At 45.6% G+C, this 144,179-nt stretch overlaps 3 protein-coding genes and 2 pseudogenes across 5 annotated transcripts; 3 read left to right on the top strand and 2 right to left on the bottom strand.

The window, feature by feature from the left end:
- The first annotated feature begins 16,864 nt into the window (after positions 1-16,864).
- On the top strand, positions 16,865-24,524 carry LOC311326675 (peroxiredoxin-like 2C; annotated as a pseudogene). The gene is made up of 6 exons: positions 16,865-16,885; positions 17,107-17,175; positions 17,303-17,356; positions 23,758-23,863; positions 23,994-24,145; positions 24,402-24,524. The product of its transcript is annotated as a peroxiredoxin-like 2C (transcript).
- Positions 24,525-67,394: 42,870 nt separating this feature from the next.
- On the bottom strand, positions 67,395-68,885 carry LOC311326535 (fibroblast growth factor 20-like; the record flags this gene model as incomplete). Its single annotated transcript, XM_084459442.1, has 3 exons — positions 67,395-67,640; positions 67,961-68,064; positions 68,609-68,885. 3 exons carry the CDS (start codon positions 68,883-68,885, stop codon positions 67,395-67,397), a joined length of 627 nt encoding a protein of 208 aa, XP_084315568.1.
- A 19,798-nt stretch (positions 68,886-88,683) lies between these two features.
- LOC311326674 (centrosome and spindle pole associated protein 1-like) lies at positions 88,684-111,494 on the bottom strand (the record flags this gene model as incomplete). The annotated part of the gene is made up of 28 exons (XM_084459610.1): positions 111,422-111,494; positions 111,255-111,327; positions 111,050-111,153; positions 109,919-110,277; positions 108,857-108,948; positions 108,170-108,266; positions 107,424-107,481; positions 106,610-106,926; positions 106,073-106,191; positions 104,961-105,051; positions 104,606-104,708; positions 103,221-103,368; positions 102,771-102,917; positions 101,521-101,627; positions 100,906-101,055; positions 97,910-98,053; positions 97,687-97,800; positions 97,493-97,559; positions 96,039-96,165; positions 93,234-93,376; positions 92,687-92,824; positions 92,042-92,089; positions 90,866-91,003; positions 90,618-90,664; positions 90,419-90,488; positions 89,554-89,654; positions 89,207-89,387; positions 88,684-88,919 (listed from the first exon to the last, which is right to left on the bottom strand). The coding sequence occupies exons 1-28, from the start codon at positions 111,455-111,457 to the stop codon at positions 88,684-88,686; spliced, it is 3,555 nt and encodes a 1,184-aa protein (XP_084315736.1). The 5' UTR covers positions 111,458-111,494.
- A 3,408-nt stretch (positions 111,495-114,902) lies between these two features.
- Positions 114,903-121,027, top strand: LOC311326509 (COP9 signalosome complex subunit 5-like; annotated as a pseudogene). Its single transcript has 8 exons — positions 114,903-115,182; positions 115,396-115,524; positions 115,991-116,055; positions 116,276-116,361; positions 116,766-116,870; positions 117,410-117,419; positions 120,431-120,578; positions 120,865-121,027. The product of its transcript is annotated as a COP9 signalosome complex subunit 5-like (transcript).
- Positions 121,028-124,438: 3,411 nt separating this feature from the next.
- LOC311326673 (protein phosphatase 1 regulatory subunit 42-like) lies at positions 124,439-128,232 on the top strand (the record flags this gene model as incomplete). The annotated part of the gene is made up of 6 exons (XM_084459609.1): positions 124,439-124,570; positions 124,661-124,827; positions 124,930-125,068; positions 125,615-125,731; positions 127,795-127,912; positions 128,087-128,232. 6 exons carry the CDS (start codon positions 124,439-124,441, stop codon positions 128,230-128,232), a joined length of 819 nt encoding a protein of 272 aa, XP_084315735.1.
- Between the last annotated feature and the right edge of the window lie 15,947 nt (positions 128,233-144,179).

Below are 144,179 nucleotides of genomic sequence, written 5' to 3'. Positions count from 1 at the left end.
GTTTTATATGGACCTGCGTGTCTGCAATAAAGTTCCTCTATCTTTCTAACCAACATTCAGCGGAAGCCAATTTTCACTCGCTGCGCGCCTCGCTCCAAGTATGGTCTGGTTATTTAAAACAGGGAGTACTTTGTGACAGTTGCTTGGATGTATACTAGTATGCATAAACCTATGTTTTGCGAATGTAAACTTCAGAGTTCAACTCGGTAATTAGATGAAAGCGAGCGCGCCTCTTGGAATCTAGTCATAGCCTATTGTTGCACAGATTTCCGTCACGCCTTGACTTTCACAAACCAAATGATTAGGCTACATTAATTAATATGAGCACACTTTAGTGACAATGTGCCGTGCAACCCTGATCATTGAATAGGATAAGTTAAATTACTATAATATTAAAGACCGCGGATGTCAGACGATAGGCTACGTATTAGGCGTATAGGCGCCAAATCCGGAGCTCCCATACTAAAGGAACGCAGCATAAACAATAGGAATTGCGCAGATGAATGAATGAGGTGACTAATTATTTATAAATAACATAAAACATTATAAAACGAAATAAAAACAATAGGCCTACAGGCGCAGAATAAAATAGCTTGCAGCAACAGTACAAGACAATATTTTAAAAAGGATGATGACTTATGATAGACCTGCACATAGTTTACGATGTGGATTAAGGGCATACGGGAATAGGACTAATGTTGCGTATTTCTTGTAAAATAATCAACAAGGCTACACTACAGCACACATCACCAAGGCTAATATTGTTGGCAATAAAGCCACCACAACCCTAGACTGGTTGATTAGGTTATAGCCTACCTTACAAGAAATACTGTAGGCCTATAGAGTCTTAATAGGCTAACACCCTCCGAACGGTGAACGGAACGTTATTTTTCGTTCTTAACTGGTTCAGGAACGCTACGCTGGTGGCGGAACACGAGAACTGAAACGTTAAATATGCTGGTTCTGCTCGGAGCGAACCGATTGAAAAATAATTTCGTTTTTAAGCCCTGACTAGAAGTAGCTCCCATTTTAAAATAAAGTATGAGGACTATACAAACAATGTCAAAAGTACAGTAAAAACCAATAACTGCTGTGCTGAGAGATTCTCTTTTATTTTTCCTCTTTCCTGTTATTGTTATTTTTTTCCCAAAATGGCAGACTTCAGAAGACAAAATGGTGGACCACAAGGGAAAACAGGAATTCTCTCACTTTTTTTTTTCACACAAGCAGCAAAACAGAAGTCAGACCATGTGGTGGACTAGTTAACATGCGGTGAACTACCTAGCACGTGGACGCTAGAGTCCTGAAACAATAGAACAACAAAAAAACACGCTAACAGAGAAAATAGGTAGCTTGGAGCAGAACCAAAAGAATAAAGGCTGAGCACAGAGTGCCGTAAAAACCAAAAATAACCCCAAAACTTAACACAAAACAAAGCCAGCACAACAACAGACACTTAACACTAGCAGCGCCAAGCATTTGAAACTTACCAGCATAGCTGGGGGGTGGGTCAAATGCCCCCGCAGTCTTTAGAATGGGAGGCTGTTATTGACACACAATGGCCGCTAGATGGCGCTCGTGTGTGTGTTTGTGACAACAAATGCGGCTGTATCGGCTTGGGCTAAAAATAGATACACCTGTCTAGAAATAAGATGGTCGTGTCTGGGACTACGTTTTCCCAAGCCCTATTATCAAATAGAAAGCATATCACTGATAACACTTGAAAAATAAGAACACATTGGCGCAGTATGATGTAGGACTATTCACCTATTGAGCAATTTATAGATGGATTTATGGATGAATTCCATGTTTACTCAGGCCCGGTCGGATTTAGCCAAGCCGCTGGGGTAGGCTTGTGTTGCAGTTTTACCACATTAGTTATTATTTTGGGAATTTGAGCAGAAAGGCATTTTTCTTAACATGTATTATGATATATAGATATATATTATACTAAATAAATATATAATATTTGGGAGGGTTTTTATCGCATTGGGGGGATTTGGAGCACTCGTTGGGGCTGCAGCACCAATCTGGTAATCCGGCTTGTTTACATCCGGACGTGACGTATGTAGCAACATTCTGTGGAGGGCAGTAATAGTTGCATCGACACTGCTGGAAAGAAGAAGTGATTGAATACATTTTCCGCATGTTTGTTGTATTCTATTTGACATGTTCCTTTGCCTCATTTAGCACCAGCTGCAACAATCTCCTCCAAATCCGTTCTCTCCGTTAGCAGGGCTAACGTTGCACTCAGTAGCTTGTGCTTATTAGCTAGGTTTGGTAAAAAGCTTGTGCAGTGGAGGGGTTCTTTTGGGGGAATTATTGGATTATGCCAGCTAACGTTAGTTCCCAAGCTTGTTTGATAACTATTCGATGCAGTCTGCCAGGCTAGTGCCTGTCGCCGTCATGAATGAGACGGCCTAGTTTATATACGGCCCCAGCTTTTGTTTGCTTTTAACTTCAAATTAACGTTTTTGTGTTTTGGGGCCAACTCTTAAAATAATATAATACGGCATGCATAGCTAGCGAGAGATATTGCCCCCCGCATCATTTTTGCAACTTTGCAACTGCTTACTTGCTAGCTAGCTTAGCTAGCCTAACGTTGGGTGTATGAAACTGGATTGTGAACAATTGCACAACCCTCATCCCACGATGGAGGCTATCAACTGGGCTTGGGACTTTGCCTCTCATCGCTAACTGGAAACTGTCCCGGTTGAGCTAATGGTAGGTAACGTTAGCTAGCTCAAACAGTTTTTTATTAGGCTATTATTAGCCTATCCAACCAATGTTATTTAGTTGTAGTATACTGTTGTATGGGTGGGGGTTGCAGAGGGCTACAAACAAGAGTGTGAGGCAGCTCTGTAGGTCATTGAAGGCTATATATTATTATGATATGGTTGATAATAGTGAAGAACATGTGCAAGTTGTGTGTCATAAAATGTAAAAAAAGTACACATCAGCTTATCACAGAGTTGGCTGTAATATAAGGTTGCTCCCTGTCTTTTGACATTCGCTACCCGCAGACAGACGGCATATTTGCATGTCAATGTATGCTCAAACTAATTTGAATTTCGTGGGGGTTGGGGAGGTTAGTTAGGGTGAGGAAAACGACGCGCGGTCTCTTTAGCCCTGAGACCATCAGGCAGGCAGCTCAGGAAGGCTATATATTAGTTTGATATTATGTCTAATAATACATTTGTTGAAAGTAACGAGAATTACATGCCCAAAAAACAGAGATAGGACACGAACATTACAGTTGATAATAGTGAAGGACAAGTTGTGTCATAACATTTGGAATCTCTATCTTATTTTCGTTGTAGATGGAATCAAACCAAAAAATGCGAATTTTGAACCGGCTCTCCCCTACCTACACCGAGACCAATTAAATTGGGTGATAAGTGATACGATGATAGGCCTATAAAAACATACATGTTCAAATAAAATGCCAGATCAGATGCCACATAAACTAAAGTAAACATCATCTTATTGCCACCCCTGAAAAATGCCTTGCCAACCCAGTTGCCACCCTAACTGTAGGCAATTAATCTTTATTTTTATTTTTATGTTGATTGTAAATGTTGGTGATATTTCTCCGTAGTTCATGTAAACGTTTTACTCACCAGTTTACAATTAACTTTGCCCTAAATAGAGAAAAAAATGGTTGCACCGTGACCCGCCCACCTGACTGACCTGCAGAAACCACAATACTAAGCTAACGTTACGTGGTGACTGGAGCGATCCTCACTACCACAGCATATTTCCAGAGTGAGTCAGGTAAGCAAGCTATAATTTGTTTGTTGTTGCTTTATGTTTAAAATGTTCAAATGTTCTGTCAAGTTTGACAATGTGAAATATGTGATAGAGCTCAACCACATGACTATTGTTATTGTATGACATGAGTTATTCTAAACTCTTTGGCGTACATACTGAAGCGGGGGGGGGAATCTAGCTTCACATCAACTAGCTAGCTAGCACTAGTGAAATGAGACAACTGTTTCCCTCAGCGTAGCCTGTAATGAAATGAGACCATCATGGTTTTCCTCAGCTAGGCCTATTTGCATGTCAATGTAAACCCGTGGGGGTTGGGGAGGGCTACAAGGTATGGCTTTTGGTTAGCCTACAGCCCTACCAAGAAATGTTAGTTCTGCTTCATTCCCACAGCAATTTTCTATAGGGAGGCTTTAGCGGCTCTCAACCTCAAGTACAAACCCTTCTCTACATGGCCGCTCAGAAGATCTACAAGTCCAACTGGGCAGCCAGGGTCCGTGCTACAGTGGTGTGGATGAAGACGTCCCACAAGGCCAAAGTGGTCTTGAAGGAGAAGCAGCAATTGCTCAGTGAGATCACATCTCAGTACATTCTTTTGATTATAGATGCATGATTGAAAAATGAATGATATTAAAGTGTAATGCTAATTTATCGTTTTTTGAATCATGCTTTTTATTATTTTGTCATTAAAGATAACAGCAACATACAATATGTTATTCACTCAGTTAGGCTATACGAAAATTAATGCTAGTAAATTGATAGATTTTGGGTGACTAATTTTGTTTGTGTGTGATTTGTTTGTGTTTTCCTGTCAGTTGGACCCACAGCTCAGGAAGTAGGTGGAGAAGGACAGAGTCAACAGCATGAACACAGGGGACTTCAGGAAGGCAGAGGAGTTTGTGGAGCCGATGCGTGTGCTGCACACATCCACACTCTGTGTCTCCAGTGAAAGAAACCCAACCTGTGGCCAGATCATTCCAATCCTCCAAAAGTTGCAGGCCCATTACACTGTGCACCAGGGGGACTCTGCCCAGCTAGCAGATCATGAGTGGGCAGCCAGCGGCCCGCTGACGACCAACTCGGCGGCCCTACGTCCTCCGTCAGTGCGTTGGTGGCTTGCTGCTCACACTGCACCACCCTCCCCACACACTGCATGCTAATGCACTCTATACGTTGCTATGCTAATGCATGTAATATTGCTAATAATGCATTCAATAAATGAGAACAGATGTGTGAACTTTTTTTAAATTTTATTTAAAGTAGCACATCAATATAACACAGATTAATGCAATACTCGTAAGAGGAGACAGGTACAGTAAAGAAAATGTTCAAAAGCAGCATAACGAACATACAGTAGGCTACATAACATATATCAGCATACATATAGTACAGTATGAACAGCATATGACATTATGGAGATGGACACTAGACATATGGTAGGCTTTATAAATACTCTAGACAGATGGCATGTACAGTAACAATCAATAGTTTGGACACCTTCTCATCCAGTTGAATGCAAAGGTGTCCAATCTTTTGACTGGTACTGTAACTGTACACAACTGTGCACACAACTCAAGTGTACAGTAGTCTGATGGCTGTACAACAAAAGCAGAATAACCTGGGGGGTTGTGTGTAGTCAAGACGTCATGGCCGATCTAAAACACAGAATTCAATATAAATTTGACTTTGTAAATGGCTGAAAGAATTGGTCTTTGATAAGTATATATAATAAAAAAAATGTGAACAGGTCAGAAAAAACAAACACCAACCATAAGAACTGGCGTCGCATGCTGTGGTTTGTGGACGATGTGGCGTGGAGTCCCATGTTCGGGCCCCAAGGTAGGTGGTCTAAAATAAGATAAAAAATAATATTAAGATAAAGTAGGTGGTCTAAAATAATATTTAAAATAATATTAAGATAAAGTCTAGACCAAGTGCCCGGCTATAGAGTACCTGGTCTGCACGTATTCATGGGTTTCAAATGTAGTCCTAGACCTGCCGGACCAACACAGGTGTTTCAAATTAATGAATTAGTTCTACTGCATAAGATAAATTGAAACACCTGTGTTGGTCCCCAATATGGCAGGTCTAGGACTACATTTGAAACCCATGAATATGCTGGTCTGTGCTAATCTTCACTGTTCTGTGCTAGTATAACAGTAACATCCTGGTTCTACTCTGGTCTCCATACCTGTTCTCTGTACTGGTCCTCATGTCTCCTCTCGCCCTTCGCCTGCATCATCACCTCAAGTTTTTCCCAGTTTCTGGCACCTTCCAGTTTGGATGTGCCAGAGCCCATAGGCCACCTGGGCTGGAGGGAGAGACAGGACAATTAACCAAGTGAAAGAGACAGAAATACTGCACACAGAAGAGACATTGATATGACTGTCCAGCCTGTGATAGACATCGGAAGTTTTGCAGAATCTAATAAGATGGCTAATTTTAGCAATAATAGCTTAGCTACTCATGGCGACAGAGTAATTTTAGCACTAGCCTAAGCACTAGCCTAGGTATGCTGCTAACGTTGGAGATGAAGTAAACATGGAGATGTTACAACGCCTGTTGCTCATAGCACTAGTGCTTATTCATGTATATTGTCCTCTTATTTCGGTTATTTCAGTTATAATATTTCAGTTATTCAGTCCCTCATCACCTTTGCGCTAGCTCGCTAGCTAGCTCGCACTCCACTGGAGAGTAAACAAACAGTGCGCCCCACAATGCACAGCGCATCTGACTACGGTGTCTTTTTTAGGTCAAACATGTTGCGTCCGTCCGAGAACGGGCGGTTTCACACAACTGGAGCTTCCTAGAAATCGGTTGTGACCGCTCCGAAAACCCCTCTTCAGGAGGGTCTCGGAGCGGCTGTTTTAGTGCGCACTTGTCTGCGATTGTTGTGTTCACACAGGCCCATACAGAGCGCTCTCGGGCCCAAAGCTCGTTTGGTGCGCACAAACTGTGTTCGGAATCGCTCCCTAGTCACTATATTGAACTATATAGTGCGTCAGCCATTTTGGGCTGAACGAGGGAGCGATTCCGAACACAGCTTATGTGTGAAACCACCCTAAGTTACTCCCTTTACGCACAAATATAATGAGCGGATATTTATTCTTGATAAGTTCATGAGGTAACTTACAGTAGGATTGATCATTTTGTGTGCATAAACAGTGGCTTAGCATAAAACAAACACACAGAGCTAGCTAACATACAGTGCTAACATAAACAGTGCTAGCTAACATAAGCAGTCGGCAACATTACAGTAACGTCAACATTACGGGTAAGAATGGGCTAACGTAAGCGAAGCTAGCCAAACTTACATCATCGACGAGATCCAAATTGTTGTCACGTCTCTAAATCCCCCAAGCTCCTCTTCTGATGAGCTGGACTCAAAGACAGCCTCTCAAACCTCAACACATCTCCTGTTTTTGTGTTTGTTTGCTCATTTTATCTTCTCCGGTAGCCTAAGTTCATTCAGGTAACGTTAGCCCAGCCGGATTCAAAACATAATCCCTAGTTGTTTGCAAACCACATGGCCCAGTTTTATCCAATGGGGGGCTCTCTTGATAGAAAGTGGTGAATAATGTGGATGGTCATTGGTTTATTATGTCTGAGACTGATAGACAGCTGAATCCATGGGGAAAGCTCCAACCAATGGAGATTCAGAGAAGGCGGCGTATGATGCCTTCAGGAACCAATCATAAACGCTGTAAATCTCAAGACACGAAACAGACGTCTTCTACACAAAACAACGGTGTAAAATTATGTATATGATTTCTGTGCGTGTTGATATGGCGGAAAAATCTATAAAAACGGACGACGCCACCGCGGGCGCAGACTCCAGAGGGATAAAGCACAGTTCTTTTTACTCACACCAATGCTCCTATATAATTATAATTATATTATACTCCCAGTTATATTATATATTTGTTTTGTCCAGATTGCCAGTTGAACAAAAACGATCCAAGTGCCAAGTGCAACATTGTAACATATTATTCCCTGAACCAATGCAAACGGTCTAGAGGGTTGAATAGCCTGCACCCCTAGTAATTTTGCATTCATTCAATAGCCTACATAAGCATTCACATCCATAAACATAAGGCTGTGTTTTCAAGACATTCACAGCATTTCAAAATTCAACATTTGCATCATAGACTATTGAGTGCTATTCGTTTGAAGACATTTGACCTGTGTTGAGCTGATAGTATACGTTTTGAGATTAAACATAGTTTTATCTAAATGAGCCATTGTGTGAGTGTAACCTTTTGCATTCATTGTTGAAATCACATATAGTCTACCACAAAAATATTATTGCTGTGCACATTCTTATATCCATATGTAAGGATGGATTATTCATTCAACCTTGATTCCTATTAAAAAAAAAACATATTGATGAACCTAGGCGACATCTGCTGGGAGAAAGTAGCATTGCAGCCTTCAGGTCAGGTAAAAAAAGATGGCTGACCGGCTTTTAGCCAGAATACACTAAAAAAATGACCAAACTACCTTTTCCTGGTGGGATTTCGAAGTTTCAAAAACACTGACACGTAAAACGCACATATCTAGGAAAAGTCATGAAAGCAGGGCGCTGTAACTTGAACGGTTGCAGAGAATTATTTTTTAATGTAGTTGCATGGGTCACCTTGACCCACCCTCAGCTATTCTAGTGTTAAATGCAAAACCAAACCGTAGCTAGCATATACAGAAGTACAACACTAAACAAAAACCCAGAAAACAGGATCTGAAATCTCAAGACAAGACTCAAACGAAACAAAACAAGGCCTTCACGTCTAACTTAGCCAATTACCCGGGGTTTCAAATAACCTCTCGAACTATCACAGCCATCTCCGTTGTTGTGCCCTCACAACTGGAGTAAAAAACCCACGTTGAGTCGCGCAACCCCACGACACAGAACCAGGCTTTTCTGAGGTAACAGAAACGCCTGAAAACCCAACCTAGGACAGGTTTTCGTAAACAGTCATGCGGCCAACGGCCTACGTAACCTCCCTGTATAATGCAGAACAAAACAACCCGATGTAGTGCAGAACACTGAATCATATAACCGGTGCGAATAAAACTATGGTCAATGTCTCCAGCTGAAAAACACAACGTACCACTATGATTAAGATTCACAACATACCAGTCCTTTAGCGAGCTGCAGAGGTGAAGGGCCCCGAGAAAAAAAAACTAGCCAACAGCCTACGCTGGCCGCTCGGAGTTGTCTCCACAAGATCGAACTTGCCGCGGATCCACGCTTCGCCTCCGGAGCACGCCAAAAAAAAACGTAGTTGACCCAAAAAACGTCCTTCGTTTTTCTTCTCGTCGCCAAATTATGAAAGTATTTTTATACTTGGTTTAAAAATAAGAGCACGCGAGTGGTCGATTCAAGCTGGTTTAAAACAAAGACAATAGATTGATTCTGAAATACGTTTGCAAGCGGTCTCTCAAACAGGAAGTGATTCCATAGTCAGAGCAAAGATACTGAGAAGGGAGAACCCTTTTAAAGGGGGGTACAGGGGATGAGAGACGTGACCAACTGGTCTGGACAAACAAGATTACTTCTGTGGGAATGGAGTTAACTTCTGGTTTCCACAAACGTTGTAAAACAATAAACTCAGAGAACTTCAGGAACATCAATCAAGTAGGAAAACAGAAAAACTATTTTTGGAGTGAACACATGGAAACACACTTGAAATACTTTAACAAGAGTCAGAGGAGAGAGTCAGAGGGGGGGAGTCAGATGGGGGGAGTCAGAAGGGAGAGAGTCAGAGGGGGAAGTCAGAAGGGAGAGAGTCAGAGGGGGAAGTCAGAAGGGAGAGAGTCAGAGGGGGGAGTCAGAAGGGAGAGAGTCAGAGGAGAGAGTCAGAGGGGAGAGTAAGAGGGGGGGAGTCAGATGGGGGGAGTCAGAAGGGAGAGAGTCAGAGGGGGGAGTCAGAAGGGAGAGAGTCAGAGGGGGGAGTCAGAAGGGAGAGAGTCAGAGGGGGGAGTCAGAAGGGAGAGAGTCAGAGGGGGGAGTCAGAAGGGAGAGAGTCAGAGGGGAGAGTAAGAGGGGGGGGAGTCAGATGGGGGGAGTCAGAAGGGAGAGAGTCAGAGGGGGGAGTCAGAAGGGAGAGAGTCAGAGGGGGAAGTCAGAAGGGAGAGAGTCAGAGGGAGAGAGTCAGAGGGGGAAGTCAGAGGGGGGAGTAAGAGGGGGGGAGTCAGAAGGGAGAGAGTCAGAAGGGAGAGAGTCAGAGGGGGAAGTCAGAGGGGGGAGTAAGAGGGGGGGAGTCAGAAGGGAGAGAGTCAGAAGGGAGAGAGTCAGAGGGGGAGGTCAGAGGGGGACACGGGCCGAATAGAACAGAACGTTTATTTCACCATATGTAACAAGTAGCCCTACAGGTACACGTACATTGGAATTGTAGTTATTGCTTATCCTTACAATATCTTATCCTTACAATATCTTATCCTTACAATATCTTATCTCCATAGTCAGAGCAAAGATACTGAGAAGGGAGAACCCTTTTAAAGGGGGGTACAGGGGATGAGAGACGTGACCAACTGGTCTGGACTAACAAGATTACTTCTGTGGGAATGGAGTTAACTTCTGGTTTCCACAAACGTTGTAAAACAATAAACTCAGAGAACTTCAGGAACATCAATCAAGTAGGAAAACAGAAAAACTATTTTTGGAGTGAACACATGGAAACACACTTGAAATACTTTAACAAGAGTCAGAGGAGAGAGTCAGAGGGGGGGAGTCAGATGGGGGGAGTCAGAAGGGAGAGAGTCAGAGGGGGAAGTCAGAAGGGAGAGAGTCAGAGGGGGAAGTCAGAAGGGAGAGAGTCAGAGGGGGGAGTCAGAAGGGAGAGAGTCAGAGGAGAGAGTCAGAGGGGAGAGTAAGAGGGGGGGAGTCAGATGGGGGGAGTCAGAAGGGAGAGAGTCAGAGGGGGGAGTCAGAAGGGAGAGAGTCAGAGGGGGGAGTCAGAAGGGAGAGAGTCAGAGGGGGGAGTCAGAAGGGAGAGAGTCAGAGGGGGGAGTCAGAAGGGAGAGAGTCAGAGGGGAGAGTAAGAGGGGGGGGAGTCAGATGGGGGGAGTCAGAAGGGAGAGAGTCAGAGGGGGGAGTCAGAAGGGAGAGAGTCAGAGGGGGGAGTCAGAAGGGAGAGAGTCAGAGGGGGGAGTCAGAAGGGAGAGAGTCAGAGGGGGAAGTCAGAAGGGAGAGAGTCAGAGGGAGAGAGTCAGAGGGGGGAGTAAGAGGGGGGGAGTCAGAAGGGAGAGAGTCAGAAGGGAGAGAGTCAGAGGGGGAAGTCAGAGGGGGACACGGGCCGATTAGAACAGAACGTTTATTTTACCATATGTAACAAGTAGCCCTACAGGTACACGTACATTGGAATTGTAGTTATTGCTTATCCTTACAATATCTTATCCTTACAATATCTTATCCTTACAATATCTTATCCTTACAATATCTTATCTCCATAGTCAGAGCAAAGATACTGAGAAGGGAGAACCCTTTTAAAGGGGGGTACAGGGGATGAGAGACGTGACCAACTGGTCTGGACTAACAAGATTACTTCTGTGGGAATGGAGTTAACTTCTGGTTTCCACAAACGTTGTAAAACAATAAACTCAGAGAACTTCAGGAACATCAATCAAGTAGGAAAACAGAAAAACTATTTTTGGAGTGAACACATGGAAACACACTTGAAATACTTTAACAAGAGTCAGAGGAGAGAGTCAGAGGGGGGGAGTCAGATGGGGGGAGTCAGAAGGGAGAGAGTCAGAGGGGGGAGTCAGAAGGGAGAGAGTCAGAGGGGGAAGTCAGAAGGGAGAGAGTCAGAGGAGAGAGTCAGAGGGGAGAGTAAGAGGGGGGGAGTCAGATGGGGGGAGTCAGAAGGGAGAGAGTCAGAGGGGGGAGTCAGAAGGGAGAGAGTCAGAGGGGGGAGTCAGAAGGGAGAGAGTCAGAGGGGAGAGTAAGAGGGGGGGGAGTCAGATGGGGGGAGTCAGAAGGGAGAGAGTCAGAGGGGGGAGTCAGAAGGGAGAGAGTCAGAGGGGGAAGTCAGAAGGGAGAGAGTCAGAGGGAGAGAGTCAGAGGGGGAAGTCAGAGGGGGGAGTAAGAGGGGGGGAGTCAGAAGGGAGAGAGTCAGAAGGGAGAGAGTCAGAGGGGGAAGTCAGAGGGGGACACGGGCCGAATAGAACAGAACGTTTATTTCACCATATGTAACAAGTAGCCCTACAGGTACACGTACATTGGAATTGTAGTTATTGCTTATCCTTACAATATCTTATCCTTACAATATCTTATCCTTACAATATCTTATCCTTACAATATATTATCCTCACAATATCTTATCCTTAAAATATCTTATCCTTAAAATATCTTATCCTTACAATATCTTATCAGCACTCATTATTTCCCCATTACAGTCCAAGGTATGCAGCTAGATATTATAAGGTTCCCAATTTGGCAATTGACTATCCGTAGTCTAGCATGGCCTTGTTTATGAGGCTGGTTGCAGCCAATCACCCTCTGAGCAGAGCGGATGATACTCAGTTGAGCCTGGTCTGTGGTGGTGAAGTACCAGGTGGTGATGGAGGAGGTGAGGAGGGACTCCATGATGGAGGTGTAGAAGTGTATCATCATCACCATGTACAAACATGTATGCTTTAGAACAGATTTAGCTCACTTGTCATCATTCAATAACAGCATATCAGTTCTTTATCTTGTGTAGCGTATTAGGCTACCCATATCAGGGCTTTATGGGTTTAGTTCATGGCGGGAAAACGCCAGAGAAGCGGGTATAAGGATTAGGATTATCCCATTAATTTGGTTTAATGCTCTTTTCATCCCCTTAGTGATGCACACAGCACATGGTGATTGTGGCACTGCTATAGAATCCCGGTGCAGATATTAGAGGTATAGATTAGATTATAGAGGTAACTGTGAAGGAAAGAAGGAGTAGTCTGAATTAATCTTTTTGGCTTGTGCATTTCATTTTAAATTCCTCATCTTTTGATATAGGCAATATCACTTGTTTATGTGTTGGCTGATGGGGCCTCAAATGATTCCTGATTGAAGTACAGACCGCAAATCTTTTTTGCCAATAAAATATGCTGTTTATTTATAATTTGCAGTCTCCCTTAGTGAGAGAGACAGTCATGCTGGTCTTCCCTGCAGCTGAAGGGCTGGTGGTCACATGATCATCAGCAGGCCCCTTGGCCCCTCCTCTTTCACTGTCTGGCTCTCTTGTTCGGGCAGCGCTGAAGGCGTGGCACCAGTGGGCTTTCAGCAACACAAGTATTGCTCTTCTGGTCTGGCATTCTGTCCTGTCCCAGTCCCTGGTCCACTCTGCTTTTAACCTGAGGAGAGGACACAACTATTATTAAGGAATTAAATTACTGCAATGTTTAATCATCCATCTCCTCCCATTGCCTTGTCTGCCCCCCCTGGGTCCTCAAAGCCCTTCCATGGTGCCCAGTCTACCTGGAGGACTGCCCTGATGGTAATCCCAAAGAGCAGGCCGATTCCTCCAAGAAGACAGCAGATTGCTGCTAGGGCCGATCCTCCCACAAGGGAGGCCTTAGCTGAGAGGTCCCAGAACATGCTGGTGTCCATCTGTGTCCCAGCGCCCAGAGCCCTGGTCCTGCTGGAGGAGACGGGCAGGGTCTCCATCACTGCTTGTTCCTCAGAGCTTCTGAGCTCAGTCTCCTGGGCCAGGGATGTTTCAGTGACCAGGGCTTCTCCTGTCCTCTGGTGGGTGTTGCGTGTCTTCGTGTCTGTCTCTGTCAGGCCGATGAAGGTGGAGAAGTCCAGGAAGTCAAAGTGGAGGGTGATGAAGACCCGGTCCACTCTAACCGGTGGAGTAGCAGCCCATTGTTTAGGGACCATAGGAGGCATCAAGGCGTCTCTGAAGGCCTCAATATCTGGAGGCTCAGTCTTGATCAGCGCCACTAAGAGAACAGCTGCAATGAGAATCTTTAAACGGCCAAAAGCCATCGGGGAAGTGAGAAAAGTTCAGAGGAAATTCAATAGTGTCTGCACTTTGGTGAGGTTTGTGTTATGAATCTTCAGAATGTTCCAAAGACCTATGGTTTGTTGTCATTGTTATGGCAACAATTATTATGTCATAGGAGAAAGCTGTGACATCATCTCTAGAATCTTCATGACATTCTAGTTCCTTTTCTCATAATATTAGAATATTATGGTGTGTGCTCTATCTGTGGGGTGCACAGAGTTGGATAATGTGAGATGAATTTGTTTTTGTCACCAAAAACATTCCCTTTCGGAACTAACACCACACTGTGGCTTTATTTGTCAGATTTTTTTTTTCTATTTTTGGTCACAACAAACATACAGTACCTAACCTTAACCTACAATATTTTTTCTAATACAATTTATTTTCATACAGGGACAAAGTGACCTCATGTTCCACCTTTCATCCTTATGAAAGCATAAGCAATAATTCTGAATTTATAAATATAGTAACATACAGTAGTCATGATAATCTCTAGCAGGTTATAAACTGGATGATTCACTTTTGAGTAGAGCCAATGAATATTTGCTTATTTACTTACTTACTTTTTGCGGCTTTGCCTGCAGCCTCCAATCACAGATCTAGGACCAGGTCAGAATCAGAATTCATTTGTTGCCATTTGTACTATACATAGCCTAAATAGGATTTTTTTTTGCAACACTGTGGTGCTTTACAACAATACAATAATGGACAAATGCAAGGACAGGACAGGACAGTGCAAGATACAAACACAGTGCAATTGGACTACAAAAGAGTGAGTGCAGTAGTCAGTATACTGCAAAGATGCAGGGGGCGGGGGAGAGAGTCAGAGGGGAGAGAGTCAGAGGGGAGAGAGTCAGAGGGGAGAGAGTCAGAGGGGAGAGAGTCAGAGGAGAGAGAGTCAGAGGGGAGAGTCAGAGGGGAGAGAGTCAGAGGAGAGAGAGTCAGAGGGGAGAGAGTCAGAGGAGAGAGTCAGAGGAGAGAGAGTCAGAGAGAGAGAGAGTCAGAGGGGAGAGAGTCAGAGGAGAGAGAGTCAGAGGGGAGAGAGTCAGAGGAGAGAGTCAGAGGAGAGAGAGTCAGAGAGAGAGAGAGTCAGAGGGGAGAGAGTCAGAGGAGAGGGTCAGAGGGGAGCCATGTTGATGAGGCTGATGGCCGAGGGGAAAAGGCTGTTCCTGTGTCGGACAGTTTTAGGCCCAATCCCAAACCACCCCCTACCCACTCCCACTCCGCCACCGAGTGTCCCTCCAAATGAAGTGTCACTCACAGCTGTGGAGGGCACTCTCAATCGATGAGGAGGGGATATAAATGGAGAGCCAAATGTGGGACGGACTCCCCACTCCACCAGAACCGACCGGGACAGGGCCGTCACCATGGCATGTTTAGGTGATTCATGGGAAACAAATATAAATCACTATAATTAAATCAATGTATGATGAAAAATGGTCAAAAACCCAAACGCAAATAGGTTTTTGCAAATGAACTCTAAGTAAATGAATACTATAACACTACATATTATATATACAGATCACATATACATATACATACTATAACACTACAATACATCAATCAATTAATAACTTGTTTGAGGCAGTGAAATCAGTGTGAGAAAAACAAATGTTTGAGTGCTGTAAAATAATCTAAAATAATTGACAGTGTAGGAAGACGGAACGTTATTTATATGTGGTTGCCTGCAGCATCTCTTTGGCACGTGCACTTCCTGCTTTGGCTATCGGGAGCTTGCACCGATGCAGGCTTGCTATTTAAGGAGTTGACAGCCCACTCGCACTCCCAGCGCACTCCGCGCTAATTGGTTTGGGACGGCCCTTAACATGGCGAAGCTCGGCGTGAACGCGCAAACGGAGGGGGAGTGGATAGGGCGAGGGCTTAGGGGGTGGTTTGAGATTGGGCCTATGTCTGTGAGGACCGCAGCCTCCTGCCAGAGGGGGGCGGTGTAAAGAGGCCATAGCCCGGTGAGAGGGGTCGGCCATGATCTTTCTGGCCCGCTATAGCACCCTGAAATCATGCAGAGCCTGGAGGGAGGGCGGGGCCTTGAGGGAGGGCGGGGCCTGGGGGAGGGCGGGGCCTGGAGGGGGCGGGGCCTGGAGGGAGGGCGGGGCCTGGATGGGGGGTGGGACCTGGAGGGAGGGCGGGGCCTGGAGGGGGGCGGGACCTGGAGGGAGGGCGGGGCCTGGAGGGGGGGCGGGGCCTGGAGGGAGGGCAGGGCGCAGCCTTCTCCCACCCCCCCGATCACCCGCCGTTAATAACTCTGGTCCTTGACTGTAGCGGTGGGGAACCAGGTGGTGATGGAGACGTGAGGATGGACTCGATGATGGAGGTGTAGAATTGAACCATCATAGTCAGAGTCCGAGTGGAGCTGAGTTCTTCCTGAAGTCGTCCACCATTCCCACTGTCTTTAGAGCGTTAAAGGACAATGCTCGTTTTTGACAACCTGGACCTTATTTACTACATATTATAAGACGTTTGACTCACCGAGATCACTTTGGTGTAGTTCGGAGGCATGAAGAAGAAATTTAAAATCCAGCGCGAGCCAGTATATCCATGTAATGGCGGTGGTGGGGGCACCGAGAATGCAGTTTCTAAAAATCTATTTTCTGCCGCGAAACGGTTGTTTTCATCAATCTGTCTTTATGAATCGCTAGTTGTGCTTACATAGAGCGTAGGCCTGTTGTGGTTGTTCACATGCTTCTGTAATATGATCTTTAGAAACGTCTTTCGAAACGAAATAGCTTCCCCACTTGCTCCAGCACGCATGCACACAGCGCGCAATCGTTGCTCTAGCACGCTGTGCGCATGCGTGCTGGAGCAAGTGAGGAAGCTATTTCGTGTAAATAGATTTTTAGAAGCTGCATTCCCGGTGCCCCCACCACCGCCATTACATGGATATACTGGCTCGCGCTGGATTTTACATTTCTTCTACATGCCTCCGAACTACACCAAAGTGATCTCGGTGAGTCAAACGTCTTATAATATGTCGTAAATAAGGTCCAGGTTGTCAAAAACGAGCATTGTCCTTTAAGCTCCAGGTTGTTCCAGCTGCACCAGGACAGCAGCTGCTCATTCTCCCACCTGCAGGCAGACTCGTCCCCATAGAGATGAGTCCTATGAGGGGTGTGGTCTGCTAACTTCAAGAGCTTCATGGACTGATGGCTGGAGGTGCAGCTGTTCATGTGCAGTGAGAATAGTAGGGGGAAAGAACTGAGGCCCCTAATTAGCCTTAGACCATCCTGATCTTGCAAGCTTATATTATTTTTCTCTACACAGATCTGGTGCATCAGGTTAATAGCAAGGCTTTTAGAGAATTTAAGGAGTAAAATCAATTACTCTCTTTCAACAGAATTTCTTGTGCTATACTTGTAAGGAATATGTGGATGACTTGAGCAGAATACCTCGGGAGGTTTTGGAGGTGAGCACATGCATTTTGGGGACCATATGGCACCTGGACATAGAGGTTGGGGAAAGATAATTATTAATAAAAGGCTGTTAATCTTGCTCCATTATGAAGTGATCCTACCTATGATGTCTTTATCCAGGAAGCTGGCATCAGACTGATTGTGATTGGACAATCTGCCCATCGCCATATAGAGGTATCTCATATTTGCAACAGCTCAGTTATTTATTTTCCTGTTTGTTATTTTGGGTGTCATATCCCTTTAATGGTGCCTTGCCAGGGGCCTCATTTATCAAAGAGCGTGTAAATCCTGGTGTAAAAGAGGGCGTACGACGAAAACGCGGAAAATGCGAAATGTAGCGTACGACGAGAATATTTACACGCTTTTCGGATCTATCAAAAATGTCGTATGCCCTTTCCTGCACGGGAAATCCGAGACCGGCGGGGAAGAGAGCGTACGCGCACGCGCCCCGTGTTCCGCCCTCGCCACGCCCTAATCCAACCATATATGGTCAAAACCATGAGTGGCCAAACGTGGTTTCCCGGAAGGAACCGGCTTAAAAAGGTAGCGTGGAGCACCCAGGCGGGACAATGAAACATGGAACGAAGAGCAAAGAAGAGGAACTTCTCGGAGACGGAGGTGCATGTGCTAGTTGGTGAGGTCCACGTGAGGAAGGCAATCCTCTTCGGAAGGTATAAATCGCCTACGTTTGTCTGTTTGCTCCTACAGCTTAGTAGCCTACTTTAGCTACGTGTTGTGCATCTAGGATTGGGCATACACGGACATACTGTAACATGTGGCTGCGAGTGAAGCAAACATTCCCAACATCCTGTGGCCGGCTATGATTGATTTAGGACCACAAACATGTAACAATAACCCCAGATGATCACTTCATAATGTTGGACCACATTAGACATTGTCCCCCATGGGAGATTAATACTCTCCCATCTAATCAGCTATGGCCCGGGCCTCACCAACAAGCGCAAAGGCACTGAGTGGTTGGAGGTGGCGAGGGCGGTCAACGAGGCCGGCGCCACAGGGAGGAGTGCCACGGAGGTCAGGAAGAAGTGGACGGACCTGAAGGTGGGTGTCATTCCTGTAATAGCCTACATCTAATCTCATACCCATGTGTACCCTCCTACCACAACGTGTGTAGTGCAATGTTAACACTAGCATTGTTACAGAGGGAGGCCAAGAAGCGCATTACTGCCCACAGACAGGCAGTAGTGCGCACCGGTGGGGGCCCGGCACCACCCCCTCCCACGCCGTTGGACGACACCATCGGGGAGATCATAGGCCGTGAATGCACGGATGGTGTTGTCCCGGCGGACGAGGAGGAGTCGGACAGGACAGTCACTGCAGACGACCCCGGTAAATCACACTTATCCATTTATTAAGCTGGCAACAGACAAACATAACTAATACATATGGCTTCACCATAGAAGGTGTCTTGGCAAATAAGGTTAACTGAAAAACCCCAACTAAATTAACTCTTGTTTTCCCAGACTCTGACGTGGGGTGGGACTCAGAGGAGGGGGAGTCTGCAATGCTCCTGGACCTGACGGTCGTGCCCCCGCCGGTTGCAGCCTCCACCTCCAGCGCGCCGGCCTCCACCTCCACCACCAGTGCCTCCAGCGCCTCCGTCTCCAGCATGGCGTCCTTCACCGCCCAGGCCTCCACCTCTGGCTCCACCGCCTGGTCCATGCCTCCACCGCCCGGTCCACGCCTCCCCCGCCCGGTCCACGTCTCCACCGCCCGGTCCACGCCTCCACCGCCCGGTCCACGCCTCCACCGCCCACGTCCACGCCTCCACTTTCCGGTCCACACCTCCACCACTGGCTCCAGCGCCCCGGTCCCTGCTGCCAGCGTCCCTGTCCCTGGGGAAGACCGTCTGGGCTTCCTCTCTGACGCGGTGCTGGAGGCCCAGACGGACACCCTAGGGGCCCAGAGGGACATGGCAGAAGGGATTGGGGCGGTTGTGCAGCAGTTGGTGGAGGTCACAACAGTACTCCACCAGGGCCAACAGGACATTCTCACTGCACTTCATACACTCACACATGCTGTCACGGCCCACACACAGTCAGTCACTTCCACACTCACGGACCTCACACAGTCACTCACTTCCACACTCACAGACCTCACACAGTCACTCACAAAGGCACTCACACACCTCACACAGTCACTCACCAACCCCCAATAAAATGGTTAATGTGAATCTTACTTGTCAGGTGTTCATAGTTGTTGCATTGCCTCAGCGCGGGCCCTTTGGCCCCGCTGGTACCCCTCATGTTGTGGAGGAGGCAGAGGGGCTGGGTCCACATTCTGGCGTGGGAGGAGGGCCGGAGGGAGGTGCACTCCGCGCCGTACTGCCACGTTGTGGAGGATGGTACATGCCCGGATGATGGTACAGACCTTGGTCGGGTGGTAGAGGAGTCTACCACCCGACGAATCCAGGCAGCGCCATCGGCCCTTGAGGAGGCCGATGGTGCGCTCCACTACATTGCGTGTCCGGGCATCTACCTCATTGAACTGGGTCTCCTGCTCAGTCTGAGGGGCCGGGAAGGGAACCAGCAGCCACTCCCTCAGGTAGTAGCCACTGTCGCCTGTGGGTGACAGAATCATCAGTCAGAACTGGTTCTCATTCTTATCAGGTTTGAATATGTATATTGGCATATGCACTCACCGACAAGCCAGCCGTCACGCGCAGCGCCTGCCTCCAGTCTAGCCCCTACCCTGCTGTGTGCCAGGATGAACGAATCATGTGTGGAGCCAGGCCACCGTGCCACTACACCTGTGATGAGCATGTCGGCGTCACATATGATTTGGGCATTTATGGTGTGCACATTTTTCCGATTCACATAGACGTATTCATTATTGGACGGTGCCCTTATCAATATGTGGGTGCAGTCAATGGCCCCAATCACATTGGGGAGACCGGCCATTGCTGCAAATCGCCTTTTGGTGTCGGCCTGCTCCTCCACAGAGTAAGGGAACCGGATGTACCTAGCGTGCATCCTGAGGATGCCATCCCAGACTGCAGGCATGATGGCGCTCAGTGACGGCTGAGATATTCCAGACCTATGGGGGAAATATTTAGCAGGATTAGATCATACCCAGCAGGGGCTTCGGTCCCAAGGATGAGCAAACTAATGTTGAGTTATCAGACACATTACACACCTGTCGGCTAGTTCCCGCTGGTATGTCCCGGTTGCCAGGAAACCCAGCGTGGTCAGTACCTGTGCCAGGACAAGTGGATTTACATCACTTCATTATGTCCAATGTTCACAGCACATTCTTCATTATTATTGGGAGTGCTGCCTTGGCATCATTATTCTATATGGTATGTGGTCCGTAGGCCTACCTGTGTTGGCACGGATGTTGCGTGGGTGCGCCGGGTGCTCCGTTCCAATGCTGGACCCAGTTCAGCACATAGCTCCAAGAGCACGGCTCTTGGTAGTCTATATCGGCTTATTAGCCAGTCATCATCATGGGCCAGCAGATCGTGTTGGTCGCGGAACACCCGCTCCCTCCTAATCCTCCTCCTCCCACCATCGCCACGTGCAATCTCAACTAGCAGTGCTAGTAATGCAGGATTCATGTTGTCTAGCTTTACGCACAGGGGGACTTTCATTTATATGCCTAGCGGGCAGCAAAACAGCTGCACATGATCACATATTGATGACAATCTAATTGGTCAATGATTTGCGTTTGATGGAGTGCCTGCATTAAGTGTGTGACATATAGCGCGGAAGGGTTTGGGACAGCGCATAGGTACAGTTTGGGGAACAAATCCATATGTGACAGCGGCTGGTGATTTGGTCCGCAACTCGGCAAACCCCGAAATGCGCTAGAGGGCAAAATAGCTAAAAAAAACGTTTTTTTTTCGTTTTTTGTTTTTTTGCATATTACCAAAGTTGAAGTTGTGAAGAACCTACTTACTATAACAGACAACAGTTTTAGGTTCACGAAATACGTTTAATTAGTCTGCAAACTAAGCTCGTTTTTAGCTGATTTCGAGCCGGGTTTGGGGGCGGGCAGATCGATTAGCATGATTTGTTTTCATTGGCTATTGCTTCCGGGTTCTCCGCCCCCACCCTGCCCATAACAACAGCACGCCATCTTTGTTTACATTCAGTTCCAAGTTTAACCATGGATGCTACAGCTTTTGCGAAAGCTCTGAACAAAGATCTGCTCAACGCCGCTCGACGATTCGACAATGGAGAACTTATGGATTCGTACCTAAAGGACTACATGGATGTTGACGATGGTACAAACTCGGAATGTGGTAGTGAAGAAAGTTGCGTCGAACGACGTACCAGATTCACACGACGGTTGTCTGCCGCCAAGCTTTCTGCTTTTCTATAGGGTAAGCTATCTTTATACTATCTGTGCTGTTTACATTTACGTTAGTCGTTTAGCAGTAGCTCCTTTCTAAACAAGTGACTGAGTCTAGCTAGCATAACAAATCTAGCACTAACTAACAAAGGCTAGCTAGCTAACGTTAGCTAACATGCTAGTTAGCTGAGCTAGCCCTTTGTTCCTAAACTACCCAGCGAGGCAGCTAATATCTAGCTAGCTAGGTAGCTATTACAGAGAGAAACAGAATGAGAGAGCATGAGAGGTATGTTAGTCTGACACCTTTGTTTTTTGTTTTGGTTACAGTTTGGCCCTGACTGGTGCTTCGGCCTGGTCAAGCAGAGCTTCAGGAAGACCAGAGTGGACACTCTGTCTGCCATTGCTGGAGTCGTCAGGGACAGCTCTCCTGTGAAGCACGTCAACATCCCCCAGCTTGTTGGACTGGAAGACTGCACCGTGCTTGTTGAATGCTACAACTGGCAAGAGCATCTGAAACCCTACTTCCGGGCACTCCCACAGATTTCGAGTTACCAGCACTTCAGGTAATTATCATGCATTAGCTAGTCTATTTAATCAACACTTTCTGGTACTATTTTATGTATATGGAGTGCCAGTACTGTGGGCAATAGTTTAATGTACTTTCTTCCTTCTATTCTATTGCAGTTTTGATGCAGAGAGACCTGGCATGGTTGTGGCCAGAGAACACCGTGATGCACCAGCAGTCGAGTTTCAGCTGCTGCGCAAGCCTGATGTCCTGCCCCCCAGAGAAGGTCTTCCTGTGCAAGCCCCACCCGGACTGGACATGGCCAGACAGACATATCTCTTTAACAAGATCAGAGAGTTCTGTTCTGATGAGGGACGAGACATCACATGTCCCCCGCCAAACTCCACAGCAGCTCAGAACAAGACTGTCCGCTTGTAGATTCACTGCAGATCATCAGGATGGACAGCACTGCAGGAGAAAGGCCACAGCCTTTTCCTGTTTGTATACTGAAGCATTGCTTGTTCTCTTGCACAGACTTGCGCACACTTGCACGGACTGCATTGTTCGAATATTGAATACCGAGCCGAGTACTGTTATTACCTTGAGTATTGAGCTGGGGACTGTTATTACTTTGTTGTACACTTGATCACAATGAACACTATGCACCTTGTTATTACTTTGTTGTGCACTTGATCACATTGAACACTATGCACCTTGTTATTACTTTGCTGTGCACTTGATCACAATGAACACTATGCACCTTGTTATTACTTTGTTGTGCACTTGATCACAATGAACACTATGCACCTTGTCTATACAACAGACAACTGACTGTACACTTTAACACTTAGACTGTTGCCTTTTTTTGTACACTTTACTACTTATGCTTGTAATGTATATCATGTATGTGACAATAAAGAACGTTAAATTTGAACTTCATCTTATATTGTTCTTAACTGCATTCACAACACAAGATTAATACTGACTCAAAGAGTGTGGGGTCATCAGTGAGAGAGCACCTCACTTGGCAGCCACTCTCAGGTAATACCCCAAGTTGACAGCCACTCTGACAGATAATGACAGATCGTCCAGTGGGGGAGTGGCTGGGGGTGCGGTTACCAGGCTATTGTTCACGCCCATTACCTGGCAGTCAGAGGTGTGAAAATGTTGGAGAACTTTGGAGGGAGATTTCTCAGCTAAGTTGATTTGGCAGTACTAGCATTCAAATAAGCATATCTTCTTCAAATATGTTCAGATTTCAATGTATGAGACCTCATTTGAAAGCTTACAATCTGCACTTTCATAATTTGTAAAAAACTGAAGAATGAAAATGCCTAGTTGAGGACCAAATTACCAGCGGCGGTCACATATCGAACCATGAATGAGCCGGTTAGAGGACACGTCTAATCTTGCATTGCGATATATGTTTGTGCTGAATTGGCCTAGTAGCCTACATGATTGTGCGTTCATGAACTGTCGCTCTTATTCTCTCCGTCAAACATAGTAATTCACCGACGCACCACCTGCGTCGCCAGTTCCCCCTGTGTTCAAGAAGGGCGTAGAACACCGTGTAAATCGGTAGGGCAAGTTGAGAGGTGTCCTACAAAAGCGCGGAGAAAGGCGACTAAATTTTCGCCCTTTCGGCTTGATAAATCGCAATGTGGGGGGGGCAAATGGCGTACGCCTGAAGTCGCGAAAAAGACCGTGTAAAAGAAGGCGTACCTCAATGATAAATGAGGCCCCTGATGTCTTGCAGCAGTTCTGCTCACTGACGGGATACCCTCATGAAATCTATGTGGACCCAGAGAGATGCATTCACAAAAAGCTTGGCATGCGATGAGGGGATGTATTTGTGGAATCAGGTGAAAAAGTCAGCACTTGATTGTGACTACTACACACACAATTGTGTGCGGTGTACCACTATACTGTAACAATGTAATTATGGTTACACATTTATACATTGTGTGTGTGTGTGTGTGTGTGTGTGTTTAGCCAACCCGAGCCCTCATGTGAAGTCAGGCATGTTGGTGGGCCATATGAAGAGCATGTGGAGGGCCATGACCAGTCAAGCGTTCGACTTCCAAGGAGACCCCCTTCAACAAGGGGGGGCCCTCATAGCAGACCCAGGAAATGCCTTACTACAAGTGATTATGCCATTGCAAAGTTGTGTACGATAAGTGTGCAACGAGCAATTCTCCAAAAATGGCCCAGCTTGTGCTGTGCAAGGTCATTGATCAGCCTGCTGACCTCTCCTCTGCTCCTTGTGCTGGTGCTGTTCCTCTCTGACCCGTACGACCCTCCTGGTTCCACAAGCTCACGTTCTGTGTGAGCGAAGCAGAGTGTGAGTCGGCGTGGTTGGCTGTGCTGTGACTGGCTGTCTCTCGCTCCGCAGGCTCTGAGGTGCATTTTGCCCATTTTGACATGAACCGTCTGGACCACATGCCCATCCCCTGGCTCCTACAGATGGCCGGAGTGCAGCGGACTGTGGACCTCAGCGCCAGGCCAAGGATAATCCATGTGTAGCCCGCTTGTAGCCCATGCCAAGCTGCCCCCCGCCCCTGGCCGGCATCAATAGCAGTGTGCCTCGGCTCTCGCCATCTTTGTTGTTATGGTCTGTCTTGCTTGGCAGAGTAGGGTAGCGTAGACTTGGCATCACAGAACACATTACAGGTCTACGGCTGGGATGGGAGTGACACGGTAGTGGACGTGAATCGGGATCCAGTTTAGGACTATTTGGGGTAATACTGCAGGGGCCTCATTTATCATTGAGGTACGCCTTCTTTTACACGGTCTTTTTCGCGATTTCAGGCGTACGCCATTTCCCCCCCCCCACATTGCGATTTATCAAGCCGAAAGGGCGGAAATTTAGTCGCCTTTCTCCGCGCTTTTGTACGACACCTCTCAAGTTGTCGTACCGATTTACACGGTGTTCTACGCCCTTTTTGAACACAGGGGGAACTGGCGACACAGGTGGTGCGTCGGTGAATTACTATGTTTGACGGAGAGAATAAGAGCGACAGTTCATGAACGCACAAACATGTAGGCTAATAGCCCAATTCAGCACCAACATATATCGCAATGCAAGATTAGACGTGTCCTCTAACCGGCTCATTCATGGTCCGATATGGATTTGTTCCCCAAACTGAACCTATGCGCTGTCCCAAATCTTTCCGCGCTATATGTCACACACTTAATGCCATCAAACGGCAATAATTGACCAATTAGATTGTCAGTAATATGTGATCATGTGGACCTGTTTGCTGTTTGGTAAGCATATAAATGACAGTCCTCCTGTGCGTAATGCGAGCCTAAATGAATCCGGCGCTACTCGGCCTACTGGCCGAGATAGAACTCCAAAGAGGTGACGGCGATGGCGACTGCACCCACATAAGGGCACCATCAGTGAATGAATACGTCTATGTGAATCGCTAAAATGTGCACACTATAAATACCCAAATCATATGTGACGCCGACATGCTCATCACAAGTGTAGTGGCACGGTGGCCTGGCTCCACGCATGACTCATTCATCCTGGCGCACAGCAGGGTAGGGACTAGACTGGAGGCAGGCGCTGCGCGTGACGGCTGGCCTGTTGGTGTGTGCATAGCCAAGATACATATTCTTTGTCTTATTTACTTTAATCTTTATTAGAATTTTCCATCCATACAACGACAATACAATAAAACATAAAAACTTACAATAACAGCTTATGGGTACTTCCATCCATGCAGCTTTTTTTCTTACTCAAATATGACAATTTTAATATTAGTGGTATCATCACACTTCCTTCTATAATCCATCCATTTTCCCATCTCCCTTCAAACTTTCCTTCCTGCATCCTCAATGCATAAATAAATCTCATAAATCTCCTCCACAACACCCACCACTGCTCCTTGGTTGGGGGTTCCACCTTATACCAAGCCCTCATTGTCTTTTTACTAGCAACCAATAGTACTTTCACTAGGTATCTGTCCCCTCCTTGTACATCATTCTGTTATGTTTGCCAAGATGTATATTCAAAGCTGATAAGAATGAGAACCAGTCAAGACCCCACCACAAAATGAGGACCCAAGCCCTCAGCCCCCTCCCCGTCATGAGGTTTACCAGCGGGGCCAAAGGGCCCACACTGAGGTCATGCGCCAGCTATGAAGACACAAACAAGTAAGGTTCACATTTCTACCATTTTATTGTCTGTTGTTGGGTGACTGTGTGAGGTGTGTGAGCGCGTTTGTGAGTGAATGTGTGAGGTCCGTGAGTGTGGTAGTGAGTGACTGTGTGAGGTCCTTGAGTGTGGTAGTGAGTGACAGTGTGAGGTCCGTGACAGCATGTGTGAGGGAATGAAGTGCAGTGAGGATGTCCTGTTGGCTCTGGTGGTGTAGTGTGGTGACCTCCACCAACTGCTGCACAACTGCCCCACAACTGCCCCAATCCCTTCTGCCATTTCCCTCTGGGCCTCTAGGGTCATGAGCCTCCAGCACAGCGTCTGATAGGAAGCCCAGCCCTCAGGGACCCTTGAGGCAGGGACGCTGGCAGCCGGAGGTGGAGGCGTGGGCGGTGGAGACGGAGGCGCTGGAGATGGCACTGGAGGTGGAGGCCGGTGCGCTGGAGGTGGAGGCACTGGAGGTCGTGGCGCTGGATGTAGAGGCTGCAACCGGCGGGGGCACGACCGTCAGGTCAAGGACCACTGCAGACTCCCCCTCCTCTGAGTCCCACCCCACGTCAGAGTCTGGAGAAACAATTTCAGTCATTTTCTTTGAGTTTGTCTGTTAACTTGATTATGCATTAAACATTTTATTGTGTAGCCATATTCAATTGATATGTTTTTCTGTTGGCAGCCAAATAAATGCTTAAGTGTGATTTACCGGGTGATTTAGATGAGAGTCTTAATAATGTGGTCTAACATTATGAAGTGGTCATCTGTGTTATCGTTCCCTGTTTTTGGTCCTGAATCAATCATAGCCTACCACAGAATGTGTGGAATGTTTGCTTTCCAACACTTTCAAATGTAGGCTCGTACAAATAGCTTACCTTCCGAAGATGATTTTCTTTCCTCGCGTGGACCTCACCAACAAGCACATGCACCTCCGTCTCCGAAAAGTTTCTCTTCTTTCCGCGTTTTTCCATAAACGTATTTGTCTTTCCTATGCTCCACGCTATATTATGTCGGTTCCTTCCGGGGTATCCCCGTTGTGCGCTGTCATAGTTTTGACCATATATGGTTGAATTTGGGCGTGGAGAGGGCGGAACACGGGGCGCGTGCGCGTACGCTCTGTTCTCCGCCAGTCTCGGATTTCGGAGCGTACAACATTTTTGATAGATCCGAAAAGCGTGTAAATATTCTCGTCGTACGCTACATTTCGCATTTTCCGCGTTTTCGTCGTACGCCCTCTTTTACACCAGAATTTACACGCTCTTTGATAAATGAGGCCCCAGGACTAGACTGCTTTTGTTGACTTTGTGACCATTGGCGGCTTTTGGAATATAATGATGTAATCTGCTGATTTGCCATACTGATGTGTATGCCATTGTCCATAACTGATATTGTAAATAAAGTTTCATATCTCGGATTGTTCGGGAGCCTGCATAGGCAAGATGCAAATTCAGTCATCGTCACTATATTTGTCATGCAGACGCGACTTGCTTTAATCGGAGGCAAATAGAATGTTTTTGCAGTGAAGTAGAAGCAGAGGGGTGGCCGAACCATTAGGCTACGTCACAGAGGATCAGAACTTGCCCTGCTCAACGTCACCATTGGAAAAACTGCTGCCCTGGAATACAGCTGTCCCTCGGATGACACGCCAGCACAACAACCCAAGGATGTCGAATTAATGCTCTGAAAAGCTCGGACATTCCGCACTGCAGACCGGAGATCTCGCCACTCGATTTGGGAATGTTCGCGATGCATGCATAAAGTGAGAATGAAGCGCAAAGGCGAGAGGAGGCAACCGGAGAGAGTCAGAGGAGAGAGTCAGAGGGGAGAGTAAGAGGGGGGGAGTCAGATGGGGGGAGTCAGAAGGGAGAGAGTCAGAGGGGGAAGTCAGAGGGGGACACGGGCCGAATAGAACAGAACGTTTATTTCACCATATGTAACAAGTAGCCCTACAGGTACACGTACATTGAAATTGTAGTTATTGCTTATCCTTACAATATCTTATCCTTACAATATCTTATCCTTACAATATCTTATCCTTAAAATATCTTATCCTTATAATATCTTATCCTTACAATATCTTATCAACAGTCATAATTTCCCCATTGCAGTCCTAGGTATGCAGCTAGATATTATAAGGTTCCCAATTTGGCAATTGACTATCCGTAGTCTAGCATGGCCTTGTTTATGAGGCTGGTTGCAGCCAATCACCCTCTGAGCAGAGCGGATGATACTCAGTTGAGCCTGGTCTGTGATGGTGAAGTACCAGGTGGTGATGGAGGAGGTGAGGAGGGACTCCATGATGGAGGTGTAGAAGTGTATCATCATCACCATATACAAACATGTATGCTTTAGAACAGATTTAGCTCACTTGTCATCATTCAATAACAGCATATCAGTTCTTTATCTTGTGTAGCGTATTAGGCTACCCATATCAGGGCTTTATGGGTTTAGTTCATGGCGGGAAAACGCCAGAGAAGCGAGTATAAGGATTAGGTTTATCCCATTAATTTGTGACTGCGGCTGGTGATTTGGTCCGCAACTCGGCAAACCCCGAAATGCGCTAGAGGGCAAAATATATAAAAAAACGTTTTTTTTTGTTTTTTGTTTTTTGGTGTATTACCAAAGTTGAAGTTGTGTAGAACCTACTTACTATAACAGACAACAGTTTTAGGGTCACGAAATACGTTTAATTAGTCTGCAAACTAAGCTCGTTTTTAGCTGATTTCGAGCCGGGCTTGGGGGCGGGCAGATCGATTAGCATGATTTGGTTTCATTGGCTATTGCTTCCGGGTTCTCCGCCCCCACCCTTCACCAACACGCCGGCTGTTTACATTCAATTATTTTACTGTCCCAAGTTTAACCATGGATGCTCCAGCGTTTGCTAAAGAGAAGACGGGGATGGCATCCAGGACATGGAAAGAGTTTTAAGAGCAGCTAAAACTCCAGCAGAGCAGGACTCGTTCGTACACGGAGTTTATTCTTGATGACCTGTGATACAGAGATGACTGTAACAAAGCAAGCTGCTACCAAGCGAACGCGAACGATGTAGCAGATTCACACCACCGCCAAGCATTCTGCTTTGCTTTGGGGTAAGCTGATCTTTATACTATCTGTGCTGTTTACATTACATTAACGTTAGTCGTTTAGCAGAAGCTCCTTTCTAAACAAGTGACTCAGTCTAGCTAGCATAACAGGCACTAGCACTAACTAACAAAGGCTAGCTAGCTAACGTTAGCTAACATGCTAGTTAGCTGAGCTAGCCCTTTGTTCCTAAACTAGCCAGCTACCTAGCACAGGGACATGGCTATAGCTAGTTAGCTAGCCCTTTGTTCCTAAACTAGCCAGCTACCTAGCACAGGGACATGGCTAGCTAGTGAGCTAGCCCTTTGTTCCTAAACTAGCCAGCGTGGTAGCTAATATCTAGCTAGGTAGCTATATTATAGAGAGAAACAGAATGAGAGAGCATGAGAGGTATGGTAGTCTGACACCTTTTTCTTTGTTTTGTTTACAGGATGAGCAAAAACCAGCTCCAGCTTGTAAGGAATTGCAGCTCTCCCTTCATACCAGCCAGCAAGAAGATCACTGCACTACAGCTTTGATTTTGCACAACAGGTGAGAATACGTTCATCCTATCATGCATTAGCTAGTCTATTTAATCAACACATTCTTGTACTATTTTATCTATATGGAGTGCCAGTACTGTGGGCAATAGTTTAATGTATTTTCCTCCTTCTATTCTATTGCAGTTTTGATGCTGAGAGACCTGGCATGGTTGTGGCCAGAGAACACTGTGATGCACCGGCACCGGCGCAAGCCTGATGTCCTGCCCCCCAGAGAAGGTCTTCTTGTGCAAGCCCCACCCGGACTGGACATGGCCAGACAGACGTATCTCTTTGACAAGATCAGAGAGTTCTGTTCTGATGAGGGACGAGACGTCACATGTCCCCCGCCAAACTCCACAGCAGCTCAGAACAAGACTGTCCGCTTGTAGATTCACTGCAGATCATCAGGACGGACAGCACTGCAGGAGAAAGGCCACAGCCTTTCCTGTTTTCCTGTTTGTATACTGAAGCGTTGCTTGTTCTCTTGCACAGACTTGCCCACACTTGCACAGACTGCATTGTTAGAATATTGAATACTGAGCTGAGTACTGTTGTTATTACCTTGAGTATTGAGCTGGGGACTGTTATTACTTTGTTGTACACTTGATCACAATGAACACTATGCACCTTGTCTCTAAAACAGACAACTGACTGTACACTTTAACACTTAGACTGTTGCCTTTTTTTGTACACTCAACTACATATGCTTGTACTTTATATCATGTATGTGACAATAAAGAACGTTAAATTTGAACTTCATCTCATATTGTTCTTAACTGCATTCACAACACAAGATTAATACTGACTCAAAGAGTGTGGGGTCATCAGTGAGAGAGCACCTCACTTGGCAGCCTCAGGTTATACCCCAAGTTGACAGCCACTCTGACAGATAATGACAGATCGTCCAGTGGGGGAGTGGCTGGGGGAGGGGTTACCAGGCCATTGTTCACGCCCATTACCTGGCAGTCAGAGGTGTGAAATGTTGGAGAACTTTGGAGGGAGATTTCTCAGCTAAGTTGATTTGGCAGTACTAGCATTCAAATAAGCATATCTTCTTCAAATATGTTCAGATTTCAATGTATGAGACCTCATTTGAAAGCTTACAATCTGCACTTTCATAATCTGTAAAAAACTGAAAAATGAAAATGCCTAGTTGAGGACCAAATTACCAACGGCGGTCACATTTGGTTTAATGCTCTTTTCATCCCCTTAGTGATGCACACAGCACATGGTGATTGTGGCACTGCTATAGAATCCCGGTGCAGATATTAGAGGTATAGATTAGATTATAGAGGTAACTGTGAAGGAAAGAAGGAGTAGTCTGAATTAATTTTTTTTTGGCTTGTGCATTTCATTTTAAATTCCTCATCTTTTGATATAGGCAATATCACTTGTTTATGTGTTGGCTGATGGGGCCTCAAATGATTCCTGATTGAAGTACAAACCGCAAATCTTTTTTGCCAATAAAATATGCTGTTTATTTATAATTTGCAGTCTCCCTTAGTGAGAGAGACAGTCATGCTGGTCTTCCCTGCAGCTGAAGGGCTGGTGGTCACATGGTCATCAGCAGGCCCCTTGGCCCCTCCTCTTTCACTGTCTGGCTCTCTTGTTCGGGCAGCGCTGAAGGCGTGGCACCAGTGGGCTTTCAGCAACACAAGTATTGCTCTTCTGGTCTGGCATTCTGTCCTGTCCCAGTCCCTGGTCCACTCTGCTTTTAACCTGAGGAGAGGACACAACTATTATTAAGGAATTAAATTACTGCAATGTTTAATCATCCATCTCCTCCCATTGCCTTGTCTGCCCCCACTGGGTCCTCAAAGCCCTTCCATGGTGCCCAGTCTACCTGGAGGACTGCCCTGATGGTAATCCCAAAGAGCAGGCCGATTCCTCCCAGAAGACAGCAGATTGCTGCTAGGGCCGATCCTCCCACAACAGAGTATATTCCATCCAAGGCCTTAGCTGAGAGGTCCCAGAACATGCTGGTGTCCATCTGTGTCCCAGCGCCCAGAGCCCTGGTCCTGCTGGAGGAGACGGGCAGGGTCTCCATCACTGCTTGTTCCTCAGAGCTTCTGAGCTCAGTCTCCTGGGCCAGGGATGTTTCAGTGACCAGGGCTTCTCCTGTCCTCTGGTGGGTGTTGCGTGTCTTCGTGTCTGTCTCTGTCAGGCCGATGAAGGTGGAGAAGTCCAGGAAGTCAAAGTGGAGGGTGATGAAGACCCGGTCCACTCTAACCGGTGGAGTAGCAGCCCATTGTTTAGGGACCATAGGAGGCATCAAGGCGTCTCTGAAGGCCTCAATATCTGGAGGCTCAGTCTTGATCAGCGCCACTAAGAGAACAGCTGCAATGAGAATCTTTAAACGGCCAAAAGCCATCGGGGAAGTGAGAAAAGTTCAGAGGAAATTCAATAGTGTCTGCACTTTGGTGAGGTTTGTGTTATGAATCTTCAGAATGTTCCAAAGACCTATGGTTTGTTGTCATTGTTATGGCAACAATTATTATGTCATAGGAGAAAGCTGTGACATCATCTCTAGAATCTTCATGACATTCTAGTTCCTTTTCACATAATATTAGAATATTATGGTGTGTGTTCTATCTGTGGGGTGCACAGAGTTGGATAATGTGAGATGAATTTGTTTTTGTCACCAAAAACATTCCCTTTCGGAACTAACACCACACTGTGGCTTTATTTGTCTGATTTTTTTTTTCTATTTTTGGTCACAACAAACATACAGTACCTAACCTTTACCTACAATATTTTTTCTAATACAATTTATTTTCATACAGGGACAAAGTGACCTCATGTTCCACCTTTCATCCTTATGAAAGCATAAGCAATAATTCTGAATTTATAAAATTTATAAATATAGTAACATACAGTAGTCATGATAATCTCTAGCAGGTTATAAACTGGATGATTCACTTTTGAGTAGAGCCAATGAATATTTGCTTATTTACTTACTTACTTTTTGCGGCTTTGCCTGCAGCCTCCAATCACAGATCTAGGACCAGGTCAGAATCAGAATTCATTTGTTGCCATTTGTACTATACATAGCCTAAATAGGATTTTTTTTTGCAACACTGTGGTGCTTTACAACAATACAATAATGGACAAATGCAAGGACAGGACAGGACAGTGCAAGATACAAACACAGTGCAATTGGACTACAAAAGAGTGAGTGCAGTAGTCAGTATACTGCAAAGATGCAGGGGGCGGGGGAGAGAGTCAGAGGGGAGAGAGTCAGAGGGGAGAGAGTCAGAGGGGAGAGAGTCAGAGGGGAGAGAGTCAGAGGAGAGAGAGTCAGAGGGGAGAGTCAGAGGGGAGAGAGTCAGAGGAGAGAGAGTCAGAGGGGAGAGAGTCAGAGGAGAGAGTCAGAGGAGAGAGAGTCAGAGAGAGAGAGAGTCAGAGGGGAGAGAGTCAGAGGAGAGGGTCAGAGGGGAGCCATGTTGATGAGGCTGATGGCCGAGGGGAAAAGGCTGTTCCTGTGTCGGACAGTTTTAGGCCCAATCCCAAACCACCCCCTACCCACTCCCACTCCGCCACCGAGTGTCCCTCCAAATGAAGTGTCACTCACAGCTGTGGAGGGCACTCTCAATCGATGAGGAGGGGATATAAATGGAGAGCCAAATGTGGGACGGACTCCCCACTCCAACAGAACCGACCGGGACAGGGCCGTCACCATGGCATGTTTAGGTGATTCATGGGAAACAAATATAAATCACTATAATTAATGCTGCGAAACGGTTGTTTTCATCAATCTGTCTTTATGAATCGCTAGTTGTGCTTACATAGAGCGTAGGCCTGTTGTGGTTGTTCACATGCCTCTGTTATATGATCTTTAGAAACATCTTTAGACACGAAATAGCTTCCTCACTTGCTCCAGCACGCATGCGCACAGCGTGCTAGAGCAACGATTGCGCGCTGTGCGCATGCGTGCTGGAGCAAGTGGGGAAGCTATTTCGTTTCGAAGTAAAGTGAGTGAAAGTGAAAGGTCATAGCCTCTCCCTTGAATCGGACGGTCAGTGGTGGTCAGCGGTGGTCAGGGGTGGATCAAACGGCTATAACTTTTGAACCGAAAGTCGTAGAGCCTCGCGGATGGGCTCATTAGATTCCTCTTCAAATTGTACAGTTAGCATACGCCTAACAGCTAAATTTTCTGTACGAGCTTCCGTTTCCGAGATATTTGACAAAAACCGTACAGATTTGTAAAATTATGTGTCAAATGTCCTTGAAATCGGATCGCTGTCCCTGAAATCGGATCGGGCGGGTGGTCAGCACTGGTCAGGGGGGCTTTCTCGACAACGCTGACCGGTCAGAAGACTTTTGCGATGCAACGTCCTCTGAGTCAGATGACTGACCCTTGAATCGGACCGGGTGGTCAGTGGCGGTCAGGGGTGGTCAGGAGCGGTCAGGGGGGCTTTCTGGACCGCCCTGACCGGTCAGAAGACTTTTGTCCTAAAAGTCGGATCGCCGTCCCTCGAATCGGATGGTCAGGGGCGGTCAGCGGCGGTCAGGGGGGCTCACTGGACCGGTCAGATTATCCCCACTAATTCCTAGGATAGCTTTCAAATGAAACCATCTGTGAAGCTTTACGACGTTCCGTTAATTTTGCAATACATTGTCAATGCAAAGTTGGATCACTGTCCCTTGAATCGGACGGTCAGTGGTGGTCAGCGGTGGTCAGGGGTGGTTCAAACGGCTATAACTTTTGAACCGAAAGTCGTAGAGCCTCGCAGATGGGCTCATTAGATTTCTCTTCAAATTGTTCAGTAAGCATACGCCCCACAGCTTAATTTTCTGTACGAGCTTCCGTTTCCGAGATATTTGACAAAAACCGTACAGATTTGTAAAACTATGTGTTATCCAAAGTGAAAGGTCATAGCCTCTCCCAACCACCACCTACACAACACAACAGCTACAAAGTTGCAACCTTATAAAAAAAACAATCAAATGGGCAAAACAAAATTTCAATAGGAAATTCATCATCATCAAAATTAGGTGATCCTCCAGCACTTGTCTTACAATATTAGGGAATTACAGTCCATAAATAATTGAAGAAAACATTAATTATGGTTTCAAAAAGTACACCTGAACAGCAATGCATCATGGTAATTATGCTAATGCAGGGCTGTATATAACTAGCTCATTAGCATAGCCCAGGACTTTTCTGCTTCTGCATTTGAAGTCAGCAGTTGGTAAGATGTTGCTCTTCATTTGTCTAGATTATAAAATGATGTTACTGCATAGAAATGTCATTCAGTTAACCATAGATCAGATTATTAAGTGTCCTAGACAAGATAGATCAAGTGTAGGCCAACTTGTATTTGTATTCTTGAGTTTTTGAGCAAAAAAGATAAGCTAACTAGCTAAAAACGATTTTAGCTTGGAGCAAGCATGGCAGCTGAATGGCCACATGGACAAATTTAGCAAGTTAGCAATAATCTATGCTAAGGTTGTTGTTATTACCTTTCATTAGGAAAGTCATATAGGTTTGAAGGCCAATCTTTATTTGTATTTGTGTGTGTAAACAATTCATAGTTAACAAAAAACGATTTTTAGCTAACTAGCAGGCATAGCAGTTTACATGGAGTTTAAATGGACAACTTGCTAGCAGTCTAAGCTAAGGGTTTTGTGAATATCTCTACTTAGGAAAGTAATAGAGGTTTGCAACTTTACAGGCTTGTAGGACACCCCACCGTGATCCCATGGCTGGTTCCATGGGTCGCCAGGTGGTACTACATGCCTAGGTGGTGCTACAGTGAATACTTGCACTTAAATGTATAATGGACAGTGCAATTCTGATACTTTTAAAAATCTAATCAACACAAGTCATCTTGCTAAATCCTCTACACACCAAGGTGCAACCCTCTACTTCGAGACAAAGTGTCCAATGTATGAAGTCACTTTGGGATGCTTTCCTGTTTCCTAAATTGACAGTGTGCTTCTGGTACATCCCAAGCTACAATCAACTCAGGACAACTCGAGCTAGTCTTGGGGCTTGAATTTAACTATATATATTTTGTTCTCCCTTTAGGTTATTTTCAGTTATTTATAGCTGTCCAAAATGGTGAGTCTCTGTTCAACTCCCAACTAGCCTGTTAATGCTTACCACATGACTTTCAAATTGATAAATTGGTTACAAGTTCCTATTGAAGCACTGGCATCAGTCCTGTGTGAAATGCAATCTGAAAGCTTTCTCTTACTAACTCCAGGCAAATGGTCAGGAAATCTTTTTCCTCCGAGTGAGAGGCAGGGCACGGTTAAACCTCCTGCGGAGGATAAATGAGGCCCCTGGAGATCCAGGATCTACGCCGAAGGGGTAGGTGTGCTGTCATACCATCATACATCATATTAAAGACTACAGATCCCCTTCCCCTCACCCTAACCCGGGTCCGTATCCTTTTCCTACCCCGATCCTACCCCTGACCCCTGCCTCTATCTGGGCCCAGGCACATTCTATGGAGGTAGATTTATATCATAAATACACACGTACGAAAGTATAATACGCAACCGTGTTTTGCTATCCATCCGCACACATCTCTCGAGTCGTGTGTCGTAAAAAGAATTCATGCGTGCGTGAACAGATCCACGCGCAAAACCCCCTTTATACGTGCATAAACAGATCCACACGCAAGCGTGTTTTGCTATCGACCCGCAAATATCTCTCCATTCGTGAACCGTGTTTTGCTATACACCCGCAAACATCTTTCGATTCGTGCTCAACACCCCTCTTCGTACATATGCAAAGAGAATCCGCACGCAAACACCCCAAACGCTTTGCTTGCAAACTGGCAAGACACGCTTGCTCTGCTTGGATTTACGTATGTATTTTTGAGATAAACATTTTCCTGTTTGGCCGTCTCGATTCGTAACTCGTAATATTCATTAGCTGATTATAAGGCACTATCTGATTGGCCGGTGACTGCCAATCATTCTAGGCTGGAAGTGGAGGTCGTTTGAAAAGTTATCAAGGGTACGCCGGTCTGCTGAATAACTTTTGCTAGCCGCTATCTGGTGTGAATGACATTACGTTTGCCATCTTAACATCAACCAGATGATCGGTAGCCTACTGTAACTGGGAAAGACATGTATTGATTTGTGAGTAACGTTGTGTTGTGAGCTGGTTCTCTCTATCTTTACGTTAGGCTAACTAACGTCAGCTAAACCTCAGAGCTGTCGGCATTGAATAGGATCATGACGTTGAACTAGCTTTGGGAGTATTTTGAATGGGCAATAGCATGTTCACGTTAGCATATTTACTAGAAAGTCAGCATTACATTTCAGATAATAGTTGATCTTTAAGCTTGATTAGCAATCAGCACCCCCCTGTGTTAGGGTACATTGTGCTAACGCGGTGCCCTCTCCAGTTCCGACTGCTGTCTGTTGAGAACGCTGCCGACAGATTTCCACCCGGTCTGTCCATTGATAAGGGGTTGTTTTTCTCTGTCTCTTTCGCCTGGAAATATAATTAAAGAAATCTTCACTCAATGATTGTTTGCTTTTTAATTGTTAGTTGTTTGGGTAGGCCTACATTTGCGGATTACTAGCCTACCATATGCATTGACAACAGGCTACTTGTATAGTGTAGCGTTCCTACCTCATAAGGCCCGTTGGCAGCAGCGCCAGTGGGTCAGCCAGCGGGTAACGCGGCTCCTTGAGGAGCGGGAGACCCGAGTCCGAATCCCGCTCAGGGCGTTCCTACCCCCGTTGGTTACACTATCATTCCGCTGCACAGGTGTTCTAATCATCGTCGTAGCCTAATCTGAACATTCAATTAAAGAATTAAAGCGTGTCCTAAAACTGAATTGCTTTTGACACAGTTTAATAGAGTACAGTAGCGTAATGCTCACGCCATATCTCGCATATAGCCTACAACCCTATTTCAATTAGGCTAAGACAATTACAATTATCAAGAGTACATTCCTGTAGATTTCACCATACCCTTACATTAATTTAGAGTGACTAGACCATGAAGTGTAATTTCATTTTGCAGGCTATTCCATGCAGATGGTGCCGCAAACATGATGGCCTACTTGACCAGCTCAACCATCACTGTCAGAACTCATAAGCATAGTATGTGGAAACAAAGTGAAACCATAACCCATAAGGTTTTCACATGTTCTAGTTCCCGCTGGCCACCTGTTCCCCCTGGCCACCTTATTCTATGCTTTTTCTAAAGCATAGAATAATAATGCTTGTTTTCTTTATTACCCTTAGGAAAAACCTTGGTGTCATATAGGCTATAGCATAGAATCATACCATCAGCACATTGAGGGTTGTCAGGTGCTCTGTTGAATATTGAAAGTGGGTTAATGCAACTCACAAACAGACTGAGCAGAGCCAGGAGAGGTGAAGTATCAAGTGTCCCGTTTCAGCATGCCTTTACATTCATTTAGAGTGACTAGATCGTGGAGTTTAATTTAATTTTGCAGACGGCGCAGAAAACGTGAAGGCCTAATCTCCCAAATCAGTCCAAACTAGTATCTTGACACCATAACCCATAATTGCCATGTTTTCTTTCTAGAAAGACATGACGTCTACCCAGAATGACCTTATAGATCACGCATACCAATGGCCAAGCCGAGGTATGGACAGAGCAGGCCATTGATTTTGGAATGCTACAGTAGAATACTAGACAGTATGGATTGAGAGCTCGACAGTTGAAACAACTTGAATGAAATGGGGGGAAAACTCCATCTAGTAGCCTATACAACTCGGGGAGACAAGTGATGCATTGTAGGCTATAGCAGATCACCAGGCAAGGCCATTGATTCAAATGTCTGACATCAGGAGAAAAACGAGACTTAAATTACAACTTTTTCACCAGAATCGGTATGGTTTAAAAGAGGTGGACATTTAGGCCCACCTGACGTTAGCTGGTTGTGCTGGACACATAAGTAGGCTATACCAGCGAATTAAATGAGCTGTCACAGAAAGTAGACACAGCTGTTCAATTTGCTTGACTGACTTACCTCACTAGGTTATACAGGACTCCATGCAACTCTAATTACAGTAAAGGATTTACACTGTAATCATTATCTTGTACAGTCATTCGTTTCGTAGACCTTCCAACAATGGACCTTTAAAATAACAGGTCAGCTGGCTCTCAATTAGTAGCCTACTTACAGTAGTGTAGGCCTATGTTAATATACAAGTAGCCTGTTGTCAGTGCATATGGTAGGCTAGTAATCAGCAAATGTAGGCCTACCCAAACAACTAACAATTAAAAAGCAAACAGTCATTGAGTGAAGATTTCTTTAATTATATTTCCAGGCAAAAGAGACAGAGAAAAACAACCCCTTATCAATGGACAGACCGGGTGGAAATCTGTCGGCAGCGTTATCTCAACAGACAGCAGTCGGAACTGGAGAGGGCACCGCGTTAGCACAATGTACCCTAACACAGGGGGGTGCTGATTGCTAATCAAGCTTAAAGATCAACTATTATCTGGAATGTAATGCTGACTTTCTAGTTAATATGCTAACGTGAACATGCTATTGCCCATTCAAAATACTCCCAAAGCTAGTTCAACGTCATGATCCTATTCAATGCCGACAGCTCTGAGGTTAAGCTGACGTTAGTTAGCCTAACGTAAAGATAGAGAGAACCAGCTCACAACACAACGTTACTCACAAATCAATACATGTCTTTCACAGTTACAGTAGGCTACCGATCATCTGGTTGATGTTAAGATGGCAAACGTAATGTCATTCACACCAGATAGCGGCTAGCAAAAGTTATTCAGCAGACCGGCGTACCCTTGATAACTTTTCAAACGACCTCCACTTCCAGCCTAGAATGATTGGCAGTCACCGGCCAATCAGATAGTGCCTTATAATCAGCTAATGAATATTACGAGTTACGAATCGAGACGGCCAAACAGGGAAATGTTTATCTAAAAAATACATACGTAAATCCAAGCAGAGCAAGCGTGTCTTGCCAGTTTGCAAGCAAAGCGTTTGGGGTGTTTGCGTGCAGATTCTCTTTGCATATGTACGAAGAGGGGTGTTGAGCACGAATCGAACGATGTTTGCGGGTGTATAGCAAAACACGGTTCACGAATGGAGAGATATTTGCGGGTCGATAGCAAAACACGCTTGCGTGTGGATCTGTTTATGCACATATAAAGGGGGTTTTGCGCGTGGATCTGTTCACGCACGCATGAATTCTTTTTACGACACACGACTCGAGAGATGTGTGCGGATGGATAGCAAAACACGGTTGCGTATTATACTTTCGTACGTGTGTATTTATGATATAAATCTACCTCCATAACATTCACACATACACAGACATACACCAGTGTTTGCCATGTCTCTCCTATGATGTTATTAGCCTCTCTTACTCTGAAAATGTAATTTAATGTTATTTATTGCTTTATAAATGTTCTTAGCCGGTAGACAAACATACTCCAGGAGCTTGCTCGATCGCCTTGTTGAGAGGGGTCAGGGAAGAATTTTTACAGCTCACTTATCTGGCCCCCGGGTGATTACTGTTTTTTTGCTTCCCTCTGGAATATGTAGGGGTGGGTCGTATGCCCACCTCCCTTGTTCTCTGTAAAGCGCATTGTGTTGCCTCTGGGTATGAAATGCGCTATACAAATAAAGCTTTGATTGATTGATTGATTGATAAAGGGATAGCTAACACATACTCAATACCCACATTGCTCTCTGTGCTAAAAACAATAAACTGATTTAATGCCATGTGGCCAGAAGCGAGAGCAGAGAGAGAGGGGCCAGGTGGGGGGAGCAGACAGAGGAGAGGGGCCAAGGCAGGAAGTGGAGGAAGAGGAGGAAGATGATGAGGAGGTGGACGTTGTTGGTTTGGATGGTATGTCTTATTGTGTTAAACATATTGTGTTAAATGATTATATAAACTTATCAATTACATTAAGAACTACAGAGATATTTAACACATAAGCAATGTGCATCCCCACATTTCTCCACAGAGGGAGATATTGAGGTCTTGCTCCCACTTCATCTGTGTCTGGAAACAAGTATTGGGGATGGAGAGTAGAAGACGCAAATATATGTTAGAAACCAGTCCTCTCTCATCTGTAATCGTTTTAAGATTGACATCTAGCTCACTGTGGCTACCCACCAGGGTGCCGCTACATCTCAGCTTTTTAACAATAGATCTCAGTTGCATATATAGAAGAAATGAGGAGGCATCTATTTTGAATTTTGACCTCAGTTCTTCAAATGAGATTATGGCCCCATCATCCACAATCTGTCCTACTTGGTGTACACCCTGATCTTGCAACTGTTTATTATCGAATTACTCATTTCTCTCTGTAAAGTACATTGTGTTGCTTCTGTGCATGAAATGTCCTAGAAACAATAAACTGATTCAATGTCATGTGGCCAGGAGAGGGAGAAGACGGAGGTGAGGATTGAGGGGAAGAAGGTATGTCTGCTAAGTGCTTATTGGGTCTGTCCCAATTCAAGGGTTGCATCCTACCTAGGTTGCAGCCTATGCGATCTACGTAGGTCGCGTCCTTCAGGCCAGGTAGGCCGGATGTAAACGTTTTGTGAAATGGGACGGTCTAGCCTACGGAGGCTTCCCAACTCGTCATTGTGTTGCCTAGGCAGCCCCAAGCGGTGCCGCGTGCCGGTAGCGCGACCTGTCCTAAAGTGCATTGTGTTAAAGCCTCTGTGTATGAAATGTGCAAGAAAAATGAAGTGATTTGATTTGATGTCCCCCAGCAGGAGGAGAAGTTGAGGAGATTGGGCCCCTTCCTCCCGCCCCCAAAAAACCAAAACATTGATTTTTGAGAATATTTTTTTCAATAAACATGTATTATTTCTTACTTTAAACCATAAATGAATTGTGTTGTCATTTCCAGGGATATTTTATGTTATTTACACAGGGAAGTAAATACTGAAATCAGTTTTAAACTCTACTTTCTCCAGTATGATATGGTCATGTTTGAGGTTGCCTTCCAGTCTGCTTAGTAATACAGGCTTAGTAATAAACCCAGGATCACTTATTTTGGTCTCAGGGCATGCCATAACCCCCTGGCACCAAGGCACACAACTGTACTTTGAGAGGACATTTCAAATCTGGTTTCGTCCTTTTGGAAAACAGTTGTGGCAAATCTAGTGACTAGATCAGACTTAATAAGTGCACAGTACATTGTTTTGTTGTTCTGTTTTGTTGTACACTCAGCAGCTCTGCAAATGAGGTGGCCTCACTCATTGAAGGTGGCCTTCAATCAAATGGACAGTGAGGTTTATTAGTGCCGTTGCTTATTATAATATTATTGTTAATATATGAAAAAACAGAATCAAATGGGCAAAACAACATTTCAATAGGAAGATCAAGAATTAGGTGATCATACCCTGCACTTGTCTTACAATATTAGTGAACGGTGACCACCTAATTACATCTAACCATAATTTCTAACATATATATATATGTGGATTGTGACTTGGGGGCTTAACTCATGGTTTTTGGTGTGTGTGTGTGATAGTGTGTGCATGTACATTTGAATAAATTAATGTGAAGTTATTGTAAACTACAGTCCATAAATAATTGAAGAAAACAATTACATCGATCATAAGTTTAAGAAGTACACACCTGACCAGCAATGCATCATGGTCCTTGTGCTAATGCAGCTAAGGCCTTTTCAACAAGACAGCTGATGCGAGAAGTTGGTAAGAGTTTGCTCTGCATTCAACTATTTTATAAAATGATGTTACTGCATATAAATGTCATTCAGTTAACCATAGATCAGATTATTCAGTGTCCTAGACAACATATATCAAGTGTAGGCCAACTTGTATTTTTGAGTTTGTGAGCACAAAAGACTGATAGCTAGCTAAAAACGATTTTAGCTTGGATCAAGCATGGTACATGTATGGCCACATGGAGAACGTTTGCTCATTAGCAATTAAGTCTATGCTAAGGTTGTTGTTATTATCTTTCATTAGGAAAGTCCTATAGGTTTGAAGGCCAACCTTTATTGGTATTTCTGTGTTTTTGAGCAAAACAATTGATAGTTAGCAAAAAAACGATTTTTAGCTAGTTAGCTAGATAGCTAACAACTTGCATTTAAATGTATAATAGGGACAGTGCAATTCTGATACTTTTAAAAGTCCAATCATCTATCTAGGGGATGCTAAATCCCCCACACACCAAGGCTCAATCCTATTCTTTGAGATGACGTCTGGAATGTACAGATGTGGGAACATAAGAATGTAACTTGCTGCAGCATTTCACGTCGCGGTATTTGGCAGGGAAATCCCGTTGGAAATCTCGTGGGATTTCAGATGGGTGTTATTTCGTTTTAGTGATGCACTACCGCCAGGTGGCGTCTTTGAGTAGATTTAGCAGGCTGGGCTCTGTTTTTCTCCTATAGTCTACGAATGAAGCATCATTAAATTTCACATTCTTTAATTTAAATGCTCTGTTGTAAAGCACTTTGAGCTGAAGGTATCTGTATGAAAGGGGCTATACAAATAACGTTTAATTGTTATTATTACCTTGTTCTCAAACACATGTTTTATCCACCTCGATGTAATTTAATTATTACGAACACCTATAATATATCTAGGCCTACAGTAGCCTATCTATCTCGGCAACTGACGTCGGGTCAAGACGTGGTGGCTGTTTGGTCAAATGCGCAAAATAACAGTATTGTAAATATATTTGTTAGTAAAGATGTGGTGAACGTGAGGGTTTTGCGTTTTGTTTCTGGAACGCATTCAACTGTTAGGCTACTCGTAAACCCCGGAAGTAAATTTGAAGACGGGGCATAATGTAGCCAAGTCTGAGCGCAGTAGGCTATATGGCTTCAGCACGATACAAAGAAAAAATAAGCTTGATCGACTTGTGGATCCATACAAAATTGAAATAGTCGCCATGAGTAAAGATCACTCATTGCCAATCATATCCGGACATTAACTATCTTGTGCATAGCGGCAGGTTTGACAGTGAGACATCAACCGATAATTGTAATAATGCGATTATTGAAATGGTCTTGTGAACGCCTTTATCTGATTTCCAAAATCGGGGTAAGGTCCATAGGACGATTGTGGGTTTTCATTTGCACATAACTATATTTTAATAAAACATTGAAGTCCGCCTGTCAATGACTTTCCCTAAAATTGTGTTCTGTTGCACCCCCTATTGTTAAATTATAAATGAAAAAAACATACACAATATGTTGTTATTTGAATGATCTTGAATATATATATTCAAGATCATTCAAATAACAAAATATCGTGTATGTTTTTATTTATTTATAGCCTACCGGCCGCCAGCTGTTCAATGAACGGCTATAGGGAATGCGCAGTTTCGCGCTGGCTACAGCCTATTATATGAACAGTTTTGCGCTATGTAGGCTATTATAAATAGGCCTAAGTATTATTCATTGGGAATAGCTTGGACTCGCTGGGGACTGGTGGAGAGACGCAGAGCCTCCCCAGACGCGACATCTCCAGTTGGCTGTGTATTTGAGCTGCCGCCTCAACCGTGCGTAAGAGCAGAGCGCATCATATAGCTACAACTAGTAGCCCATAGCCATTAAAACGGCTTATTGTTTTATTCATATATCAACTAGATAATTCGATAATAATGAGTAGCCTATAAAATGAATTCAATAGGGCAAGCCTTAAGTTGTAGCCTAGGCTACAGTACAATCACAAGACGTATAGGCCTAGCCTATCGTAAAAAGCGTTGCGTTCTCATAGGCCTATATTAACTTAGATAATTATTAATTATGCTCAGGTCATAATGTCCGTTGAAAATAATTCCCTCTAAGCAGAATTTGAATTGTATTAAAATAGGAAATGATTCCTTCTAGGTCTATATAAAAAAAAACATTTTTCTAATGTGTAGCCTATAGGCGATGAACAAAACCACAATGTAGCCTGCTTAGCGAGCGAGAGGGCAGTCTACCATAAAGTGTATAACCATAATGTAATATATCTAGACTACATGCATTGTGGTATTTCTTTATATAGCCAATTGTTTCTCAATAAACAGTTATGTCATCCTCTGAGTCCGAATGTAGGCTAATAGACCGGCAGCTCTAAATGCCTTCCCAATCAATGAGACATGGTTGTAAAAATGATGTTTTATTGATGAAAAGGGTAAAACTGAAGAGTCATTGCATTGATCGATGCAGTCCGCTACCAGCAAACACTGAAAATACAGGTCCTCCAGCGAACCTGGACTAGACTATTGTAACCCCCCACCCCCCCAAATTCTTTTATATTCAAATAAACTGGAGGAACCGGTTTCCTAGCCCTGGATCGTGGGAGTAGCCTGCGTTAGCGGGTGCTTTGCCATGACCGGCCATTGAATTTATGTGTTGCCATTCATTTAAACCACCATCTCATCTAGACTACTTCTGTTGCTGCATTTTTACATTTATGCTTTCATGATTTTAGAGCGCAATAAACATTTTTGCAGGATTCCAAAAAGTCCATCCATTCATCCAACTTTGTTCTGAGCGCAGCGCAGGCTGGTAGCCTACTGTCAAGGCTCACGACTGATGCACTCCCTTAACACGTCTCTTCCCAGGCCATCAAGATAATTTCAATATGAAAGACCTTGGGATTCCAGGAGTCAAGGCCGTTTCAGACGGGGAGCGACATTCCGCCTGCGTTCTGCTCGGAGCGGGGGGGGACACACGCGTCCTGCGCGCAGCGGGGCAAGCTGACTACAATTCAGCTCTTGTCGCGGGCGGGCGTGTGCAGCATAGTTCCATATGAGAACACTCCTCGGTCCAATTCCGTATAGTAGATCAGCCTGTGTAGCCTACTTTCAACGAATGTATTATTAGACATAATATCATAATAATATATAAAGCCTTCAACGACCTCCTGCTGCCTGCCTGATGGTCTCAGGGCTAAAGAGACCGCGCGATCATTCCTCTAGCTGCTTTGCTGCTAATGCGAGTTCGTCTCCGTTCCTGCCCGAGAAACAGAAGTTGAACTTATAGCATCAAAATAGCTACAGGAATCAACGTTGTAAAGTTATCTATCTGCTTTTTAGCCACCGACAGCTACCGTTAATATTATGGAAGCTGCTGTCGTGAGCTAACGTGCTATCACGGTCTCATCGTGCAGCTTCACAGCCTGCTATTAGCAGACAGCATTAAGTTGACAAAATCACACTTGCACATCATTAGAATTCCAACCATTTATATGGGATTTATCATTCAACTAAACATGGAACCTGAATAGCCTAGGCTACTACCTGATATTTCAACCTGCTGCCATCAGTGATCGGCGCGTCTGCTTGTTTGAGTCATGAATATCTTACGCAGTTACATTCCATGTGTCCCAAAACTGTTAAATCATTCCCCATGTAGTTCACTATGAGTCGCACTCAATACATCCATGGTAATAGGGAGGGAGTGAGTGAACCATTTCAAACACATCTCTGGTCATCTCCGTTAGCCATCTTACTCGTCCTGATGCCATGTTCCATATGAGAACACTCAGCCTAATGTATTAAACTTCTACTTGTCCCGACAGTTAACAGATATAGACCCGGCGACAGTTACAGAGATAGAAACTATAAATAGATAGGCTTTGTTCGTAATAATTAAATTACAACCAGACAGACAACAAGGAGTTTGAGAACGGTAGGCTAATCTAATGTGCGAGCCAGCAATGGGTCAATGAGTGGTATTACTGCGCCCCTATGGGCAGGCGAGCGGTGGTGCGGAATGACGTAAAGCGCCTGTTAGAATACCGCGGGTCAAGTTACATTCTTATGTTCCCACATCTGTATGAAGTCAATTTGGGAAGCCTCCATGTTTCCTGAATTGACATTGTGCTTCTGGGGCTTCCCAAGCTGCAATTAACTCAGGACCACTCTAGCTAGTCTTGGGGATAGGGTTATTGAGGAAAACAAGTGATAGCTAGCAAAATAACAAATAATTAATAACTCGCAAGAGGTTTGAAACTTTGCAGACTTGTAGGACATTGATTGCATGGGTCATGCCACACGGTACTGGCGCTATAGTGAAGACTTGAATTTAACTATATATATATATTGTGTTTTCTCTAGAAAGAGTTTGGTTGGAGTTATCTACAATGGTGAGTCTCTGTTCAATTCGCAACTAGCCTGTTAATGCTTACCACATGACTTTCAAATTGATACATTGGTTAGAAGTTCCTAGTGAAGCATTGCTGGTGATTACTGTTTTTTTGCTTCTCTCTGGAATATGTAGAGGTGGGTCTATGGCCACCTCCCTTGTTCTCTGTAAGGCGCATTGTGTTGCCTCTGGTTATGAAATGCACTATACAAATAAAGCTTTGATTGATTGATTGGTTAGAGGTTGCCTTCCAGTCTGCTTAGTAATACAGGTTTAGTAATAAACCTGGGACCACTTTTTTGGTCTATCCCTAGTAAATGTTGAGCAGTTACCTGGTATATCAAGTGATGGTACTGTATAGATGGAACATCAGGAACACCAAATGAGGTATGGAGACAGCATTATATTAATCTTTTTAACTGTGTTAAGAGTGAACTATATAAGGCTGACAACATCAAGAGTGATGTGGTTATTATGGCACATGAGGTGTATACAGCCATAAACAAGTTATCAAAGCAAGTGGCCTAGATGGCATTGCTGGTGAGCACCTTAAAAAAGCCAGAGTACGCCATTAATTGATTCACAAGTGCAACTCAAACAGGTGGCAGTCGTTGGGTAGCTTCTTTGTTAGTCAATTATATTGTGAGACTTGCCTACCTGAGGAATGTTAATTGCCCTGTGTAATGTGCTGAGGGAGAGCCCTTCTCAAATGAGACAAACAGTATAATTTAAGCAGTAGAATTTATCTAACTAAACTATACAACATTTCAATAGGAAGAGCAAGAATTAGGTCTTCATCATTTAACTTGTATTCCAATATTGGTGAATGATAACCACCTAAATAGATCGAACCCTAGTTTTGAACACACACACACACACACATGCTGGACAAGGTTACTAAGACGGGGAGGAAAATCACTGGCTCAGATGTTCAGAGTGTCTCTCAGCTCTGATCAGTACACCATCAACCTTGCCAGACGAATACTGGACGATCCTTCCCATCCACTCTTCTCAGAGTTCCCCCTACTCCCCTCTGGATGCAGGTTTAGAACGCCCAAAACAAGGACAAAACGAGCCAGCACTTCTTTTGTGCCAAGAAGCATTAAATTGTTGAACAGCTGTTGATGCCTGTTGCAGTGATGATGATGTTGATGCGATGATGTTGGTGAGGATGGTGATGACGATGATGGTGGTTGGTGACATTGTGGTGTTGGTGAGGGGCGTACATTTCAATGTTTTCTGTATGCTTGATGTGTGCTAAACAAATTCCCCTCTGGGGCAATAAAGGTTTCAATTAAATTAAATTCACATATATATATATATATATACATATATATATATATATATATATGTATATATATATATAGGTGCATTGGGAACGTGGGTGCTTGACTTAAAGTAATGAGAGGTAATTGTAAAGTAGTCAATATATAAAAATAATAAAAAATAAATTAATCTTGTTTTCTAGAGTCTAACTACACCTGGAGAGCAATGCACCATGGTCAATATGCTAATTCGGGGAGGTATATAAGTTGCTGTCTAGCGTAGGCCAGGTCTTTTCTCCACGACACCTGAGCAGTTGGTAAGATTTTGCTCTTCGTTTGTCTAGTTTAGAAACTGATGTTACTGCATAGAAATGTCATTCAGTTAACCATAGATCAGATTATTATGTGTCCTAGACAAGATATATCAAGTGTAGGCTAACTTGTATTTGTATTTTTGAGCAAACAAATTGATAGAATTTTAGCTTGGAGCAAGCATGGCTGCTGTATGAGCACATGGACAATCTTAGCAAGTTAGCAATGACGTCTATGCTAAGGTTGTTCTTGTTATCTTTCATTAGGAAAGCCATATAGGTTTTAAACTTTGCAGGCCAACCTTTATTTCTATCTGTGTGTGTTTTTGAGCAAACTAATTGATAGTTAGCAAAAACGTATTTTAGCTTGGAGCAAGCATGGCTGCTGTATGGCCACATGGACACATTTAGCATAAGCTAACTAGCTAAAAACGATTTTAGCTTGGAGCAAGCATGACAGCTGAATGAGCACATGGACACATTTAGCAAGTTAGCAATGACGTCTATGCTAAGGTTGTTCTTGTTATCTTTCATTAGGAAAGCCATATATTTTTTTAACTTTGCAGGCCAACCTTTATTTGTATCTGTGTTTTTGAGCAAACAAATTGATAGTTGGCAAAAACGAATTTTAGCATAGCAGTTTACATGGAGTTTAAATGGAAAACCTTCTAGCAAGGAATACAGTCTAAGCTCAGGGTTTCAGTTCTAAAAGGGACTTATATCTACAGACTGAACTACCTATTACAGTGAGAAAATAATACTTCAGTTCAGTTTAGATTATAGTTCAGTTTGTCTCTTGCTAAAAGCATGTCTTGGGCCTGTGCTGGTAGTCTATTGTTAGTTGAGTAGCCCACTCCCTCTTGCCACTCAAGACAAATAGGGCAGTCAACAGGGAAATGGTGCACTCACCAGGGCAATTAGTCTATCTCAGGCAGAAACTAACTCTCACAGTATAATTGAATAACAATGACACTGATGACTTAACTATTAGAGAGACTTAACCTTATTTTACTTAAATTATACTACCTACATTTTACAACTTTATAATAGGAAGAGCAAGCATTAGGTCATCATCATTTAAATTGTTTTAACGTCCACATGGGAAGCGCTCTTGTTTCCTAAATTGACAGTGTGCTTCCTAAATTGAATGTGTGCTTCTGATACTTCAAAAGCTACAGTCAACTCAGGACAGCCCCCGTAGGGTGACATAGAATTGGTGTACAGTCCTTATTACTGCCCTGTGTGACCTATTTCTTTTCTACCTAATAAAAATGTCTTATTCTCCTTATTCTAGTAAACGATGACTATGCCAAAGCGCGGCGTGAGGTGCCCCATCTGCCGGAAGTTTCTTTCCGGCACCCTTGGACGGCATCTCAAGCTAATGCACGCAGTTTTCAATGGGGAGGAGAGACGGATCCCGATAAACCTGGCCAACAACCGGATCAACATCCGTTCAGGTGTGTATTCTCTGGAGTCTGTTTTTCTTCAAATCGTCAGTGAATAATTCATTGAAAGGATGTGGTCTGACTTGCCCTAATCCTAGTCAGTTTTAACAGACTATTTGAGAGATAAAAAGAAGTAATTATGCATTCAGTCAAAGCCTTTTTTTAAATTAAGGTTAGACCAGATTTAATTGTATGCTGTGTGTGTGTTAACAAGGATCATATCCCTTACACATAACAAGGATCATACCCCCATCATAGCCCTATGATGACCTATAATAATGTTTTTTTTTTTACATATTTATCCAACAGGTACCTGCCCAGTCCCTGGGTGTCCTCACTTGGGGCAAAGGCTCGACAGGCACCTTCAGGGGCACTCTGAAGTCACCCCAGAGAGATTTCAAAGTATGATTAGCAATCTGAGGTGGAAGAGGGCAATGGAGCTCCTGGCCGACCTCCGGGCCTCCAACCTGGAGGTCCCAATGGCCAGCGAGGTGGATCGTGAGGCCGAAAGGCTTGAAGGAATGTCGGTGAGGCCAGGACCGTCCACTGGCCCGTCCACCGGCCCGTCCACTCCAGGGCAGGGCGGCTGCCATGATGCAGCCTGCCAGGCTGAGAGGGAGCAACTCAAGGCCAAGGTCAGGCAGCTGGAGGGGGAGCTGGCCAGCATCGGAAAAATGTTTCGCAAGCACATCAGGAAGCACGCGCCTGTACAGATGTGGGAACTTAGAAATGTCACTTGCTGCAGCATTTCACCTCGCGGTATTTGGCAGGGAAATCCCGTTGGAAATCTCGTGGGATTTCAGACGGGTGTTATTTCGTTTTAGTGATGCTCCACCGCCAGGTGGCGTCTTTGAGTAGATTTAGCAGGCTGGGCTCAGTGTTTTTCTCCTATAGTCTACGAATGAAGCATCATTAAATTTCACATTCTTTAATTTAAATGCTCTGTTGTAAAGCACTTTGAGCTGAATTTATCTGTATGAAAGGGGCTATACAAATAACGTTTAATTGTTATTATTACCTTGTTCTCAAACACATGTTTTATCCATCTCGATGTAATTTAATTATTACGAACACCTATAATATATCTAGGCCTACAGTAGCCTATCTATCTCGGCAACTGACGTCGGGTCAAGACGTGGTGTCTGTTAAGTCAAATGCGCAAAATAACAGTATTGTAAATATATTTGTTAGTAAAGATGTGGTGAACGTGAGGGTTTTGCGTTTTGTTTCTGGAACGCATTCAACTGGTAGGCTACTCGTAAACCCCGGAAGTAAATTTGAAGACAGGGCACCAGCTAATGTAGCCAAGTCTGAGCGCAGTAGGCTATATGGCTTCAGCACGATACAAAGAAAAAATAAGCTTGATCGGAGGTGTGGATCCATACAAAATTGAAATAGTCGCCATGAGTAAAGATCATTCATTGCCAATCATATCCGGACATTAACTATCTTGTGCATAGCGGCAGGTTTGACAGTGAGACATCAACCGATAATTGTAATAATGCGATTATTGAAATGGTCTTGTGAACGCCTTTATCTGATTTCCAAAATCGGGGTAAGGTCCATAGGACGATTGTGGGTTTTCATTTGCACATAACTATATTTTAATAAAACATTGAAGTCCGCCTGTCAATGACTTTCCCTAAAATTGTGTTCTGTTGCACCCCCTATTGTTAAATTATAAATGAAAAAAACATACACAATATTTTGTTATTTGAATGATCTTGAATATATATATATATTCAAGATCATTCAAATAACAAAATATCGTGTATGCTTTTATTTATTTATACCGGCCGCCAGCTGTTCAATGAACGGCTATAGGGAATGCGCAGTTTCGCGCTGGCTACAGCCTATTATTCGCACAGTTTCGTGCTTTGTAGGCTATTATAAATAAGTATTATTCATTGGGGGAGCTTGGACTTGCTGGGGACTGGTGGAGAGACACAGAGCCTCCCCAGACGCGACATCCTCCAGTTGGCTGAAGAGCTGCGCGCTCTGGCGTCCAAACAGCCACCTGCGGTCCCCCTCGCAGTGTCCACAGAAGAATACCCCCCAAAAAATACTTGCATGGTGAAGACAAGCTGCAGCAAGAACAGAACTGTCTATCTACTGTCTACTTAGGCTATAAAAGAAATTCAATAGGGCCTAAGCCTTACGTTGTACAGTAGGCTACAATTACAAGACGCATAGGCCTAGCCTACCGTAAAAAGTGATGCGTTCTCATATGCCTATATTAACTTAGATACTTAGAGATGTATTTCTCTTTCTGTTAGGATCAAAAGTATCATGAAAGCGGTTGTCATTTGATTCTGGAGCAATAACAATGGAATGATGATTAATTTACTAAAATCCATTTTCGGTTTAAATAAATATCCAGTACTGTACCTAGGCTACTATAATCTAACGTTAGCTGAAACCAATCAACAGCGAAATTAGGTGAGGTGGAAAACCGTTTGGAAATGGAAAATGTGAACGCACTCAGTCTTGCACGCACGCAGTAGCCTTGTACTAGAATGGATTCCCTGTCTCACGTTCTGCCTTTATTCAGGCTATGCACCTTGCAATCAATGTTTGCAATTTTTATATCTACAGTAGACTGTAGACTCTGTCTTTTATTTCGCTACTGGTATAGCCTACTTTCAGTGTGCGTCGTTATACTGTAGGCGAATAGGCTTTTCGCGACCAAGGACCGAATGATATCCATTGAACAGTCAAATCATCGCTTACAATGAAACCTGACTAGAACTTCTCCTGGGGACAGGGTGTGTTCAGATGGTATGGTAATACCATATGGCCATTATAGCGTGAACAATACAAATGATAAGTGCAGCAAGATATTTTGAAATAAGATACCATTGGTCAATGTTTTTTTTCTTCCGTTTTTTTTATTTGCAAAAGAATTTCACACATGCATGTCATTGATATAGAAACACAAAATAAAATGCCTTAATCCTAGTACCAAATGCATACTGTATATCCTGTAATACAGTACTGTATTTTACAGTCCTCTCTTGCCCCATACAGCCAGCTCAACTGCGAAAAAGAGCCCTTGAAATAGAACTCCGACGAGAGCGCAACATCTCGTTGATTCGGTTCTTCAGCTGTTTCATGTTGGTGAAGGTGGGGCATCTTAGGAGAACTGCATCTGTGATGCATTTCCGGACGTTCTGTGGCAAGGCCTGCTTGCCTCGTGAACCATCCCAGTTGGTGTTCCGCACCCAGGCCTGATAAGTCCCACGGGTTAGGATGGCACGAAACAGAAGGGCACCATAACGATCTGGACGACCGTTGGTCCGTTGCCAGAGGTTCCGGCAGTGATCTGTGTCCAGGTCAGGAATGTGGATGTCAGGGAGAACTGAAGGGACAGGCAGCAGCGGGTGTCTGGGGGTGAGGTTTGCCGGGGTGAGGTGTGCCGTAGTCCCAGGGGTGTGACTCGCTGAGCTGCCAGGGGTGTGCCTCGCCAGGGTGTTGCTCCCAGGGGTGGAAATGGTTCTCAGGGGGCTGGGGGTGCCAGATGCTAACGCTGCACGCAGCTCATCCATCTCTCTGTCTTTCCGCTGCATGGCCCCCCGTAGCTCCTCCATCTCTCGAATGGCCTTCTGTAGCAGCTCCTTCATGTCTCTGTCTTTCTGCTGCATGTCTCTGTCTTTCTGCTGCATGGCCCTCCGTAGCTCCACCTTCATTGCAGCCTGTCCAGCCTTTAGCTCGGCCCTGACGCTGTCCACCTCACTGGCTGTCCGCTGCAGCTGCTCTGCCACAATGTCACCATACACTGCTGGGCTCGAGAGTGGCATTGGTCTCGGATAGGCCACTGTCACTGCCTGTAACCAGAATAAGGAAAATGGAATAAGAAACATTGTATCCTCAGACAATCAGTATGCTATTTTATGTTTTATTTTATAACGACACATGTAAAAACTACCTGGCAATAACACTGATTACAAATGTAGAGAAAACAGAGAAACGTACCGCTTTCTTTGCCACCATCCGTTTTTTAGGGCGCTGTGGGGTGTCTTTGCATGCTTCTTCTGGAGCTGTAGGCCCACACGGAGTCCGCTTTTTAGGGCGGGGGGTAGGACCATCACCAAGTCCTGGGAGTCCTGCATTTGGAGCCGGCGTCCTTCTCTGTAAAAGAAACAGACACAGAACATTGCAGTTAATAAGCAGAACAGCCATTAAAAGCTCAGTTGAGTACTTGGAATAGAGAACATTACGGTTGTTTTTTGTGTATAATAGCTGAGCCAAACGTACCTTTCTCAAAATCCTCTTGGATTGGCTAGGACCGGCTTGGACAGGAGGGCCAAGTGCTGGGCGCCCTGCATTTGGAGCCGGCCTTTTCGGTAGGTTGTCAGAAGAGGAGGATGCATCGCAGCCTGGCTTCTTCTTGTTGTAGAAACGATTGGTGTTCATTGTCAGTGGGTCTGTAGGGTAGACACTGTTGTAGGCAGAGTATTTATTGATGGCTGGGCAAGGGCGTGGCCGGAAAGGTGTGACTCTGGGTGTGTCCCAGAGTATGCAAATTCATGTAAGGGTGGACAATCGGACTGGGCCATCATCTTGTGAATGAATGCCATAGAGTGCCTAATGGAAGCAGGAAGAGCTGTCCCATGAGACCATATTTCGAAAAAAATATGTAGGCTAGTCAACAGCGTTAAACATAATTTCCCGATCCCGTTTGAATAGAGAGAACACTGCTAGCTAGTTAGCCTACTGTATTAAACCTCTAGGGCCTACTTGCATTGTATTTATGTCTCAATTTATGTGTTGCCATTCATTTAAACCACCATCTCATCTAGACTACTTCTGTTGCTGCATTTTTACATTTATGCTTTCATGATTTTAGAGCGCGATAAACATTTTCCAGGATTCCATTCATTCATCCAACTTTGTGCTGAGCGCAGCGCAGGCTGGTAGCACGTCTCACAACTCCCCTGACCATCAAGAGAATTTCAATATGAAAGACCTTGGATTCCAGGAGTCAAGGCCGTTTCAGACGGGGAGCGATATTCCGCCTGCGTTCTCGCTCGGCTCAGCGGGGGACGTACGCGTCCTGCGCGCAGCGGGGAAAGCTGACTACAATTCAGCTCTTGTCGCGGGCGGGCGTGTGCAGCCTAGTTCCATATGAGAACACTCCTCGGTCCAATTCCGTATAGTAGATCAGCCTGTGTACTTTCAACGAATGTATTATTAGACATAATATAATAATATATATAGCCTTCAACGACCTCCTGAGCTGCCTGCCTGATGGTCTCAGGGCTAAAGAGACCACGCATCGTTCCTCACCCTAACTATTGGCATGCTATCAATGAAAGAAAATACATTGGAAATAAACATGGTTTTAGGCTATTGTTTTTATGTAGGCCTATAGGTTAAGCTATTTGTGTTCATAAGGTAACGTCATTGTAAACGAAAGTAGCCTATAGCCTATAATCCAATTGACTGGAACCAGGGGGTTTGACAAAAGTTACGAGGCAAAATAATTTGTCTTGACTGCATTCAAGATGTATCTTTCACATTAAAACTACATACAAAGCTGGGAATGCTAAGAAAATTGCATATGTTTGCAAACTAAAACAAGTGAACACAATTTTACAATCGAAAAATGCTTATGAGGCCATTATTTTACTTATATGGGGCAAAAGTGGTTTCTCTTCCTGCTTCTGCCTAAGCCCTCCACAATACCACAACACAACGGTGTCATGTTTTACCGAAGGAGAAGTGAAGAAGACGGTAGCTAGCAGTAGCTAAAGCAGTTAGCTAATGTTAAGATCATTCCTCTAGCTGCTTTGCTGCTAATGCGAGTTCGTCTCCGTTCCTGCCCGAGAAACAGAAGTTGAACTAATAGCATCAAAATAAAAATAGCTACTGGAATCATCGTTGTAAAGTTAGCTATCTGCTTTTCAGCCACCGACAGCTACCGTTAATATACTACTATATCACTATGAGTCGCACTCAATACATCCATGGTAATAGGGAATAGGGAGTGAGTGAACCATTTCAAACACATCTCTGGTCATCTCCGTTAGCCATCTTACTCGTCCTGATGCCATGTTCCATATGAGAACACTCAGTCTAATGTATTAAACTTCTACTTGTCCCGACAGTTAACAGATATAGACCCGGCGACAGTTACAGAGATAGAAACTATAAATAGATAGGCTTTGTTCGTAATAATTAAATTACCACAACCAGACAGAGAACAAGGAGTTTGAGAACGGTAGGCTCATCTAATGTGCGAGATGAGCTACAGCAATGGGTCAATGAGTGGTATTACTGCGCCCCTATGGGCAGGCGAGCGGTGGTGCGGAATGCCGTAAAGCGCCTGTTAGAATACCGCGGGTCAAGTTACATTCTTATGTTCCCACATCTGTATGAACTATCAACTATGAACAATGAACAATCAACTATGAACAATGAACAAATGCAACAATGTAAATTAAAACAGTATAAATTGTAAAAAAAACAATTGCAAAAACAAGAATTACAAAAAAAGTCTACCGCTTGCGACGGCGGGGCCACTGCTTCTTAGGGGAACTCGTGAGTCCCAGCCCCCTTTTGACCTTTTGCGCGACAATCACGGCCGACTTGAGGGGGGATATCTTCACTGTGCACATAGAAGGTCTTTTCACTGGTGTCTGTAAAAGAAAAAGAAAACATATTGAGAATTGTGAATGGAATTTGGGTCCATGTAGTCTCATGAGCAAGACCTTTTAACAATGGTATAGAGCTTTGGGCTTCATCTGGTTAGAATCAGTGCAAGGAAGTGTATAGTTGAAAAATGCATACTAGCAGAAGTGCTAGGGTATTTGAATAAAGCCCTATGCTATTTCCACCAGATATACACCCTATTTTATTCCAGATGAAGAAAAGAGACATACTAGGGGTCTACAGAGTCTAGCATTTGATACTAGGGTCCATACATTTAGAAGACTGTACTTACAGTGGTGGTCGAGGCTGCTCCCTCCTCCTCCTCCTCTTCCCTTGATGAGGCGGACCGCCGCTTCTTTGCCCTTGGAGTGTGGGAGGCGTGGGAGGGTCCGGGCATGTCGGCCGAGGCGTGGGAGGGTCCGGGCATGTCGGCGATGCTGGGCGTAGAGGTTGAAGTGGCCGAAGGTGGAGGGGCTACTGGGGGAGGATCCGTGGCCGACATGGCCACAAACACGTCCCTCATGGCCTTTGCTCTGTCCACGGTCTAAAAAAATAGACATGATACTTACAAGATGACCGTGTATTGTGATATTAAACATACTAGACACCCAAATCAATAAAGCAGCAAGGATAACAATGAAATGTTCAGGCATGGGATACAAACCTAAGCTACTATAGTGCTTAAATAAACAAATGAAGAACATTACAGTGCTAAGATACAAAATGTACTAAATGCCCGAATAAATAGTGTAGTGTCTGTTTGAGGTGATGGGGTGGGGAGATGGTGAGCGCGGGGGAGGTACGAACCTGGTGCAGCGCGTTAAATCGCTGTGTCGTGAGGTCGTGACTCATGAAGAGTGCAACTCTCTGTTGCACCTCTTCAACATTGACGAAGTGACTCAAACAGAGGAATACAAGCAAGTTAGAACTGTTATTAAAAAGGAAATGCCTCGCTGCCGATTCTGGCTATGTTATTTTCAAATCATGCTGTAGAGAAAAAAACACTTGTATGAATAAAGTTGACTTTGAATGCAACTTACATGCGTCGCCACCGCAGTCTGAAGGGATGTGAACGTGGGCCTTCCATCCAGCCCCATCTCCCTCCAGGCCTGCCTCATGTACATCACAAGGTTCTTGGCAGCCCCCTTGCCGCTGGTCGTAAAGAACAAGTCGTTCAAGGGGGCTACCCGTCTCCTTAGCCGGAGCCACTCCAGGAACCACCCGTATTCCTGGGCGTTCACATAGACCTGGGCCTGGCCAAACCTCCTGTTGGTCTTGTGCTCCTTGATCTACAACAATGACAAACATTATTTGCAATTTACTTTTAATCCCAATGGGCCTCTACAATAATTCTGATGTATCTGTACCTGTGCTGGTTACACATGGCAAAATAAACATTCTATTCTATTGTATTCTTGTATTGTATACTATTCTAATGATAAAACATATAGAGGTCTAGACTTCAGGTACGTTGAATCAGCACCAGGAAGTAAAACAAAAATAAGCTAAATGCATGAAGAAAGTTTGACACTACTTGAATAAAGTGCAATGTCTATTTTGACCAGATATCCGCAGAGACAGTCAAACTTACGCCTATCACGTATCCGGTCTGAGGGTTGCCGTCTGCCTTCTGCAGCTCTGCAACGGTGAGGTTGCAGAGGACCCCCGCGCGATGGCCGTAGATGGCGCTGAGGTAGGCGGACAGGTAGCCATAAAACCTGAACCTTGTCTTTAGATCCGTAATTGGAGCGTCCTTGATGTCTTCTGAAAGAGAAAATATTCCACAAACAAGGATAAATAGTTATTTGGGCATATTGAACAGTGAGATACATACATATTCGAGATAGGGAGAGAGAGAGACAGAGAGGGAGAGACTCAAAAGTAATGCACACTTACGGAGCAACTCTGCCATCTTGTCCCGAGCAAGGTCTTGGCACCTTCTGAGATCCTCCCGAGGGGTTATGGTTGCCGCCTTGCGGGCTTTCACCTGTATCTGGTGCACCACCAGGTGCCGGTTGAGGGTCTGAAGCGCCTGCTTCATTGCCCGCAAGACGGCCACCATCCGGACCTTTGTGAGGCGACACCCCTCAGGAGGAGTCTCCTTCAAGAAGCCGATGAAGTGAACCAGGTTGCTCAAATACAGGGCTGTCCATCAGGACGTTTTCTGTGAACACATCAGAAATATGCAATTGAATATGTATGATGTATATTTAAGATAGTATTACACCCCTGCAAGCACACACACATACACACTGTGTTCTGTCTTACCGATGGAGGCACAGTAAATCATTGAAGGCCTTTTTGAGGGAGGGGAGCTGACCCCCTTGTCCTCCTCCTCCTAGAAGATGGCACAACGAAATGGCACAATGAAAAAAGAGTTCCTTCTCAGAATGATTTTAATTATGTATTGCTGCCCAGTATTGCTGCCCAGATAGGGAAGTACTTCACGTATGCATGCTTTAAAATAACATCACTCAATTAATCAATTCACCGTTGCAGCAGAACCATGCTTCCTTCTTTTTGAAGCCAGCCGCAGCTTCTTTCCGATAGCTGCGGTCTTCTGTGGATGTAAAAAATAAAAGGACAGAATGACTTATTATTTGACAATTTTAAAGGGGCACAATCAGGGACATGCAAGTTTAATACTTAAAACTAAGTTTAATACTTTAATTGCCCAGATTTTCTCTGAAATCACAATGACTGTCTGACTGAAACAGAAATACTGAATGGAGAAAAGGGCTAGTATCCAGCTACACTGACAAAGAGCTTAGAAAGGTGTCCACAAATAAATTAAGCATTAAATCCAAATAACATCAACACAAGCCCAAAAGTCTCCCTTTAAACCTTCCTTTTTCCCCTCTGCTCACACTTACAGATGTGGGAACATAAGAATGTAACTTGACCCGCGGTATTCTAACAGGCGCTTTACGGCATTCCGCACCACCGCTCGCCTGCCCATAGGGGCGCAGTAATACTACTCATTGACCCATTGCTGTAGCTCATCTCGCACATTAGATGAGCCTACCATTCTCAAACTCCTTGTTCTCTGTCTGGTTGTAATTTAATTATTACGAACAAAGCCTATCTATTTATAGTTTCTATCTCTGTAACTGTCGCCGGGTCTATATCTGGTAACTCATGTGTCGGGACAAGAAGAAGTTTAATACAGTAGGCTAACTGAGTGTTTTCATATGGAACATGGCATCAAGACGAGATGGCTAACGGAGCTGACCAGAGATGTGTTTGAAATGGTTCACTCCCTATTCCCTATGTATTTCTACTCATAGTGAACTACAAAGGGAATGGTTTAACAGTTTTGGGACACTACATGGAATGTCATTACATATATTGGATTACATTGGATATTCATGATGCAAACAAGCAGACGCGCCGATCACTGATGGCAGCAGTTTGAAATATCAGGTAGTATTCAGGTTCCATGTTTAGTTTAATGATAAATCCCATATGAATGGTTGGAATTCTAATGATGTGCAAGTGTGATTTTGTCAACTTTAGTGCTGTCTGCTAATAGCAGCCTGTGAAGCTGCACGATAAGACCATGATGGCAAGTTAGCTCACGACAGCAGCTTCCATAATATTAATGGTAGCTGTCGGTGGCTAAAAACCAGATGGCTAACTTTACAACGATGATTCCTGTAGCTATTTTGATTTTGATGCTATTAGTTCAACTTCTGCTTCTCGGGCAGGAACAGAGACGAACTCGCACGTCTCGCACGCAGCAGCTACAGGAATGATCTTAACATTAGCTAACTGCTTTAGCCACTGATAGCTACCGTCTTCTTCTTATGCTTCGGTAAAACATGACACCGTTGTATTGATATTGTGGTATTGTGGAGTGATTAGGCAGAAGCAGGAAGACAAAACCGTCATGGGACCTTAAATCAGAAAAAATGTGGAATGGTAGTGAACGGCGTGAGAAGCTATTGTAAGCTAGACTGCAACGTAAACAAACAACACATGACACAGGGATCAGCTAGCTAGCTAACTACTGTACCAGTTAGCTAACATCTATGAACTCAAACTCCTTGTTCTCTGTCTGGTTGTAATTTAATTATTACGAACAAAGCCTATCTATAGTATCCATCTCTGTAACTGTCCTCGTGTCTGTATCTGTTAACTCATATGGAACAAGGTATCGGGACAAGTAGAGGTTTAATCATGGATGTATTATATAAACTGGATACAGCCACTCCATTCACTGGCCGCTATCAACAATGAAGCCCTATTGAACCGCGCCATCTTGGCAAAATTTGTAGTCATTTGACTATTTCCGGTTACTTTTGACTTGCGCAGTTGTGCTTTTCTGGCCTTCCGGTTACTTTTGACTTGCGCAGTTGAGCTTCTCTGGCCGACGCGCGTCCACGAAAAAGTTAACATTTCTCTGAAATGTAGACGCGCGTTCCCGGCTCTCCCCGCTTTGATTTAGCAATGAAAACCGGCTTGCATATTAACCTGTTTTTGTCAAATATATCAATTGGAGAAATTATTTTTTGATCCTGGCATCTTAGTTTTAACAGGTTAAATATAATTTAACATGTTTTGTTTGCTAGTAGATGGTATTCATTCCGTTCGCGATAACGTTATTGCAGCCAGGCTAAATTCCTCCAGGGAGTCAGTGACCGGCGAGTTGAAGAGCTTCACTCCCCGCCAGCAGGAGCTCTGGCCGCGGCTACCGCATCTCGGAAAACCCGCTGAGTTCGTGGCTGCTATTTCACATTCGCCCTTGATCAATCCCAATACCGATCCATGGTAATAATGAATCAATCGTTCAGATCAGATCGGCAGTGCTGCATGCATGTTACAACATCATTGTTAGCTTTATTAACATAATAGCCTACATTTATCTCTCTAACGTTAGGCTATCCATCACACCAGTCGGCCATTCGATAGCTGGAAGCGGTGAACGCCAACGTTGACTGAAAACACCCAAACTCAGTGTATCGTTTCATCTTCATGCTACACATCAACTCCTTTACATTGTATGTGAATAAATTCCTGTTATTCTAAAAATATCCCATTTCTGTCCATTCTTGGAAAAGGCTAATAATTGCTGTCAAAAGATCACTCCAGTTTATCACCGTATCCCACTACCATTTCAACTATGCACAGGAGGTTGTCTTGTGGTCATTTTCATTAAAAAATGATTAGCCTGATCAGTTTGTTGTATGTATTAAGCCCTTTTTGAGCGTTTTGTGTGTGTGCATTGTTAAGTGTAAGCTTATGCAGCCTACTCCAAACTTTAATGGTTACAGCAGTCTGAAACTGTGAAAGTCTTCATGTAGGCCTAGTTGTTATTTCCAAGTCTCCAATAGTTTAAGAAAATTTGGTCTTATATTTAGATGTTGTGTATATTCCTCGATTATTTGTATGCTGTGTTGTCCCGTCTGAGTTTGTCCTGTTCGTGATTGGTCTCGTGTTCCCACTCGATAGGCTTGCACCTTGACGTTGGTGAGTGGGCTTTAAACCAAGACGGGCCTTTGTATGTGTATGTGTGTATGTATGTGGTTTGTGTTTTGTGTGTCATATTCTATTATTGAAATGTAATAACAGAAACAGTGTGCCTCCTCTTATCCTCACAGCTCAAGCCATTTTTAGGAGACCAGTTCACACCTCAACCAGACCTGCTGCTGTTTAGGACCTGCTTTAAGCCCTTTTTTGTGGTGTCCGTTTTCTGTGTTCTGTGTCAAGTAAGCCAACCCACCTTCAATGCAGTGTAGCCTCCACATTTGAATGGTTACAGCAGTCTTGTCGTCTACAAGCAACAGTCTCTGGCTTTGCATGGCAATTTATGTAGTATCATCCGAGTTCTACAAATGCTGTACTTTTTTGTACTGTAAGTAACCCCTCAATTATTCAATTTTACTGGGGAGCAGTGACCATATCCTACTTGCCAACCCTCCTGACTTCCGCGGGAGATTCATAAATTTGAACTAGGTTGTGTAGTAGATAGGCTACAATAAATTAGGACAGATGCACATTTACTGAACAGCACAGACAAAAGTCGGACATTAAAAACAATTGCTCCATACACACATATATATATATATATATAATGTTTCACATTTCGTTTTAATGCTTTTAATGTCTAATTTGTAATGCTTCCCCCCCCCCCCCCCCCCCGCAATTTGGTTTGGAAATGCTCCCTATTTCTGAGGTCCCAAGGTTGGTGAATATGGCAAGCTATAAGCTATTAATACAAGCATACCGCTCAAAAAGGGCTTAATACATACAACAAACTGATCAGGCTAATCATTTTTTAATGAAAATGACCACAAGACAACCTCCTGTGCATAGTTGAAATGGTAGTGGGATACGGTGATAAACTGGAGTGATCATTTGACAGCAATTATTAGCCTTTTCCAGGAATGGACAGAAATGGGATATTTTTAGAATAACAGGAATTTATTCACATACAATGTAAAGGAGTTGATGTGTAGCATGAAGATGAAACGATACACTGAGTTTGGGTGTTTTCAGTCAACGTTGGCGTTGACCGCTTCCAGCTATCGAATGGCCGACTGGTGTAAGACTGGTGTTAGCGTTAAGCCTAACGTTAGAGAGATAAATGTAGGCTATGGTTATGTTAATAAAGCTAACAATGATGTTGTAACATGCATGCAGCACTGCCGATCTGATCTGAACGATTGATTCATTATTACCATGGATCGGTATTGGGATTGATCAAGGGCGAGTGTGAAATAGCAGCCACGAACTCAGCGGGTTTTCCGAGATGCGGTAGCCGCGGCCAGAGCTCCTGCTGGCGGGGAGTGAAGCTCTTCAACTCGCCTGTCACTGGCTCCCTGGAGGAATTTAGCCTGGCTGCAATAACGTTATCGCGAACGGAATGAATACCATCTACTAGCAAACAAAACATGTTCAATTATATTTAACTTGTTAAAACTAAGATGCCAGGATCAAAAAATAATTTCTCCAATTGATATATTTGACAAAAACAGGTTAATATGCAAGCCGGTTTTCATTGCTAAATCAAAGCGGGGAGAGCCGGGAACGCGCGTCTACATTTCAGAGAAATGTGAACTTTTTCGTGGACGCGCGTCGGCCAGAGAAGCTCAACTGCGCAAGTCAAAAGTAACCGGAAATAGCCAAGTGACTACAAATCTAGCCAAGATGGCGCGGTTCAATAGGCCTTCACTTTAGATTTCGATTCCTGGGGGCTTGGGTTTAATACAGTAGGCTAACTAGCTAGCTAGCAGTGTTCTCATGACATATTCCTTCATTTCAGACACAGGGGCACCTGTGGGCACCACGATACACACACAAAATTTTGAATGAAATAAGATGCCGTTGGTCAATGTTGTGTTTTTGTTTTTATTTATTTGCAAAAAAGGCTATGTACACACATCGAAATAGATACACAAAACAAAAAAACAGCTGTGTACTAGTAGGCTACCAGTAGCCTGCTACAGAGTCCCGGGGGATGTCACATTCCTGTCGGGCCACCAGCAACCTCGACGATCTTCGGCAACACGTTCTTGAGATGGTTGATGTAGTTGTTGCATGTCTTCACATCCAGTACCTCATACCAGAAATTTTCAATGGCATGAATCAGCTCCTGTCTGTTGCTGGGTTTTGCCGTGCGCCGAATGTACGTCTTCAACTGGTTCCACACCATCTCGATGGGGTTCAGATCTGGAGATCTTGAGAAAAGATAATAAATTAGGCTAAATATATTAAAAAGTAGGCCACTCCACCGTCACTGTCCCGAAGTCATCGCCTCACTATCCGGTAGTTTGTAAACAACATATGCAATATTACATAAACAACTTACTCTGCTGGTGTTTTGATCCAATTGATCCCCTCGGCAGCGATGTAGGCTCTATCTGCAGTGTGCTTGGGGTCGTTGTCTGCATAAATAAAGGGAGAAAAAATATTAGGCACACCAATTTAGGCTTAACAACAGATTTTTCACTCAATGAGTGCTTTGCGTGTAGCCCATCGTTACAATGGCCTACCTTGAAAAAAACGATGCGTTGGTCCATTCCAGTTGTTTTTGATGTACGGTGCAGCAGCCATTGTGATGATTTCGTTCTTAAAGTAGTCGCCATTCATGATTCCTGAATAAAAGAACAACACTAAATAATTAGATTATTGGCTACCTACAGCAACAGATGTAGCATAATGGATAATAGCCCCCAAAACGCGCAACGATTAAATAATAGCTAGGCTACCTTCGAAAATCATCATCGGTCCTCGTCCCTGCCGAGAAATTCCACCCCAGACATGGAGCTTCAGGGGATGCTTCGGTTTGGGCTTGAAGGAAGCTCTCCCTTTCTTCAAGTAGCAGGTCCGGGCGAAACGCTCAAGGGACACTGTCGTTTCGTCAGTGAAGATGACGTCCTCGAAGCGCTCGCTCGTCGCGATCCACTCTTGTGCCTGCAGCAAACGAAGCTCTTTGTTCTTCTCCCGGATCATGGGAACCCAACTACAGAACAGACGTCATGTTATATTGTAGCCTACTGTACATTTTTTTCTATACGTTTTAGACATAAATTATTCACATAGCCTACGAGCCGAGACAATACAATGTCATTAAATAAATTGTGAATGAATTTCAAGTCTCAACAAAGTGTTCTGTTTTCCCCCTTGACTGTTATTCTAAACTTTGTAGTTCGTTCTCATAGATCAGTCTGTTAGAACTACAAATCCCTCCCTGTGTGACATCACTTCCCTGTCTTCCCCCTGAAACTGTCACTTCCTCTTTCACTGTATAAACTAAGACCCCGTCCTCCCGTGAACTCACTCTTGCCTGGATTCACTTCCTGTGCGAGGGTCCGACTCTGCAGAATCGTAACATAGAATAAACTATTGTACTTTGTTTAAAACCAGCTTGAGCGACCACTCAGCGTGTTCTTTGACAATCTAACTAAACCAAGGATAAAAAACCTTCACAATAATGGCGACGAAAATGTTCTAATGGGACGACAACTGGTCTTTCGGTTTGTTTTGGGCTGAATTCACGGACGCGTGACGTGCTTTTCTCAAAGGACGGGGGAGTTCAATCTTGGGGACACATCTAGCTGGTGCTGTTTTTCCCCCGAGGCCCGAGTCAGCCTGGAACTTGCTGTGAGTCTTGTACGTTGTTTGAACCTAGTTTAGAGTGGTCCCTTTGTTTGTTCAGCTGTGTGATAACTTAGACAATAGTGTTTATTCGAGCCGGTGTCGCGCACACGTGTCCTGGTTAGAAAGTCGGTTTTTGAGCCGCATGCCCGCTTAAAGACCTATATACCAGGGTTGGTTTTGTAAGCGTGCATTTTGAGAACGGGTGTGTTTAGTACTACACAACGTTTCACTTTCGGAAAGCCTGCTCTTTTGATTGTTTTGGGATCCGCGTTGTGGGGGGTTGCCGCGGCGCGTGAGAGCCTGTTGTCTTAGGCTCGTTATTTTTATTTATTTCTGTTTACTCTTGTTGTGAAGGAGCACGACACGAAGATGGCTGTTTCAATTCGAAAGATTATTTGGAATCCCCGGGGGGGTTAGCTAGGTAGTCGTACCTACGTTAATATAACGGCAATCAGAACGAAACACAACTTTGATCTTGTGAGTGAGTTTATATGTTTGAACTTGCCAAATTGAAAAGGAAAACATTGCCAACCACAATGTACACTGCTTTGGAAAGATTTGAAATGTTAAAAGGCTGTTAAACAATTATTGGGTCTTTAAAATCTTTCCCAATTGGTCTGTCTAATGTACACAGGAATATAAAGAAAATGGGAATGGCAGAACAGCTCCGAATATGAATCCAAATACAAAATAATATTTTATTCTGTAATGTTGACTGTTGATAGGAATGACTACAGATTAGCCGACCTACTTCAACCTGTACCATCTTCATTCCTAATTGAATATAAAGCAGACGTGGTCACACATTATTGAATTTTAGAAGTATGCACATTTCTGTAACACAAAGCGAGAGTGAATTCACTGACTACAATGAAGACTTAATGGCTTCATATTCTACTCATGTACGCTCCAGAAAATAATTAACATTTTTCATGCTAGGGAAATGTTACTCCAGGCCACTTTGTTGAGTAATATGAGAAAGCTTTTCTCTCAGATTAAAATACATACAGTGTTTTAAACTTGATGTACTATGAATACAATTTCTAGTGGTTTTTCTACACTGCATATATTGAACTGCAAAAATATATTCTCAAATAAATAAATATATAACATAAATATGGATCTAAAAATGAATAAATAAAACATGGATCCCTGTGACATCAGCTCCTTTCTGCATTAGCCTAGTCACAAGTAAAAAAAAAAAACAGTTGAAACAAACCAAATGGTTGAATTCCTTCAAAGTCCTTCTGAAAACGTAAGGCTCACGAACACATACTATATCTAGTAGTCAAATGAAAACATCCCTTTCTTTAATAGAACAGACTATTGAATTGACTCTTCTGTCCAACGGACACTTCCAGAAGTTTCCTCCCCGTTCTCCACACAGAGTCAGACAAGAGGAGACGCCGCCTGTCCATCGAGAAGCTCGCCCGCCCGCCCGCCTGCCGCCCCGTCAGCATCCCCATTCTCTCTGATCCTCTTCCTCCAGCTTCTCCTATTCCACACGGCTCCTCCCAGCCCGGCTGGCCCCTGGAAACAAACGGCCCCCTCATGCCCGGCGTGCGGGTTGACAATGTCAGACATTCTAGACTGTCTTCCTGGCCCCGCTGGGAGCCGGCCGTGCATTCCGAGGGGAGGCCCCCGCGCGGAGCCTTCCTCCCCCCCCCCCCTGCTGGGCCTGCTCCCCCTGTCCAGCTCAGCCCAGTCAGCCAGGCAGGGGGCGGCGGGGGGTGGGCACATCCCTGGTTCCCCCGTGAGGGCCGCCGCCGTGGCTTCAGCAGCTATTCCTGACCTGGGACCGGGGCTGGCCGGCCTCAGCTGTGGCCCAGGATCTCGCGGTACAGCTCCGGCACCCTCTCCGGGTCCACGGGCCGCGACAGGAAGTGGGTGAACTTCTGGTGCCTCCTGGACTTGGTCCCGTCCCGGGGCGTGCCGTCCTTGTTCAGAGCCACGAAGTAGCGAGTCCCTTTGTCCCCATGCTGGTACAGGCTGGAAGAGTAGGTGTTGTACCAGTTCTCCTCAAACTGCTCCCTGAACACGCACTCAGCCGTCAGTTTCTCCTGGGGGGGGGGGGCATACAATGTGATCTCATGCAGACACACACAAACTACTGGTTGAGAATGAGATATGATGAAGATGTGTGGAAGGAAATCTGTCTTTGTTTGTTGTTAAATAATGTTCCAGACAAAACCCAAACTAAACTGTATCAGCGAGACTGGCACTAAAATACCTGACTTCTGCCACCTACTGGCACTTCTAATGGACAACAAATACCAGCCAATAAATGTCCAATACAAATCCTCAGCAGAGACCTGACACAGTGCATGAACACAAACACAATATATAATAATATATAAGTATATATATAAGTCATACTTACAGAACCATACAGCTCTCCCTTGTCATTCATCCCCAGATACAGGCCACTGTCCACCCCTCGTATGCTTATCAATCCAACAGCAAGGCTTATAAATTCCAAAATACCTGGAGAAGAATAAAACAGTTGTTCTGGGTATCCTCGGCATTCTCAACACTATCCCCACTACAGCGCGAGCAGCTGCCGTCTGCCGTTAGGATTTACACAGTTACTGTATATTTTCTTCTTCTTCTTCTCCTTTTTTTTTTTTTTTTTAGATGGTAACGTTTCCATGTAGGCTAGGGATCAGTTTTTTTTTCAAGAAACAAAATGTTATTGTTGTAAAGCACTTTGAGCTGCATTTCTGTACGAACGGTGCATTGCAAATAAAGTGTATTATTGTTATTCTGGTTATGATTATTACGATTCAGATTATTGGGCCTATTATTAGCCTACTATTAATAAATAGCCTAGTATTTGAAGGATTCACATTTTGAGGGCATGGATGTGTTACAATCATGATGACGATCAGCCCATATATACACATAAATAATAACAAGACTAATAACATCTAAGTTTAATTATAGGCTAATAATAGTGGGCTATTATAATTTGCTTAACTATCATTCTGCTATTGGCTGTCTAATAATGTGTTAATAAACGGTTTCTTACCGAACCGGCTGTGGTCCTTTCTTGTCCCTTGCACAGTGCCATCAGGAAGTATCTCCAGATGAAATCCAGTTCTACAATATAACTGTCTTCTCCGCAGGATTCCTTTCAGGTGAGTCAAATCCGCGGTGGTGCTCCGGGACAGCCTCTCCCCGGGGATGAGGTGCTCGCTCAGCAGCGTGGGACTGTCCCCGAGAGGCGTCAGGAGAAAGGGGGACCCGACGTGTCCGACACCGTCGATTCCGTGCAGGAAGCTTCCTACCTCACCCAGGGCTGCCATCGCGGATCCTCCCGGCGGCGCCTCAGTGCTGATGCGGGTAAAGTTCAGTGGAGGTCCGGAGGGAGCGTTCTTGCGTCGTACCTGGTTGCCACTGTCGCCTATTGCATGTTTACATTCACACCCGTTACTGAGCACATGCCCTCCCGTGCTGAGGCTGGCGCATCGGGGTTGCCTCCGTGGACATGGACACCTTGCGCGAATCTCTCGGCATTTGTTTTATAAACCACAGTTCTTGCGCAAATATCACCGCTGGGCGTCTTCATCAGCTGAGGCGCAGACCGGTTCCCTCAGCCGTCACACGGGGCACTGAAGCACTATCAAGTCCAAATAAATCTAAATGTTGTATGACGGGGTGATGGAAATCTAGCTTCCAGAGTCCATTCAGAGGATGAGGGGGTCTGCTACTAACCTCGGCGCAGGTGAGAAACCTCTGGAGGTCAGGGCTGGACTGGCCATGTGGCGTACCGGGCAAATGCCCGGTGGGCCGAACCTACTTGTGGGCCGATCTACAATAAAAATAAAAAATAAAATGTCTTTGGGGGCTAACGAACGGCCCATAGAGCAGGGACAGCGGCCCATTGGTCCATTTTCTATACTGACACTGGGCTGGCCCAATCATATGTAGGCCCCACCCCTCCCTCTGTTAGTTTCAGGTGTCATTTGCGTGGGCCGTTAGAGAGCCAAAAGTCAGTGGATGGAGAAAGATGTATAAGGACCTAATACATCCATGATAAGGACAAGTATAGTAAACCAAAGCGCAAGGGGGGCGCAGAGAAATTACGAGCTAAAAAGATTAAAAGTCTTGAGGCGGATGCTGCAACATGTGCAAAAATTACTGATATGTTTGCGCCAGGGGCTGCTTCAACGTCTACAGCCTCAGCCGACGTTGTGCAGCAACACCATGTTGAACACGAACTTGAAGGAGAGGTGGCTGGTGGTCATGGTGGCCGAGAGCAGGACAGGGAAGCCGAGGAGGGACAGAGACATGACAGGGCCGAGGAAGGACAGAGTGAGCAGGAGGAGTGTGTAGTTGAAACGGTAAGGAAATATATTTGAAAGCTAAAAAAGAAGCTATAGCTAAATATGAATATGGGTGACGGCTATCTGCTGGCTAGCGCCAGCTAGCATTAGCTAGGTACAGCTAGCTAGCATTATCTAGCTACCCACCTCCCTGCCAAGCAAACCGGGTCGTAGCTAGCTACGTTTGAGCTAGCTAGCGTTAACACTGTTTGTCTAGGCCAGCCAGATAACGTCAGTACTAGTAGTGCTAACGTTAGCACGTTAGCTTGGCAATTAGCACTAGCGCTATTACTAACGTTATCTATTCTGGCCTAGCCTAGCAGTGTTGCTGCTGCTGGGCTACTTAACGTTATATCTTCTTAGAAAAAGAGGAGCAGGCTAACGTTAGCTGTGTGTGGCCATGGTCCAAAATTAACCCTAGCCATTTACTAGCCAATGGCTAGCTGCTAAAAATCTATTGGTAATGGATAATTTACCAGCCAGTTGACTGGTAAGCCTAGCTCCTTTCAGGACTGTTACTAAGGGGCTAGGTGAAAAAAGTCATTCTCAACACTGAAATATATCAAAAGCAGACTGAGGAGCAGCTGTCTGCCAGCAAATTGGAAGCCTTCATGTTGATGGCCACTGAAAAAGACGTTCTTGTTGCTTTGCACACAGACACTGTCATTGACAAAGTGTCAGAGAAGAGTGAGCTACTGAGGAAACTTATAGTAAGTTGATATGAAATTGTTGTTATTATTATAAAATTATTCATAATAATGTAGCAGCTTTTTAGACTGAAGATAGTGTGATCATGTGACTCATTATTACCCCCCCTCCCCTGTCTCTCAAAGGATGCCCGGCCCTAACTTGTGTGGTTCATTGTCCATTGTTGATGAGGGTATTCAGAGGGCCATGCAGCCTTTTCCACTAAGTAAGTATACAATACATGCAACTATGTTTTTATATTTTCTAGAATCTGTCATTTAATCATTTATAATTTAAAAATGATCATTGATCATGTCTCATCTCTCTCTCACTCCCCCCCCCCTCTCTCTCTGTCAGGATATTATTGTTGAGAGTATCCAGAGGGTCATGCAGCCTTTTCCAGTAAAGATAAAGGTATTATGATCATGTAATTACCAGTACTGTGATCAACTCAATCAATTATAATGTCTCAGTCTCACCTTTCTCTCTGTCTCCCCTTTTCTCCCTCTCTCTCTATCAAAGGTTGCCCTCATTTGTTTGAAAAGAAGCACTTTGCTTTTAACTGGAGTGGACTTCACAGGCATCCTTTTTTATGTAAGTAGTGAGTTTACAATTTATGCAACTGCTTACATTTTCTAGAAGATATTGTTAATATCTGAATCTATAGTTTATCTCACTTATCGTGTCTCATCTCTCTTCCTCCCTCTTTCTCACTCAGGATGCCATTGTTGATGAGGGTATTCAGAGGTCCATGCAGCCTTTTTCCAGTAAGTACGTATACAATTCATGCAACTCTGATCATCTGAATCTGTCATTTAATCATGTATGACTTATCATTATAGCATATTGAACAGTGAGATACATACATATTCGAGATAGGGAGAGAGAGAGACAGAGAGGGAGAGACTCAAAAGTAATGCACACTTACGGAGCAACTCTGCCATCTTGTCCCGAGCAAGGTCTTGGCACCTTCTGAGATCCTCCCGAGGGGTTATGGTTGCCGCCTTGCGGGCTTTCACCTGTATCTGGTGCACCACCAGGTGCCGGTTGAGGGTCTGAATCGCTGCTTCATTGCCCGCAAGACGGCCACCATCCGGACCTTTGTGAGGCGACACCCCTCAGGAGGAGTCTCCTTCAAGAAGCCGATGAAGTGAACCAGGTTGCTCAAATACAGGGCTGTCCATCAGGACGTTTTCTGTGAACACATCAGAAATATGCAATTGAATATGTATGATGTATATTTAAGATAGTATTACACCCCTGCAAGCACACACACATACACACTGTGTTCTGTCTTACCGATGGAGGCACAGTAAATCATTGAAGGCCTTTTTGAGGGAGGGGAGCTGACCCCCTTGTCCTCCTCCTCCTAGAAGATGGCACAACGAAATGGCACAATGAAAAAAGAGTTCCTTCTCAGAATGATTTTAATTATGTATTGCTGCCCAGTATTGCTGCCCAGATAGGGAAGTACTTCACGTATGCATGCTTTAAAATAACATCACTCAATTAATCAATTCACCGTTGCAGCAGAACCATGCTTCCTTCTTTTTGAAGCCAGCCGCAGCTTCTTTCCGATAGCTGCGGTCTTCTGTGGATGTAAAAAATAAAAGGACAGAATGACTTATTATTTGACAATTTTAAAGGGGCACAATCAGGGACATGCAAGTTTAATACTTAAAACTAAGTTTAATACTTTAATTGCCCAGATTTTCTCTGAAATCACAATGACTGTCTGACTGAAACAGAAATACTGAATGGAGAAAAGGGCTAGTATCCAGCTACACTGACAAAGAGCTTAGAAAGGTGTCCACAAATAAATTAAGCATTAAATCCAAATAACATCAACACAAGCCCAAAAGTCTCCCTTTAAACCTTCCTTTTTCCCCTCTGCTCACACTTACAGATGTGGGAACATAAGAATGTAACTTGACCCGCGGTATTCTAACAGGCGCTTTACGGCATTCCGCACCACCGCTCGCCTGCCCATAGGGGCGCAGTAATACTACTCATTGACCCATTGCTGTAGCTCATCTCGCACATTAGATGAGCCTACCATTCTCAAACTCCTTGTTCTCTGTCTGGTTGTAATTTAATTATTACGAACAAAGCCTATCTATTTATAGTTTCTATCTCTGTAACTGTCGCCGGGTCTATATCTGGTAACTCATGTGTCGGGACAAGAAGAAGTTTAATACAGTAGGCTAACTGAGTGTTTTCATATGGAACATGGCATCAAGACGAGATGGCTAACGGAGCTGACCAGAGATGTGTTTGAAATGGTTCACTCCCTATTCCCTATGTATTTCTACTCATAGTGAACTACAAAGGGAATGGTTTAACAGTTTTGGGACACTACATGGAATGTCATTACATATATTGGATTACATTGGATATTCATGATGCAAACAAGCAGACGCGCCGATCACTGATGGCAGCAGTTTGAAATATCAGGTAGTATTCAGGTTCCATGTTTAGTTTAATGATAAATCCCATATGAATGGTTGGAATTCTAATGATGTGCAAGTGTGATTTTGTCAACTTTAGTGCTGTCTGCTAATAGCAGCCTGTGAAGCTGCACGATAAGACCATGATGGCAAGTTAGCTCACGACAGCAGCTTCCATAATATTAATGGTAGCTGTCGGTGGCTAAAAACCAGATGGCTAACTTTACAACGATGATTCCTGTAGCTATTTTGATTTTGATGCTATTAGTTCAACTTCTGCTTCTCGGGCAGGAACAGAGATGAACTCGCACGTCTCGCACGCAGCAGCTACAGGAATGATCTTAACATTAGCTAACTGCTTTAGCCACTGATAGCTACCGTCTTCTTCTTATGCTTCGGTAAAACATGACACCGTTGTATTGATATTGTGGTATTGTGGAGTGATTAGGCAGAAGCAGGAAGACAAAACCGTCATGGGACCTTAAATCAGAAAAAATGTGGAATGGTAGTGAACGGCGTGAGAAGCTATTGTAAGCTAGACTGCAACGTAAACAAACAACACATGACACAGGGATCAGCTAGCTAGCTAACTACTGTACCAGTTAGCTAACATCTATGAACTCAAACTCCTTGTTCTCTGTCTGGTTGTAATTTAATTATTACGAACAAAGCCTATCTATAGTATCCATCTCTGTAACTGTCCTCGGGTCTGTATCTGTTAACTCATATGGAACAAGGTATCGGGACAAGTAGAGGTTTAATACAGTAGGCTAACTAGCTAGCTAGCAGTGTTCTCATGACATATTCCTTCATTTCAGACACAGGGGCACCTGTGGGCACCACGATACACACACAAAATTTTGAATGAAATAAGATGCCGTTGGTCAATGTTGTGTTTTTGTTTTTATTTATTTGCAAAAAAGGCTATGTACACACATCGAAATAGATACACAAAACAAAAAAACAGCTGTGTACTAGTAGGCTACCAGTAGCCTGCTACAGAGTCCCGGGGGATGTCACATTCCTGTCGGGCCACCAGCAACCTCGACGATCTTCAGCAACACGTTCTTGAGATGGTTGATGTAGTTGTTGCATGTCTTCACATCCAGTACCTCATACCAGAAAGTTTCAATGGCATGAATCAGCTCCTGTCTGTTGCTGGGTTTTGCCGTGCGCCGAATGTACGTCTTCAACTGGTTCCACACCATCTCGATGGGGTTCAGATCTGGAGATCTTGAGAAAAGATAATAAATTAGGCTAAATATATTAAAAAGTAGGCCACTCCACCGTCACTGTCCCGAAGTCATCGCCTCACTATCCGGTAGTTTGTAAACAACATATGCAATATTACATAAACAACTTACTCTGCTGGTGTTTTGATCCAATTGATCCCCTCGGCAGCGATGTAGGCTCTATCTGCAGTGTGCTTGGGGTCGTTGTCTGCATAAATAAAGGGAGAAAAAATATTAGGCACACCAATTTAGGCTTAACAACAGATTTTTCACTCAATGAGTGCTTTGCGTGTAGCCCATCGTTACAATGGCCTACCTTGAAAAAAACGATGCGTTGGTCCATTCCAGTTGTTTTTGATGTACGGTGCAGCAGCCATTGTGATGATTTCGTTCTTAAAGTAGTCGCCATTCATGATTCCTGAATAAAAGAACAACACTAAATAATTAGATTATTGGCTACCTACAGCAACAGATGTAGCATAATGGATAATAGCCCGCAAAACGCGCAACGATTAAATAATAGCTAGGCTACCTTCGAAAATCATCATCGGTCCTCGTCCCTGCCGAGAAATTCCACCCCAGACATGGAGCTTCAGGGGATGCTTCGGTTTGGGCTTGAAGGAAGCTCTCCCTTTCTTCAAGTAGCAGGTCCGGGCGAAACGCTCAAGGGACACTGTCGTTTCGTCAGTGAAGATGACGTCCTCGAAGCGCTCGCTCGTCGCGATCCACTCTTGTGCCTGCAGCAAACGAAGCTCTTTGTTCTTCTCCCGGATCATGGGAACCCAACTACAGAACAGACGTCATGTTATATTGTAGCCTACTGTACATTTTTTTCTATACGTTTTAGACATAAATTATTCACATAGCCTACGAGCCGAGACAATACAATGTCATTAAATAAATTGTGAATGAATTTCAAGTCTCAACAAAGTGTTCTGTTTTCCCCCTTGACTGTTATTCTAAACTTTGTAGTTCGTTCTCATAGATCAGTCTGTTAGAACTACAAATCCCTCCCTGTGTGACATCACTTCCCTGTCTTCCCCCTGAAACTGTCACTTCCTCTTTCACTGTATAAACTAAGACCCCGTCCTCCCGTGAACTCACTCTTGCCTGGATTCACTTCCTGTGCGAGGGTCCGACTCTGCAGAATCGTAACATAGAATAAACTATTGTACTTTGTTTAAAACCAGCTTGAGCGACCACTCAGCGTGTTCTTTGACAATCTAACTAAACCAAGGATAAAAAACCTTCACAATAATGGCGACGAAAATGTTCTAATGGGACGACAACTGGTCTTTCGGTTTGTTTTGGGCTGAATTCACGGACGCGTGACGTGCTTTTCTCAAAGGACGGGGGAGTTCAATCTTGGGGACACATCTAGCTGGTGCTGTTTTTCCCCCGAGGCCCGAGTCAGCCTGGAACTTGCTGTGAGTCTTGTACGTTGTTTGAACCTAGTTTAGAGTGGTCCCTTTGTTTGTTCAGCTGTGTGATAACTTAGACAATAGTGTTTATTCGAGCCGGTGTCGCGCACACGTGTCCTGGTTAGAAAGTCGGTTTTTGAGCCGCATGCCCGCTTAAAGACCTATATACCAGGGTTGGTTTTGTAAGCGTGCATTTTGAGAACGGGTGTGTTTAGTACTACACAACGTTTCACTTTCGGAAAGCCTGCTCTTTTGATTGTTTTGGGATCCGCGTTGTGGGGGGTTGCCGCGGCGCGTGAGAGCCTGTTGTCTTAGGCTCGTTATTTTTATTTATTTCTGTTTACTCTTGTTGTGAAGGAGCACGACACGAAGATGGCTGTTTCAATTCGAAAGATTATTTGGAATCCCCGGGGGGGTTAGCTAGGTAGTCGTACCTACGACGTAATCCTTAATTTGTTTCGTTTTGTTTGTAGACTTGGATGTGTGTTTGTGCTGCGTTTTGTTTCATGTGAAGCTGAGGCTTCTTAAGATATTGGTCCATTGTATGTTTGAGTCCACGCCAAGGTAGATCTGTTTTTGTTTTGGGATTTGAGGTCCTGTTTTACTGTTAAACCCATGGTATATGCTGGATGTTTTGGTTTTATGCTGGGTTTTGGTTTGTGTACATTTGTGATTGATTTTCATGCTAGCTGCATTCTAGCTAGGCTACTGTTCTTGTTCTGCTCAAAACTAGCTACAAACTAGCTATCTTCTCTGTTCTATTGTTTCAATGCTAGCTGGTTCATCCACATGTTGATTAGCCCATGTGTTAGTTAGTTCTTCTACCCTCTGTGCACACGTGGTTAACTTCCTGTTTTGCTGCTTGTGTGAAAAGAAAAAAAAAGAGAGACTTCCTGTTCCCTCTTCTCTTCTTCTTGAGGGTCAACCAATTTGGCTTCTGAATTCTGCCATTTTGGGGGAAAAAATATATAACAGGATAAAAAATAAAAAAGTATCTCTCAGCACAGCAGTAATTTGGTTGACTGAACGTGTTTAGTTTTTTTTCTGTAACTTTTTATTACATTGTTTGTTCTCATATTTTCTTTTAAAATGGGAGCTACTTTTAGTACAGGAAAGCATGTGTGTGAGAATAGTGAAGGGACAGATAGGGATGATCTACTAGGCAGATGTAAAATGTTTCAACCAACCCCCAATCCTGGCCCTATACAGGAGGCCCCCCTTCCTGTTCTGACACCTATCCAAACAAGAGTTTTGTTGTTTCAGGCCACGTTCCTTGTTCCTGTTACGTCCCTTCCTGTTGTTCAACCAACTGTCACCTCTACGCCTGCTACATCTCAGATAACACCCTTACCGTTAACTGGTACTATTTTTGGAACCCCCTTACCCCAAACAAGGATGTCTGAAATAACGGCCCCCCTAGGTTATTACTCTTCTGAGACACCTCCCTCTGGTTCCTCTTCCATTGATCATATGGTTGCTTCTCCTGTTTCATACCCTCCTGCTGTCTCACGCTCCAATTGATGTCTCTGTGACCCCATGTCACCTATTTGACACTTCAGTGTCTCTGCCCCATCCCTTTGTTTCTGCTTCTAACTCACAAGTTGACCGTCCAGGTTCTGCTGATTCTGTTGGACATCTGGTTAATGAGTTTGGTAAACTATGCTTGCCAATAATCCGTCTGCTAAGTGAACAATGTGAAGCTGAGATAAGAAGGGACTCTGTGAGTCGAGCTGCACAGTGTAGGTATTTCAACAACATCGCTCGCACTAAGCAACTACAAATGGGGGTACAGAAAAAACAAGATGGAGGCTATAGAGATAATCAGAGTAATCAGAGATATTCACAACAAAACAGCAGGGTTTACAAATCTGATCAGAGTTGTTATTTTTGCAACCGCAGAGGACATTTACAGAGGACATGTAGACTATATGCTAAATTTCAAAAGTCTTCTGTTAATACTCCACAGGGAGGTGGTTCCTGACTAGATGTAGGACAGGTAGACAGTGCAGTAGGGAAAGCTAGGGAGAGTGAGGGTGTACGTGACACGGGGGGGGGGGGGGGGGGGGGGGGGGGAAGGGTAAAGGTAAGAGAAAAAAGAAAATATTCATATTTGCCAATATCTTAGTCTGATACATATTGTCTGACAACCCAATTTTGAGAATTTTGTTTTGTTTAAGATTTCATGTTTTACTGATTTCAGATGCACATTCATTGGTTTTGAGTTTTACAGAGAATTGACGTTCCTGGACTACCGGATAAATGGCAAACCGGTTGGAACCGCAAGTATTTTAATAATTTAAAATGACTGCCACTTAAAGTTGTGTTAGATGATGCTAACTTCAAACTCAATTCACTGTATTGTCATGTTAACTTAATATGCTCAGATCTGTTTTGCAAACTAGTTTTCGGAGGTGTGAATCCAACGGAATTGATATCATCCAGCCCTTAGAGGGTTTAACTAATTGGACATATTCTTAAAAAAAAAAAAAAAAAAAGACCACTCCAATTTATCAAAACTGCGTTCTATGATTTATTTTGTTATGTTTATGTGCCTCCGGCGCATAATTTCTAAGACCTGGTGTTACCCACAAGAGTGGTGAGAAATTGAAATGTCTTTTATTTTGTCTGTCTTTCATTTTGTCTGTCTTTTATTTTGTCTGTCTTTTATTGTATGTAAACTGCCCATGCAGCTCTGTCTGTGCGTCTGATGGCCCACAGAGACAGCTGCATGGTAAAACAAATGTGTCACGTATTATTTCTGAAGTTTGTTTACAGAGTAGACACAGGCACGGGACGAGAGATGGAGGCTGCTCCAAGAATTGGATACAACCGGGGTAACCGACTTCCCATTTAGATGGGCTGACACCTTGGTTCGTGGGGACGCTGGTCAAACGCCTTACCCCCACGTTGCCCAACTGACTGTGGGTAAGAGATAGATATGATCTAGGCTAAATTTAAGAATAGTAACAAAGCGGTTGTCAGACCCAAGGAACCATCACGTCCTAAGCGTGCTCATAACTCTCTGTCCTCAAACGCAGAAATGTGGTTATTTGAAATTGAGCTCAACTTATAACACCCCTAGTGTTCTTTTGAGAACGGTTTAGATAATTATATTTGTTCAGGCTTTAAGAACCGCATATGAAGCTATTAATTTAATGTTATTTTGGTTTGAGTAATGCATTTTTTCCATTTGTTCACCCTGATTTAAGGGAATTTTTGCTTTTACCTTTAGAGTGTTGTTTTACATAATGTGTTTGCGCTCCCCTTTTTAAATGATTATTTTGAATAACAATTTCTTGTTAGAAACAAGGACTCATGGTTTGATGATACGAATATGTTGTTTTATTTTAGGACATGGCCATAGAATTTCTAAGAACTAAATCTAATTGGTGCGTGAGCAGGTTAATTACCTTGATCACTTAATAATGATAAATAAACAAAAATGCACTGCTTGGGACTAGGCTACTGCAGAGTCATCCCATGATTTTGCAGACATAACCCTCATTAGACAAAAGCTAGCTCCACTTGACAAGATTACATGGACTGACGAGGCCGACTGGCTCTAACAATGACTACACCCTGTTTAAGACTTGACTCTGTTAAAAGGACTTGGGTCCTACTTGAAATCAGTGGCAGCTACCACTGGTGCTGTTTTAGACCTAGTAGCACTGCGCACGCGATTTTGTAATGTCCGGCATGTTGTGTCTATTCATCTTTTACATCGCACCTACACACAGCGTGGTTGCTGCTTTAATAAGAATGAACTGTTGACTGTACATTTCACAGATGCACTGTTCTTAACTCTGCTTCCTCCTCCAGAAGGCAGAGAGACATGACTCAACATATTGAACGAGATCAATTAAGCCACGCTCAAACCTCTCAGATATTCTCCTCTCTCGCTCTGATTTTGAATGAATGCTCATTTCATAGTTAGCATAACCTATACTGCATCTTCCATGCTTTCATTATGTTTTCAAATTAGCACACTGACCAGATCATGTTTCAAAAAAGAGGGGGAGTGAAGGATGTTATCACGTTAACTGGTCGTTGCTAATGAAACAGACTAGTAGTAGTAGTGAAGAAGGTAATGAAGAAGTTGGATTGAAGGTAGTGAGGAAGTTGGATTGAAGGTAGTGAGGAAGTTGGATTGAAGGTAGTGAGGAAGTTGAATTGAAGGTAGTGAGGAGGTTGTAGTTGAAGGAAATTAGAAAGTAGTTGAAAGAACAAGATGCAGAGCTGAAGAAGAAACTTAATGTGTGATATTTTAAGATGGTGGCAAAGGCCAAGCTCCTATTGAAACCTCTGATCCTGTGTCCATAGGTAGTATGGCTGCTAACTCCGCTGCTAAAAGCTGCGGTGATATCCTGTTTTGTCTATGCTGTCTCTCATCTGTGGATTCACAGGTCTCTGTCGACCTGAGAGAGCCGACCTGCATCATTTCCAACCAGGCCAATGGGTTGTGAGCAGAGACCTGAAACCAGAGTGCCCGTTGGCTGGGCCCGTACCAGTTCCTGCTGCTAACCCAGACGTAGCAGAGAGGACTTTGTGGGTACACGCCAGCCACTGCAGGCTGGTTCCGAACCAGGACTAGGCACCCGGCCCGAGGATTCAACAACCAAGATGCAATACCCTGTGTCACCACCAGGGCGAAAGCTCACTCTCTGGTCTCCTCAGATGAGAAATCAGACAAAGAATAACGCACTACTTTTCCTCATTGCTGTCAGGATGACAACTCTGACCACCACTCCAGCAAAACACAATCATGGGCCACCACACTGTGGCTTCCTCTGAGGAGGAGCTATTGAAAGAAGTGACCTTGCCTGTCACCTCCTTCCCAGGATCGTTATGGCAACGTGGACAAGCGGTTGTCCTATTTGAATGTTGCACTCCACTTGACTGTTGGGTCTATACGGTAGCGAAGATGAATGGAAAATACTACATTCTACATATATAAGATTTGAAAGCAACAGAGATTTCCAGGTTATACTGTTGAAACTGTGACTGGAGTTTAGTTTAGAGTGGGTATAGAAGTATTGAAAATTCATAATTATAAAGTTGATCTTTGTAGAGCTGTTCCAGACTATTCTCAGGGGACTGTGTTTAACTGTGTTTAACTGCCCTGCACCTAACTACATCAACCAAGTATTTAAAATGAAGCCTAACAGAATTGCATCCACAGGGCTGAACTTGAAAAGCGAGTTAAACAATTTGAAGTGACCTCTTCAATATATCACAGCATGTATTAATATTTTCAGATACAACACATAGATTAGGACAAATTAATGTTTTAAAGGATTAACATGGTGGTTCAATATAACACTTTCCAGGTATCTTTAGGCAACAACAAAACACATGTGTTTAACTATTTCAGAATTCATCCATACAAATTCTTTTAAAACATGTTTTTAGAGGTCTGAATCTGCCACTCAAAAAGTTCACTCACTCAAAACTGGGCGTGATTATTAACAACTGATTGACAGTTCTCTGAGCAAATGACCAACTGGAATCATTCTGATTGACAGGCGTGTGCCCCGTTACCATAGCTACCACCGCTCCGAGCTAGACAACACGAGCTAGATCGCACAACAGCCAGATCAATAGCCATTTTTCTAGCTGCTTACCAGGGGCATTTACAAAGTAATATTATATTAACCCCCAAACATTATAAAGATACACGCTACAGGCCGTATCCTCGAATTTGCATTAGGCCTATTTGGGAAAAGTACGATAAAGGTATAACGACGACACGTCTCCCCCGCGACAGAGGAAAAGCACCCTGCAGCCGGCCACGCAAGCTTGGAGGCTTGGGCTATTAGACTTATAGCTTTCAGCCAGCTACGAACAGTATAGACCTAGTTAGTCAAATAATTGCAACTGTGGGTCTTACCAGAAGACAGATCATTTGCGCTGTGAAACCGACATAACATCCGCATTGTTCACCAGTCTAACGTTATTTATCTTAGTAGGTGTCCAACAAAGCCAGTTGAACACTGAAACGTTACTGTTCTGGGTTCAACATCTGTCAGTTGTGGTGATGTAAGGAATCGAGCGGAATACCACTGCAATAACTGATTATTGGTCAGATCAATTAAATCATTATAGCTCATTTCACATACAAAGGCAACACAATACATTTTGCAGAAAGGGGCTGGGGATGTAGCCTACATATAGGCTAGCCTACTGATCCTACTAATATGTGGCAGACTGCATGCGTAGCGCAGCGATTCAACATAATCGATGAGTTTGGAGACAGAGGGCCGTGCACCAAGACTCCGTGAGCGCAGCGGTCAAGGGGTATAGCCTACTCCGGAGTCTGGAGACTAACAGGTCATGCAGTCAATAGATCTCGTTTTGAATGTTATTGTAATGCCCTCTGGTTCTAATAGAATATATCTACTGGAGCTGTTTAATCCCAAAATGCGCAATGCTTCCTGAAGTTGGGTCGGATCGAGGTGCTGGGATGATCAACATTATGTGGAGCAGATGCCACAGTGATGATAAGCCTTACACAACTTTCAGAATGTTTTGCAGAATTACAATTATTTGGAGTTGTAAATTATGAAAGGAACATAACTTGACTTAATATCTTCACCTCCACCCACCCTGAAATGTAGTCATAATTTTAGCACAGTAGCCTCTATATGCGCATCACAACGCTGCAATACAAGACCTTAGGACAAACGATTCAGTACACAGCAGGTGTGTTTGATCAAGTTAAGATCTCAATGTGAGAATAAATAAATGACAAAAACCCGCACGGGTAGGACTACGTCTTTATTTTCCGAGGTAATTGTTGCGCATACAACATGACATTAAATTAAGACATAGGCTACTTTCTCATAAAACAGGGCGGTGTTGTAACATTTATAATATCATTAGGTGACATTGGCTGCAACCTGTCCTCCAGGACCTGCACACCTCCAGAGCCCTGAAGAGACCACTGGACCTCAAGTCCCAGTATTGGAAATGTAGTGATCTGGCTACAAGAAAAAGGGGCAAATTATAAAAGCGATTAGTAATAGCATCGTTATTTTGCATATGCAAAACAGCATAAATTACAACAATAGGCTATTTATCAGTAAGTCTACATTATATCGAATTAAGTTTGAGCGAGAGATAATCGGGAGATTCTTGTGGAGACAAACTGACTTATATCCAACTTTGACTTGGATAACTATTGGCCTATACAACAAAGCACGCTCACAACAGTTATGGTAGGCTATCGCTTCGGAAACCTTACAGCACAGTTTGCACCTGGTGCAAGTAGATTTTATGCCAGGGAAGAGTACAGTATGGTGCACTGTGTTTATGCCAGGGAAGAGTACAGTATGGTGCACTGTGTTTATGCCAGGGAAGAGTACAGTATGGTGCACTGTGTTTATGCCAGGGAAGAGTACAGTATGGTGCGCTGTGTTTCTGCCATTGCACTGGAGGGCTAACGTTACCAAAAGCAAATGCATTGAGAGCTTAGCATGCTAGGATAATTAACACAGCTAGCTGACATTCCAAACATTAGGCTAGCTAACGTCAACATGCTGGATAAAGACAAATAGCTAGCTGGATCAGACAGCTTTTTAAAAACTGTTGCCAATTACAGCTAACGTTATGGTTCGTTTATCTAACAGTAGCTAGGTTGGCTACTCAGACACGGAGATCATGGTGAAAACTTCCCAATATGTATGACAACCACAAATACAATTAGGCCTATAAAACGTACAAATTATATAAAATTAAGAGACTGCAACTATTCAATTATTCTCAAGATGAGAAAGGGTTCAGAGCTGCCTTACCATGTTGGATAGATGGTGAAACGGCGCAGACAGCAGGTGCGGGAGGCAGACAGATTTCTGTTGGAGGCGGTGCAGGGGAGTGGAGGCGGGATTTTCAAACTTTAGGGTGACGCCAAGAATGGGAAAAACGTCACGAATTCGGAGTATTTTTACCCCGAGTCAAATTGGACTGAAAATGTTACGCTTCCAGTTTCTCAAAAACGACAAAACGGATATATTTAATGTTTTTATTGTGTTTCTTCAATGTCCTATTGTGCAAATAGCACGTTCAAACTCAAAAAAAGTGAAAATGACCATGTTAATCCTTTAAGCATATTTATGAGATGTGAAATTAAGGTTCAGAGAGCCATTCCAAATGGCGTATTTTTGAGCTATAGGGAAATAGCGTATTCAACTTTAAAGTGCAACAGTGTCATATGAATGTTATCTTGCTCATGTAATTTCCAGGATTAAGAAGATTGATCACACTCAAATGCAAGTAATTCATCAGCAATCAAACTAGACACCATAGAGCTGTCTCGAATTTTCAATTTAGTTTCAGTATATTATTTCTCTCATGAACGCATGACACATGATCGCATAATACCAAGTAATTTCAGCCTTAGCTAAAGAAGTGGATTACATGAAAAAGATGGTGCTACAAAATAGACTTCACTTAGAGATAATACTGGCTATATCTGCTGTTCGATTAGTTCAGATCCAAATGCTACATTGAGTTCCATGAAGCAAACGATAAAGGTATTCAGATCTTAGATAATGTTCCTAAATGGAATGCTTTTGCAAGTCCTGGATATTCTCAAATATGTGTGTTTTCAGTTGTATGTATGTTCTTCATCGTTATTATTTTTTTTAAATATTCTTAAGTGTATGTTTAAATGCTGTTCCAGATATGCCTATGCTGCCTAAATAATGATAGAAAAAGTTAAATTTACTATTAATTCAATTCAAGATCTTAATGATGTCTGTGCCATTGACATTGACTATTTGGAATATTTTGATACATAATCTGTTGGTTCTAATTTGAATTTAAGGGTTTTCCTCTAAAACAAAGAGGTTTTTTCCCACTCAGTCATGAATATATGATGTCTTAGATTAATAATCATGTTATCTTTTTACCTTGCTTATGCCAAATTAAGGTGAGGAGTTTTGGTACGTGATTGCATATGGGAAGAAAATTATCTTGGTGTGTTAAATAACTTTGAGTTTGTTAATCTTTATTATGCTCCACCTAGTGGAGAAATAGATTACTTCCTTTCCATATGTGTAGAGTAGGATTTTTGCCAAAGATGTTGGATTATTTTTATGATAGGCCTATTTTATAATTTGACTCCACATTGTTGATTCTTTCATTTCTATTATAGTTGTGGATATTTAATCCACAAAGTGGGGAATTGTGAATGAATTTCAAGTCTCAACAAAGTGTTCTGTTTTCCCCCTTGACTGTTATTCTAAACTTTGTAGTTCGTTCTCATAGATCAGTCTGTTAGAACTACAAATCCCTCCCTGTGTGACATCACTTCCCTGTCTTCCCCCTGAAACTTTCACTTCCTCTTTCACTGTATAAACAGACCCCGTCCTCCCGTGAACTCACTCTTGCCTGGATTCACTTCCTGTGCGAGGGTCCGACTCTGCAGAATCGTAACATAGAATAAACTATTGTACTTTGTTTAAAACCAGCTTGAGCGACCACTCAGCGTGTTCTTTGACAATCTAACTAAACCAAGGATAAAAATCCTTCACAAAATAAGTCACAATTAAGCACTCCCTTACCTAGTCATTCCGTATTTCCACCCCATTCTTCTAGCAGCCTTCCCGATGGTCTTGGTAGAGACGTGTGTGTTGTGGTCAGACAGCAAGATTTTCTGTATGTCTCTGGCTGACCGCTTGTCCTCGGCTTCAAGAAGTCCGTTGATGGTTTGCATGATCTGACTATATACAAATACAATGAATTATATTAGAACAGTGCCTTATATAATATAGATAGATGTCGGACAGCTAGTGTGCATTTATAGTCTAGGGCTAATACAGGTCTATAGTCTAGGTCTACTGTACCTTGTCAGTTTCCTTGGCCTGCGGGGTTTGGCCACTACAGGTGACTTGCTGTAGTGGCGCCGGACTGAATTAGCGGTCACATCAACCCCCATTGCATTCAAGACCGCTCTTATCTGTGTGGTGGAGTAGCCGTTCAGATGGAGTGTCTTGATCTGCTCACTTTGCTCAGTTGAGATCTTCATCTTGATCAAGCGATGTTGGGTCTGCTGGTGAGGTCAGCTGCATGATCACAACATTTATCTTCACAATAAGGGGGCGGGGCGGAGGGAGCCAATGCGCTGTTTCCCAGAGCCTTCTTAGCCAAGGTACAAGGGATACTTTAAGGGCGGGCTGAACCCATCGTAAGCTGTCCCTTAGCGATGTGCTCCGTTCAAATGACCAAGTTGCATTTGATTAGCACATTATGGTCGATTAGGCTACATTAGGCTACATTAGCAAATACTTCGATGTGGCATTTACAGGACAATACAGGCTAATCGATTGGGCCTATACAATGTTCACAATGAATGGAGGCCAAGCAATTTGTTTTCCATGGAATGGAAGCTAAAGACAATGCAAGAGCCATGAGCCGTTTTATGAAGTATAAATTAGGCTTTATAGCGCCCATATTATGACGAGACTTGAATATAACGAGACAGGCTATTGAACAGGTTTATGTCAGTAATGACGCAGAAGTTTGTACTTAACAATAAAGATTAGGGTGTGCAAATGTTTTTTTACGACTACGCCGACGTCTGCACATGTCTCGCATGTTGTCACTCTGTAACATCACCTTCAACAGATGAATAGGCCTACTATTTTAAACCTCGCCGTAGCACTCATAACACTAGATTTCATTTCTTTATTTTATTTTCTTTGCTGTTTTTTTCTGGATTTGCTGCACTTGATCTCAATGAATGCACTGGAGATTTTTACTTGTGTGATAATTTATTTGACTGTACCATCTCTCCTGCAGGTAGTCCTAAGAGGTGTGTAATTGAGCAACGGAAACTGAAGGGTTAAATTATTCCAATTGAGGCGTAGGCTTTTTAACTACTAGTCGATAACTGGGCTTTAAAACTGGAAGGGAACAGCCCTGATGTGAACTGCTGCTTCTGAGTCACTGGTTCAGTTTTCACGTTTGAAGCTAGATTTCACTGTGTACAAAATGGAATAAATGAGTAATATATTTAATTTGTCTAGGTGTGGGGGAGTGCTGTATGTGAAGAGTACATGACTACCGTCAGCTGTGCTTCTGGACGACGGGGTATGGATCTGATGCATTCCTGCTCACGGATGTAGAAAACAGATGTATATGGTACAGCAATGTAAAGTTTTCTATGTTGAAGAAATATTCTGTACAACTTTCTGTACACTGGTCATCATCTGGCATTCTAATCGGGTTACTCTAGGTCAATAAAGTTTTTGAACTTGGTTTATTTTTGATTCAATTGTTTATTTTTCTTAGATAATGCTGAATCATGGTGATAAGCTACTGTAGTGATTGACTGATTCTGAATGTAGAGGAGAGAAAGGACACACATGTTATCAAACCCTTTAACACCCCCCCAAAAAATCCAGGTACACAGAATTATTAAAAAATTATTTATTTTTACAATTTTTATTTCTATATATTAATCTTACTCTTGAAACTACATCTTACATTCCACAAATCTCAAAGAATATTCACTCAAATGCAACAGCGTACTTTCTCCTGTCTGCTCTGTTAGTGCAGTAGGTCTGTAGCCCTCTGTTGGCCAGACGGATCACACAGGAGAGGTGCAGACTCAGGAAGCTGGCTAGTCTCTCCCTGGCTAGTCTCTCCCTGGCTAGTCTCTCCCTGGCTAGTCTCTCCCCTGGCTAGTCTCTCCCTGGCTAGTCTCTCCCTGGCTAGTCTCTCCCTGGCTAGTCTCTCCCCTGGCTAGTCTCTCCCTGGCTAGTCTCTCCCTGGCTAGTCTCTCCCCTGGCTAGTCTCTCCCTGGCTAGTCTCTCCCTGGCTAGTCTCTCCCTGGCTAGTCTCTCCCCTGGCTAGTCTCTCCCTGGCTAGTCTCTCCCCTGGCTAGTCTCTCCCCTGGCTAGTCTCTCCCTTGCTAGTCTCTCCCCTGGCTAGTCTCTCCCTGGCTAGTCTCTCCCTGGCTAGTCTCTCCCTGGCTAGTCTCTCCCTGGCTAGTCTCTCCCCTGGCTAGTCTCTCCCCTGGCTAGTCTCTCCCTGGCTAGTCTCTCCCTGGCTAGTCTCTCCCCTGGCTAGTCTCTCCCTGGCTAGTCTCTCCCTGGCTAGTCCCTCCCTGGCTAGTCTCTCCCCTGGCTAGTCTCTCCCTGGCTAGTCTCTCCCCTGGCTAGTCTCTCCCTGGCTAGTCTCTCCCTGGCTAGTCTCTCCCCTGGCTAGTCTCTCCCTGGCTAGTCTCTCCCCTGGCTAGTCTCTCCCCTGGCTAGTCTCTCCCTGGCTAGTCTCTCCCTGGCTAGTCTCTCCCTGGCTAGTCTCTCCCTGGCTAGTCTCTCCCCTGGCTAGTCTCTCCCCTGGCTAGTCTCTCCCTGGCTAGTCTCTCCCTGGCTAGTCCCTCCCCTGGCTAGTCTCTCCCCTGGCTAGTCTCTCCCTGGCTAGTCCCTCCCCTGGCTAGTCTCTCCCCTGGCTAGTCTCTCCCTGGCTAGTCTCTCCCCTGGCTAGTCTCTCCCCTGGCTAGTCTCTCCCTGGCTAGTCTCTCCCCTGTCTCCTACCCTGACGTCGAGGCCAAGCAGACCCTGCCTGATGCTGCTCTGCTCCTCTGTTCTCAGGCCTGGCTGCTGTGTGGGCCTCTCGTTTTCCTTAGCAGCTCAAGTAGATATTAAGATTGCACACAGAAATCCACACAAACCTCAGCTGCAACAAAGTGTCAGAGAAAAAAAAAACACAAAAGGTCAAAATGTTCTCTCTCTCGATCCTGAGACAGAAAGCTTTTGAGAAATACAGACTGAATATAAAAATATTTTATTTTAAATCATATTTCATATATTTCATTCTCAACTCATTAGGGAGAATAGGCTATGTTATGTCCTTAACACACATTTCTAATGGCATATCCTACCTCCTCCTTGTCTGCGCTAAACGTGTGACACTGAAACCAGAAGCTATTTCAGTCGAGTGACACGCTGGGCTCTGATGACGAGAGGGAGGAGGAGCCGAGTGTCAGAGGTCAGCCGTGATAGGTCGACGGCCCGTCCCACTCCCGATCCAGGAGGTCGCTGATGGAGACGTGTCCGTCTCTACGGCTCTGACCCGCCGTGACCCGCTTCGCCGTCGTGTCCGACGTACCGGGCCGCAGCCAGGGCTCCGTGGCGACCGTCTCCACGGAGACCCGCCCGTCTAGGGCGCCGTAGGGGGCGGAGCGCAGCGAAAAGTCGTCCCCTTCGTCGCCCGTCGTCATGCCCCCTGGGACCCAATGAGATGCAGAGGGAGATGAGCTGTCTGCAAGTACGTCCAATCACAGGACAGTTTGCATCTTCCCAATGTGTGATTGGACCAGCTCAGTGGCCTTCATGCCCAGGGTATGTACTTGTACCATTGGTTCTCAAGGCTACTTACTTACTTACCAATGTGTGATCGCAAAGATGCTGATTAGACAACCATATTGAGTTAATGTGGCTATATTATTCCAATGTCCATCCTTCCTTCCGTCTACTACACACGTGCAAGGGTGACGTTACTTCCTGTCTCACCGTGGTCGTGCAGGAGGTCCAGTCTCCTGATGTGGCGCTGGTTGCGGTCCATGACGCCCTCCGCGTCGAAGCTGGTCACCGAGACCAGGGACTGGGTGTCCGACTGGCCCTCGTACGCCCTCCCAACGCCAGGACTAGGAGTCACCATCTCCTTCAGCACAGCATACAGTATTACCCACAGCTACAGTACACAACAGTTTCATTCACCATTATGACATAATTTGTCAAGATCTGTTTTGGGGGAAAGCTCTCGGCACACAGAGTGGTCTATGATGTAACAACCGACACACACACACACACACACACACACACACACACACACACACACAGTCAACGGCAGGGCTCACTTCCAGGGAGTCTCTCCTCCTGTCCCTGTGGCCGAGCTGGGCGTTGTTCTGGCGCTGTCTGGACCGGACCGGACCTGGGGAAGCCTCGCCGCGGGGGTCATCTGAGGAATCAGCCCAGCGAGACGCTGATGAGTGGAAGCGGAGGCAGCTAGCTCCTGACCTAGCTCCTGACCTAGCTCCTGACCTAGCTCCTGACCTAGCTCCTGACATAGCTCCTGACCTTAGCAGCTCCTGACCTAGCTCCTGACCTAGCTCCTGACCTAGCTCCTGACCTAGCTCCTGACCTAGCTCCTGACCTAGCTCCTGACCTAGCTCCTGACCTAAGCAGCTCCTGACCTAAGCAGCTCCTGACCTTAGCCAACCCCCTTCAGCTAATTGCGTGTGTTGCCATTTTAATAGAGGCTTTTTCATCCAGGCGTCCTCTCTCCCCCGGTCGGGCCGGGCTATCGCCAGCTCTCTGTCTCTCTCTCTCTCTCTCTCTCTCTCTCTGTCTCTCTCCCCCGGTCGGGCCGGGCTATCACCAGCTCTCTGTCTCTCTCGCCGCTGACGCCTGCTGTGTGGGCGGGTCGGGCTTGGCAGCGCCACGTTTGCTCTGGCAGCAACTCAGAAACCCACTCAAACTGGAATTGTGTTGTATCCTGGTGTGTGTGTGTGTGTATGTGTGTGTGTGTGTGTGTATGTGTGTGCCCATTTCCTTGAGGCTTAAAAACGTTTTTCACCATTGCAGGAGTACAACATTATTCTCAGTTCTCAGTTACTATTAGTTAAGGCTTACTCTAAAAGAGGAACAGCTGTTCTGTCTCAAACACAAAGTACAAAACCAAACGACTGTTCACAAACACCAGTCCTGTTTGACCAGGCTCACCAATAAAAGCGCTCTCCGAGTCCAGCAAGGAGACGTGGTGGCGGTCGTAGCTGTGGACAGGCTCCTCCCCCTGGCAGAGGTCAGAGAAGACAGGAGGACACCAGCACACCGTTCAGGACTGAGCAAACTCAGTCACATGTGTTTCTCCCGGCAGGCGGAGGTGAACAGAACCAGAGGGATGTAATGAGAGACGACTCACTGGGTGGTGATGGTTCTGGCGCTCCAGAGGCGACGGCTCAAAGCATTCTGGGAAGACGGGAGGCAGAATGACTTGGACAACACAGCAGGCAGCCAGACAGCGGAGACTCTTGGATAATGAATGGGGGCGGGGCTTGCGTCGTTGTGCGCGTGAGTGTCGGGCCAGCGTGGGTGTCTGTGCGTGTGTCAGCCAGTGCTGGTGTGTGTGTGTGTCTGTGTGTGTGTGTGTATGTGTGTAAACATACAGACCTTCCTCCGTCGTCCTCCTCATGGTCCTGATGCTGCGCTGCTGTTCTCTGAGTAGAGCCTGCTGCTGGATGTCCAGACTCTGTCCATCACTGGGGGGGTCTGGGTACACGTGACGCACCTCCTCCCTGGACGCGCCGTCTGTAACACACGCAAGCACACATGTTTATATTCATATCTTTGTGAGGACTGCCTATCAGTGGCTCCCCCAAGGGGTGGCAAGGGGTAGCACAGGCCACCCCTATAAATTGCTTGCCACCCCACTTGTCACCCCTTGCGAAATATGTGTATTTTTTAAAGAAAATAACAAATGCATAATATTAGCAGCCGGATGATCATGGTATGATCAATAAATAATGGCAAGTTTGCCTTACCAAGTTATAATGTAACACAGTCAGAGTATATGCAGTCAGTATGAATTATCTGCCTCATTGGCTAAATAAACTCACCACTTTTCCCACTGTCTCTCTCCTATCCCTTTTTGAAGCTGCATGGACTATATGTCCGTGGTCAGCCTGTTCCTCCCTTCCTCTTCAGCGTAGTCCTGGACCATGCACTTAGGAAAGCTATCAGCGGACGGGAGCAGCAGCTAGGCTTCACAATCACCCCTAGGAGGTCTAGAAGATACCCAAACGGACCTGGACTACACAGGTGACATCAGCCTGATATCCAACCGAGTGGAAAAGGCACAGGAGCTCCTGACCAGAGTGGAGACAAGAGTGCCCCAAAGTTGGTCTCAGGTTAAACGCTAAGAAAACTGAGGTGATCACTTACAACATCCTCCCGGAACATCCACCTCTGAAAGCATCTTGAGGGCACTGCCCTGAAGGAAGTCCTTGACTTCAAATGTCTGGGCTCATGTGTCAACTCATCAGAGCATGAGGACTGTAGGGTGAGGAAGGCACTTGCATGGAGGCACTGAATGGCACGGCCTGCGTACGGAACTCCAACCTCCCCCGACACACCAAGCTACGCGACTGTGGAGCCAGTACTCCTACTGTACTGTATATGGCTGCAAAACATGGACCCTGAAGCCCAATCTACAGACGTCCATGGACGCCACGCCAGAATGCTACGTTCAGTACTCAACATCAACAAGGACGAGCGTGTTAGGAACAGGCCCCTGTACAGGGGAGCGCCAAGGCTGAGCGAGAGAGTGGCCAGGAGAATGAGACTTACCGGTCACTGCCAAAGACACCCAGAACTCCCAGCATGCATGCTGGTGCTCTGGGAGCCAACACACGGGCATGGATCACAGGGGCCTCCTGCATCAACATACTGGGACGCGCTGAAGGCCGATGTGGGAGAGGAGAGCGCTGGAGAGCCGGCCAGATGTACGGAGGAGCGAGATGGCTGGAAGCTCCGCTGTGAAGCTCGCCTGAGGACGACCTGATTGGTTCCCTCCAGGAGGAGAGGGAAGTGCCAGTTTGTTTGGACTTCTGTTTTAGGAGTGATGAAGAAACTAATCAAGTTTTTCAAACAGAAGTCTCCAAATCAAGGAGTTGGTGGAAGATGACTGTACCTCCGAAGCCTTCAGCCACACATCCTCAGTTTTTACGATGCCCAAATCTTTTTCTCACCACTGTCTCACATAGTCTGCCGTGTCCTTATTCAACGATGTGATTCCATGGTATAACCTGCCTGTAAGTCCCTTTGTATTTCCTGACTTATTAGCATTAATAAACCCTAACTCTAACCTTAACCCAAAACCTAACCCTACCTAATCCCCCACCCCCCGCAAAATAAAAAACAAAACAAAACAAACAAAAAAACATAACCTAACCTCTAACCCCTAACCATAACCATACATACAAACATACAGACCTTCCTCCCCCATCCTCCTCATGGTCCTGATGCTGCGCTGCTGTTCTCTGAGTAGAGCCTGTTGCTGGATGTCCAGACTCTGTCCATCACTGGGGGGGTCTGGGTACACGTGACGCACCTCCTCCCTGGACGCGCCGTCTGTAACGCACGCGCATGCACGCACACACACACACACACATATGCACACACACACATACATGCATATATTTACAAATAATGTTCGCCCTAACCCTATAACCCCCCCCCCCCCCAAAAAAAACAACCTAACCCTAAACCCTAAACTTACTGCACTCTCCAAGCTTCCTTTCTAGTCACCTAGAGAGTCATACTAGAGGGTCAAGTGTGTTGGTGTGGGTGGTTTTGTTTAGTGTAGTATGTTAGTTCAATCCCAGGAAGGACAGTAAGTTAAACATAAATATGCAGTAATGGCCATGGCCTATTCGGAGAGACTAGGAGAACAATACTATCTCTACAGTACTTTTTCCATATGAGGCGGTAAATCTCTGAACATTTGGAGAGTGTGTGTGGTACGGTATCGGACTCTCACCTCTATATTTGAGCCGGTTGAACTCTCTGATGTTCTGCACGTTGACCGGAGCAGTAGCCGTTCCGGACGCGGGTCTCCTGGTCGACACCTGGGCTCTCATGCGCGCCATGTCGAACACATCCACTGGGGGGCGCCCTCTGCGTCTGAGGGGAAAACCAAGGGACACTTCGTCCATACCAAATGTACCATCACATACTGTTCTGATATTCAATATTTGCCATAGCCAAACCACTGCTAACACACGGCCGTAGTACATACATTTTACCTACCCTATCTACCCTACCTACGTCTAGAGCACTGTTCTACCCTACCTACGTCTAGAGCAGGGTTCTACCCTACCTACGTCTAGAGCACTGTTCTACCCTGCCTACGTCTAGAGCACTGTTCTACCCTGCCTACGTCTAGAGCACTGTTCTACCCTACCTACGTGTAGAGCACTGTTCTACCCTACCTACGTGTAGAGCAGTGTTCTACCCTACCTACGTCTAGAGCACTGTTCTACCCTGCCTACGTCTAGAGCACTGTTCTACCCTACCTACGTGTAGAGCAGGGTTCTACCCTACCTACGTCTAGAGCAGGGTTCTACCCTACCTACGTCTAGAGCACTGTTCTACCCTACCTACGTCTAGAGCAGGGTTCTACCCTACCTACGTCTAGAGCAGTGTTCTACCCTGCCTACGTCTAGAGCAGGGTTCTACCCTACCTACGTCTAGAGCAGGGTTCTACCCTACCTACGTCTAGAGCAGTGTTCTACCCTACCTACGTGTAGAGCAGGGTTCTACCCTACCTACGTCTAGAGCAGGGTTCTACCCTACCTACGTCTAGAGCAGTGTTCTACCCTGCCTACGTCTAGAGCAGTGTTCTACCCTACCTACGTCTAGAGCAGGGTTCTACCCTACCTACGTCTAGAGCACTGTTCTACCCTGCCTACGTCTAGAGCAGTGTTCTACCCTACCTACGTCTAGAGCAGTGTTCTACCCTACCTACGTCTAGAGCACTGTTCTACCCTACCTACGTCTAGAGCAGTGTTCTACCCTACCTACGTCTAGAGCAGTGTTACCAACTCCTCTGTAAGGGAAGGAGCTGCTCTCCCAAAAGTAGCTAGAAGTAGCTAGATGACGTAATCAACTAATTTGCATAATATGCAATTCTGAAAGAGGCTAAATGAATAGAAAAGGCTAACGAGGCTAAACAGGTTCAAGTGAGTCCGTGCACATACCCCAAATGGGGAGTGTGAGAGTGGAGTGCAGGATGAAAAAACTAGAAAAATCCAAGGCAACTCTGTTGTATATTGAAAGTTAAAAAGCCTTTGTTATGGCATGGCTACACAGATAGAGAACTGGACCTACGTGTTTCAGCTTAGAGCCTTCATCAGGGTAAAAAAGGGTTAGGGTTACGGTTAGGCTTTCTTTCATTCAGGGTTAGGGTTAGGGTTACGGTTAGGCTTTCTTTCATTCAGGCTGACCAGGTAGTTTACAATTTAACTATTAACGTATTTACCCAAACTTATTTTTTGTTGCCATGTAAATATAACGTTAGCTTTTTTTCTTTTCTATGCAGTGGCCTAATGAACGTAGACCTAGAAACTATTTACATGTGTGCTGTGGGGCTGCTATCTAGTCAGACTGGCCGCTTTAGAGCCAGAGAGGTGAGGAGGAGAGGGCAGCCCTCGCTGTAGGCGTACTCGGCTCTTGTGAGCTCGGTTGTAAATGGTAAATGGACTGCACTTATATAGCGCTTTTCCACCTTAGCGGCACTCAAAGCGCTTTACAATGGCCTCTCATTCACCCATTCACACACACATTCACACACCAATGGCGGCAGCTGCCATGCAAGGTGCTAACCTGCTCATTGGGAGCAATTTGGGGTTAGGTGTCTTGCTCAAGGACACTTCAACATGTGGACAGTCTGAGCTGGGATTCGAACCGCTGACCCTTCGATCACTGAACGACCCGCTCTACCAACTGAGCTACAGCCGCCCCTTTGTCCTCCGTTAATGTTGTAACATGAACCGAGGAACTGGATATTTTAGATGCGTTTGAGGAGCTCTGTCAACATAATCATTCCCCAAATGACCAGAAAAACTCGCTCGATTTGTCGCTAGTCGCTTTTGACTAATTATGTCGCCGAGGGGGTCTGGAAAGTCACCAGATAAAGTGACAAAGTCACCAAGTTGGCAACACTGGTCTAGAGTGTCCGCCCTGAGATTGGGAGATTGGGGGTTCGAACCCCGGCCCAGTCATACCAAGGACTATAAGAATAGTACCCAATCCCTCCCTGCTTGGCACTCAGCATCAAGGGTTGGATTGGGGGTAAATCCTTGCGTCATACTAGCGTCATGTCCAGGGGGTGGACTTGTACATCAAGCTGCCTCACGCTAAGGAATCAGGAGACAGGCTCCTGCATCTATGGGCCACTAGGCTCCAGAACCAGTGGTTCCCAAGGCTACTTATGACTTTTTCTACAAGGCGGTACAGCTTTCTTTCTCAATCACACACAGATCTCTGGTATGTCCAGGGCTTTGACTATGAAGGGGGATTACGGTTTACAGTGGGTGGGTTGAGATCAGCTGAGTCAGAATAAACCCATAGCACCTGGCCCAGGGATGCTAGTTACACACCCTAATGCTTTTATCAGACCCTAAGCACGGGGTAACCAACGTGATGTAAGCAGCTTACCACCTCGGGAAAGCCCTGGAACTGGAAGAGGCTCAAAGGCCTGAGTGTGAGTGTATGCATGCACGCGCGCACACACACACACACACACACACACACGCACACTCACACACATGCTCTCTCTCTGTACCTGGAGTGGGGGGGGGTGTCTGCCTCCTCCCTGTCTGTCGGTCCCAGCTGCCCCTCCAGTCTTCTCTGCTCGCTCCGCAGCCGTCTGCGTAGAGCTGACAACTCACTGACCACGCCCTGCTGGTCCTCTGATGAAGAGAGAGAGGCAGAGAGAGACGTGATGAGAACGAGAGAGATAGTGTGTGAGAGAGTCCCTCGGCCGCATTCCTGCCTGATATACAACTACAGAGAGAGAGAGAGAGAGAGAGAGAGAGAGAGAGAGAGAGAGAGAGAGGTCATCGAATACAACTCAAACTTGGACCTAAAAAGTAGGAAATATTTGCACAATAACCTTTAAATTATCTTCAGAAATTACTCTAAAGAAGCGGTAACAGCATTAGACAGCAAGAACACAAGAAGACAAAATATCATCTTTGGTTGGATTTAAAAAATAACATCAAAACAACTAGCTAGCTGTCAGCTAACTGCCACAACTGTCAACATTCCAAATGAGTATACAAGTGGTCACCAAGGAAACTGGGCAGCAGGCAGCTAAGAACAGCTCTCAGATCAGACAGCTGGGAGGCTGAGTACCTGCCGGCTAAAATGTGGAAGGAATGAGTGGAAGAGCTAGGAAGAAACACAAGGAGAGGACGCTGCTCGAAAACCAACCCAGAGTTGATTCCATCTACTGGAACTAGAAAACCTCCACCCATGGATGCATGTCGTCAGCATGTACAGCTGTTGAATGTGCAAGTGGACACATTCTTGGCCCTGTTCTGTTCGTCCTCTATATATGCCTCCCCCTCGGTCGTATCATCAGTATGAAATATAATTCCATTGCTATGCCGATGACACCCAGCTGTACGTGAAAACAGCCCCAAGTCTGTTGCCTGCTCACTGCTGCCTTGAGGAGACAAGGGCATGGATGAACCAAAACCTCCTTCAACTAAACAGCAGCAAGACGGAGGATCTACTTGTCGGCAGCCCTAATCAGGTCCAGCAGTCTCCCATAACCCACCTCACCATTGCAGGCCAAACCATCGCTGAAAAAAGTCTTGACTCAGCTGTACTCGCCTTGTGTGCAGTGGAAAACAAAAAAAAGAGGTAAAGTCGAGTCAGTTCTATTTAGTGAGGTGGAAAACTGACTTATGTCGGTTGGTGCTGGGACTTCTACGAACCAAACAAAGCCTGATCGCTGTACCAACACCATGACTGCTTGGATGTCAGAAGCTGATGATTCAGTCTCATGTGAGGTTAGTCAGGAGGATGGTCTCATGTGAGGTTAGTCAGGAGGATGGTCTCATGTGAGGTTAGTCAGGAGGATGGTCTCATGTGAGGTTAGTCAGGAGGATGGTCTCATGTGAGGTTAGTCAGGAGGATGGTCTCATGTGAGGTTAGTCAGGAGGATGGTCTCATGTGAGGTTAGTCAGGAGGATGGTCTCATGTGAGGACACGTCAGGAGGATGGTCACACCTGTGGCTCGAAGCTGGTTCCTCCTCGCTGGCACAGGCGGGGAGTGTGGGGCTGCCATCGAACGATCCTGGAAAAAGAAAAATCGGAGGTCCGTTGTAAAATGTGAGTGCCTGAGACGTGTGTGTGTGTGTGTGTGTGTGTGTGTGTGTGTGTGTGTGTGTGAGAGAGAGAGAGTGTGTGGTACAGTGACTCACAGACAGAGTCCTAGAGGAGAACATGCTAACGGCAGAGGGAGGTCGGGGGGTGAGCTGCTGTTTGGCTGGTTTCTTCATCAGGGCAGGAATAGGAGGAGACGGTTCTCTCTGGAACTCCAGACCACAGAGAGAGACTCATGCTCAAATAATATCGCCAGAGATCCTTTCCCTGTTTTATTTATGAGAGCTTTATTAATCAGCTCGGGCTCGCTCGCTTCCTCACCTGAGACAGCTGTGCATGCCTCTCTTTCTCATACCGCAGTCTGAGAGTCTCTCTCTCCCGCTCTTCCTCTTCCTTCATCTTCCTCTCCGCCTTCCTCCGGCGCTCCTCAGCCTGACGGATCAGCTCCTCGTTCTTGGCGCCTTGCTGCAGAGGTGACATGTCAAAGTGGATGTTATCAAAGTGCATATCAAGGCTAGCGGTACGTAGGGTCGACCTTGCACTCCTCCGGTGGCGAGGCGGTGGCACGGGATTGAAACGGTCATATCTCCGCGTGGGAAGGTCACAAAGACGCAGTTTGGACCGTCAGAAAGGTATCAATGTAACCAAGGCAGGTTACAGCAAATACAAAATATGTCCCACTCTCACAGAGACAAAACAAAACTTTAAGAGAAGCCAACTCCCCGTATGGAGGGCGCTAGAGACCCAGGATAGACTGAGGTGTGCGGGGGTAGAGCACCGAATCACCCCCTGCCAGGTCCGACCTGAGGGGGGCGCCACAGAGGTCGTCTATTCACCTTCATTCATTTGGACTTCATTAATTTGGCTCAGGAGCCAAAATGTCAGTTATAGATAGACAGATCGATCAATTGACCACGATGGCTCCACGGGCTCTATGCACTAGTAATATCAACTGAATCAAGCGTGACTGTGCCCGTTTAAGTGGAATGGAAATGATTCCTCACCTGGATCTCCTAGTTAAATGATTCCTCACCTGGATCTCCTAGTTAAATGATTCCTCACCTGGATCTCCTAGTTAAATGATTCCTCACCTGGATCTCCTAGTTAAATGATTCCTCACCTGGATCTCTTAGTTAAATGATTCCTCACCTGGATCTCCTAGTTAAATGATTCCTCACCTGGATCTCCTAGTTAAATGATTCCTCACCTGGATCTCCTTGTTAAATGATTCATCACCTGGATCTCCTAGTTAAATGATTCCTCACCTGGATCTCCTAGTTCTTCTTCTTCTTCTTCAGGTTTCCGACAGGCTGTATGCAACAGCGTAATGCTGCCCCCCACAAGCCGACGACATCATTTATATTCTCCCATACAGTCCAGTGGACTGGAGGTACCTCAGCACCGCTCTCCCTACCAGCTCACTTCTGTTGTGTTCCGTCCCAAAAATAGACTGAACTGAGAAGACTACAAAAATAGACTGAACTGAGAAGACTACAAAGCCCGAACCTGCCAACTCCTTGAACAGCTGCTGCCTTTCACTTCTATAGGAACCACGTGTTAGGAGTACATGTTGAACGGTCTCCAAACTACCACATCGACACAAGCCGTCAGGGTGTTTCCCAATGACAGGCAAGGAGCTAGCCAGACCACAGTGCCCCAGTCTGAGTCTGGTTAAGACAACATCATCCCTGCGCCCAGACTTCACTTTCCACCTCTTAGATTTGATAAGAGTTCTGACCTGACCAATACCACCAACCCTTCTGCTCTCCTGCCCACTCCATCTGCCACTGATATTCTAACGTTCCCTTACACACACTAAACCATTCCCCCTTTCCCTTACACACACTAAACCATTCCCCCTTTCCCTTACACACACTAAACCATTCCCCCTTTCCCTTACACACACTAAACCATCCCCCTTTCCCTTACACACACTAAACCATTCCCCCTTTCCCTTACACACACTAAACCATTCCCCCTTTCCCTTACACACACTAAACCATTCCCCCTTTCCCTTACACACACTAAACCATTCCCCCTTTCCCTTACACACACTAAACCATCCCCCTTTCCCTTAATCACACTAAACCATCCCCCTTTCCCTTAATCACACTAAACCATCCCCCTTTCCCTTAATCACACTAAACCATCCCCCTTTCCCTTAATCACACTAAACCATCCCCCTTTCCCTTAATCACACTAAACCATCCCCCTTTCCCTTAATCACACTAAACCATTCCCCCTTTCCCTTACACACACTAAACCATTCCCCCTTTCCCTTACACACACTAAACCATTCCCCCTTTCCCTTAATCACACTAAACCATTCCCCCTTTCCCTTACACACACTAAACCATTCCCCCTTTCCCTTACACACACTAAACCATCCCCCTTTCCCTTAATCACACTAAACCATCCCCCTTTCCCTTAATCACACTAAACCATCCCCCTTTCCCTTAATCACACTAAACCATCCCCCTTTCCCTTAATCACACTAAACCATTCCCCCTTTCCCTTAATCACACTAAACCATTCCCCCTTTCCCTTAATCACACTAAACCATTCCCCCTTTCCCTTACACACACTAAACCATTCCCCCTTTCCCTTAATCACACTAAACCATCCCCCTTTCCCTTAATCACACTAAACCATCCCCCTTTCCCTTAATCACACTAAACCATCCCCCTTTCCCTTAATCACACTAAACCATTCCCCCTTTCCCTTAATCACACTAAACCATTCCCCCTTTCCCTTAATCACACTAAACCATTCCCCCTTTCCCTTAATCACACTAAACCATTCCCCCTTTCCCTTAATCACACTAAACCATCCCCCCTTTCCCTTAATCACACTAAACCATTCCCCCTTTCCCTTACACACACTAAACCATTCCCCCTTTCCCTTAATCACACTAAACCATCCCCCTTTCCCTTAATCACACTAAACCATCCCCCTTTCCCTTACACACACTAAACCATCCCCCCTTTCCCTTACACACACTAAACCATTCCCCCTTTCCCTTAATCACACTAAACCATCCCCCTTTCCCTTAATCACACTAAACCATTCCCCCTTTCCCTTAATCACACTAAACCATCCCCCTTTCCAAGTGGTATCATTGGGGAGCTGACAGCCCTATTATCCCCTCAAGGTCAGAAGAGCTAGCGTCTCACAGGGTTATAATAATTCACTAGGCTTCCTTTATCCTGGGGGCTCCATAGATCAACAACCAAACACTCAGCAGCAATATCACATTCACACACTCTGTACTGAATCCCTGACCTTACAAATGTTGCGCTAGTTAAATGATTCCTCACCTCGATCTCCTTGCGTTTCTTCCTCTCCTGCTCCTGCTCGTACTCCTGCTGGATACGAGCCCTCTGCTCCACCAGCTTCTTCTCCTCCTTCTCCTCCTCCATCCTGGTCCGCTCTCTCTCCTCCGCCTCCCTCCGCCTCTTCTCCTCGATCTGTCCCGTCACGGCACACACCCACAGTTTCCCCCGCCATCCCCACGGTCAAACCGGCCCTCACTCGAGCTCAAAACCCCTCGGAGGGTTCAGGCCTTTGGTTCAGACGTTTGCGCTCCCCACACACCCTCGTTTCCACACCCCCTCTGGGCCTAGGGCTGAGGGCCTCCACACCCCCTCTGGGCCTAGGGCTGAGGGCCTCCACACCCCCCCCCTCTGGGCCTAGGGCTGAGGGCCTCCACACCCCCCCCCTCTGGACCTAGGGCTGAGGGCCTCCATACCCCCTCTGGACCTAGGGCTGAGGGCCTCCATACCCCCTCTGGGCCTAGGGCTGAGGGCCTCCACACCCCCCCCCCTCTGGGCCGAGGGCTGAGGGCCTCCACACCCCCTCTGGGCCGAGGGCTGAGGGCCACACCCCCTCTGGGCCGAGGGCTGAGGGCCTCCACACACACGCTGCCAGCCTACCTGTCGTCTGAGGGAGTCCTTGTACGTGTCCTGTTCCCACAGCTGCTGAGGAGTGGGCGGCTCGGCGAACACGTTGCCTCTGGCGAACGGCGACGGCTGGGCGAATCCTGCAGGGACAGAAAGGAGTGACTCAGGAGACGCACACAGTCATGCTCCCGCCCACACAGGACTAGGGCTGTATATCATCTTGGATTTCGCGATACGATACGCATCACGATACACAGGTCACGCGATTCGATACGTATCACGATACAGAGGTCACGATACAATACGATACGATACGATACGTATTGCGATACACACATCATTTACTGAAAGATTTTAAGTGTTCAAGACTGAAAACTGAATGGCTCAAATGCACTATATAGATAACTCAAACTCAATGACTGGACAGAGAGCTAGCTAATAAATATTTTACACTTGATATCCATGCTTTTTAAACTGTCAACATTGTAGTATTTATGGTTTTTCAAAATTATTTATATGTATGCTTTTTTAACTTAATATTGTAGAATATGCTTTTTAAACTGGATTTAAAAATTTAAATAAAAAAAAATAAAAGATTTTTTTAAATTTATTTTACAGCGCCCGGCTGTATCGATACTCCGGGCTGAAAGATCGATACAGTATCGCGAGACTACGTACCGCGATGCATCGTTGTATCGATACAATCCTACAGCCCTACACAGGACAGGGACACGCAAACACACACGCCTAAAGTGGACAAACAATACGCATTCACATGAATTTCACGCGAGAAAAAAATAAAGGGTAGTGTTGTCACACTGCGTAATTTTAGTCCGGGGTTATCATTAGCCATGGGCTAAGAGCTGACTCTGGGATAACTTAGGCCCTTTTCACACCCAGTTTAACCAAGGGTTAACCTAAGCCTTCTAGCCATGGATTAATGTCCGTTGGAACACGCGACTAATGTTTACATTCTAGAATGGTCAGCAAGCCCTAGGCTAATGTTTACATTCTAGAATGGTCAGCAAGCCCTAGACTAATGTTTACATTCTAGAATGGTCAGCAAGCCCTAGGCTAATGTTTACATTCTAGAATGGTCAGCAAGCCCTAGGCTAATGTTTACATTCTAGAATGGTCAGCAAGCCCTAGGCTAATGTTTACATTCTAGAATGGTCAGCAAGCCCTAGGCTAAAGTCGGGTTAGCCCACTCTGGAATGTCCCAGGATGGTGCTAGGGATAACAGCTCCCTTAGTCTGGGGCTAAGAAGGTATGAGGTACCGTACCTGATATTCTGTGGGCTGAGGGAACCCTGTCCTCCACCCGGGGGGTGGGCCCGTTCCTCCCCATGGCGCCCTGCGGCCCCCCCCTGTCCCTGGATGCGGGGTTGATGTACGCCTCCTCGTTGGTCTTGTGCATGCGGTTCAGGTCACCTGTAGGCATTAACCAACCAAGACTCTGAATCTCTAACACAGCCATCACACCTCACAGGTTTCTGCTGCACCTGCACACCAGGGTGTCTACATAAATAGCAGAGGTGTTGGTAGATGTTTTTAGCATAAATAAACCAGAGGTGATACTGGATAGTGTCTATATCTATGGCTTCAGCGAGAACAATTTAGCTAGTATGCATTTTGGTGTAACAGTGAATAAAGTCTAGTACCATATATTCAGTACAATACACTAGAGATAGACAGGACAGACATGACACATGAGAAGTGGTGAGGTTGGCGTACTGATGAGGTTGCCTGTGTTGTCCCTCAGCGGAGCTCCGCCCCCTCCCCTCCCCCAGGGCTCGTAGGCCTTCATCTCCGCCTCCAGCTTGGCGTCGTAGCGCTCCCTCTCCTCGCGCTCCTGGCGGTTCCTCTCCTTCCTCTCCTGGATCTGTCACCGGGGACGACAGGGTCATCGCATCGTATTTTTTGCGTAATCCTGCTGACTCACTAACAGACACTCACCACCCAAAACATAGCCTCCTCCCCGGGCTTCGTCAGGAGGATCAAAAATATCTTAGAATTGAGAATTCCTTCAGTGCAGAAAGTGATCTCTACTGCAGCCTCCAGAAGGACGAGGGCCTCTTCCCAAATATTCAGACTATGGATCTGTACCTTGTAGAAACGCTCTGATCTCGTCCAGTCAAAATATTGCAGTCTGTCACTAATCACTGCTTCCTGCGTCTCTGGCGTCAGCGTGGAGAGAGCGGAGTCTGGCGTAGCCATCATTAGTATCCCAACGTGCCTCAGTCTGGCGTAGCCATCATTAGTATCCCAACGTGCCTCAGTCTGGCGTAGCCATCATTAGTATCCCAACGTGCCTCAGTCTGGCGTAGCCATCATTAGTATCCCAACGTGCCTCAGTCTGGCGTAGCCATCATTAGTATCCCTACCTGCCTCAGTCTGACGTAGCCATCATTAGTATCCCAACGTGCCTCAGTCTGGCGTAGCCATCATTAGTATCCCAACGTGCCTCAGTCTGGCGTAGCCATCATTAGTATCCCAACCTGCCTCAGTCTGGCGTAGCCATCATTAGTATCCCAACGTGCCTCAGTCTGGCGTAGCCATCATTAGTATCCCAACCTGCCTCAGTCTGGCGTAGCCATCATTAGTATCCCAACGTGCCTCAGTCTGGCGTAGCCATCATTAGTATCCCAACGTGCCTCTCAATGAGCCTGACGCAACCCTCACTTCATTCTTTCTCCTGATAGTCATCTCCTATTCGCTAAAAAAGATTATATCCGGGTAATAACAAAAGGGTTCTGAAGGGCTCAACATTTTCCTGAACCACATCACAACGTTCATTGACCCAAAGGAGGGCTTTACTGTGAGAGCAAGAGTAAGAGAGAGAGAGAGAGAGAAAGAGAGAGAGAGGGAACGAGAGAAAGAGAGAGAGAGGGAGAAAGAGAGAGACAGACAGCGTGGGGTGAGGTAAGGGCAGACTTCCCCCAAGTCTTTTATCACACAGATGAGACCCCAGCTAACAAATCCTTCCATCCCCCTCTCCCCACTCAGCAGCTGAGGAGAGAGAATGAAGAGCTCTCCCTGACGGGTGTGAGAGATACGGATGTGTTACGGATGTGGTTAGCCTCTGCAGTATTTCAGCTGATAGAGGTGTCACGGTGTACCTGCTGTCTAAGGGCCTCCTGATAACTTAGCACGCTCTCCTTGGACTGCTTGGGCCTGTCCCCTGGAAGCACCCCAACAGCCACACCGCGCTGGCTAGCTCCTCTGGAGAGAGAGAGATTCACACACATGCATGCATGTCAGTAGCACTAAGAGATGTCATGGACACACAGCTCTAAAGGCATGCTATGGGCGCCCCCTTCTGGCAGAAAACAGAACACAGCACAACACAACACAAGCTGGGCCATATGGTCAAATTCATTATCTATCGATCTAAAGATAAAGGAATTTCAATTCGCGACACTATGGATGTGTTGAGGCCCAGTCTCTGGTCAGAGTGCAGTGAAGGACACCCACCCAGGGCGGCCGGCGAATCCCAGGGGAAGAGATGCTCCCGGGGGCGGGTTGGGGAGGACCGTGGGCCTCCCTCCTCCACCAGGGGCTCCGTCTGATGGGAATCATTAAAAAGGACACTAAATGAATACCTGCACACACAATCAACACTGTTATACACACCTGCACACACAATCAACACTGTTATACACACCTGCACACACAATCAACACTGTTATACACACCTGCACACACAATCAACACTGTTATACACACCTGCACACACAATCAACACTGTTATACACACCTGCACACACAATCAACACTGTTATACACACCTGCACACACAATCAACACTGTTATACACACCTTCACACACAATCAACACTGTTATACACACCTGCACACACAATCAACACTGTTATACACACCTGCACACACAATCAACACTGTTATACACACCTTCACACACATCTATTGGCATGGAAATACCTTTTCAAAGACTTCGCGTGAAAAAGTAACACTTGACATACAGTATAAGTATTCACGTCTCACATACCCACCCTTCTGGCACTGCAAGAGTATAACTTATTGCAAGTATTCATATAACATCATTCAATCTTTTAGCATTTTTGCCAACGAGGACTTGGCTGGCCGTGTTTCACTCCAGCGGTAAAAGCATGAGAAGGGGAAGACATTTCTCAACATGGTTGTGTTGGCATGTCAGATGTGTTCGCCTCCATCTCGGTCTTTGGAACTCGTTCATGAACCGCCTGTCCCCCTCAACGGCATGAATCAACTCCGCTGGTCATATTAGGAACAGACGTGCCAAGTCCTCTTGGCCGTGGATCTGGTGATAAAGTGGTTTATAACCGATGGTAACGGCCCCCCATGGATGAGAGCTCCAGGGGTTGATTTAAGGCGCTGTGGAATGACTCACATCTGATCATGAGTTACCAGATACTACAGAGCCAATCTGAGAACAGTAAGTCACCCCAGCGCGACTGTTTATGATAAATCAGGCTCGTTTAGGGAATACTGAGACTTAGAATAAAACCTCTGTCATATCCTTTCATGCTTCAGGCTTCTCTGGCACAGTGAGTGCGGCTAACAAAACAGTGCGATGCTGTACGAACCGCAGGGTAGGCTGGGGTCCAGGGGATTCCTGGCTCCATAGTAGTAGTAGGCCTCATCATAGGGAGTCCTGTAGGCGACCGTGAGAGTGGGCGGGATCGGAGGAGGTACGCCAGCAATTCTACACAGAGGAAGCGCACAGGAAATTAGGTGACCTTGAGGAGAAAACTATATGAATCAAAGGCTGCGTTTCGAATTACATACTTCCATACTATATAGCATGCCAAAAAAGAATGTAGGATGTCCCAATACATATTATGCCCCATGCAGTATGGCAAAAATACCAGGATGTCCTACTACATCCGGTCGTATTTTGCAGTGTGCAAGCCTGCAGACTTTTCTGGCTATTCTTAAATTAGGTCACGTGTGAGTCGCGGCAGCTGTGGACGAATGTCGCTTTATGCACTGCGACGGCGTTGGAAAAATTTCAAGGCGCAATGTTATGACAAAGTGGAATGTCCCAATTTTATGCATGCACTGGTCGTAAAAAAGTAAGAGTAATGTGATTCAGAGCGCAGCCAAAGTCTACGATACCGTACCTTGGGGCAACCATCTCTCCCAGGGTACTAGAGAGGCTCCTGTGGAAGTCTTCTTTGAGAGGTGCGGCCCCGGGGCCCCCCGTGCCCACCCCGGCCCCTGCTAGCTGCCCCAGGGCTGTGCTGTAGTCCAGGGGAGCGACCGGGGCACGACCAGGACGGCCTCTCTCTTCTGTTCCCACAGAAGGCTTCTCCTCCCTGGGCCTGGGGCTCCGGTGAGTCCCCAGGGCGTCCAGGCCGACCCCGGGCCTGTAGGGGACATCCCGTCTCCTGCCCTCATAGTCACGGTTCACCGCCCCGAACTGCTTAATGCGATCAGGCTGGAAGCAGTGATGGGGGGAGAGAGAGAGAGAGAGAGAGAGAGATAGAGAGAGAGAGAGAGAGAGGTGATGTGGTCATGGCGGTCAAAGATGATAGAAGAGGAACACGTCAATATACAGTAAGGAGGAGAAAGGATGAAAGAGGGATTAAGAAAGGTGAAGAGTGTGTTATGTATCAGATCTCCGTTCATAAAATTCAATAATAGTTACATTCCTCAGTCAGTGCAAAGTGAAATGTGCTGATCATGCCATTTTTGTAAGCAATACAATCACGAAAATTGTTTCCACAAGTCTTATATGAAAACATACAAAACACAACTCCATAATTAAAGACATACAGTACAAGAAACATTTGCTCAACAAAAGTTTCACAACTCACATAATTAACTTTCTGGCACTGCAATAAATGCAAGAGTACAAGTTATTGTATTAGTATCATATAAAATCAGTGCAGTTTTTCATTGTTTTATTCAAACTTTCCTGCCCTGTTGTTTTACCTGCTTCTCTGGGTCAACGGCCCCGGTGGCGGCAACCCTCAGCTCCAGCTCCTTCTCCCTAGAACCAGAAGATCCATTCTTACACATTCTCCTCTCCCATCCCCAACAACAGCGTCCAAAGTATCCCTGGACACTTCAAATGACTGAGAGGAACTCAGCTCGCCATATTGGGCGCAAAATTCCCCAAACAAACACTGCACTCATCATCAAACACATGAAAGAAACACGGTCATCGTCCTGGTCTGCTGAGACAGAGACTGGGACAACTTAACACCGTCATCGTCCTGGTCTGCTGAGACAGAGACTGGGACAACTTAACACCGTCATCGTCCTGGTCTGCTGAGACAGAGACTGGGACAACTTAACACCGTCATCGTCCTGGTCTGCTGAGACAGAGACTGGGACAACTTACAAGAAACACTACTGGACTCATTTATCCCAAAGTCAGTTTACAGTTTACTTTACAGTTCTCTGTAAAGCGCATTGTGTTGCCTCTGGGTATGAAATGCGCTATATAAATAAAGCTTTGATTGATTGATTGATTGACACTTGTCAGCTGTTTCCCAGACTTTTTTAAATGAACTTTGACATTTCTTTTGCAGCCCCCTCCCCTTCCATCATGAGGCTTTTGCATCTTGCCAGGCTGCTATTGTAAATAAGAATTTGTTCTTCCCTTAAATAAAGGTTCAATAAAGAAATAGAAGAACGCTTCTTCACACACGTAGGCCCCTGTGTGAAAGACTCACTTCTTTCTGTTCCTCTGCTGCTCGGCCATTTGCTCCAGCAGGTCCTGTCTGTACCGGTCCTTCCTCCTCTGAGTGGCCACACCCCCCTCTGACGTCCCTGGGGGGCAAACATCACAGGAAACCATCCAGCAGGTACAACCCCCCCTCCGATGTGCTATCAGCTACTTATATCAAACACATGTGCTAAGTTGCCCCGTCGCTCCGAGGCCCCGGCGCTGGATCGACCCGGTCAGGGCTCTTCTCTGTCCTGTTCCCACCGTGGAGGAATGAACTGCCCACTGACGTCAGGACAGCAGAGTCGCTGCCCATCTTTCGTCGCAGGCTGAAAACGCATCACGCTGCACACCAATATGTTCCCCTTCCGGAGTTCTGATACTGCCCGGATATGACATAAATCCTAATTAGCATATATCAGGATATATCTGGAGAGACTCTGTTCGCCCAGTGTCACCTCTTCAAGAAGTACCACCCTTCCTCCTAGCACTTATCATTTTTGTATTTGGCTGTTCTTGCACTTCTACATTAGCCCTGGTTAAGTTTGTACGATGCTTGTTTAGAAAGGAGATGCACTTCTGGCGACCAGTAGTGCTCTGGACTACCTATGCTAACGCTTGTATTGGACTGGATAAAAGCGTCTGCTAGATAACTGTAATGTGAGTCTACGTACGTAGGAAGAGTGGGTCCTACCAATCATGAGTCCTGTGGCAAACTCAGCCTTGTCCTTGTTGGAGGCGGACCTGCACCTCTCGCTGGCGTTCGTGGCTGCTGGCATCTGTAGTCTACAAAACAGTTAAGACACACACAGACTGAGACTTCGGCTTATCCAATCAATACTAGCTCATAAATCACACAGCTGATCCATCAATCCCCTTAGCTAGCCACACTGCAGTCAGACCACCACCTCACAACCTCACATCCCACGCTATCAAAGCTCACTGTGTCTTACTGCAGTCCAGCTCCTACCCAGTGACCCAGAAAGCAAGAGGAACGCCTGATCCTCCTCACTCAGATCAATACTGATGGAGCTGCAGTGAGTGTCTGGGCTGGGCCAGACCACAGAGTGCTCTCCTGTCAAGCCTATTGAAAGAGGCTCCATTTACACGCTTATGAATGGCGTCACGTGGAAACAAATAAACGCAAGGTAACGAGGGGATATTTGCAGCAGTGCAGTAAATGAACATAGCTACCCCGGCACGATAAACGAAGCGTGTGGCTCGTATAGTTTCCCTCTGAAGCCTCTCTCCAATCAATACCGGACTTGATCAATACAGAAAATGTATACGGCTCCTGACTCTAATGGAGCGATTGCCTACCTAACCATTCAATATCTTTGCTGTCTGTTTTAGTTAGTTAATGTATGGAGTCTTGGACTTGGCTAGCGTAGTTATGGAGTCTTGGACTTGGCTAGCGTAGTTATGGAGTCTTGGACTTGGCTAGCGTAGTTTAATTGCAGAGGGACAGTACTTGGGTTTTGGTGTAGCTGACAGTGACTTCCTGGCCTGGTGTCTGTTGTTCTCCTCCCGGGCAGCAGGGGGCACTGTTTCTCTCCTCTCCCGCACAGCTCTGCCATTGAGAGGAACACACAACCTTTACTACAGCGGGGCTATGGAGCACAAAAAACGCTGAGCCACAATTTTCCAATGCCCTTAAAAAAAAACATGATTGAAGTGGACGGCATATAAAGCAATGAGGATCCTGAGCCACCTGTCTGGTCTGTGATAGACTCTCCTCTCTCTTCTCCCAATGTACTCAGGCTCCCTGCTCCTTCTGGACCTCCTCCTATCCAGGAACTCCAGCTCCTCCTCCTCCTCCTCGTCTGAGGAGACCTCTTCCTCAGAGCTGTGCTCCTCCCTGCGCCCCCTCTGTCTCCGGGGCCTCCTTTCCCAGGGCTCCACGGCCTCCTCCTCAGCTCTGTGACTCCCCCTGCGCCTCCTTCCCCTCGGCGGGGCCGGACCCCAAGGGCCTGTCCACCTCCCTGCCCCACCCGTTTCTGTTGGCGTGACCGCGTCCCTCCTGGACGGGCGGCCGGGCTGTACCTCCGGCCGGGTCTCTGGGACAGGGGAGGGAGCGTCAGGAGCAGCTATACGCACCGTCTCTGAGGCCTGCACCTGGGAAGAAACAGACATGGGATAGGGAACCATGTGGTCGTTAACCCCTGTTCATAACCCCACCACCAAATTAATTGTATAGATTGAAGAACAGATGGACACCATTTGCTATTTTACCTGTGAGGTAAAGGGATCATTTCTCTTTATCTGTCCATGTCCAGCTTGTCTTTGGAGGAAGTCATTGTATTCCTTGTTTCTCTCATCTCTCAGTTTGTTCTAAACCAAACCCACAGACAAATCTTTACAGCTTTCAGTCAGCTCTGCCAACCACACGTCAACTGAACCAGTTGCTGTGGGAATCAAAGTCTTGTACAATCAACATTGGTAACAACATAATCTAAAGCACTATATCACTACTGATGTTGTTATGAGCAAGTTGAGTCATGCCAAGCCACTGTGCTCTGTGTGTCGACCTTGGAGACTGAGCATGGAGACAGAGCATTATGTTTACTCCTCCCACTACAGCAGGTTATCACTCACTCACACACACACACACACACACACACACACAGTATATGTCTGGCTACCTTTGCAGATCTCCTCTCTCCTATGAGAAGTGAAAGACCTTGAGGCTGTGATGGACCAGGCTCACCAGCGTTCAGGTCCTTCTTCTACAACCAAGACACCAGAGAAAAGAGGGCTTTGGTTCTTCCTTAAATCGGTATGTCCCCTATGCTATCAGTCCTGTAAGCTTTCACAAGATAGCCACACTCCTTCCATCAAATCCTATAAACTTATCATAGTGCCTCCTCGTTGTGATCGAGGACCAGACCTGAGAAACGTAACGCCTGTAGTCCGCACGAAGCTCCTGTTGGAGTCTCTGTTTCTTCAACTCATATTCTGCTCCCAGCTGCAAACTTAGACCCGTGCTCTCGTCTGAAAAAACACCAACATTGTAACACATTTCAGATACCTATCAACAGCATACCAATTCTGCATTGATGACACCAAAGAAAAACTGCTACTCGCATTATTACCTCTGGTAGGCTTAGATGCATTTCCACGTGTTGAGGCAGTTGGAGGATCATTGTCCTTTGAATCAGCCTTTGTCTGTTGAAAATAACCATGATGCCAAGGAGATGATCAAAGTAAATCAGCATAGTTTACTGGGTAAATATGAACAGGCTGACAAGAAGCAACGCACCTGGATTTCCATGTAAGGTAGATTTTCCAAACACATCTTGTCCACTTTAGCCCTCTGCTCCTCGAAAAGGTCCCTAACTTCATCCATTTCTACCTGCCATGTGCATTAAGTGAATATACAGGTGAATTAATCATGCAAGTGCATTAATCATTCAGAACAGGATTAAAAACAGACCCGGAGTGCTGGTCAGTATTGATGAGATGTTCAACCCGGCTCCCACCCCGTTGTTATGGCAACCACGCCCTAACAAGCGCGCACCACTGGTAACGAGCAACAAGCTGGGAAATATTACACATAAAACGACTCAGAGCGTCTCAAAACTAATATTTCCTTTTGTAAAATGTCTGCCTGCCAGCATGATTTCGCTATTATTCTCACCGTTGAAAACGATCTTCTACCGCAAAAATCAATCAAGTGTGAGGATGACTCGTTCAGCAGGTGTCCCGCTCCGACAGGGGAACAACAGTGTCTTTTGTCAGTTCGAGCTCGTAATCTTCTTTTCGTGGTTTTTGCAAGTTTGACAGTCAGTTTTCGATATGTTTGTTAACTTGTCTCAGTCAGTGGCCAAGCCAGATATTGAATACCTTGAAGATCGAAGGTTTTCGCCTTTTTCTGACCTATTTGCACCAGAAGATTAGTTCCATATGATTAGTTCCACACAGGCAGCCACCTGGGAAAGCTTGATTGGAAACAGTTTAGTATTAGTATTAGTGATGTGCCAACAAGTGAATCTGGCTAATCCATCCACCATTCATTTCGATAACTAAAGCAGATACGACGTCTTAGCCCAGGGTCTATTTGGAAAAGGGCAGGCGCTTTCAAAAATACTTGGCAGATTGGATGAACCATCTGTCTCTCACCGTCTCTCACTGTCGTCACACCTAAACCACGCCAGAAGCTGCCATAATAATATAACCTAATAATAATTAATTTGATTTATAAAGCACTTTTCTTTTCATTCGTTGTGACAGTGTCAAATCTCAGTCCTCTGAGAATGCTGATTGGCACACATGGATTTATTGAGCCTTTTCGTAAAGCGAATGTGAGCAAGCGAGATGCATCTCTAATCACCACCAGAGGGCGCTCTTCCCATGTGTTTATCTCACCACGTCCAACCACACTGTTAGGACTAAACCATATAGCTATTTGGTGAAGTATGCAAACATGTTGATGTAATGTAAATATCTTAGATGATTCATATAATAAAGCATTATAAATATTGAATCATTTTCAAATTGTAGTAATTGTGCAAATATCACGTGAGTGACCATTTTTCAACTTCATCTTTTACTTTTTAAAGTGCGTACAGACTGCCCCAACCAACCAACACCTACGTCGGGGGTTGTGCCATGTCTGTTGTTGACTGTTGGCGTTGGTTGGATAGATTTTTGAAGTTGAATTTTAAACTTCCAGGGATTCTAACAACAATTGCCAACTTCAGTTATCTGGGAGTTGTTTCCCCGGGCTTAGTTAAGTGTGCAGAGCACCACCATAGCCTACACTCCCCCCCCCCCCATTAGATTGGTATCGTCCAACTCCTGTCATGGCTCCCCGCTGAGCGAGTGGATCGCATAGCTCGCTATATTCTTGTATTCATAATATGAACAGATTTCAGTGGGAAAACTGAGTTTTTGATCGCATATTTGTTGGTTCCCACACAAATACTATTTTGTAACATTGCCGTAGTAACGCCTACCCGTGTGTTTTGGTTGTAAACATGGCCGGGACGAGCATGGGAGCAGCCAACAGCATGCAGGAGGTTCAGAGATGAGATCTACAAATATGACAAAAAACAACAACAAGAAATCCTGGCCGCGAAGCCGTGGACTAAAGAGTCAGTAAAGGGCTGTAGGGGGTAGTAAAGGGCTGTAGGGGGTAGTAAAGGGCTGTAGGGGGTAGTAAAGGGCTGTAGGGGGTAGTAAAGGGCTGTAGGGGGTAGTAAAGGGCTGTAGGGGGTAGTAAAGGGCTGTAGGGGGTAGTAAAGGGCTGTAGGGGGTAGTAAAGGGCTGTAGGGGGTAAAGGGCTGTAGGGGGTAGTAAAGGGCTGTAGGGGGTAGTAAAGGGCTGTATGGGGTAGTAAAGGGCTGTAGGGGGTAGTAAAGGGCTGTAGGGGGTAGTAAAGGGCTGTAGGGGGTAAGTAAAGGGCTGTAGGGGGTAGTAAAGGGCTGTAGGGGGTAGTAAAGGGCTGTAGGGGGTAGTAAAGGGCTGTAGGGGGTAGTAAAGGGCTGTAGGGGGTAGTAAAGGGCTGTAGAGGGTAGTAAAGGGCTGTAGGGGGTAGTAAAGGGCTGTAGGGGGTAGAAAAGGGCTGTAGGGGGTAGTAAAGGGCTGTAGGGGGTAGTAAAGGGCTGTAGGGGGTAAGTAAAGGGATGTAGGGGGTAGTAAAGGGCTGTAGGGGGTAAGTAAAGGGCTGTAGGGGGTAGTAAAGGGCTGTAGGGGGTAAGTAAAGGGCTGTAGGGGGTAGTAAAGGGCTGTAGGGGGTAAGTAAAGGGCTGTAGGGGGTAGTAAAGGGCTGTAGGGGGTAGTAGAGGGCTGTAGGGGGTAGTAAAGGGCTGTAGGGGGTAGTAAAGGGCTGTAGGGGGTAGTAAAGGGCTGTAGAGGGTAGTAAAGGGCTGTAGGGGGTAGTAAAGGGCTGTAGGGGGTAAGTAAAGGGCTGTAGGGGGTAGTAAAGGGCTGTAGGGGGTAGTAAAGGGCTGTAGGGGGTAGTAAAGGGCTGTAGAGGGTAGTAAAGGGCTGTAGGGGGTAGTAAAGGGCTGTAGGGGGTAGTAAAGGGCTGTAGGGGGTAGTAAAGGGCTGTAGGGGGTTGTAAAGGGCTGTAGGGGGTAGTAAAGGGCTGTAGGGGGTAAAGGGCTGTAGGGGGTAGTAAAGGGCTGTAGGGGGTAGTAAAGGGCTGTAGGGGGTAGTAAAGGGGTAGTAAAGGGCTGTAGGGGGTAGTAAAGGGCTGTAGGGGGTAAGTAAAGGGCTGTAGGGGGTAGTAAAGGGCTGTAGGGGGTAGTAAAGGGCTGTAGGGGGTAGTAAAGGGCTGTAGGGGGTAAGTAAAGGGCTGTAGGGGGTAGTAAAGGGCTGTAGGGGGTAGTAAAGGGCTGTAGGGGGTAGTAGGTATGAACCTAGCCAGCTTTGTGTATGCGAAAATATTTGTCGTAAAAGGACAAATCAGCTAACGTTAGCTCGCCTAGCACTAGCAGCTAACTGGCTAGCACTAGCAGCTAACTGGCTAGCACTAGCAGCTAACTGGCTAGCACTAGCAGCTAACTGGCTAGCACTAGCAGCTAACTGGCTAGCACTAGCAGCTAACTGGCTAGCACTAGCAGCTAACTGAGAAGCACTAGCAGCTAACTGGCTAGCACTAGCAGCTAACTGGCTAGCACTAGCAGCTAACTGGCTAGGGGGCTCTATCAGTTATTGGCCAAAACAGTTGATGCCAGTGAAGTGGAGGTAGCTGAGCTGTATCATGGAGGGAAGTTAGCAAGCACATAAAATAATAAAACAGACACATACACACTCCTGTGATTTCATGTCCGTGGGTTGTTTTTCTCTGTTGTCTTCGTCTCACAGTCACCATTATTTTAATGGCTCTTCTTAAGATGGTGATGCACGCCAGGTCCGGGGGGAACTTGGAGGTGATGGGTCTGATGCTGGGCAAGGTGGACGGGGAGACCATGAACATCATGGACAGCTTTGCTCTGCCTGTGGAGGGCACAGAGACGCGGGTCAACGCTCAGGCCGCGGCGTATGATGGCTGCCTACATTGAGAATGCCAAACAGGTGAGCGGGTAACCTTAACAAGATACCCTACGTTGATCCTATGGCCTCTATAATGGGTCTACCTGAGATATTTCCTGATCTCTCAGGTCCTAGAAAGGAGTCTAAAGCAACAGTGCAGCAAGCTGACTAAATGTAGATCTGTGCGGTCACATTAGAGTCATCACATGCTGCACCAGCCCCCGGCACAGGTCTGTATCTGTATTTGGGTTTCAGGTTGGTCGTCTGGAGAATGCCATAGGCTGGTACCACAGTCACCCCGGCTATGGATGCTGGCTCTCTGGGATTGATGTCAGTACCCAGATGCTCAACCAGCAGTTCCAGGAGCCTTTTGTGGCCGTTGTGGTAAGTTCAAGGAAATATCACCCTTTGAATTTCATCCTCTCCTGCTCTGCTGTACATTCCATCTCAAACACTACTTTTCAAATTCCCCTTTGCCTCCCATTAAGATGTTGCCTGACTAATGCACTACAGTACATTTCTATCAAAAACCTGAGGGCACAAGTTCATGCCTGAGTAACTGAGAAGGGAGTAATCAGGTTTAGGCATCCTCCCAGTGGTTGTTGATGTATGGTCATAGACTACCATGCAGTACAGACAGACAAATATTTTGTCTTTGTAACTGTATATGTTATTTACACTTCATTGGTTTTGCAGACCTGAAGTGCCATGGGCATAGTATAATTAAGTATGTTCCTTTAGCACACTGGCAGCAGCAGTGAAGAAAAAGCCTTGGTCATGGTGGCCAGCTTGCGGTGGTCTCAGGGGGTCTGAACGTCCTTTCCTGCTCTGCTGTGTCTTTCTTCTCCAGATCGACCCACTCCAACCATATCTGCAGGGAAAGTCAATCTGGGAGCCTGTAGAACCGACCCGAAGGTAAGGAAGAGACTGAACCCCCATTCTATCTGAATATTTAGCCCATTGTTAAATGAAATATACAGTATCTATAGTTACTGTAGGTGTTTTTGTTCATTTCATTTTTGTGGCACTTAACTTGACTTTACTTGATGTTTTTTTATTATTAATATAATTATTGGTCACTTTTAAATTATCACCCTTTTCTGTTATGGAAAATGAGAGTGTTTACTGTGTTCAGGGTTACAAGCCCCCTGATGAGGGACCCTCGGAGTATCAGACCGTTCCCTCGAACAAGACTGAACACTTTGGCGTGCACTGCAAACAGTATGTTATAATCACCAGTGCTCATATTTATTCTTCTTTGGTGTGCACTGCAAACAGTATGTTATAATCACCAGTGCTCATATTTATTCTTCTTCTTTGGTGTGCACTGCAAACAGTATGTTATAATCACCAGTGCTCATATTTATTCTTCTTCTTTGGTGTGCACTGCAAACAGTATGTTATAATCACCAGTGCTCATATTTCTTGTGAATGGTGACATTGAAGATATTTTGTGCATTAGTAAAGTGAGTTTACAGTATATGCACCTACATATCAGCACAGTTATAGTACCTTATCACTGCTATAATGTATTCAATTGAAATGTTTTTATATTTTATACTATTTTATAATGGCAATTACATGATTTCACCAAATTAATATTATATAAAATGTTCTTTGTTTAGGTATTATGCGTTGGAAGTGACTTATTTCAAGCCCTCTCTTGACCGCAAATTACTGGAACTCCTTTGGAATAAATATTGGGTGAATGAGCTCCTCCAGTCTGCTGGGTGAATACCCTGAGCTCCTCCCTGAGCTCCTCCCTGAGCTCCTCCCTGAGCTCCTCCCTGAGCTCCTCCCTGAGCTCCTCCCTGAGCTCCTCCCTGAGCTCCTCCCTGAGCTCCTCCAGTCTCCTGGGTGAATACCCTGAGCTCCTCCCTGAGCTCCTCCCTGAGCTCCTCCCTGAGCTCCTCCCTGAGCTCCTCCAGCCTGCTGGGTGAATACCCTGAGCTCCTCCAGCCTGCTGGGTGAATACCCTGAGCTCCTCCAGCCTGCTGGGTGAATACCCTGAGCTCCTCCAGCCTGCTGGGTGAATACCCTGAGCTCCTCCAGTCTGCTGGGTGAATACCCTGAGCTCCTCCAGCCTGCTGGGTGAATCCCCTGAGCTCCTCCAGTCTCCTGGGTGAATACCCTGAGCTCCTCCAGTCTGCTGGGTGAATACCCTGAGCTCCTCCAGTCTGCTGGGTGAATACCCTGAGCTCCTCCAGTCTGCTGGGTGAATACCCTGAGCTCCTCCAGCCTGCTGGGTGAATACCCTGAGCTCCTCCAGTCTGCTGACGGTAGGTGTTCAAACCAGATATGCATGGAAACTATTGTTTTCTATTCTCAGGTTATTATTCTACACTGCTGATTTGAGACAGAATTGTGAATTTGCTTCTTAAGATGAGGATACACTACAAGATATTATGCCCGATTTTATACACGATTCACAATCCTGCCGAGTCTGTCCTAGTCAGCAGCAGTCTGCACTAGTTGGGGGTAGTCGGAGTGGCAATTTGGCACAGAAATCTGTAAGTGTATGAGGGGTACAGATTTAAATCGGCAAGTGTATGATGAGAACAGTCTTCTCCTGATCCGAGTCAGAGCGAGTCGGAGCATATCAAACATGTTTGATATTTTTGAGCAGATTCTGGACGCAATCGTGTAGTGTATCATCAAATAGTATTATATCATCAGAAGCCAGTCGTCTAGTGTATACTCCCAGTGGTCTAGTGTATACTCCCAGTGGTCTAGTGTATACTCCCAGTGGTCTAGTGTATACTCCCAGTCATTTCATAGTCTGTAAAAAAAAAAAAAATCATACTTCACATCTATTTGACAAAAGTCCCAGTGATGGATATTAGTAATGATGAAAGTCCCAGTGATGAATATTAGTAATGATGAAAGTCCCAGTGATGGATATTAGTAATGATGAAAGTCCCAGTGATGAATATTAGTAATGATGAAAGTCCCAGTGATGGATATTAGTAATGATGAAAGTCCCAGTGATGAATATTAGTAATGATGAAAGTCCCAGTGATGGATATTAGTAATGATGAAAGTCCCAGTGATGAATATTAGTAATGATGAAAGTCCCAGTGATGAATATTAGTAATGATGAAAGTCCCAGTGATGGATATTAGTAATGATGAAAGTCCCAGTGATGAATATTAGTAATGATGAAAGCGTCCGTAATTCCAACCTTTAGAGAGAGGTAGCTGTGTGTTCTAGATCTGGTGAGTTCTGTGTGTTCTAGATCTGGTGAGTTCTGTGTGTTCTAGATCTGGTGAGTTCTGTGTGTTCTGGTGAGTTCTGTGTGTTCTGGTGAGTTCTGTGTGTTCTGGTGAGTTCTGTGTGTTCTAACACCGTGTCCTAACTTCACGCGACGTGAGCGAGAGTCAGCGACAAAATGCGTTCCATTGCGTTGTTTTCTGTTGTTATGTAACTGGACGTGTTTTCTGTTGTTATGTAACTGGACGTGAGCGACGCAGCGCAAAGCGGCGCGACGTTTTAACTGCCCTTTTGACGCTCGCCCTGTTCCTATTTCCCTCCTGTCGCTCGCGTTGACAGGCGTCTGTCTTCAGTTGGGAATATAGACAAATGACGTAACAGAACAGCACATTTAACGGTTTCAGTTAGGACAGCAAGCATGCGATGTCGCGTTCTGTTGCTCGCGTCACAAGCAGTTAGGACACGGTGTAAGCTTTAGGGAGGTAACTGTGTTCTAGATCTGGTGAGTTCTGTGTGTTCTAAGCTTTAGAGAGAGGTAACTGTGTGTTCTAGATCTGGTGAGTTCTGTGTGTTCTAAGCTTTAGGGAGAGGTAGCTGTGTTCTAGATCTGGTGAGTTCTGTGTGTTCTTAGCTTTAGAGAGAGGTAACTGTGTTCTAGATCTGGTGAGTTCTGTGTGTTCTAAGCTTTAGAGAGGTAGCTGTGTGTTCTAGATCTGGTGAGTTCTGTGTGTTCTTAGCTTTAGAGAGAGGTAACTGTGTTCTAGATCTGGTGAGTTCTGTGTGTTCTAAGCTTTAGAGAGGTAACTGTGTTCTAGATCTGGTGAGTTCTGTGTGTTCTAAGCTTTAGAGAGAGGTAGCTGTGTGTTCTAGATCTGGTGAGTTCTGTGTGTTCTAAGCTTTAGAGAGAGGTAGCTGTGTGTTCTAGATCTGGTGAGTTCTGTGTGTTCTAAGCTTTAGGGAGAGGTAGCTGTGTGTTCTAGATCTAGTGAGTTCTGTGTGTTCTAAGCTTTAGAGAGAGGTAGCTGTGTGTTCTAGATCTGGTGAGTTCTGTGTGTTCTTAGCTTTAGAGAGGTAACTGTGTGTTCTAGATCTGGTGAGTTCTGTGTGTTCTAAGCTTTAGGGAGAGGTAACTGTGTTCTAGATCTGGTGAGTTCTGTGTGTTCTAAGCTTTAGAGAGAGGTAACTGTGTGTTCTAGATCTGGTGAGTTCTGTGTGTTCTAAGCTTTAGAGAGAGGTAGCTGTGTTCTAGATCTAGTGAGTTCTGTGTGTTCTAAGCTTTAGAGAGAGGTAGCTGTGTTCTAGATCTGGTGAGTTCTGTGTGTTCTAAGCTTTAGAGAGAGGTAGCTGTGTTCTAGATCTGGTGAGTTCTGTGTGTTCTTAGCTTTAGGGAGAGGTAGCTGTGTTCTAGATCTGGTGAGTTCTGTGTGTTCTAAGCTTTAGAGAGAGGTAACTGTGTGTTCTAGATCTGGTGAGTTCTGTGTGTTCTAAGCTTTAGAGAGAGGTAACTGTGTTCTAGATCTGGTGATACAGATGCTGTTGTGGTTCACCACGGATCATCTGCCTTGTCGCTAGTACATTCTAGTACATTCTAAAGATTGAAAGCCCCGTATGGATTCCCATTGTGGGATGCCGTCGCTCTCTCCTGGGCTTGGCTAGAGTGTAAATAGGCAGACTGTTCAAACAGAGCGCTCGGGACAGTCTGGATGGGGATGAATTGACAAGATGTCAGGAGCGGGCTGCTCCATTGGTGAAGGGCTTGTCAGTCTCTACACTGTCACCACAGACAGGCCCCTGTGTCATTGTGTCTTAATTACCTTGTCCATGGAAAACATGGCCTCACCTTTGGCAAACTGTCTAAACAACTCCTTTTGCAGTGACCATTTTGAGCTCTTGACAAATTTGCCGTGTTTGTTGCTAATTTATGAATGTGTCAACGGTAGAGGGAGAAAAAAAGTTTTTGTTGTGAAATTATGCAGGAACCTTCCATGGTTAATAGGATGTTAATTGTGTGTGTTTGTGTGTGTGTGTGTGCGTGCGCGTGCGTGCGTGTGTGTGTGTGTGTGTGTGTGTGTGTGTCTAGAATTCGGACTACACCACAGGCCAGGTGTTTGACCTGTCGGAGAAGCTGGAGCAGTCGGAGGCGCAGCTGGGCCGGGCAGCTTCATGCTGGGTCTGGACACACACGACAGGAAGTCAGAGGACCAACTGGCCAAAGCCACGCGGGACAGGTCAGCTCTACGCCCTCACAAATGTATTCAATACAAATGAGGAAAAAGGCAATTAATCCATATTTTCATGACCAGTTAATCTGTGACCATCTCCCATATATCAATATTTTGTTTGCATTGTGTAGTTTAATATTGATTGACACGATTGTTTTTTTGAAATGGTCCTTTAATAAATAATTGATTTTTGATTCGCTATAACTAATTTGATACTGTTACTCTAAACCCACAAGTAAGTTGTATCAAGTGTGGAAAGACTAAAAGCTCCCGTTTCTCCTCTGTACTTTAGCTGCAAGACGACCATCGAGGCGATCCACGGCCTGATGTCTCAAGTCATCAAAGATAAACTCTTCAATCAAATCAACACATCTGCCAACTAAGAGCTGGAAGCGTCTGATTGAGGTTCACCCCCAGCATGTGTTCTTTCTGTGTGTGCTGAGTGTTTAGGTTCCGCTCAGGAGGATTCTGTCTTTGTATTTTAGAAATGCTTAATTCTCTTCATCAACTGCTCTGCACAAGAAGGATGTAAGTGCATAAATAAATAATGAAGTTAAAGTGTGTCTGCGTTAGTTTTTCATAATTCGTCGATGAATGACATGGCTGTGCGATGTGACATCCTTAAGTCTAACGGTTCCAGGAGTTGGTGAGCAGCAGTTAGTTTCTCCTGAACTGTCTCCAACTAGTTCATGTATTTTTCCACTTTCTGAATGTTTACACATAAAAAAAACTCTTCTCCTTTGGGTCCAAGGTGACACGTCGCTGTGACATATCCATGTCCCATGGCTTTTAAAATCTGGCTAGACTTCTCCACACACAGACACACGCACGCGCGCGCGACCCGATTTCACACTTTTAACAAAGACCATGGTTAAGACCAGATGCCACCACCACGAGACCCAGTCAGTCATCTAAACGGTGGCCAGACATAGCATTACATAATGGAACAACAAACTCAAGACGCTGCATCGGCTCAAACGTAAACACGGGGGGCGGGTTGTCTCTCTGGTGCCGCGTCCCGCGGGTTGTCTCTCTGGTGCCGCGTCCCGCGGGTTGTCTCTCTGGTGCCGCGTCCCGCGGGTTGTCTCTCTGGTGCCGCGTCCCGCGGGTTGTCTCTCTGGTGCCGCGTCCCGCGGGGTCGCCGCGTTGTGAGGCGCGGCGCGGCGGTGACGCAGCGCAGGAACGGGAGTCGCGCACACTGGACTCCATTCACCCAACACGTCTGCTCCATTCACCCAACACGTCTGCTCTTCATCCACCCAACACGTCTGCTCTTCATTCACCCAACACGTCTGCTCTTCATTCACCCAACACGTCTGCTCTTCATTCACCCAACACGTCTGCTCTTCATTCACCCAACACGTCTGCTCTTCATCCATTCACCCAACACGTCTGCTCTTCATTCACCCAACACGTCTGCTCTTCATTCACCCAACACGTCTGCTCTTCATTCACCCAACACGTCTGCTCTTCATTCACCCAACACGTCTGCTCTTCATCGAAGCAGACACTCGGCGAGTCTGCCTTTTCTTACATACAGCAACTCTGGCTCAGTTTCATGTCATCATTCTTTTTCTCGCGGTATTGTAATAGAGGGGACAATTCAGTTTAAAATGTTGGAGGGCCTGAGTGCCAAACACGGCATCAGCTTTCATCATGTACTGATCCACAGGCAGTTCGCCGGGCCCCAAGGCCTATCATGACATTTCATCTCAGATCTGAATGTGTGTGATAAATAATCACTATGTGAAGATAAGGGTTTTTGATTTGTGATCTTACAGATTTTTTGGTTTTGTTTTGAATACAAACTGACTTGCAAAGTATGCATGCAACCACTGGTGTTGGTTTGATCAATACAAAAACTAAGCTAGAGCAACATTATAAAGCCAAATTGATTCATGATTCACACAGAAATGAACAATAAACGTTTTGTTTTCTTATTTGCATGGTGACTGCAGAAATAATCAATTGCACATACACCATTAATTACTGTTAAAGCCAAAAGCCAAGCAATTCATCTACCACTTCCTCTTTTGTGAATTCTTATGTATTCTAGATCTAGTTACTTGCCCACATGTATGCCTACCTGAAATATTATAGCGATATTGGAAAAGGGTAAATTAACCTGTGAGACAGATTCTAATTATCCTAAGCATCAATTACCAGCTAACGATTTCTATGTTCATTTTTCTTACTTATTTTTGATGGCTCATGGAGACAAATAGTTGTACTGATCCATATCATCGCTGGTTCATGAGGTTCAAAAACACTGATGAAAGCCCTACTGAATATTAGTTTACACCATGTGGTAGAATACAATACATTGCTAAGTGAGTAGCTCTGTGTTGATACTGTGTGTGTGTGTGTGTGTGTGTGTGTGTGTGTGTGTGTGTGTGTGTGTGTGTGTGTGAGAGAGAGAGAGAGAGAGAGAGAGAGAGAGACAGAGAGAGAGAGAGAGAGAGAGAGAGGGGGGGGTGCAAAGACGAAGAGGCGTGTCCTGTCTCCATGGTAACTTATTTGACCTCTTCAAACACAACACAAGTTTGTTCACTTCTTTCTCAACCTGCATTTCGTTCTAGCTTCTCAAAAAACCACTCAACAACTACTCAACAACAAGTGCAAGTGAGGTAGGTATAGCTATATTTCTATATCCTATCACCTTAAATAGCCCTCCTTTTAAACAGGCTAGCTAACGTTAGCTAGCATACCAGCTAACAGGTGATACTGCTGGTCATATTTACTTCATATTTACAGATTCTGCTCTTAGTACCATAAACATCACTTACAAATAACACGTTGCACACTCATGAATAGTGAACTCACACCCAGCTTGTTATTCCCCGTCTTGTCCCGCACCCTGTTCATGTTGTCTCATGTTATGCCCCATTGACCGAAACACAATACTAGTATTGCCTACATGGTAATAAACGTTTCATATCAGGTGATTACATGTCAATTGTGCAGAGCCCTCTCCATCTACAGTCTGGCTTGATTCAGAGACGAGATAGATACACTACGCACACACACACACACACACACACACACACACATTCTTTATTTTCACAGTTTACAACAGAGGCTGGAGAACAGTGAGGAAAATGTCATCCCAGATTCTGTGACCATGAGTAGACAATAAATTGTGCAGGGTGCCGCCTGGTGAGTGGAACGATTAGACATTAGGGTTGTAATTGGGAGTGAAAATCACGGGTACATTTGACATGTTTCAGAGTGGAGCACAACCCCCAGGGGTGACTGAGGCTCTGGAGATGCTGCCTGAGGGAGTAGTCAGGCCTGGGCTGATTACCACATTATTGAGTAGTCATCTCACCTCTACCCCTTGTCCTTGTGGAGGGAGCTTGTTTTGACCACGAGAACCAACATTTAACTATCACAGTGGCATCAACTACTGTATGTGTCTTGACTGCCAGCTTGCTATTAATACGCATGTGAAAAATGTGACTGTCAGGTCGTGGGCTGCCTTTTACTAACAACGTTTTTAACGCTAATAACCTATTTCAGCTATCGATTATGTTTTGTGATATAGGTTATTGGTCATTCTCTGAGATTTGGTTTTCCTGTTAGTTTTGTCACGTAACTCAAGTGGATGTGTTTTTCTCCTCCTGCAGACCTTTCAGCCATTGTTCTGTGAACGTTTGGCTAAGGCTGAAAAGTGCTCACTCAGGAGCGCCGCCCGACTCAGGAGCGCCGCCCAACTCAGGAGCGCCGCCCGACTCAGGAGCGCCGCCCGACTCAGGAGCGCCGCCCGACTCAGGAGCGCCGCCCGACTCAGGAGCGCCGCCCGACTCAGGAGCGCCGCCCGACTCAGGAGCGCCGCCCGACTCAGGAGCGCCGCCCGATGCCTCACCATGGTCCGTCTCACCATGGATCTGATTGCTAAATCCAGTAACCATTTCAAAAACAAGAGGAACGACTCCCTCCCTCAGTACCTCAAGAAACTGACTCACTTGAACTTTTCAAACAAGAATATCAAGGACATTGTGAGTGCCATCTTATAAGACTGCCAGTCCATATTCAGGCCGTTTGTTTAGTTTCTGTTCTAATAGATGAAGGTCAAATGTGTTTTTCAGGACGATCTCTCCATGTGCAGAAACCTCACAGTCCTCTATCTGTATGACAACCAGATCACCCACATCTGCAACTTGGGCTTTGCTTCCAACCTCACCCATCTATACATGCAAAACAACAACATCACTCACATCGAGAACCTCTCTCCCCTAAAGAAGCTCTCTAAACTGTGAGTGACATAGCCCTACAATGTGGAGCGCTGGATGATTCATGACTCCTTCTAGACGAGGACACTTCTATGTGTGTGTGTGTGTGTGTGTGTGTGTTTGAGGTATCTGGGTGGGAACAGCATCACGGTGGTGGAGGGCTTGGAGGAGCTTGGAGAGCTGAAGGAGCTTCATCTGGAGGGTCAGAGGCTTCCGTGTGGAGAGAAGCTGCTCTTTGACTCCCGGACTCTCCTCTCCCTCTCTGTAAGGTCTTCATAATGTACAGTAATAATGATTATTATCAGCCTATTTTACATCACAGCTAAATCATTAGCAATACCCTAAGCCCAGGAATACATCATCGACCTCTTTTAATTCTGTATTGGTAATGTCTCAGTTTCAGCTCTAAGAGCTTAATAATTTACCGATCTGTATCACAGCCTTGGCCAAGGCCACCATGCGTGTAAAAGCAGGGTTGTGCGGGGTTTCATGATGCCAAAGATAACTCTGTGGATCTCTCTGGTTTGACAGATCAGCCTGGCCTGTTTACTGCTCAGACCGTGGGTAAACAAACTGTAAATCTGAGCTGCTTGTTTATCTGGATAATTAAACAAATTGCTGCGCAAATGTGAGAGCTCCAGCTTTTATATAAATGCTCTCTATAAGAGCTCGACCCAAAAAAGAATATTACATTTCAGAAGCAGTGGTTCACTATCTTGAGTTTAATTAAGGACAACAGTACTGTACTGTAGTCAAAGGTATGATGTATAATTGGTCTCCGGGATAAACTAAAATGCATGATCTTTGCAGGAATCTCTATGTGTGTTAAATATCAATAAGAACAACATGGATGATATCAGAGACTTGGCCGTCCTGAAGAAGCTGACGCATCTATCTGCTGTGGACAACCAGCTGCACGACATGCAGGTAAACGCCAGTGTTTTACTGAAATCTACTGATGTGACCGGTTACCAGTCAGACGCTTCCCCACTCCCTCCATTCATCAAATTGCTCCCAATGAGCAGGCAAGCGCCTTGCATGGCAGCTGCCGCCATTGGTGTGTGAATGGCGTGTGAATGGCGCTCCGGGCCAGTGTAACAACTGGGTGGGGAGCGCGTTACAAATGCAGTACCTATACCTATCACTCGGTCGAAGTATGGATTGTGTGCATGCTCTGCAATCAGCGAAGAACGCTCACCACATCACAGCACACTGCACGGCGCGGCGTATTCAGATCAACACGCTACGAGCTGATCAGGGTAACGTTAACACAGCGACGCCGCCCTCTGCAGTGATGTGTGAAATGATATGGAGAGTGGGGTCCTAAAGAAACAAATCCTGCAAATCCCGCCCGCTTTCCCAGTTTCCACGGCTTGCACAGGGTCAGAATTATTCAACAAATCAGCGGCTCGGTCCCCCGGGGACAAGCCTTGCTGACAGCTTTAAACAAGCGCAAGTTTCACCCCTTCCTTTGGAAGCTGATTTTTTCCTCTTCCCCTCCGAGTCCTGCATTCGATACTGCCCACCACGGCTGGACTGTGTGAGAGATTCATTTGAAACAGAGATATGGTTTCTGCACACCATGTTGACCTTGAAAAATGACCGGCCCTCGGTTTCTGAGACTGCCTTCTGATGGCGAGCCGTGTTCCTGTTTTTTATGGACGTATCGGCTGAAAAGAAGGATACTGCTAATTTTCAAAAAGCTGTCTTCGTCCGCGGTATGTCACAGTGGGACTGAGCTTTGAGAACACACCGAGTGCCTCTTTACTCTGGCCACTTTCGGCCCTCAACAGCGGTGATGTTCTACCCAGCCGCCCTCTGCAGGTAATTGCTGTGCACGTGTCAGAAGGACCTCTCATGTTTAGCAGATATCCCCTTTAATTTATACAAACCCACTGCCACTATTGATCCTGCAAAGACAGCACCCCAAAGGATCAATCCCTCCTTCAGCGCCGTATGGTCAGAATCCTGTGGAAGCATTATGGATTTTTAAAATAGATTATGACAGGCAGTCAGCCAGGGTGACAAATGGGGGAGTATCAGCCGAGGCTGTTAGCCGTGTGCAGGGCAGGGAGGACAGGGGAATCGAAGCGCTGGTCAAATACAGGTTCATAACTGTCCCATCATTAGTCCAGGCGAGGGGGCCAGCCAGGCAGCCCCGCGCGTCTCTGGGCCAGGCTGCTCTCCACGCCCCCGCGTGGGGGGCAATTTGGCGCAGGGCCGCTCCTCGGCGAGGCCCGTCTGAGTGACGGCCCTGACACGATCATTTATCAAAGCCTGGGAGTGCACAGCGCAGAGGTCCCCCCTGAACTGATTGCGGCGCAGGCTGGAAAAGTGGAAGCGCTTTGGCCGAGACAGGAAGGCAATGAACAATCAGAGCGTGTCCAGAGAGTATTCATATTTCCAGGCTTGGATTAATGTGCCTCTAGATAAACATACAACTGCAGGCTAGAGGCTACGGGCTGGAGGAGTCAGCCTAACGCTCAGCTCACTGCCCCCGGGGGGAAACTTGTTAGTCACACGACACCAGCGACTATGTTTATTAGAACAATCTGATGTGATGTTTACACTTTTTCCTTTGGCTGTTGTTCTTCCCAGCATTAGCGTTGTTAGTGTTCTTATACGGGTGTGCTGATGTATGATTCTGGGATTGGAATACTTTTCCAGGGCTTTGAAGTGGCCTCTACTAACCCTGGGCTGAGTTTCCCAGAGGCATCGTAGCGCTACCTTCATCGTAGCGCTACCTTCATCGTAGCGCTATGATGAACGCCATAGCTTACGATGAACGTAGCGCTACGATGCCTCTGGGAAACTCAGCCCTGGTCTATTGTTTTAATGGCTCAAGTGCCATTCTTTTCTTCCCACACTTGGCCATGGCCAGAGCCCTGATGCAGCATGTGTCACCCTTTACCTGTGCAGGTGTGCTCAACATGAGTTGAAGGGTCCGGTGTGCTTTCAGGAGCTGGAAGGTGTGTTTGTTGTGCTTTCAGGAGTTAGAGGGCGCGTGCGGCCTGTGGTCTCAGCTGAATCGAATGGATTTGAGTGGAAATCCTGTCTGTCAGAAGCCCAAGTACAGAGACAGGCTGATCACCGTGTGCACAAGACTGGGTGAGACATGTGGAGGTCCAGTGCCATATTTTGAATATTGTAAATCTAATTTACACTTCACTATTCCCTATAGCCAAGCTTTTTAGATTTTCTACTGCCCAAGTAACGTATGTATTGTCTAAAACATATTATTGAACTGGTGATTATGATCATGGAACTTGATTATTTTTTCAGAGGAACTTGATGGGAAGGAAATAAACGAGTTGTCTAGGCAGTTCCTGATCAACTGGAAAGCCTCGAAGGAAGCCAAGAAAAAAGTGAAAGATGAAAGAATCATGACTGGACAGATCACGTATCCGTTTACAGGTGAGATGATCTAACACCAGTACCCGACATTATGTTCTGTTTATTGTCATCACACCGTCTTCGTCCTTACTGGAAGCCTGGTTGTTCCCCACTGACAAAGTGCTGTGTGTGTGTGCATGGTGTGTGTGGCCGAAGCATCAGGCTGTAACACAGTGTATGTGACAGGCTTTATTTATGTTCTAGCTGAATTTCACATGGGCCTAACTTCATACAGTTACACCTACACCAACGTGCTGGGTAAGAGGAGGCCGCCAGCGGGGAGAAAGGTCCGCTCTGACCACATGCACATGGACAGTGTAGCCATGAGGTACTAACTATACTCCTACTACCACCAATCCTAAACTTACTCTCTCTACTACCACCAATCCTCAACTTACTCTCTCTACTACAACCAATCCTCAACTAACTCTCTCTACTCCTACTAGTACTACCACCAATCTTAAACTTACTCTCTCTACTCCTACTATCACCAATCCTCAACTTACTCTCTCTACTCCTACTATCACCAATCCTAAACTTACTCTCTCTACTACCACCAATCCTAAACTAACTCTCTCTATTCCTACTATCACCAATCCTCAACTAACTCTCTCTACTACCACCAATCCTCAACTTACTCTCTCTACTCCTACTATCACCAATCCTCAACTTACTCTCTCTACTCCTACTATCACCAATCCTCAACTAACTCTCTCTACTACCACCAATCCTAAACTAACTCTCTCTACTACCACCAATCCTAAACTAACTCTCTCTATTAGCACCAATCCTCAACTAACTCTCTCTATTACCACCAATCCTCAACTAACTCTCTCTATTACCACCAATCCTCAACTAACTCTCTCTATTACCACCAATCCTCAACTAACTCTCTTTACTACCACCAATCCTAAACTAACTCTCTCTACTACCACCAATCCTCAACTAACTCTCTCTATTACCACCAATCCTCAACTAACTCTCTCTATTACCACCAATCCACAACTAACTCTCTCTACTACCACCAATCCTCAACTAACTCTCTCTACTACCACCAATCCTCAACTAACTCTCTATTACCACCAATCCTCAACTAACTCTCTCTATTACCACCAATCCTAAACTAACTCTCTTTACTACCACCAATCCTAAACTAACTCTCTCTATTACCACCAATCCTCAACTAACTCTCTCTATTACCACCAATCCTAAACTAACTCTCTCTACTACCACCAATCCTCAACTAACTCTCTCTACTACCACCAATCCTCAACTAACTCTCTCTATTACCACCAATCCTCAACTAACTCTCTCTACTACCACCAATCCTCAACTAACTCTCTCTACTACCACCAATCCTCAACTAACTCTCTCTATTACCACCAATCCTAAACTAACTCTCTCTACTACCACCAATCCTCAACTAACTCTCTCTACTACCACCAATCCTCAACTAACTCTCTCTATTACCACTAATCCTAAACTAACTCTCTCTACTACAACCAATCCTCAACTTACTCTCTCTACTACCACCAATCCTAAACTTACTCTCTCCTCCACACTGTACACTGTTTACAGTATCATGATTTTCTTCTTTCAATCAAAAAAAAGAGACCAATTAATATTACACGGTTTGCATTAAATTGGAATAAGTGATTTGAATGTTGACATGTTTCTTTTAGAATGTTTATTTCCCCCCTTTTGCTCCATGTTTGACACGGGGCCTGCAGCTTGTCAAATACCTCCCATGCAAATAAACAGTGTTCCCCACTGCTGTGGGCTTGGCCTTAACTGTATATAAATAGCAACATTACTGTGACTCTATGCACTGTATTGCCATGGAAATCTGTACTTTTAATGGGTAATGTTCAAAATATATTATTTCATATTTGCATGCCCATTTGAATACCCATATCCCTCCTGGGAAATGAGAGACTAAAAGAGGAATAGATAGTCATTGATTATCAACCATTCTGTGGAACCGTGCCATTGAAACTGTCTCATTCTGGTAGGATGCGTAACGTGACGATCCCGGTGACCGCAGGACTGCTCAGCGAGGACGCAGCCCAGCTCTGCACCCGCCTGGCTCTGTGAGACTGACCCGCCCGCTCCCCAGGCCTGCCCTGCCCCCACACACCGCACGCAGCCTGCCCTGCCCCCACACACCGCTCCCCAGGCCTGCCCTGCCCCCACACACCGCACGCAGCCTGCCACTGCCCCCACACACCGCTCCCCAGGCCTGCCCTGCCCCCACACACCGCACGCAGCCTGCCACTGCCCTCACTGACCAGCTCCCTGGAAACGCTTAGTAGAAAAGAGAGCTCAGCTCACTGTCTTTTTTCCTGTGTCAGTGTAAGTGACTGTCCTTGGCCTGGGGTGTGTTTGGTTGTTTTAAGTCTCTCCGTTGACTGCCTGTTTTTCAATCTGACCTGTGTGGTATTTGATATGTGATATTTATTGTAGAAATAAAGGTAATTGGGTTAGCAGTAAGTGCATTGTTTTACTTGGAGGAACTTGAACAGACTTCGCTGAGTGTGAGATGATTATGACATCCCCTGAATGCTATAATATTTTGTCATCTTACTGTTGGTCCTACAGTAGGATATCTAATTTGTATCCAATATTCATGATACTGTAATCTGTTTAGTATTTGAACTGTAATGTAGCTTTATCATAATATCTTTGTTCCAAATGAAGATAATTACAAATAATACTCAGAATTCCCTTATTTTGGGGAAATCGTATATTCTCTCTAGAATGTTCATGACGCCCTAAAATAATCAAATTCAATTCCACGGTCAAGATTGTTGTTCTGGATTAAATTGTTAATGACTTAAGCTTAAGCGACTCATTGTAATCATTGGCTTTGTACGCCTAAATACTGTAGGCTACATTTGTACAGTATACTAGGCTATTTGTGTCACCATGTGGCTCAAACTGCGCAGTTCCTCGTATACTTTGTGTTTATTATCGTTTTCTGTCTTAAATTCCCTACGCACGTCTGAATGAGTTTTTTAACTGCGTGGGTGTGTAACCCCTGAAAGATGTGGGGTAATTAGGGAATGAAGCTTACTTAACCTTCTTTGCTTTGCCTCATAATGAGTGGCCCGGAGTGATACTGTTACTCCATCCTTACAAAAACAATGTTTTTAAGAACAGTCTGAGGATATACATGTTATGAATAATTCCTTTCATTAATTTACCGACATCTCCGTTTGCGGACACTGGAAATCAGAGTGATTCATTTATGAGTCTCACAAGAATTTCCTCATGCCTGCCTGTTGATTGCACTGTTTAGAGTTTATTTATTAGCTGTTCCTCAGTAAATGAGACTGTTTTGCGACCTGCAACTCAAGACACCCGTGTAATTAGTCACATATTTTGCATATCACCTTACCCTTGTCATCTTGTCTTCATGGTCTGCTGCACACATTTGAGCAGTGTTTACGCATGGCATAGCTGGTCTTTTAGTTATGGTGAAAGCAATAAATGAGCAGACAAGGCATTACAATCGGCCCATAGTTCACCCAAAATAATGCAATTTAATAACATAAATGTAACTGACTTGATACGAAAGTAGGTCTACTCAGGTTAGTACCAAGGGAAAAAATGCTGCCTCTGGCGTTGAAAACGGCTCTCTCAGCTCCCCTCAGACAGAAATAAGTTAGGAAAGGGAACAGCGCAGAGCCTCCCACTGCCAGAGAGTCTTATGGGCTTGTGATTATAACAAATATATATATGTATTTGCCCTCTAACGCATTTTGAGGACTGGTGGAGACATAAGGCTGTCACATATTTTCATTCTGTCATGAAAGTGTTCATCTCTGACAGAAGCGTTCTGTCTCTACTCCCCCTCAGTGTGTGCAGCGAGGCCCTGGCGTACTTCCTCACCCTGACGTCAGAGAGCCACAGGGAGGCGTGGACCAACCTACTGCTCCTCTTCCTCACCAAAGTGATGAAGATCAGCGATGACAGGGTAAGGACACCTAATCTGCTGGCCACTCTGACTCTGACACTGTATATCTCTACGCTGACTGTGTGATTGCCCCCAAAATGAACACCCTTATCCCTTAAAAAACCCTCATCTACCCTCATCTCCCCACTGTGAATGATTTGATACAAGTAGTAGTAACCGTAGTAACAGCAATCATGTGGCATCTTAGTCCTCTATGGACCACTTAAAGGAGAATGCTCGTTTTTGACAACCTGGACCTTATTTACGGCATATTATAAGACGTTTCACTCACCGAGATAACTTTGGTGTAATTCGGAGGCCTGTAGAAGAAATTTCAAATCCAGTGCAAGCCAAGTATATCCATGTAATGTACTTGTATACTATAATATTCTCTCTCTGCCTCTAGTTCAAGGCCCACGCGTCCTGGTTCTACCCCCTGCTGTGTGAGATCATGCAGGTTCTCTCTCTGCTCTAGTTCAAGGCCCACGCGTCCTGGTTCTACCCCCTGCTGTGTGAGATCATGCAGGTTCTCTCTCTGCTCTAGTTCAAGGCCCACGCGTCCTGGTTCTACCCCCTGCTGTGTGAGATCATGCAGTTCGACTTGATCCCGGAGCTGCGGGCCGTGCTGAGGAGGTTCTACCTGCACGCGTTGGCATTGTGTTCCAGATCGCCCAGCCTGACCAATCAGAGTCTGTCCCCAGCCCTGACCACGAACCCCAGCCTGACCAATCAGAGTCTGTCCCCAGCCTGACCAACCAGACAGTAACCGTGTTGTTCGGGGGGAGGGAGGAGAGGAGAAGAGGAGAGGAGGAGAAGAGGAGGAGAAGAGGAGGAGAAGAGGGGGGAGGGAGGAGAAGAGGGGGGAGGGAGGAGAGGAGACTTATGGTAATTTCCTCTCATCAGAAGAACCAGTCCAAACCTTATTACACTGATGACTATGTACCTTCCTCATCCCAGTCCTCATAACGCTGATGCAAGAGACTCTTTGGCTCCAGATGAAAGGAGGGATGCATAGATGGATAGTGGAAAGATAATGACCTCATCCTCAATAGAGAAAGAGAAGGATGTATCTCACAGCTTCTACCACTTTGGCATGTTCCTGTCATTTCAGGTTCAGGTTTTGGTTAACATCTTCCTACAACCATAGAAACCTATGGACAGCCTCAAGACAGACAAAACAGACAAAAAAAGTTTTACACGTCCTGGTGGTTCCTTGGTTTTGCTGACGTGTGTGTATGTATGTGTGTGTGTGTGTGTGTGTGTGTGTATATATATTGCTTAGTGTCCTAGAGTGCATGTCCTCTTAATGGTTGGCCTTGTCTGCTGTCTGACCCATAGACAAGATCAGAGACTGTGGTGGATACGGTGAACTTCAGACAGAAACGGAATGTGGTTTTAATAGATTTAAATCATTCTCATGAGCCGGAGTTTACTCCTCAGGCATTTAAAATGTAAACAGAGGAAATTGGCGGCCATTAAGCCTATTTTTGGGTTTCACCAGGGCTCGGTCGTTGGCCTGGTCATTGGCTTTCTTCTCCCAGACTTTGTTCAGGGCCCCGACAGTGTCTTTTAGTCGGTACTCTAAAAGGTCGTCTGCCAGTTTTATCTTGCGTTTGTACTCCTCCATCGCTCCACTGGCCAAGGCATGAGCAGGTGCAGGGACAGCCGATGGTGCAAGGAGACTAGCAGAGACAGGCGTGGCCCTCTCCTCTACTGTCTCATATGGCACCTCCCTTTTATCATCCACAATGCACTTTTTGGATAAATCAACTTCAACCTTCTTCAGCCCGAATGCTATCAGGACCTCCTCAGTAATGAAATCCTTCAAGAAAGAAAAAAGAAGGAAAGAGAGAAAGGCTTAGATAGAAATGAATATGCATGGCAAATCTGTTAAAGTGGGAGAAGGAGAGAGATCAACACTGATAGACAGAAACTAAGAGAGCAGGAACAAGGACACAATGGAAGGGAACGGGGAACGAGGCTGGGACAGGGAAAGGGACCGGGCAGAAGCAGAGGGGGGAACTAAAGGGCCAGGAGAGGAGGGACTTGAGTGACGTGAGACTAGTGAGGGGACAGGTGTCTAGAGCTGGGGCTGGGAGGACACAAACCAACATAGAAGACAAGACAACGAACACAAGACCAAACACACAAGGAGGTAGAACAAAACCAAGTGACAAAGTGTACAATAGTCTCTGGGGGCAGTGCAGGGGCAGTCACCGGGAGAGGAGGTGCTCAGGGTCCAGGAAGGTCCAGGGGGCACAGGAGCTCAGGGCCAGGATCAGGGGGTGAGCAGGGCGAACCAGGGGCCCGGGCAGGGGCGAGCAGAGTGGACCAGGGGTCCGGGGCGAACCAGGGGTCCGGGGCAAATCGGGGGTCCAGGGCAGGAAAGCGGGTCCAGACCGGGAGCAGGGGCCGAGCCGGGGCGGACCCGGCCCAAATCACAACAATTACATAAGCTTGACATTTAAATCAAGAGTTAACGTGGGGTCACTGAGACTTAGAGGTATCAGGAACCAACTAACGCTGCTCACCTGGGAGGGGCTCTGATGAGGGAAGGGGGGTGAGCGGGTGCTAGAGCTGGAGCTAGTGTCCTCAGATTCACTCTCCTCAGACGACTCAAAGTCATTTTCATAGTCAGCCTCAGCCTGAGGGTGGGAATCAGGCCATAATGCATCAACCCTGGATAATGCATCTTAATTTTACAGTTGTTGTTTTTTTAGCCAAAGACCCTTTACCTCTTCCACCTTCTCTTCCTCCACACCTTCCACCAGGGGGAGCTCGAAGGAAACCTCATAGTCTTCGTCATCATTCTAGGGGTGTTTGGAGGGGGACGGAATGTATTCATTGATGCTCTACAAGTCAATATATACAGAATGACTATCTTGCTTTCTTTCGCTTACATCTGTTTCGCTCTCTTTCCTCTCCTTTTTGCTTTCCCCAGCAGGCCGTTCAGCAGCCACCTCAGGGTTGCCATCGGCCTGTGGGATGACACAGCAGGAGGCTATTACTGAGAGCCTGTGACTTTAAGTTGTATAGTCAATATAGCAGTCAACTATCGTTGACGTACCTTGTCATCGCTAACCAGCCTCTTCTCTGCCGTTTGGCTGGTGAGAGTCGGGGCGTCCTTGAAGAGGCACGGCGCTTCGCTCAGAGGGCCAAGCTCTCCCTCTGTTTCCTCCACCTCCAGTTCCTTCTCCTCCACAAAGCTCTCTGACACACACACACGGCACACACAGACCCAGACATACACTCACAGAGACTCACCTGGAGCTCTTTGAGGCTATCACAAGTAGTGTCACCTGCCAGCTTCTCTCTCAACACTTTCCATGTGCAGTCAAACACAGCCTGTAGAACACACACCACATCAACAAATCATCAGAGAGGTTTCCCATAAGAAAGACTTACTTTTCCACCTGTCGCATTTCATCCAGGATCATGACACTGCTGGTCTCAGTGACCTGCATCGGCAGAGCACAGGTCTGGTTGCCCTTGTCATCCATGGAACTGATATCCATGGCTTCACGGTCCTCTTCCAGGAGACCGTCAAGCTCGTCCGCTTTCCACACAGCCAATGGTCCAGGTTGGATTGTGCCTTCAGCCTCCTTGACCTGGCAGGACAGGACATGGAAAAGCTGAATGTACATCGAAAGACTGTGTTATTACATAAGCTTGACATCTTAATCAAGAGTTAACGTGGGGTCACTGAGACTTAGAGTGATCAGGAACCAGCTAACGCTGCTCACCTGGGAGGGGCTCTGATGAGGGAAGGGGGGTGAGCGGGTGCTAGAGGTGGAGCTAGTGTCCTCAGATTCACTCTCCTCAGACGACCCAAAGTCATTTTCATAGTCAGCCTCAGCCTGAGGGTGGGAATCAGGCCATAATGCATCACCCCTGGATAATGCATCTTAATTTTACAGTTGTTGTTTTTTTAGCCAAAGACCCTTTACCTCTTCCACCTTCTCTTCCTCCACACCTTCCACCAGGGGGAGCTCGAAGGAAACCTCATAGTCTTCGTCATCATTCTAGGGGTGTTTGGAGGGGGACGGAATGTATTCATCGATGCTCTACAAGTCAAGATATACAGAATGACTATCTTGCTTTCTTTCGCTTACATCTGTTGCGCTCTCTTTCCTCTCCTCTTTGCTTTCCCCAGCAGGCCGTTCAGCAGCCACGTCAGGGTTGTCATCGGCCTGTGGGATGACACAGCAGGAGGCTATTACTGAGAGCCTGTGACTTTAAGTTGTATAGTCAATATAGCAGTCAACTATCGTTGACGTACCTTGTCATCGCTAACCAGCCTCTTCTCTGCCGTTTGGCTGGTGAGAGTCGGGGCGTCCTTGAAGAGGCACGGCGCTTCGCTCAGAGGGCCAAGCTCTCCCTCTGTTTCCTCCACCTCCAGTTCCTTCTCCTCCACAAAGCTCTCTGACACAAACACACGGCACACACAGACCCAGACATACACTCACAGAGACTCACCTGGAGCTCTTTGAGGCTATCACAAGTAGTGTCACCTGCCAGCTTCTCTCTCAACACTTTCCATGTGCAGTCAAACACAGCCTGTAGAACACACACCACATCAACAAATCATCAGAGAGGTTTCCCATAAGAAAGACTTACTTTTCCACCTGTCGCATTTCATCCAGGATCATGACACTGCTGGTCTCAGTGACCTGCATCGGCAGAGCACAGGTCTGGTTGCCCTTGTCATCCATGGAACTGATATCCATGGCTTCACGGTCCTCTTCCAGGAGACCGTCAAGCTCGTCCGCTTTCCACACAGCCAATTGTCCAGGTTGGATTGTGCCTTCAGCCTCCTTGACCTGGCAGGACAGGACATGGAAAAGCTGAATGTACATCGAAAGACTGTGTTATTACATAAGCTTGACATCTTAATCAAGAGTTAACGTGGGGTCACTGAGACTTAGAGTGATCAGGAACCAGCTAACGCTGCTCACCTGGGAGGGGCTCTGATGAGGGAAGGGGGGTGAGCAGGTGCTAGAGGTGGAGCTAGTGTCCTCAGATTCACTCTCCTCAGACGACTCAAAGTCATTTTCATAGTCAGCCTCAGCCTGAGGGTGGGAATCAGGCCATAATGCATCACCCCTGGATAATGCATCTTAATTTTACAGTTGTTGTTTTTTTAGCCAAAGACCCTTTACCTCTTCCACCTTCTCTTCCTCCACGCCTTTCACCAGGGAGAGCTCGAAGGAAACCTCATAGTCCTCGTCATCATTCTAGGGGTGTTTGGAGGGGGACGGAATGTATTCATTGATGCTCTACAAGTCAAGATATACAGAATGACTATCTTGCTTTCTTTCGCTTACATCTGTTTCGCTTTCTTTCCTCTCCTCTTTGCTTTCCCCAGCAGGCCGTTCAGCAGCCACCTCAGGGTCGCCATCGGCCTGTGGGATGACACAGCAAGAGGCTATTACTGAGAGCCTGTGACTTTAAGTTGTATAGTCAATATAGCAGTCAACTATCGTTGACGTACCTTGTCATCGCTTACCAGCCTCTTCTCTGCCGTTTGGCTGTTGAGAGTCGGGGCGTCCTTGAAGAGGCACGGCGCTTCGCTCAGAGGGCCAAGCTCTCCCTCTGTTTCCACCACCTACAGTTCCTTCTCCTCCACAAATCCCTCCTCCTCCTCCTCCTCCCCCTCAAATATCTCCTCTGGGATCTCACTGTCCTCACTGACATCCTTCATCTCCTCTTCCAGGTCAGTCTCTCTCTCCGTCTGCACAACGCAGTCCTCCCCCACCCTGATCTCCTTGGCCACCTCCACTTCCTCCTTCTTGGGAGTCTCTGTGTTCTCCAGAAGTCCGTAGTAGAACAGAACCGCTTGAGTAAGGTAATCCTACATGAAATACACAAACAGTAAATACTCAGTAAACATATTCTTCTTTAAAAATATGCCTTCCTTGGTTTGTGTCTCTCGTCATACCTGTATGTCTGACTGACTCTTTCTCTCTCTGACACATACACACACGGCACACACAGACCCAGACATACACTCACACAGACTCACCTGGAGCTCTTTGAGGCTATCACAAGTAGTGTCACCTGCCAGCTTCTCTCTTAACACTTCCCATGTGCAGTCAAACACAGCCTGTAGAACACACACCACATCAACAAACAAAATACAGTCATTCAGAGCAGCGTTAAAGACAAACCAAGTTTCTCCAGCAGTTCTGCACTAAGGTTCAGTCGGCAACACAACTCACCACCCGGTAGGAGTGATGCAAGCAAGGCCCCTGATGGTGGGTGTCGTTGCTCAAGTAGTAGGCAGGGAGGGAGGGCTTGTCCTCCTCACTCAGCAGACATGGCCTCTGGTTCAGATCACAGGTCTTCCAGAACTCTTGAGTAGCCATCTGCACCAGCCTGCTTACCACTGAGATCTCCCCTGCTTTGGAGGCGCCCAGAGCATCAAGGCACGTTTTTTCAAGAAAAAGTGAGTCATCAGGGAAGTCTTCAAGGATGTCACCACAGAAGTCATCAGAGAGGTCGTCAGGAAAGTTGTGCGTGTCCTCAAAGGTCTCTCTAAGGCCATGTGTCTCAGCCTTCTCTCTAGCAGAGACAGGCGTGGCCCTCTCCTCAACTGTCACATGTGGCACCTCCCTCTTGTCATCCACAATGCACTCTGCTTGAGATGTCACTGTCAGCAGCAGCCTATTATATAAATTACATAAAAGACATCAAATCAATATCACGAGCACTGTGGGTGATATTAGTTAAGGGTGGTTGCACCCCCCCCCCCCCACACACACACACACACACACAAGAAAGACTTACTTTTCCACCTGTTGTGTTTTGCCCAGGATCATGACACTGCTGGTTTCAGTGTCCGGCATCGACAGAGGACAGGTCTGGTTGCCCTTGTCATCTATGGAACTTATAGCCATGGCTTCACAGTCAGAGGCGAGAACAGGCGCAGGGTTGGAAACAGGGGCAGGAGCAGAGGAAGGAGCAGGGACTGGCAATGGAGGAGGAGCAGGGGTAAGGGCAGCCTTCCCCGCCTGCATCTCCTCCCCAACCATCTCCTCTGGCACCTCACTTGCCACCTCCTCCGTCATGTCATCCAAAATCCCAACGAGGTCCACCTTCAAGCAGAGCACGGACTCCTTCATGGCATCTAGTTGGCATTCAAACGCCAGCAGCCTCTCAGCAAGGCGACGCTGGCTCAGGAGCGCCTGCGCACGTTTGGCCAGCTGCCTATAAGTTATGATATCAGTCATTACACCTGTAGCTTACATAATATTAATTTGCCTATAGTATGAGATGACATGAATAAATATCTTATAGAGAGGTCGCAGTAACTGTGTACACTCGCTGTCTCAGAGTAATACTGGTACTTGCTTTTCCGCTTGTTGCCTTTGCCCCGGTGTCATCACACTACAGGTCTTAGTGATGGGAATCAGTAGAGCCACGGTCTGGGTTGCCTTCTCTGTCATGGACCTGGTACCCATGGCTCCACTGGCAGGGACAGGGGTAGGGACAGGAGCAGGGGCAGACGTGGCTCCTTCCTCCGACTCCAGCCAGACACAGGAGGACGCCATCACAGGATGGCTGTTGGGAGTTATCCTGTTTTTGGTTGACAGGATCAAATTGGAAAGCATGCATATTGGGAGATATGACTGTCAATATGTTCACATATTGATATAGTCAATTACCAGCCAGGGTTGGCAGAGGCTGTAGCTCTCCGTTCCCGGCCTAAGCAGGCTTTTGTGAACTGCAGGGCGCGGTCTATTGCCATGGTAACTGTGGTATCCATCATGCTTAGGGGGATCTGAGGGTACCTCAACTTGCTCTGAGAAAACACAATACTGGTATTAACACATACACAGAAGCATGCACACACACACACACACACACACACACACACACACACACACACACACACACACACAGCAACAGCAACAGCATATCATCCAAAGCAGCATGGAGACATCACCATATCGTCATAGCAAACACCAGATTTCAGTCAGGGAGGTTTCCATGACACCAGACAGGTTGCCATAGAAACAAACAATGCCAACATTGGAGCAATTTTGGCCTATGACCAGATTTGATATTACAGTTGCATTTGCTACATGCTCTACATCTTCTTACCCTATTAAGATTACTATTAATATGGTGGGTCCTTGCTGGCCTAAGCCCTACTTCAAACTGCTCAGCTCTATCTCTGCAGTACCTGGGGAATGGTATGCTTGGCTGGGCTTCATGTTCCTATCCACTTCACTCTATGTACTGTATTACGATTATTTCAAAAACAGGGCACTCTTGTCTTACCTTATAGACAGAAGAGGCATGCCTTTCTTTCTGTTGGGCCAGATGAGTCTTGACCCTTGATGAGAGAGAGAGAGAGAATGCATTTTTTCTTTTTTGTTATTTGATTTCTTCTATGCTTTGGCAATATTAATTTACTGTGTATGTTTAAGCTTGTTGAATTGAATTAAATTGAATTGAGAGAGATTGTGAGCTTTTGCTTCATAAACTAAAATAGATATTCCAAACCTGGAAATATAAACAACTTACCGTTCTTCCTGCCCCCTGACATCAATCAAATGTGATGGGTTACGGTGTATCATGTTGAACCAGACATTTAAAGTAGCTATTCTGTTTGAGAGTTGGTGAGTGTGAATGCCAAAGTACTGCTGAAATGTCCATAGTAACTCCAAACAAACCAAAAAAGAACAGAATTGTGTCATGATGTCATCAAAGAATAGCACACTCAATAATGGACATGCCGCTCAAATTCCACCTCAATGTTCTAGAACAGGTGGGCAGTCCCTGGTGTGAGCACTCTATGCTGTCATGTAGTCTGTGTTCAGTTCTGATTAGCTTGATGTGGATCTCACACACACACACACACACACACACACACACACACACACACACACACACACACACACTTTGAACTTAAACCGAATAAAATGTATAATAGTGATATTTTATTTGTTAGAATACAATTCAGTAAACTGAAGGACAATTAACACAAAATCCCAAAAGACAGACTGTAATTCGTTTGTTACATATGTAACACCACAATACGTAGCTGTTTTTAACATGCAATTGCTTTCATATTAACTTTCAATATTACAGTCTATCTGCACTAAAACTGGCACTGGAACTAGATTGACAGTCTTTGTGAAAGGATAAGTCCTCCATCTAGTGGGGAAATGATAAATAGACTAGACTCATAATTCCATACGTGCTGTTCCACTGATCTACACAAGTTTCAATCTTTAAATAGCCTGATATTTTTTTATATATACTATAAGTCAACGCAGTTTCGAATCAGGTGAGCCTACTGCGCATGGTGTATCAACTGAAAAGAAAGAACGAAAAGGAATGAAACAATACGATTGTGATTGTGTCAGGTAGCGGAATATATATATACAGGGATTCAATCCGACAGTAGAGATAGTATACTATAGACTCAGTATAGACAGTAGAGATAGTATACTATAGACTCAGTATAGACAGTAGAGATAGTATACTATAGACTCAGTATAGACAGTAGAGATAGTATACTATAGACTCAGTATAGACAGTAGAGATAGTATACTATAGACTCAGTATAGACTCATAGAGCTCGGCGAGCAGAAAGATGATTGGGATCGTTCCCATGCATAGACCCCATCCCCTCTTGGCTCATCAGAACCTCTTCTTTATTTAGCCCCATCGGTAATATTCACTCAAGGAATCCGCGCAAATTCAACTCAATTCATTATTACAGCAACTTGGGGAATAGGAAACCAGTTTGTGCAAGATTATTTACATTAAAATATAATAATAAAAAATTAGAAGTAAAAAAAAAAGTTTTTATATATCGATACTGGATGATATTTGTTGGATATAAGTTGCTCTGATTCACTAGGGAGGCTGCAATTCTACATACATACCCCTGCTCTATTGTGTGGGATGAAAGGGATGACCTGCAGCATCTGTTTGGTTGTCATTATTGATTACCATGTAACTTACAGGTTTCTTCCATGACGTATCTTTCTGTCTTTGACCGTATGTAGTCTAGTGAAGTCATGAGGTAACACGATGCAACAGTAGCACTACAGTACTGTATACAACTGGAATAGTCCTGTGGCCTTTTTCAGTTGGTGTCCTTCAAGATGGGTTTAAAGGCAAGATGCCTCCAGTCCATGTCTGGAGAGCCCTGCTGATGAGTGAGTCACTCTGCCTGTGCCTTAGCTCTCACATCCCTGTAATAATGTTCATTTCGGCCCCTGCTGCTCTATGGAAATAGCCTTGTTTCCTCTCAGACAGGCTTGCATTAAACCACTGTTTTCCAGTCTTGTCTACTTAGCCCCATACAACAGAACAGACTACCTGAGAGAGAGAATCATGTGGTCCTCTGGGTCAAGGAATCAAAATCATTCATAAACTATAATTTGCTCTGTACTGCCTAGAAGAAAAGCCCATAGAATCCCTTGTGATTATTCTCTGGGCCATTCCAACCCATAACCCCCCCCCTCCCCGTACCCCCCCAGTCCTTGTTCTGTGTTCGTTATTAGCAGTGTGAATCATCCAGTCCAACCGCAGCACAAAGAGAGACAAGGGAGCATCTAGGGAGGTCAGGCTGCTTTTCTTTTCATCTGTCTGTCTGCACCAGCCAGATACACAAATATCAACACAGCCCAACGCCTCCAGACTGATCACTCATTTGGAACCTTTTTCATTTGCGGAGCCTCACTGTAATGGCAGCGGTACAGACCCAGGTGGAAGATCAGTGTGTGTGAGCTCCTGAATGGGACCGAAGGTTAGAGGAGGAGATGGTGTGAAAAGGTGGACAGGCCGGGAGAATAGATAAATATATATGTTTACGTTTATCTCCTATAGGGGACAAAGAAATGGTTTATTTATTTCCAGCTCATCTCTAACCTGCTCTCTCTCTCTCTCTCACTTGCTCTCTCTCACTCTCTTACTCTCACGCTCTCTCTCTCTCGCTCACTCTCTCCCTCTCTCTTACTCTCTCTCTTTCTCTCTGTCTCTCTCTCTCTACCCTCCACATCTCTCTGTCTCTCTCCAGCCTCAGAAACCAGCAGCAGCCGTCCTACCCAGACATGCTCGCCAGTTCAGACCAGTCCCTCTTCGTCACGCCCTCCGACCACCACCTGGAGGAGAAATGGAGAAATGATCCATCATATGGTTTATCAACTTGTGTTTGGCTGCATTGCAGCGCTGCAGCCCAGTCCAGCGCGCTCTTTTTCTCCATCTCAAAGACCTTGGCGGACCATGTGACAGTGAAGTGTTGTATTTTACCTGTGGTTACATCAGGTGCTGTATAATACTACATGATTATGTAACGGTGAGATGGAGCACGCATGGCTTGTGGAGCTCTGGAGCTCTGGAGCCTGCTTGCCTTCTTCCCATCACTTGAATGTGGAGTGGCACTTCATCACTGCAGGACCCCTCCTCTCTCATCTCTCCCCATCACTGCAGACCCTCCTCCTCTCTCATCTCTCCCCATCACTGCAGACCCTCCTCCTCTCTCATCTCTCCCCATCACTGCAGACCCTCCTCCTCTCTCATCTCTCCCCATCACTGCAGACCCTCCTCCTCTCTCATCTCTCCCCATCACTGCAGACCCTCCTCCTCTCGTCACCTCCGCCCCCTCACCCTCAACCGCCCCTGTGTGCAGTACACAGGCATATAGGGACGCACACACTTGCACGCACACAAACACACACGCACGCAAACACACACGCACACACATGCTTACAGTACACACACACACACACACACACACACACACTTACACTAGGCACACATACAGTACCCTTTCTCTCTCTCATTAGATTTACATTACATTACCGTTATTTAGCAGACGCTTTTATCCAAAGCGACTTACAATAATTTAATTTAACGTAGGTAGTCAGTGTACTTTGTGCCCTTTGAACTCACAGGGGTGGGTGTGAGGGGGGTGATAGCCAGGTCAAACCGATTGAAGAACTGGTTTAGCTCATTACCACTTTCTTGACCTCCCCCCACAGCTGGGCCTGAGACACTGCCCAGTGA

This window comes from Borostomias antarcticus (genome assembly GCF_949987555.1).
Source record: "Borostomias antarcticus genome assembly, chromosome: 28".
Lineage (NCBI taxonomy): Eukaryota > Metazoa > Chordata > Actinopteri > Stomiiformes > Stomiidae > Borostomias > Borostomias antarcticus.
The sequence above is the reverse complement of the archived record's forward strand: the minus strand, read 5'-3'. Positions and strand labels throughout refer to the sequence as shown.